Source organism: Mastacembelus armatus, chromosome 18 (genome assembly GCF_900324485.2).
Source record: "Mastacembelus armatus chromosome 18, fMasArm1.2, whole genome shotgun sequence".
Lineage (NCBI taxonomy): Eukaryota > Metazoa > Chordata > Actinopteri > Synbranchiformes > Mastacembelidae > Mastacembelus > Mastacembelus armatus.
The window spans coordinates 4861505-5000557 of record NC_046650.1 but is presented as its reverse complement, the minus strand read 5'-3'; the positions used below and the strand labels follow the sequence as shown (position 1 = coordinate 5000557).

Genomic DNA, 139053 nt, shown 5'->3' with positions numbered 1-139053 from the left:
GGTTCCCTTATTGTCCTTTATTCCTAATAGTAGAAAAACTCAAATCTTTAAGTCCAAACAGAACAGCTTCCTCATAACCCAGAAAACAACTCCACTGTCAAAAGTCACAATGACTGTGTCAGTTACCAAACTTGGCTTCTTCAATACTAGTTATTTGTGGGAAGCGCTTAAGAGCTAGGCCTCCTCTTCAGCATCCACATAAGGGAAGAATTGATATCCAATTACTTATCTCCTTCTCCGGTCAGGTAAAGGAGTCCAGAGGTACGTCGTAGTAATCCGTACGGAATCCAGGCGAGGCAGTTCCTGTGTTTCCATGGTTCACACAAGTCGAAGGCAGATCTCTAGAAGACACACAATCTGTACAAGTGAAAGCAGGGAAAATAGTACTACGGGTTTTAAAGATCAATTCAAATTTTCTCAGAGCTTGAGTCTTATCAAGTAGCAGTAGAGTGTCCACACGAGGTGTAACCACAATCTGGCAAGGAGCACAGTGTCCTGGTCTGCTTTAAAACCTGCAGCAGGCAGGTGCAGTGAATCAACTAATTACTCCAGAATAGTAAACAGTCTAAAGTCAGCAGGGGGCAGTATTGGGCAAGCCACTTCCCGGAATCCTGACAGTACTCCTCCCCAAAAAGACCGTCCCCTGACGGTCACCGCGGTTGATTGGGATGACGGCGGTGGAATGCCGCGATGAGACCCGAATCCAGAATAAAACGGGCCGGAACCCAGGAACGTTCCTCTGGACCGTATCCCTTCCAGTCGACCAAGTACTGCACCAAACGTCCTCGTCGACGGGACCGGAGGAGACACTTCACCATGTAGACCGGGCCACCGCCAATGGTACGGAAGGGTGGGTGGGGGTCTGGGGGCAGGCACTAGGAAACTCACCACCTCTGGCTTCATCTTAGAGACATGGAATGTTGGATGAATGCGAAGGGATTTCGGTAGTCGCAGCCGGACGGCCACCGGATTAACCACCTTCGAAACCGGAAAGGGTCCAATGAACCTGGGTGAGAGTTTCTTGTGCATGGCTCGGAGTGGAATATCAGAGGTGGAGAGCCAGACCCGCTGACCCGTGCGGTATGTGGGAGGAGTAGACCTCTTCTTGTTGGCCCAGCGTTGGTACGCAGATACTGTCCGTAAAAGTGTCGCTCTGGCTCTTCTCCACGCCAGATGGCAGTGCCGGAAAGACGCTTGGGCCGAACGCATCGACGAGGCGCGCTCTTGCGCTTCAAACAGGGGTGGCTGGTAGCCGTAAACCACATGAAAGGGGGATAGGCCAGTGGCCGAGGAGGGGAGGGAGTTATGGGCGTATTCCACCCACGTCAAATTCGTGGCCCATGAAGCGGGATCCTTGGAACACAGCAGTTGAAGACCAGTCTTTAGCTCCTGGTTTAATCTCTCTGCTTGACCGTTTGTCTGGGGATGGAAACCAGAGGAGAGGTTAACAGAAATTCCAAGCAATCTACAGAATTCTAACCAGAACTTGGCTACAAACTGTGGGCCACGGTCGGAGACAATGTTTCGAGGTATGCCATGTAAGCTGAAGATGTGTTGCTTGACAGTGTTGGCCATTTCTCTAGCTGAGGGTAGTTTGGGTAGTGGAAGGAAATGTACCATCTTTGAGAAACGATATACCACAGTCAAAATCACTGAGTTCCCTGAAGACCTAGGTAGCCCCGTAACAAAGTCCATAGATATGTGCGACCACGGTCGATGTGGAACAGGTAGGGGTCGTAATAATCCCGGGGGTCGTTGTCTGGAGGGCTTAAACTGGGCACAAGTGGGGCAAGCTGCTACAAACTCTTTTACATCTTTCTTGAGAGATGACCACCAGAAGCGTTGTGATATCAACTGAAGGGTGTGAGAGGGTCCGGGGTGACAAAAGAAACGTGCTGAATGGAACCAATTAAGAACATCAGAACGAAGATGATCAGGGACATACAGTAAGTCCGGTGGGCAGGCAGAGGGTGATGGGGCATGAGCTTGTACTATTTTCTTTTCAATACAGGTCGGGCCTAGTCGCGTGGCAGCAGGGAGAATGTAATCAGAGTCCGACTGCTGATTGGGAGGTTCATGAAGGCGTGACAGGGCATCAGCTTTGTGATTCTTGTAGCCCGGTAGGTAAGACAAATGAAAATTAAATCTTTCAAAAAACATAGCCCAGCGGGCCTGTCGAGGATTAAGTCTCTTTGCGGTTCTTAGGTACTCTAGGTTCTTGTGGTCTGTCATGACAAGAAACGGCTGTTCGGTTCCCTCAAGCCAGTGTCGCCACTCCTCCAACGCCAACTTGACCGCCAGCAACTCCTTGTCACCAATGCTGTTTCTTTCGGCCGGGGAGAGTTTATGGGAGAAAAAGGCGGATGGGTGCAATTTGTGATCTTTCGGACTCCTTTGTGACAATACCGCTCCCACACCGGTATCCGAGGCGTCGACTTCGACCTGGAACTGGAGTTTCGGCAGGGTGAGTATGGGTGCTTCCGTAAACTTCATTTTTAACCTTGAAAAAGCCTCCTGGGCCTCGGCAGACCAAATAAAAGGAACCTTGGAAGAGGTGAGCTTGTGTAAAGGACTCGTAATATTACTGTACCCCTTGATAAATTTACGGTAAAAGTTAGCAAAGCCGAGAAATCATTGCAATTCCTTACGGCTGCGGGGCTCTGGCCACTCTCGCACTGCCTGCACCTTCCCTGGATCCATGTGTATGTGTCCTTGTGTCAAAACATAACCTAAGAAAGAAATTTCCGTTACATGGAATTCACATTTCTCTGCTTTCACGTACAGTTGGTTTTGAAGGAGCCTTTGGAGAACTGCTCTCACATGTGTAATGTGTTCCTCCTTTGAACGGGAGAATATCAGTATGTCATCCAGATATACAAACACAAACTTGTTCAACATGTCCCTTAACACATCATTAACTAAGTTTTGAAAAGTGGCTGGGGCGTTGGTGAGTCCAAATGGCATTACTAGGTATTCATAGTGTCCAACAGGCGTGTTAAAAGCAGTCTTCCATTCATCACCATCTCTTATCTGTACTAGGTGGTAAGCATTTCTTAAGTCTAGTTAGGTAAAAATTGTGGCCCCCTGCACCAGTTCAAAAGCAGATGATATTAGTGGCAATGGGTAGCGGTTCTTGACTATAATTCGATTAAGCCCACGATAATCAATGCATGGCCTTACCCCTCCGTCTTTCTTCCCCACGAAGAAGAAACCGGCACCGGCGGGTGAGGAAGAGGGCCTAATGATCCCAGCTGCCAATGCCTCGTTTAGATATTTCTGCATGGCCTCTCTCTCTGGTCCCGAGAGAGAGAATATCCTTCCCTGGGGGGCATTGAACGAGGCAGGAGGTCGATGTTACAATCGTATGGCCGGTGTGGTGGTCAAATCTTTAAGTCCAAACAGAACAGCTTCCTCATAACCCAGAAAACAACTCCACTGTCAAAAGTCACAATGACTGTGTCAGTTACCAAACTTGGCTTCTTCAATACTAGTTATTTGTGGGAAGCGCTTAAGAGCTAGGCCTCCTCTTCAGCATCCACATAAGGGAAGAATTGATATCCAATTACTTATCTCCTTCTCCGGTCAGGTAAAGGAGTCCAGAGGTACGTCGTAGTAATCCGTACGGAATCCAGGCGAGGCAGTTCCTCTGTGTTTCCACGGTTCACACAAGTCGAAGGCAGATCTCTAGAAGACACACAATCTGTACAAGTGAAAGCAGGGAAAATAGCACTACGGGTTTTAAAGATCAATTCAAATTTTCTCAGAGCTTGAGTCTTATCAAGTAGCAGTAGAGTGTCCACACGAGGTGTAACCACAATCTGGCAAGGAGCACAGTGTCCTGGTCTGCTTTAAAACCTGCAGCGGGCAGGTGCAGTGAATCAACTAATTACTCCAGAATAGTAAACAGTCTAAAGTCGGAGGCAGTATTGGGCAAGCCACCTCCCGGAATCCTGACAAAAGCAGCATGAAAAAGAAAGACAACAATAATCTCACTGAGGTTGAAATTGAGGAAAAAAAAATTTGAAATGAAGGTTAAAAAACTGATCTAAAAAAGCCATTTGGACCATCCCTGTTTTCTAACTACTTACATATTGTAGCTGAATCGCAATCAGTTACATTAGATGACCCATCTAAAATGATTTTTATAGTCAAAGGCAGTTTTAAAAGTATTGCTGTAAATGTATAGTGTTTTTAGCCCTGCCAGTTGTATCGAAGTGTCGGCAAGCTTCTCACAAACTAAACTTCAAACTATAGGTGGCAGTGAACATATTTCTTTAATAGGACATTCAGAGTCACTTCTCACTGGCCAATCACACACAGTCTTGTCTGTGAATAGTGGAGAGAGGCTCAGTGTTCTTGTCATTCAGCGTGAACATTTGAACACAATGACATCTGCACAGTTTGTCTTCTGTCTGACAGGTTTGTTCTTCGGGACAATGGGTGAGTTGAATTTTCAGGACTGCACACTGAATCTTTTAAAATGCATTGCCTCTGATATATCTTTGTGTTCTATGTTATGTAAATTTTTTTCTATGTCACATCATTTCAGCTCAAATGACAAACCTGCAATTCGCATCTCTGAAACAAGACAGAATGTTTGTATCAGTTAAAACTGGGGGGAACGTGACTCTGCAGTGTTTCTATCAAAGTGATGTTGCAGCAAGGTTTTACTGGTATAAACAGACTCTGGGACAAAAACCAAGGATCATCTCTAGCTACTATAAATATGACAAAACTGTCACTTTTCATAATGAACTCAACAATCCACGGTTCATGCTGGAGACTGGAAATGGGGAAAATCACTTGGCCATCACAGATCTGAGCATTTCAGACTCAGGTACTTACTACTGTGCCAGTAGCTATTTGTACATGTTTGATTTTGCAGAGGGCACTGTTGTCAGCGTGCAGGGCTCAGGTTTGAACATCCCAGCTCAGGTGCATCAGTCAGCATCTGAGAGCATCCAGCCAGGAGGCTCTGTGACTCTGGACTGTACAGTACACACTGGGACCTGTGATGGAGAACACAGGGTTTACTGGTTCAAATACTCTGGACAAGCTCATCCAGGACTCATTTACACCCATGGAGGCAGCAATGATCAGTGTGAGAGGAAACCTGAGACACAAACTCACTCCTGTGTCTACAACCTGCGGATGAACAGCCTGAATGTGTCTGATGCTGGGACCTACTACTGTGCTGTTGCCTCATGTGGACACATGCTGTTTGGAAATGGGACCAGACTGGACTTGGAGGGTAAGTAACGTTCCAGCAAAATACAATTAGTTTTGATAAATAGTGATGCTTGCTCCTGCATTAAACAAAATATAAGCACAAAGTAAAATGTAGCTGTAAATCTCCTCCTGTCTGTGTCTGTGCAGATACAAAAGACTCTCATCGCTTAGTATATTTCTTGAGTGGCACTTGGACTTTCACCACCATCCTGACTGTTTTACTGGCATTCTTATTGTGCATGATAAATAGGAGAAACAGCTGCATATGCACAGGTATGATACTGTTTGTATCTGTAGTGTTTCATTACTGAATATCACATTATACTGTATATTAAAAACACACCGTTCCACTGTTTTTCAGAATCTCACACAAGATTTTCAGCTTCGTCTACAACAAATGCAGAGGTAATTTAATCTAGATTAACCAGATCAATATAATTCAAACATATTTTCTATCATGATTTCTGTTGAATTTGTGTTGAATTCTAGCATACTAATTATATTTCTCTAGGGGTGTGTGGACAACGTGGATAATGTCCACTATGCTGCTGTAAGGGTAAAGACGGGCAGCAGATCAAGAAAACAGAGAGATGCTACAGAGGAATGTGTGTACTCCAGAGTAAAGTAATAGAGCTGGACATGTTTCATCCTCGTCTCTTTTAAAGTTATTTAAGCAAAACATGCTTCATGAAATCCTCACCTCTCAGTAAACAATGTATGAAGTTCAATTACTGTCTGACCACTATCTCTGTGCCACTAGACCGTGCAAAATCTCCACGACTGAAAAGAAACAACTTTTAAACGACCAATTTGTAGTACAGGACAGACCGAACATGAAATGTGCATAGTTTGAACAGTCAACTTTTTATTAATTCAAAATAAAATAATAGCAAAAAAGAGATGATGCCTTAAAATGCACTATTCCCAGTGAATAAGTACACCAGAGCATGGACATACCTTGTATTACATTAAGTGCGCACTTACAAAACATCCCATCATGACTAGCGATCTAGGATTCGCTCTTTCTGTTTAGGGAAAATGGAGTAAAACAGCAAGTTGTGCTGAAGGAATATGACCAAACCCTTAGAGATTTAATATATGAAGACATTTCAGAAAACCACTGCTCTGAAAAACAACTGAAACAAACAAATAGCACAACAGCTCATCTAAATTAACTGTTACTTGATCTTCTACTGTGCTACTGCACATTAACAGCACAACTTTTAGCCTGTTCCAGAAGACTTTAACATTATACTTTACTTTAACTGTGCTGCACTTAAAATAATTCAAACTAATTGGGTGTTCGCTGTCTGTGGTATTGTACTAATTGTCTCAAAGTCAGATTCATCTTGTGAATATTTACGGATCTTCTTCCTTCAAGGAAGGTGTTTCCAGAGAGTGGAACAACTGATTGAATAGGAGACAGGAAGAAATTTTTAATGATTTTTTGGGATCAAAGTAATGCAGACAGCCAGCTTTCAATGTTGCTCTGATAGCCTGTGTGTGTGTGTGTGTGTGTGTGTGTGAATAAATATTATCTACTAGTGTGGTGATAAAAATACACTGAAAAGCCAAGATCAGTCAGAAGAGAAAATTTACTGCAAAATGACTGTAAAAAGTATGTGAAGTAGTACTTTCATTTGAAATGCAGTACTTCTACATATTTGTGTTAGTTCTTTTTCTTCTGCAGATGATCTGGTGTAAGTACTTTTCCTACCAATGCGATTGAGTTTGAAGGCAATAGCATATGACTGACACACTTCTCAAACATTGTCATTTATCCAACTACATACTACATATTCATGCTTATTAAATAATGTTACATCATTTATTGTTATATAATTAATGCATAGAACTTCAGATGTTGTTGTCACACAGGTACAAAATCATTAATTGTTAAAAAGATTTTGAATAATCAACTAAACTTCACAAATTGCTGTTTCCCTCCATTTATGCAAATCAGATTGTAACCCTGAAACATGAATGAATTAAGGCCTGGTTGACTGAACAATGGAGAATTAGGCCTTTGGGCTTTGGGCACACCTTCTTCTGCCAGACTGTGACTGAGACCCAACCAAAGAGCAGAGGCTCTGGACAACAAGAAATATGTAAAGCCTGGAGATGAAAGAGATGAAATGAAATCAAGGAAAAACGGTTTTCTAATTTAAATTAATTTCATTGGTTGAAATTGAAATTGAAAGTGAAAAAGTGACCCATACTCGAAATTCCCTCTGCATTTAACCCACCTGAAGTGCACACACACACACACACACACACACACACACACACACACACACACACACACACACACACACACACACACACACACACACACACACACACACACACACACACACACACACACACACAGCGTGAACACACACCCGGAGCAGTGGGCAGCCATTGCTGCGTTGCCTGGGGAGCAGTTGGGGGTTCGGTGCCTTGCTTAAGGGTCTCACCTCAGTCGTGGTATTGAAGGTGGAGAGAGAGCTGGCTAGTCACTCTGGCCCACCGACAATTGCTGCCAGTCCTGAGACTCAAACCCGCAACCTTCGTTACAAGTCTGACACTCTATCCATTAGGCCCCCACTGCCCCTTTTAAGTATTAGAGAAGAATACCAGATGCCTCCTGGGCGCCTCCCTGTGGAGGTGTTCCGAGCATGTCCCATTGGGAGGAGGCACCGCGGAAGACCCAGGACACGCTGGAGGGACTATGTCTCTCAGCTGGCCTGGGAACACTTTGGTGTCCCCCGGAAGAGCTGGAGGAAGTGTCCAGGGAAAAGGAAGTCTGGGTATCCCTGCTTAGAATACTGCCCTCGCGACCCGGCCCCAGATAAGCGGAAGAAGATGGATGGATGGTAACTCAGTCAGTAATTTTCTGTTAGCATTCCTTTCATGTTTTATTAGTCTTTGTCGAGCCTGTTCTCCAGAAGAAAGCCTGACCTTTGTATTAGGCCTATAGCCCACAGGTGAAAGATGCCATGCACTATTGTTGTCACGTTTGGCACAGGGAGATGCAATGATGCCTTTTTTTGGCACTGTGGAGAGAGTCTCATTTGATGTAAGGATTCTGAGGTCGGTCAACTTATCCTGCTGCTACATTTTCACTGGTGAAGTTGTGTGTCCATGCCAGGCCAAACGACCCACAGGACAATGTTAAATATCCTGCACTCTGTGCAAATTTACTGTTTTTCTAAGTGACTTATTGTTTTATTTGTTTTGAGTGGCTATTGAAGGAACATGTAAGGCCACCTATGGGTCTGTGATGACACCAGATGTGTAGTAGGCCCCATTGTTTTGAGTAAAAGTATCAAAAGTGGAGCACATGCTCATTTTTACATGCCAAACAAAAACTGCCATTTTTCTGTAGCGACACCTAAAGGTCTAACATTGAATTCATTAATATACTAACTTGATGTTTTGCTGAACAGACTATGGCTATTGTAGAGGGACACTACACTCTGATAAAATGTACTGTGTTTTTAGGTATTAGAGAAGAAAAGAAAACAGAAGAGCTAAAAAAGCCAAAGACTGTACTATTAAAAAACATGAAAAGACAAAAGAACAAAAATAGGAACAAGATGAGGCAGAACCACACCCACCACAACTGGTATTCAGCTTCAGTGCAGACCTCCACTCCTAAAGCTGTTAGGATTTACCAAGCTTGTTCAGAGCTCATAAATACTGACACGAGTGAGGTAAAGAACAATTACAGTTTATTGAAATTAACGAAGGGTGGATCTGGTGGAAGATCTGGGAATAACGCCAACGGGATCTAGACTGCTTCCTAGGTTCCTTGGGAGCTAGCAGAATCAACTATTACAGGAAACTAAGGCGATCAGATACACAGGTGCACAGGGAAAACTAAACACTTCTTTACTCCCTTTAGTTGGGATCTTTCTATTTTAGGGCTCCTCGTCGCGACGATCCAGGAGGTTCCCTTATTGTCCTTTATTCCTAATAGTAGAAAAACTCAAATCTTTAAGTCCAAACAGAACAGCTTCCTCATAACCCAGAAAACAACTCCACTGTCAAAAGTCACAATGACTGTGTCAGTTACCAAACTTGGCTTCTTCAATACTAGTTATTTGTGGGAAGCGCTTAAGAGCTAGGCCTCTTCTTCAGCATCCACATAAGGGAAAAATTGATATCCAATTACTTATCTCCTTCTCCGGTCAGGTAAAGGAGTCCAGAGGTACGTCGTAGTAATCCGTACGGAATCCAGGCGAGGCAGTTCCTCTGTGTTTCCACGGTTCACACAAGTCGAAGGCAGATCTCTAGAAGACACACAATCTGTACAAGTGAAAGCAGGGAAAATAGTACTACGGGTTTTAAAGATCAATTCAAATTTTCTCAGAGCTTGAGTCTTATCAAGTAGCAGTAGAGTGTCCACACGAGGTTTAACCACAATCTGGCAAGGAGCACAGTGTCCTGGTCTGCTTTAAAACCTGCAGCGGGCAGGTGCAGTGAATCAACTAATTACTCCAGAATAGTAAACAGTCTAAAGTCAGCAGGAGGCAGTATTGGGCAAGCCACTTCCCGGAATCCTGACAAAAGCAGCATGAAAAAGAAAGACAACAATAATCTCACTGAGGTTGAAATTGAGGAAAAAAAAATTTGAAATGAAGGTTAAAAAACTGATCTAAAAAAGCCATTTGGACCATCCCTGTTTTCTAACTACTTACATATTGTAGCTGAATCGCAATCAGTTACATTAGATGACCCATCTAAAATGATTTTTATAGTCAAAGGCAGTAAATGTATAGTGTTTTCAGCCCTGCCAGTTGTACCGAAGTGTCGGCAAGCTTCTCACAAACTAAACTTCAAACTATAGGTGGCAGTGAACATATTTCTTTAACAGGACATTCAGAGTCACTTCTCACTGGCCAATCACACACAGTCTTGTCTGTGAATAGTGGAGAGAGGCTCAGTGTTCTTGTCATTCAGCGTGAACATTTGAACACAATGACATCTGCACAGTTTGTCTTCTGTCTGACAGGTTTGTTCTTCGGGACAATGGGTGAGTTGCATTTTCAGGACTGCACATTGAATCTTTTAAAATGCATTGCCTCTGATATATCTTTGTGTTCTATGGTGTGTACATTGTTTTGTATGTCACATCATTTCAGCTCAAATGACAAACCTGCAATTTGCATCTCTGAAACAAGACAGAAAGTTTGTATCAGTTAAAACTGGGGGGAACGTGACTCTGCAGTGTTTCTATCAAAGTGATGTTGCAACAAGGTTTTACTGGTATAAACAGACTCTGGGACAGAAACCGAGGATCATCTCTAGCTACCATAAATATGACAAAACTGGACATTTTCAAAATGAATTCAACAATCCACGGTTCATGCTGGAGACTGGAAATGGGGAAAATCACTTGGCAATCACAGATCTGAGCATTTCAGACTCAGGTACTTACTACTGTGCCAGTAGCTATTCGTACATGTTTGATGTTGCAGAGGGCACTGTTGTCAGCGTGCAGGGCTCAGGTTCGAACATCCCAGCTCAGGTGCATCAGTCAGCATCTGAGAGCATCCAGCCAGGAGGCTCTGTGACTCTGGGCTGTACAGTACACACTGGGACCTGTGATGGAGAACACAGGGTTTACTGGTTCAAACACTCTGGACAAGCTCATCCAGGACTCATTTACACCCATGGAGGCAGCAATGATCAGTGTGAGAGGAAACCTGAGACACAAACTCACTCCTGTGTCTACAACCTGCGGATGAACAGCCTGAATCTGTCTGATGCTGGGACCTACTACTGTGCTGTTGCCTCATGTGGACACATGCTGTTTGGAAATGGGACCAGACTGGACTTGGAGGGTAAGTAACGTTCCAGCAAAATACAATTAGTTTTGATAAATAGTAATGCTTGCTCCTGCATTAAACAAAATATAAGCACAAAGTAAAATGTAGCTGTAAATCTCCTCCTGTCTGTGTCTGTGCAGATACAAATGATTCTCATCACTTAGTATATTTCTTGAGTGGCGCTTTGACTTTCACCACCATCCTGACTGTTTTACTGGCATTCTTATTGTGCATGATAAATAGGAGAAACAGCTGCATATGCACAGGTATGATACTGTTTGTATCTGTAGTGTTTCATTACTGAATATCACATTATACTGTATATTAAAAACACACCGTTCCACTGTTTTTCAGAATCTCACACAAGATTTTCAGCTTCGTCTACAACAAATGCAGAGGTAATTTAATCTAGATTAACCAGATCAATATAATTCAAACATATTTTCTATCATGATTTCTGTTGAATTTGTGTTGAATTCCAGCATACTAATTATATTTCTCTAGGGGTGTGTGGACAACGTGGATAATGTCCACTATGCTGCTTTAAGGGTAAAGACGGGCAGCAGATCAAGAAAACAGAGAGATGCTACAGAGGAATGTGTGTACTCCGGAGTAAAGTAATAGAGCTGGACATGTTTCATCCTCGTCTCTTTTAAAGTTATTTAAGCAAAACATGCTTCATGAAATCCTCACCTCTCAGTAAACAATGTATGAAGTTCAATTACTGTCTGACCACTATCTCTGTGCCACTAGACCGTACAAAATCTCCACGACTGAAAAGAAACAACTTTAAACGACCAATTTATAGTACAGGACAGACCGAACATGAAATGTGCATAGTTTGAACAGTCAACTTTTTATTAATTCAAAATAAAATAATGGCAAAAAAGAGATGATGCCTTAAAATGCACTATTCCCAGTGAATAAGTACAACAGAGCATGGACATACCTTGTATTACATTAAGTGCGCACTTACAAAACATCCCATCATGACTAGCGATCTAGGATTCGCTCTTTCTGTTTATGAAAAATGGAGTAAAACAGCAAGTTGTGCTGAAGGAATATGACCAAACCCTTAGAGATTTAATATATGAAGACATTTCAGAAAACCACTGCTCTGAAAAACAACTGAAACAAACAAATAGCACAACAGCTCATCTAAATTAACTGTTACTTGATCTTCTACCGTGCTACTGCACATTAACAGCACAACTTTCAGCCTGTTCCAGAAGACTTTAACATTATACTTTACTTTAACTGTGCTGCACTTAAAATAATTCAAACTCATTGGGTGTTCGCTGTCTGTGGTATTGTACTAATTGTCTCAAAGTCAGATTCATCTTGTGAATATTTACGGATCTTCTTCCTTCAAGGAAGGTGTTTCCAGAGAGTGGAACAACTGATTGAATAGGAGACAGGAAGAAATTATTAATGATTTTTTGGGATCAAACTAATGCAGACAGCCAGCTTTCAATGTTGCTCTGATAGCCTGTGTGTGTGTGTGTGTGAATAAATATTATCTACTAGTGTGGTGATAAAAATACACTGAAAGCCAAGATCAATCAGAAGAGAAAATTTACTGCAAAATGACTGTAAAAAGTTTGTGAAGTAGTACTTTCATTTGAAATGCAGTACTTCTACATATTTGTCAGTTCTTTTTCTTCTGCAGATGATCTGGTGTAAGTACTTTTCCTACCAATGCGATTGAGTTTGAAGGCAATAGCATATGACTGACACACTTCTCAAACGTTGTCATTTATCCAACTACATACTACATATTCATGCTTATTAAATAATGTTACATCATTTATTGTTATATAATTAATGCATAGAACTTCAGATGTTGTTGTCACACAGGTATAAAATCATTAATTGTTAAAAAGATTTTGAATAGTCAACTAAACTTCACAAATTGCTGTTTCCCTCCATTTATGCAAATCAGATTGTAACCCTGAAACATGAATGATTTAAGGTCTGGTTGACTGAACAATGGAGAATTAGGCCTTTGGGCTTTGGGCACACCTTCTTCTGCCAGATTGTGACTGAGACCCAACCAAAGAGCAGAGGCTCTGGCAAACAAGAAATATGTAAAGCCTGGAGAAGAAAGAGATGAAATGAAATCAAGGAAAAACGGTTTTCTAATTTAAATTAATTTCATTGGTTGAAATTGAAATTGAAAGTGAAAAAAGTGACGCATACTCGAAATTCCCCTCTGCATTTAACCCACCTGAAGTGCACACACAGCAGTGAACACACACACACACACATAGCGTGAACACACACCCGAGCAGTGGGCAGCCATTGCTGCGTTGCCTGGGGAGCAGTTGGGGGTTCGTTGCCTTGCTCAGGGGTCTCACCTCAGTCGTGGTATTGAAGGTGGAGAGAGAGCTGGCTAGTCACTCTGCCCCACCGACAATTGCTGCTGGTCCTGAGACTCAAACCCACAACCTTCATTACAAGTCTGACACTCTATCCATTAGGGCCCCACTGCTCCTTTTAGGTATTAGAGAAGAATACCTAAGAATACCAAAGTTTTTTGTTTAGATTTTTATCAGTTTATATTTGAACTCAGACATTTCTAATACCTTAAACAGAGTTTTGCTTTCCATTTGGTCTCACTTGACTAGACTGTCTACCTGATTTTTTTTCCCCTTATATTCACACCAACTGTAGGTTGCAACCTTGGTTGTAGGTTTCCTGTCTGCACTTCTGCAAACTACTGTAAAAATCAAGGCAAAACACCCTAAAATCTTCAATAAAACAGGAGAATATTGCTCTGTGTGGTTGAACTGCTCAAAATGAATAGTGCGTATTTATTTCCCCCATTAAGTGACAGCTACATATCCACATGATTGGCAATTGACACCTTCAAAGCAAGTGCAGCCCATCAGCGAAATGAGTGCGAGTGTCATTACATAAGCAAGGATGTCTGTGGTTATTTATTTTTTCAAAACCTACTTGACAGTGTGTCAGTGAGAACGTGATGCTTCCTAAGTAGGACACCTGTAGTTGGCCAGTCGAATGCAGTCTTGTGTCTGAAGAGAGGAGAAAGGTTCAGGATTACGCTCAGTGCAAGACGTTGAACATGATGATGCCTTCAGTGTTTCTTTTCTATCTGACATGTGTGTTCTGTGGAAAAGCAGGTGAGTTTTCAATGACTACAGTTTTGTTTACATTTTTTTTTGTAGTTTTTGGTCAGTTCTCATATTTTGCTCATCATCGCTGAGTGTTCTAAAGTACCACATGAAACCAACTGTGGATTTGCTTTGTCTCTCACTTCAGCTCAAATGGACGCTCTGAAACTGTCCTCCTCTGTTCATCAACAGCACAGTTTAATATCAGTTGATGCTGGTAATGAGGTGACTTTGTCATGTTTTTATGCAGAAGATGTTGCAATGTTTTACTGGTATAAACAATCTCTGGGAGAGAAACCAAGGCTAATTGCTACTTTCTACAAGTATGAAAAAAATGGTACTTTTTATGGTGAACTCAAAAATAACAAACGCTTCAATTTGGCTACTATGAAAGGAAAAATTTATCTGATTATCTCAGATTTACGCACTTCCGACTCAGCAACTTACTACTGTGCAACCAGCTATACATTCATTTTTGAATTTGCGGAGAGCACCGTTGTCAGCGTGCACGGCTCAGGTTTGAACATCCCAGCTCAGGTGCATCAGTCAGCATCTGAGAGCATCCAGCCAGGAGGCTCTGTGACTCTGAACTGTACAGTACACACTGGGACCTGTGATGGAGAACACAGGGTTTACTGGTTCAAACACTCTGGACAAGCTCATCCAGGACTCATTTACACCCATGGAGGCAGCAATGATCAGTGTGAGAGGAAACCTGAGACACAAACTCACTCCTGTGTCTACAACCTGCCGATGAACAGCCTGAATGTGTCTGATGCTGGGACCTACTACTGTGCTGTTGCCTCATGTGGACACATGCTGTTTGGAAATGGGACCAGACTGAACATTGAAAGTGAGTAACATTGTAGCAAAAGTTTCATCATTTGATAAATAATGGTAATTACCCCCTCACCAAATGTAAAGCAAAAAAAATCCAAATCTCTGTAATGTTCTTTGTTTCTGTACAGATCAGGTGGACTGTTCTTTCCAGGTGTATTTCTGGACTGGATTTTCAGCATTCACCACTCTCTTGAGTGTTTTACTGGCTGCCTGTCTGTACATCATAAGCAGGAAACAAAGCTGCCCTTGCACAGGTACAATAAATGTTACTTCTTTTTTTCACCCATACCACTCAACCAGTTAATGTGACATTAAGAACTGGTTCCGTTTTTCAGAATATCAAGCAAGACTTTCATCTTCCTCCAAAACTAATGTAAAGGTAACATCTTTTTAACATGAAATACTGTATTATTAGTCAAACATATTTTCATAGCACAAGTTACATGTTTGTTTTTGTATTTCTGTCATGGAGCACACTGTGAGGTACTGTTTCTCATGTTCAGGGTTACCAAAAGGGAGAAAACCTCTATTACGTTGCTTTAAGAGAGACTGAGATCAACACAAGGAAGCAGAGGGATGACACCTGGAGTGAATGTGTGTACTTCAGTGTGAAGCTGCAGAACTGAGCATATTTAATTACTGTCTCTGTAAAATCACATTCGACTTTGTTAGCATCTCTTTGAAAATGTAAAAAAAAAATGGCTTTCATGAAACAATGCTGTAAATGTGCATCAGTGAAATGCATGTTAATACCCCATGCAGTAATATCATTAAAGAATCTTTTCCAAAGGCATTACATGAAGTGCTATGATTTCCACTTTGTGCCAGGTTCCAATCAATTACTAAGCTGAGCTTGAAGCACAGCCAAACAGACGACAGCTATCAGTATCTGGAGTGAACATGACTGCATCTTACTCATTAAGCACGTTTGACTAGTGTCCATGTAGTTGGGAGTGTTACGATGGGTTTGTAAGAGTCAGCGACTAAATGTCCATATCAACAACCTATTGCACATCAGTGTTTTGAGCTGGATGGTGTTAAGCAACTACACAATGCAAATCTGTGTGTTCAACTGTATGTGTACACGCTGACAAACCACCAATGCAGGAAAGAAAATGAAACAAAAAAATAAATAAAAGATTGATCACTGTGTTGTATAAAAACTAGTAAAATTAGCTGCAATTCTACTAATTTCCAAGTACGTTCTCAGACAGTGTTTTGCATGCACCATCATTTGTATTCAGATATGATCTCACATGTCTCTGGTCCTCACAAATGACATAAAACAGAAAAAAGCTTTAAAACTAAAAGTAATCAGCAGCAAATTAGAGCTTGTTTGAAAAAAAACTGTCAAATGTGCAGTCACTGTAAAGTAAAATATGTGTGCTAAAAATCTCTACAAAAAAATCAAATATAGACAATTAGATGCAAATATAAGCCGAGCATGCACAAAAATCCCTTTAGCCCTATTAACACCTTTCAAACTTAAGCATATAGGTGGAGAGTGCAACCTTTTAACTAGCCCTCTCTTGGCATTTGACTTCTGTTTTGACTCCTGTGGTATAACAAAGGTGTGATCTACAGTGAACAGGTTTCCGCTGGTGGAAACTTAAGTCATTGCTTGCACACAGGAAGACTGGCCTGTGGCCTCCAGGCCACGCTTTGCAGCAGCCTTGACGGGGGCCAAGACAACAGAGTAGTCATTTAAAAAAAGAACCGAAGGTGACAAATTGAATGCAGAAAACATACTGTGCACAGCAAAGAGAAATACACACCCATATCAGGAAAGGACTGAATTGTTAACACTATCATAATGCAGGGGGTAGTTCCAGTGTGAAGGTTTGCTTCACTGTGATTAAACTTTAATACTGACTCCCTAACAACAAATGCTAGAACAACTTAATTTTATATTGCCTCTAGGCTCAGACAGCAGTGGCATACTGTAAAAAGCTGCCTTTGGAAGTTAAGAAAAAAATCACAGGCGCGTACACCAATATCAGTCATCTGCAAACATATCATACATCAAGCATGGTCTAAGGTAACCCCTACCCCTAACCTGCCAAAGCAGTCATTGCTACATGTTTTAATGCAACACTTTACAGACTTTATCTGCATTTGTGAGCTTTAGTCCATGTCAAATTTCAAACATGTACAGATGGTGTGCAGATGATATAGAGTGCGAAAACACATCAAAATTGTGCAACAACAGTTAATATGTCACTTCCTACATAGCACACATTTGCAGCAGAAACTGGTGTGTTACATAACATGAGGGATGTTCCTATATTGGTTAGAGCTCAGAGGTCTGTTTTAGATTGCAGGTAATCACAAAGGTTTTCATTTATTCTTTGAGAGACAGAATTCATGGTAGATCAGATTACTGTTTTGGAAAACAGGCATTCATGACTTTAACTGTTGACCAACCCACTAAAAGTTTCTCTACTCTTTTTATAATGGACATTTTTATTTCCCCTGAGGTGTGGCTCTTTTTATAGGCTTTACAGATTTCTATTATTGTGAGTATTCTTCTAAAGCTTTGTTGTTCTAGTTAATGACACTCTTCTCGAGGACCATACTACCAAGAATGGGGGGGCACTGAGCATTTGTTCACTGTTTCCAAAACAGGAGAGACAATCTGATTGGCCAATGAAACCCAGTCTTCTCTATGAAGAGTGGAGAACATACAGACAGACAGTCAGTTCATTGCTCTCGGCATTTGAAGCACAATGACACCTCCAAACTTTGCTTTGTTTTTCACGTGTCTGTTTATTGGGGACTTAGGTAAGTTGTTCTTTGTAACTGCTTGTTGTTTACTTTATAACCATGTGTTTCCTTGTGCAATTTTTCCTGCATTCTGTAATAGAGTGTATTCAGACATGCCAGAATTGACTCGTTTAATTGCTTTGTTCTCTTTCTCCTCAGCTCATGTCGCAACTTTAAAACAAGAATTATTACATTTTGAATTAGTTAAAGTTGGGGGAAGTGTGACTTTGCCATGCCTCTGTCAAGATCAGGTAGCAGTGATGTTTTACTGGTATAAGCAAAGTCTGGGACAGAAACCAAACCTGGTGTCTACATTTTATAAGCATAATAATAATGGCACTTTTCATGGCAGATTTCAAAAAGATCCACGTTTCTCACTGATTACTGAAAACAATAAAAATAATTTGAAGATATCAGATTTACAAATTTCAGACACAGCTACTTACTACTGCCTGAAGAGCAATTTACTGGACTTTGAGTTTTGTGAGGGCACTGTTGTCAGCGTGCAGGGCTCAGGTTTGAACATCCCAGCTCAGGTGCATCAGTCAGCATCTGAGAGCATCCAGCCAGGAGGCTCTGTGACTCTGAACTGTACAGTACACACTGGGACCTGTGATGGAGAACACAGGGTTTACTGGTTCAAACACTCTGGACAAGCTCATCCAGGACTCATTTACACCCATGGAGGCAGCAATGATCAGTGTGAGAGGAAACCTGAGACACAAACTCACTCCTGTGTCTACAACCTGCCGATGAACAGCCTGAATCTGTCTGATGCTGGGACCTACTACTGTGCTGTTGCCTCATGTGGACGTGTACTGTTTGGGAACGGGACCAGGCTGAACATTGAGCGTGAGTAAACTTGTGTTGTTTCGATCAATAGGGTTATTTTCCAAGCAAACTTTGGATAAAGACAGTAATAAAAGCTGCAAGCTGTTCTCTACAGATAAATCGAACAACTATCTTGTGTATTTCTTGAGTGGAGCTTTGACAATCACCACCATCCTAGTTGTTTTACTGGCTCTATCTGTGTATAAGATCAGCAAAAGAAACAACGTCCAATGTACAGGTGAGCAGTACTTTTCTTGTATCTAATGGCTTCCATTCCCTAAATGACCTACATGTTCACTACAAATATATATTTTTTTATAAACGGCTGTTTTTTGTGTTTCACAAGCAGCTTCTAAAGCAAGATCATCAGCTCCCCTCTCAACTAACCTAGAGGTGAATGATATCTTCATTATCTATTAATTACCATTAAAACACTTTTTTGGGGGGGCAGGGTGGATAGCCTAATCCACTTACACCTTTTTTTTTTTTTTTTAACCAGGATTATCAAAACACAGAAAACGTCCATTATGCTGCTTTAAGTGTTAACCTGCCCAACAGACCAAGAAGACAGAGGAACAACAGCAGGAGTGAATGTGTGTACTCCAGTGTAAAGCAGTAGACATTGACATTTCTGCTTTTTAAATAAAGTCAGATTTTGTTGTATTCACATCTGGCCACAGACACACAGTTAACATAACCTTTCCCTTTAACAGTTTATTTGCATAACAACAATTTCTAATCAATCTTTGTCAAATATTGAGACTCATGTATGATCAAATTGTTGTGTAATTAGATCTCTCTATATAATGTGAACATGATGCCTCCCTTTTGCCTGTGTTTCTTCAAGTACCATGTCACCACAGTCATACTTTATTTGGATGAAAACAAAGTAATGTGTCAAAAATCACTTTTAGCGCATTAGAATAAATTCTCTGATGTCAAATCAGTATATTCATGTCAGCTTCAATGATTTCATACAAATTTCGGGGATCTTAGCAACTTTTAAACATTTATCGTATGTCCATTTTTTGTCATTACTGTTGACAAAGATAATATTTTCATCTTGATCGTGAGACAACATGATGTGTGGATGTGTGTTCAGTCCCTAGCTAAATTAACACTGGTCTTGTTTGTAGAAGACTTCACCTACCCTGATGAGCAGGGAAGTGGGAACTAAGTAGTCGTAAACAAAAGTACACAGGACATAAATGCTATTCACGTGCAAACTTGATGATCCAACCGATGATGTTAGACAGCGTCTACAGTAAGAAAGGGCACAGCAATCCAGATAACTGGCTTATCAAAGACTATTTCATAGTGTTACAGTGTGGATGACACAAAGCCTTTCTGTATCCTATATGTTTATGTGACAAGTGTTGTAGCTGGCCTCAGTCAATATTGATGTCATATTTATTTATAGGAACAACTACAAAAAAAAAAAAAATTACATTGTGTGTTGATAAAACAAGCAGTGCACTTTACCTATGTAACTTTAACTATCCAGATCTGTACAAAGAAAGCAGAATTCTCTTTTCACTGTTCCCTTGTCTGTGTGCTCAGTCAGCATCTACTGTATATGCAGACACAAACATGATCATACTCTTGACCTAAACAATTACATAAGCATAAATTTAAGCATCTACAGTATATAGTATCAAAAGGTCAGATACACATAACTCTAGAAGGCTTTAGTGTGCCTGTGTTTGCTGTTATGTGCCTGTGAACTTGTAATTTTTGTTGTTCATTCTTAGGGTTTTAGCCAAGTGTTTACACTCTCACAAAGATGAGCCTAAAGTTACTTAAACTGTTTGACTACCAGTCAAAATATACTCATGAGAGAATATGTTAGGATTTGTTTTCTGTGACATCTGGTGTATGGACTTTTATTTTGGTCTTTGGTTTCCGGTTATAGGTTATAGCCATAGGTAGCTTTATGTTCATCAGTTAGATAGTTTTCACCTGTGTTTGATTAGGTTTTTGTTTCAAGTGTATATATATATATATATATATATATATATATATATATAATAATTAATAATAATTCCCGTCTCACCCCTTATGGGTGGTGTGTCTTCCTCAATCTCGGGTCCTCTACCAGAGGCCTGGGAGTTTGAGGGTTCTTCGCAGTGTCTTAGCTGTTCCTAGCACTGCGCTCTTCTGGACTGAGATCTCTGATGTTGTTCCTGGAATCTGTTGGAGCCACTCTCCCAGTTTGGGGGTCACAGCCCCGAGGGTGCCGATTACCACCGGGACCACTGTTGCCTTCACCTTCCACATCTTTTCTAGCTCTTCTTTAAGCCCTTGGTATTTCTCCAGCTTCTCATGTTCCTTCTTTCTGATGTTGCTGTCACTTGGGATCGCTACATCTACCACTACGGCTTTCTTCTGTTGTTTGTCCACCACTACTATGTTCGGTTGGTTAGCCATCACCTGTTTGTCGGTCTGTATCTGGAAGTCCCACAGGATCTTAGCTCGGTCATTCTCCCTCACCTTTGGAGGCGTGTCCCATTTTGACCTTGGGACCTCCAGCCCATACTCGGCACAGATGTTCCTGTACACTATGCCGGCCACTTGGTTATGGCGTTCCATGTACGCTCTGCCTGCTAGCATCTTACAACCTGCTGTTATGTGCTGGATTGTCTCAGGGGCATCTTTGCACAGCCTGCACCTGGGGTCCTGCCTGGTGTGGTAGATCCCGGCCTCTATCGATCTTGTGCTCAGGGCCTGTTCTTGTGCCGCTACGATCAGTGCCTCTGTGCTGTCTTTCAGTCCAGCTTTTTCCAGCCACCGGTAGGACTTTTCGATATCAGCCACTTCTTGTATCTGTCGGTGGTACATGCCGTGCAGGGGTTTGTCCTGCCATGATGGTTCTTGCTCTTCGTCCTCTGCATCGGGCTTCTGTTGCCTGAGATATTCACTAAGTATTCCATCACTTGGGGCCATCTTCCTGATGTACTCATGGATCTTGGCCATTTCATCTTGGATGGTGGCTCTGACGCTCACCAGTCCCCGGCCTCCTTCCTTCCTCTTAGCGTACAGTCTCAGGATGCTGGATTTGGGGTGAAGTCCTCCATGCATTGTGAGGAGCTTCCTTGTCTTGACATCAGTGGCTTCTATGTCCTCTTTTGGCCAGCTTATTATGCCAGCGGGGTATCTGATGACCGGCAGGGCGTAGGTGTTGATGGCTTGGACCTTGTTCTTCCCATTTAGCTGACTTCTTAGGACTTGCCTTACTCTCTGTAGGTATTTGGCTGTGGCTGCTTTCCTTGCGGCTTCTTCCTGGTTCCCATTTGCCTGTGGGATTCCAAGGTACTTGTAGCTGCCCTCAACATCCGCTATGCTGCCTTCTGGGAGTTCAACTCCTTCAGTCCTGACAACTCTCCCTCTCTTTGTTATCATTCGACCACACTTGTCCAGTCCGAATGACATTACAATGTCGTTGCTGTATATCCTGGTGGTATGGATCAGTGAGTCGATGTCTCGTTCAGTCCTGGCATACAGCTTGATGTCATCCATGTACAGGAGGTGGCTGATGGTTGCCCCATTTCGCAGTCGGTATCCGAAGCCAGTCTTAGTGATGATCTGGCTGAGGGGGTTCAGGCCTATGCAGAACAGCAGCGGGGACAGAGCATCTCCTTGGTAGATGCCGCACTTGATGGAGACTTGTGCTATTGGCTTGAGGTTGGCTACTAGGGTTGTTTTCCACAGTCCCATTGAGTTCCTTATGAAGGTTCTTAGGGTCCTATTGATGTTGTACAGCTCCAGGCATTCCAGGATCCATGTGTGAGGCATTGAGTCGTAGGCTTTCTTGTAGTCAATCCAGGCGGTGCACAGGTTGGTCTGCCTGGTCTTACAGTCTCGAGCGACCGCTTTATCCACCAGTAGTTGGTGTTTTGCTCCCCTGGTGTCCTTACCTATTCCTTTCTGGGCCCCGCTCATGTATTGAGCCATGTGCCTACTCATCTTAGCCGCTATGATGCCCGACAGGAGCTTCCAGGTTGTGCAGAGGCAGGTTATCGGACGGCAGTTGGATGGGACTGCTCCCTTTTGGGGGTCCTTCAGGATCAGGACTGTCCTGCCTTCAGTTAGCCACTCTGGGTGAGTCCCATCCATTAGCAGCTGGTTCATTTGAGCCGCCAGGCGTTCATGGAGGGCAGTTAGCTTCTTTAGCCAGTAGGCGTGGATCATGTCAGGCCCGGTGCTGTCCAGTTCTTCATGTTGGAGACCCTTTCTCGGATATCTGCCGTTGCGATGGTTACTGGTTCTTGTTCAGGGAGGTTGCTGTGGTCTGCTCTCAGGTCTTCCAGCCACTGGGCACTGGTGTTATGTGATGCCTCCCTCTCCCATATGTCTTTCCAGTATTGTTCAGTCTCCAGCCTTGGTGGGTCTGCCCTCGTGTTACTGCCCTCCCATTGAGAGTACACCTTGGATGGTTCAGTGGAGAACATCCTGTTTATTCTCCGTGCTTCTATTTCTCTGGTGTACCTCTTCAGGCGTGTGGCCAGGGCTGTGAGTCGTTGTTTGGCAGTCTCCAGGGCCTCTGGTATGGTGTATATGCTGTATTTCTTACCCAACTTCATCCCCCTTCTCTGCAGTTCTGATAGTTGGCTGACTTCTCTCCGTGTTGCCCTTATTTTTGCCTCTAACCTCCTTCTCCAGGCAGGGTACTGCTCCTTGGTGGTGGGATGTATTCTGTGGCCAAGCATCTCAAGGATCACTGTTGCCGTGGTGTATATCAGCTTGTTGGTCTCAGTGATGGTCACAGTGGGGATTGTTCGTAATGCTGCATTCACATCTTCTAGTAGACTTTCAGAGAGTACTTCACTTAGTCTTGGTAACCGGCTGCAGAGGTTCCAGGTGTCCATCTTGCCTACGAATATATAGGTAGGTTGGTGGATTAACATGGTTAGTTTCATTAGATGCCGAGTGGGGAAGCCGGTAAGTTTTGTTTAGACACCTGTTTCTATGCGTAGTGGCGTAGCCTATGCTGGGAGAGCTCTCAGGGGTACCCAAACCTGTTTTTGACCCAAAATAAAGAATGGTGTCCTGCACGTGGGTCCTGCGCGTCTTCATCCCTTCTTACCACCACACCGTAACAGAATAGTGACAGAAAAGTTTTAGGTTTAAATAAGGGCGAATTAAAAATTACATTCTGTGTTAAGTCATATCCTTTTAAACATCTTAAAGCAGACGATACAATATATTAAGGATTCATTGGTTACATACAGTTACATAGTTTAAAAACTTATTCCACTGTGTGCATGGTGATTTTACTGTGTATATTATAAAAAAAATGTTTTTGGTGTAAAATGTGTTGGCTACCCACTAAAGGTTTCTCTGTATCATAGTATACAGGTGCATCTCAAGAATTTAGAATATCATCAAAAAGTTGATTTATTTCAGTAATTCAGTTCAAAAAGTGAAACTCATATACAGATGCATTACATCCTCATGTCTTCCTTCACTACACCCAAGAACCTCCTCTTAGGCCTAGAGGAAGACCAAAGAGGAGGTTCTTGGATGTAGTGAAGGAGGACATGAGGATAGTTGGTGTGTGTGAGGAGGATACAGAGGATAGGGTTAAATGGAGGCAGATGATTCGCTGTGGTGACCCCTGAAGGGAGCAGCTGAAAGGAGAAGAAGAAGACAGACTGATATATGTCAAGTGTTTGTTTCTTTTCATTTTGATTGTTATAACTTACAGCTAATTAAAACCCCAAATTTAGTATCTCAGAAAATTTGAATATTACTTAAGACTAAAAAAAAGGATTTTTAACACAGAAATGTTGGACTAAAGAAAAGTAGAGTGGAACATGTACAGTAGTAAAACATGTACAGAACTCAATACTTGGTCAAGGCTCCTTTTGCATGAATTACTGCAGTAATGCAGTGTGGCATGGAGGTGATCAGTCTGTGGCTCTGCTGAGGTGTTATGGAGGCCCAGGTTGCTCTGATAGCAGCCTTCAGCTCTTCTGTGTTATTGGGTCTGGTGTCCCTTTCGCGTCTTACCCTCCTTGTGTCAGTGATCGTCTTCTGGACAACTGCCAAGTCAGGAGTCTTCCCCACGATAGTGGGGCCTACTGAACCACACTGAGACCATTTAAAGGCTCAGGAAACCTCTGTAGGTGTTTGGAGTTAATTAGTTGATTAGAGTGTGACACCATGAGTCTCCAATATTGAACTTTTTCATAATATTCACAATTTCTGAGATACTGATTTTTGGGTTTTCATTACCTGTAAGTTAATATATCAGTCTGTGTGTAAAGAATCTATATATGAGTTTCACTTTTTGAATTGAATTACTGAAATAAATCAACTTTTTTAATGATATTCTAATTTGATGCACTGGTATATAGAGTATTAAGTTCTCGTATTTTTATTATTTGTTCCAAAAAATGATAACGTCTAACTGCTGAATGTTGGGCTTGGATGGACTCCTGTTGCACACTGGTACTGCTGTACTCATAATATACAGATCATTTATTTTTCAGTTACGTTAAATTCTTCCTATAGGTCCTACATATATCTCACCATGTGAATTTTCTCAAAAAAAAACCAACAAAAAAACAAAACAAAAAAAAAACCAAACATGATACTGTTGGTTGCAGTGATCATGTGATCATGCTTCCTATATAGGTCAGACAGTGTCACTTCAGGTTGGCCAATCAAATGTAGCCCTGTCTCTGAAGAGGGGAAATATTCCTTCATTCAGCCCTGCTATTTGAACATGATGACATCTGCAAAGTTTGTCTTCTACTTGACATGTTTGTTCTTGGGGAAAATAGGTGAGTTGTTTTTATGGCTCTATCTTGGTCTACCCCTCATACAAATATTTCTTACATTTTTTCATGAATGTATTATGGTGAATTCTCTCATAGTTAAATCTGAATTTTCTTTGTCTCCTATTTCACTTCAGCTCAAACAAAACATCTGAAACACTCACCCATTCGTCAAGAGAGTGGTTTTTTATCAGTTAAAGCTGGGGGCACGTTGACTTTATACTGCTTTTATGTAGCTGATGTTTCAGGATGGCTTTACTGGTATAAACAAACACTGAAAGAGAAACCAAGGCTCATCTCTGTCCTTTACATATATGACAGAAGTGGCACTTTTTATGATGAATTTAAGAACAATCCACGCTTCACACTGGATGCTGAAAAAGGCACAAATCATTTAAAAATTTCTGATTTGCAAATTTCAGACTCAGCTACGTACTATTGCGCAAGAAGTCATACATATGCTTTTGAATTTGCGGAGGGCACTGTTGTCAGCGTGCAGGGCTCAGGTTTGAACATCCCAGCTCAGGTGCATCAGTCAGCATCTGAGAGCATCCAGCCAGGAGGCTCTGTGACTCTGAACTGTACAGTACACACTGGGACCTGTGATGGAGAACACAGGGTTTACTGGTTCAAACACTCTGGACAAGCTCATCCAGGACTCATTTACACCCATGGAGGCAGCAATGATCAGTGTGAGAGGAAACCTGAGACACAAACTCCCTCCTGTGTCTACAACCTGCCGATGAACAGCCTGAATGTGTCTGATGCTGGGACCTACTACTGTGCTGTTGTCTCATGTGCAAACATGCTGTTTGGGAACGGGACCAAGAAAGACCCAGCAGGCAAGTACAATAAAATTCTAGCAGGGAAATAATTATAATAACTCCTTAATCAAATCTTCCATCAACATTAAGTTTAACTCTACAGATAAGGAGAACTCTCCCAAATATCTTGTGTATTTCTTGAGTGGAGCTTTGACAATCACCACCATCCTGGTTGTTTTACTGGCTCTATCTGTGTATAAGATCAGCAAAAGAAACTGCCAATGTACAGGTGAGCAGTACTTTTCTTGTATCTAATGGCTTCCATTCCCTGTAACTTTTAAATAAGACTATTTCCTGTGTTTCAAAACTAGGATCTCATGGAAGATCGTCAGCTCCCTACACAACAAATCCACAGGTACATGGTAACTTAATAATTAATTGATTACATTAATTCAATTAATATTTTATGTATATAGATATATTCAATTTAATATTGAGTGTGTGTGTGTATGTATTTTTTTTATCAGGATTATCAAGACAAGGAGAATGTCCATTATGCTGCTTTAAGTGTTAACCTGCCCAACAGACCAAGAAGACAGAGGAACAACAGCAGGAGTGAATGTGTGTACACCAGTGTAAAGCAGTAGAAATGGACTGATTTAAATGATACACAGTATTTGTGCATGGTGTATATAATGTTTATCAATCATTTAATTAGATTTTTTTCCTCCTGAATACAAAAACAGAAAATAAAACAATGACAAAACTGGTTTGCGTGTAACTACTCTTATTTCTATTTCCTGCCCTGGGTTGTGTGAGAGGATGGGATCTAAGCACCAGGCTCAACTTGTGTGTCTTATTATATGTGTCTTTTCAGCAATGCATCCAATTGTCACTGACGAAAGTGTAAAACTTAATTTCTTATAAATTTAGAAGTAGATTCCTTGTAGTTTGCAACAACATATGTGAGGTTCAGTAATGTTTAGTTGCTTGTAATTAGTGAAAACTGAACAACTTCTACACAGGAGCTTTTAGATCACTTTGCTGCAAAGCAGAGACACATAATCAGGCGTTACTTCTTCCACTATAGAACGACACAGCCTAAAAGCCTATCGTGTATGTGTGTAGGAGTTTTGTACCGCAAGGCCCATCATGGAGCAATGGTTTGAACCATCAGCCCCTTTTGTGTTTAGATGACGTAAACAACAAAAGTGCCACTTATTACCAATTCTCTCACATTTAGCTGTAGAAATGCTTAAAGAAACACAACAATGCACCAAAAACTGCAAGAAAGATCAGAAGCTTGTAAGACAAATATAAATGCTGCACAGTTACAAATAATCAAGTAAACTGACTTTGCGAATGTTTTAAGGAAGGAAACATACTCAACATGTTCAGTAGGCCTCAAGGGCGCACACTGTATCCTTTAGCGAGTAATGGTGACTATAAACAGAACGTCATGCACAGAAACACTCTGGAGGGCACCTTTTACCAAGACAACACACATCTGGAAATGTTGAGCAACAGCTTGTGGTTCATTTGTGCTTCATGTGCAGAACTCAGGGTCATAAACAGTTTATGCAGGACTAGATCGCAGCTCAGTAAAAAGCAGGTGATCACATGTAGTGCAGACACTGACAGAGGACTTAAACTACATCTATATATCTGTTCATGAAATCAACTGTATTAACAAATTGTATGTAGTGTCTCGAGTATATTAAGATAGCAAATATAATATGGACTCCCTGTTAGATATTTCGCACAACATAAAGAGAATTATTCCATTTCCAAATGAAGAGCACAAGTACATTTTGTCTACCCAATTATGCTGTACAGGGTAGTACATGTTTATCATACGTTTATTTCCGTTTGAGCCGTTTCTGAAAAAACAAACTCGACACTATGGGAGAAGGTAAACATGTGACGTTTCGTAACTAGGCCATAGAGAACAGAGTCACATCAGGTTGGCCAATCAAACACAGTTCTGACAGAAGAGTGGAACAAAAATCAACATTCTTCTCATTCGGCAGGGGAATTAGACCACGATGCCATCTCCATTCTTTTTCTGTCTGATATGGTTGTTCTTCGGGAAAATGGGTTAGTTTGACTTTTTTTTTTTTTGATTGTACGGATTAGGCTGAACATTATTACACTAAATTAAATCAGATTTTGTTTTGTCTCTCTTTTACCCTTAGTTCAGACAGCTGCTGTGAAAATCTCATCTTTGCAACAGGAGAGTCCTTTTGTATCACCTAAAACTGGTGAGAGCTTGACGTTGCAATGTTTCTATGAAGGTGATGTTGCTGCAAGGTTTTACTGGTTTAAACAAAATTTGGGACAGAAACCCAGGCTTATTTCTACCTTCTACGTGTATGAGAAGATCGGCACTTTCTATGGTGAATTCAAGAACAATCCACGTTTCACTTTGGATACTGGAAATCAAAAAAATCACCTGACGATAGCAGATTTGCGCACTTCAGACTCAGCTACTTACTACTGTATAAGTTGCTACTTATACACATTAGAAATTTCAGAAACCATTAATGTCAGCGTGCAGGGCTCAGGTTTGAACATCCCAGCTCAGGTGCATCAGTCAGCATCTGAGAGCATCCAGCCAGGAGGCTCTGTGACTCTGAACTGTACAGTACACACTGGGACCTGTGATGGAGAACACAGGGTTTACTGGTTCAAACACTCTGGACAAGCTCATCCAGGACTCATTTACACCCATGGAGGCAGCAATGATCAGTGTGAGAGGAAACCTGAGACACAAACTCACTCCTGTGTCTACAACCTGCCGATGAACAGCCTGAATGTGTCTGATGCTGGGACCTACTACTGTGCTGTTGCCTCATGTGGACACATACTGTTTGGGAACGGGACCAAGTTGGACATTGAAGGTACAGTAAATAAATTGGAAATTAAAGTTGTCACACGTGAAAATACTGACTGTTTCTCCCTGTGTCTCCTCTCATATCATTACTGAACTTACTGAAAGCTCTGTTTCTGATGTCTGGTTGCCAACAGGTGTGGTCGACATGGTGTATTTCTGGCATGCAGCTGCAGCATTCAGCACCATCCTGGGTGTTTTACTCTCTGTCTCCATGTGCATGATGAATAAGAGAAACAGCTCCTACTCTCCAGGTAAAACCTTTTCATATCAGTCAGCTTGTGTTCACTGAAAATGTCATTTGAATTAAAAAACTGTCTTTCTCAATCAGAATTTCAACTAAGATGTCCAGTTCCCTCCACAGCAAATGCAAAGGTAACGGTTTTAAATATGTGTTGAATTTAACTGCACAGCTACAGTTTGATGCAAAGTTACAGTTTCTGTCAAGAATAAGATAATTATATATTGACATCTATTTTGTTACCAGGGTTACCAACATACAAAAAACCTCTACTATGCTGCTTCAAGCACTGACCTAACCAACAGCTCAAGCAGACAGATGGATCCAACATGGAGTCAGTGTGTGTACTACAGCATAAAAAAGTAGAACCAGACATGTTCCATCTCTAATGTGCTTCTGAGTAAGCCATGACTTTTGTAGTCTGTCTCTTTTAAGGTTCAAAGTAAAGTGAAATGACTTGAATAAATGTTTGAAAAGATCTCTATGATTTGTCAATATGATTAATTATCTATATCATAGTCCTCTTTTTGTATATGTGGTCTGAAGCAGGATATTCTCAATGTTACTTTTGTTTCTTTCTAATAAATCATGTATTTAAAATCATAAGATTATTTTTAGTATGTAGGAATCATATAAAAACTGTATCTCACTCGTGTTTTAGGATGAAGATTGTCTTGGACATTTTGTCAGACTGCTTTTAAACCATGTCATCAACAGAATGTGTTATTCTAAGTGAATATAATGCAGGGGGGATTCTAGGATTTCATCCTTAGGGGTGCTTAGCCCTCAACATTGTTGCTCATAACACTGCCTATCTTCTTTAACTACCTACGCATTGCAAGAGGTTTCATCGTCTCCCACCTCCGGCCGACATACAGCACAAGCTATTGCACTTCTAAGACAGCATGCTCAGAATAGCAAAGAGAGTGAAAATAAATAAATAAATAATTTAAAATAAACTCTCAAATGAACATCAAGTAAATTGACTTTGGAGCACTTTGAGTGTGAAACAATATGTTTTCAATCCAGCCGAAACTCATACATGACCAACGTGTAGCTGAGAATGAGGCTGACCTTCTAAACTCGTGTAAAAGAGTAGGCGCTGACACTCAGCTGCTGAGGTGCCAAAGTAAAACAGCACAGGAAAGCTGACCTAAAAAAATGAGGCTTAAATGGTTTTCACTGTTATTGTTTCAGTGAAAATCAGATTTGTCTTCTAGAAACATCAAATACTGATCTGATTTCAGTATTGCAGTTGGCAGGTGCCTACAGCTGAAGACAACAACTGAAGATATTAAATATCCTCTAGACTGTTTCTACACTGATGACTTTAAAATACAAAGGGACAAGTAGAAGTGACATTTTACATCTATCTGCACCATATGCTTTGTGTAGGGGGGTTTTGCATTTGAGTTTTATCACCAATCATCTATCATCTACACTGCTTAATCCTCTAAAGGGTTGCAAGAGGATGGACCTAATGCAAACAGACAGTGGGTGAGACACAGGGATGACATGTAGGCAAACATTCACAATCACATTCACACCTACTGGTAATTTAGAGTCATCAATCCACGTAACTTGCACGTTAGGACTATGGGAGGAAGCACAACTAAGAGGAATCCCGCATAGACATGGGGAAACATATAAACTCCCCAGACAAAGGAAAGTTGAACAAGAATCAAACTGTGACATGACAGACTTAACCTTTGTTTTAAGTGATTAAAAGCTATCCTGATTAAAACATTGATATGTTTTCAAAGCTGAGGTTAGCATCAAAAAAGACACCAAGTTCCCTGAGTGGCTTACTGCACTTAAAGAGAGAGTGAATTAACTTGAATATATTCTGTTTCGAGGTCCTACAACTAGTATTTCTGTCTTACTTTCATTAAGAAGGAGAAAATTTTGAAACATCAACTCTTTTCATAATTGATACACTTTACTAAGTTGCTTATGGTCCTTTAATCATCAGAGCACAAAGAGACATATAGTTGCATGTCATCAGCATATGAATAAGATATATCATGATTCTTAATTACACAAAGCATATCAATTAAAATGCAATGACCCTAAAATTGACCCTTGTGGGACCCCTTAAAAGATTTGCATTTCAACATATTTATAAGAGCCAACAGAAACATAAAAGTGTCTCTCTTTTAAGCAAGACATGACCCAGCTAACAGCAGAGCAGAAAGATCAACACAACCCAGAAGTCTCTAGCTATGGGGCACTAACAATTTAATGCGTAACAGAAATGTTGGCAAAAACAAAAACCTAAGCATGAATGCTACAGAGTTGTTGAGTATGATGGGATGATTAAATTCCCACCCATACAAACACCTTCCAACATCCTTGACTGTATCATTAACGACAAAAATAAAGACTACTGGATAAACTGGTTGTTAGTTTATTAGTGCACCACAAACTGACAGGACAAGTTGAGCTGAGCATCTATTTCACTGAACGCCCAGACATCCTGAAGCAGGTGATTAAGTTAGTGGTGTTTTGAAAGTATGACTGGTTGTCTTTCCAGTACAGTCGAGATAAATGCATAAGCAGAATAAAACAAGAATGTCCAAAACAGAATTCAGTATAATAGATGAACATATATAAAGCTGAAAATAACGTGCATGATTGCGTTTTGAGCTACTGTCAAAATTTGTCTCTTTCCAGTGGCACCTATTAGAGTCTTGTGAATTTAGACTTGAGTGTAGGAGGAGAGGCACATTCAGATCTACTGCCACATATGGATAAAACGGCTTAAAAACCACAAGTAAGGCTGCACTTTATCTGTCTGAAATGTAGCTAGCAAATGATCAAGTCCATAAATGTTGGCTACAAACTGACTCCTGTGTAATTTGTTGCTAATGAATAAACTGTCTTTATAAAACATAGCTCATTCATTTTTCAGACAAATCATTTAAAGCCAAAGTAAGAAGCTGTTATGTTCTTCATATATCTCCCAAGTATGAGTCTATTCAAAGACCAAACTGACACTGTAGATGGCAGTAAACATGTGACCATGTTTCATATAGTCCTGTCTCTTAAGAGTGGAGGGAGTATTGAGAAACTGCTCATTCAGCAGAGCAATTTGATCACAATGACATCTCCTATGTTTGTTTTCTATCTCACATGCCTCCTGTTGGGGAATATAGGTAAGGTATTTTTTGTCATTTCATGTGAATTTGCTTGAACTCACTTTTATACCTTTATCAGATAAAGCACTTTCTACGATATGAAAACCACTGTATGATTGCTGCGTCTCTTATTGTACTTAAGCTCAGAAGACCGAACTGAAATCGTCCTCATCTGTTCGCCAAGAGAGCAGTTTTGTGTGGGCTAATGTTGGTGAAGAAGTAATTTTGCGATGTTTCCATGAAGGAGATGCTGCAATGTCTTATTGGTATAAACAGACACTGGGACAAAAACCAAGGCTCATATCTACATTATACAAATATGAGAAAAATGGGACTTTTTATGGTGAATTCAGGAACAATCCACGCTTCAAACTTGATGCTGACAATGGAAAAAATCACTTGAAAATTTCAGATGTGGATATTTCAGACTCAGCTACTTACTACTGTGCCAGTAGTTATACAATTATATTTGAATTTGCGGAGGGCACTGTTGTCAGTGTACAGGGCTCAGGTTTGAACATCCCAGCTCAGGTGCATCAGTCAGCATCTGAGAGCATCCAGCCAGGAGGCTCTGTGACTCTGGACTGTACAGTACACACTGGGACCTGTGATGGAGAACACAGGGTTTACTGGTTCAAACACTCTGGACAAGCTCATCCAGGACTCATTTACATCCATGGAGACAGCAATGATCAGTGTGAGAGGAAACCTGAGACACAAACTCACTCCTGTGTCTACAACCTGCCGATGAACAGCCTGAATCTGTCTGATGCTGGGACCTACTACTGTGCTGTTGCCTCATGTGGACATGTACTGTTTGGAAATGGGACCAGACTGGACTTTGAGGGTAAGTAACTTATCTCGAAGAGGCTGTCCTGATGACAGATGAATCACAAGACTGGCTGAAAACTGCTGACCTCTGAATTTGCAGGTGGAGTGGATTCTCTTTTCTTGGTGTATTTACTGAGTGGATCTTTGGTATTCACCACCATCTTCAGTGTTTTATCAGCTGTTTCATTGTATAAGCTGAACAAAAGAATCAGTTGCCAGTCTACAGGTAAGAAGTGATGTATCGTACAGTTCTTACTTAGAAAATATGGCTTTAAATTAAACACATTTTCTTCTGTTTTGTGACCAGAGCCTCAGGCAAGATTTTCAGCAAAATCACAGGTCAGTTGATTTTAAGTAACTGTATTAGGACTAGAACATGTTTATAGCACCATTGTTAGTTTCCAGCAGGTGCACCATTACAATGTTGTTTTAAATTTTGTTCCCAGTGTTACCAAGATGATGACAACCTCCACTATGCTGCTTTAATGGCAACCAAGCCCAAAGGATCACGAAGAGAGAGGAATCAAACTCAGAATGAATGTGTGTATTCCAGTGTAAAGTAATAGATTTGGAAGTTGGTCATTCATTTGTACTATGGCAGGAAAATGTGCCCTTTTTTCTCCTTTGAGGTGTAAACTAAGTTTAGGTGTAAATTTAAATACACTTTTATATTATGTTTTCATCAGAAACAAGAGACGGGCTCCCTAAAAGCTTTACTTTAGCCAGTCTGATCCCCCATTGTCTTGTCTTGGGTAGTTTGAGCCAGGATGTGGTTGCAGGTTTTCTTATTATTCTTTCAATAGTACTGATCTTTGCATTGTCTTTAGCAGAGATGAATAAATAATGAAGCAAAACATAAAAGCTAAATGTCCAAATTTATCAATGCTGCTTCACAGGTAACTGTTCCAGTATACTTCACAATATAAATGATTCAGTCTTCATTGTTCTTCACTCTTTACTGTATAATAATGATAATATGCATCTACAGCAATGCAATGTTATTATGTAATGCTCTGATGTTGATGACGTGTGTATATATCACAAATGTCATCAAACTACCATGTATGAATAGTAAAAGTAGATGTGTCTATGTGGACTCAAACATACTGTAATGATCAATAAAACATCCACAAATCTACAGTGACACCATTTACTTGACATACTACAGGACACTGGGGATCTGGGCATGCACAGAACTGATAAATAGCACATGTGGGAGATTTATACACCATGGAACAGGTGGTCACAATGGGTCACTTAAATATTGAGCTAAAACATGCATAGTATGAGGTTGAGTGTTTTATTGGTGTGGTGTTTTAGGGTTTTAGAGGCTTGTAAATAACTGCCAACAATTTGTTTAGTGCTGGTAGAGGCCTGAAGATAGAGGACACTAGAGGACACCTGAACAAACATGTTGGGTCTGTTCAAGATTAGTTCACCCCTTTTTACAAAGATATATAAACCTGATTCTGTAACACAAAGTCAGAGAATTCTGCAGACTTCTCTCCGGGCACCCGTGATTAAACCTGAGATGATTCATCACACTTGTGGTTGTTTCTGAGAATTAGCAACTCTCAAACTTAAAGAAATTTCCACTACACACGTCTTGATAGGTAGCACAAATCAACAGAACACCCGTTGACTTGTTTAGAACAATATGAGTCAACAAGTCGTGAGGTGCAGTATGAAGTGAAGGAAATGGGTTAGTGAGGTTGGATGAGCAAATATCTTTCAAGTAGCCTAGTAGAAAATGACAATTTAAAAAGTGATTAGTGTATTGGCAGCCTATTCATAACAGAATGTACAGAATATAGTCAGACCTACAACTCTTGAGTTTATCTCTAAAGCAGACACATCAAGTCTAAAATGTCAGAGTAAAATCTCTGAATATTGAAGTTAGGCTATTGAGAGCAGACTGAGTGGTTCAATTAATAGTTTAGCTTAAGAATTAATGGTAACTCAACCGGAAAAAGGTTGCTTGCCATCTCCAGGCCAGGGGAGAGATCCTGCCGCAGGTGGAGGAGTTTAAGTATCTTGGGATCTTGTTCACGAGTGAGGGAAGGACGGAGCTTGAGATTGACAGACGGATCGGGGCATCGATAGCAGTAACGCGGTCGGTGTACTGGTCTGTCGTGGTGTCCAGGGAAAAGGAAGTCTGGGTATCCCTGCTTAGAGTACTGCCCCCGCGACTCGGCCCCCAGATAAGCAGAAGAAGATAGATAGATAGATAGATAGATAGATAGATAGATAGATAGATAGATAGATAGATAGATAGATAGATAGATAGATAGATAGATAGATAGATAGATAGATAGATAGACTGACAGACAGACAGACAGATAGACAGATAGATAGATAGATAGATAGATAGATGGATGGATGGTAACTCAGTCAGCAATTTTCTGTTAGCATTCCTTTCATGTTTTATTAGTCTTTGTCGAGCCTGTTCTCCAGAAGAAAGCCTGACCTTTGTATAAGGCCTATAGCCCACAGTTGAAAGATGCCATGCACTATTGTTGTCACGTTTGGCACAGGGAGATGCAATGATGCCTTTTTTTGGCACTGTGGAGAGAGTCTCATTTGATGTAAGGATTCTGAGATATGTCAACTTATCCTGCTGCTACATTTTCACTGGTGAAGTTGTGTGTCCATGCCAGGCCAAACGACCCACAGGAAAACGTTAAATATCCCAGTGCTCCTGACAGTCTGTCTGCTATTGTAAATAAGTCCCTAACTTTAATCATGATACATTTTTTAATATATTTCTTTGCTTAGTCATAATACTGTAGTTTCTCTATAGTTAGCGAAACACACTCCACAACACACATCTAATGCTACACTGTGATGCCTGTTAGAGGGAGAATTGCTGCTACACTGGTGAAAATTGACTGTTTTTCTAAGTGACTTATTGTTTTATTTGTTTTTAGTGGCTATTGAAGGAACATGTAAGGCCACCTATGGGTCTGTGATGACACCAGATGTGTAGTAGGCCCCAGTGTTTTGAGTAAAAGTCAAAAGTGGAGCACATGCTCATTTTTACATGCCAAACAAAAACTGCTATTTTACCTGGGCATTGTAGTTTCTGTAAAGGTCTAACATTGAATTCATTAATATACTAACTTGATGTTTTGCTGATTTGGACTGCAGGGTTAAAACATGCAAAGAAGAAGAAGAAGCTGCAGAAAGTGCTAGATTCTTTTTGAAAAAAGCCTAGAAAGAGGATTTACAGCAACCTGAACTCCTACCCAGTAAACACGCCCTTTCGGGGTCCATTTGGGCCCACTGTGGGGAAAAAAAGGGCCGTGTTACAGCAGTCCAGTGTGGGTCCCATCATATGTGTATAAACTGGACCACATGCAGTCCCCACACTATGAGGCTCAGGTGGGGCCTTGGTGGGGCAGGTCACACCCAACCTGAAGTGTTGAGCGTGGTCGTTGGCTGTCACGCACCAATCACTCACTCACTCACTGTTTAGGTTGGGGTAGTAATCAGTTTTTCAAATGATCTTACACTATAGCTATTGCAGAGGAACACTATGTTCTGATAAAATGTACTCTTCTTTTAGGTATTAGAGAAGAAAAAACAATAGAAGCGCTAAATATAGCCACAAGCGGCAATGATCGGCCCTGGCACCTCCACTGCCACAAGCCCTGACATGATACCGTCCAATATTGCACTCTCAACATGGGATGTCCATCAAATGTACAGACCTAATGAGAGTGTGCCAAATTTCACAACCTTAAGAAACAGGAAGCACTAATTGCTAGCTTGCCAGACAGTGGCGCAAGATCAGTCTTCCATGTTGCTTATGTGCATATCATCATAGTCATTTTTATCAAAAACCAGTGAACTGTGATGCTTATCAAGCAATACATGATGAATGTATGATACATTTCCTCTTTATTTGACAGATATGTTAATTCATCATGGCACCATTTTGTCATATTACAACATATCAAAAAAAAACCTCACATTTTGACCTCTGTAACATCTTGACATCATGCATACCAAATTTGAAACATCTCTGATGTATGTTGTAGAAGTATGTTAAATTTCATTGTGTGTCAAAACACACAAAATCCCAAATACCTCACTTCCTGTTGGGCGCCATACATGTCTGTACTGGGGAGTTCCATACACCTACCAGGTTCGGTATGTGTAGCTGAAACTACATGCCAAACACAAGACTCATTGACATACGGGGGCGCTATGGAGTCCCTGGGCCACACCCATGGCTTAGACCTTGTCTTTGACTGCTAATAATGGTAACAGATGTCTGCAGTCAATTTCATGAGTTTTCGCCTATGAGAACCAGTTAAAAAATGGCCCAGTACAGTAGCAGGAGACAAATAATAATACTTATTATTATTATTATCATAATTAATCTTATTATTATTATTATCCTTAAAGAAACAATAGGGCTGTGGCCCTGTGATGGACTGGTGACCTGTCCAGGGTGTACCCCTGCCTTCCACCCGAGAGAGAGCTGGGATAGGCTCCAGCAGATCCCCGTGACCCTGAGCCAGGAAAAGCGGGTATAGAAAATGGATGGATGGATGGATGGAAACAATAGGGCTTCACACCTCCGGGACAGGCCAGAGTGCTCGGGCCCTAACAAGAACAGGAAGTTGTACAGGCAGAACCACACCCACCACAACTGGCATTCAGCTGTTCAGCCTCAGTGCAGACCTTCACTCCTAAAGCAGCATGAAAAAGAATTCATTGCAAAACATGATCTCAATAAGAAGTTTTTCTTGACATACCAGCAGGTACGCAGCTTCATAACAAAAAATCTCAGTCTATTCAAGTGGCCTCTGCGTATCCCCAATGGAGGAACAATTAAATAAACTTACTTCATCTTGATCCATCCATCCATCCATCTTCTATACCCGCTTTTCCTGGCTCAGGGTCACGGGGATCTGCTGGAGCCTATCTACTTCATCTTGATCTGCATCCAAAATCTTCTATAATACTAGCTCAGACAAAACTAGGGTGCTATGGGAAAAGGACTTGGGAGAAGAAATTCAGGTAATTGCTTGGGAAACCATATGTGAGATGCCTTCCTATTTGGCCAATAACTCTGCCTGGGAAATGCAGTTTAAAATTGTTCATCATCTGCATGTGACTCCCGCCCAAAGACATAAAGTAAACCCAAATCTCCCCAACCTCTGCAATAAATGTAAAAGTCTAGAAGGATCCCTCATTCACTGTTTCTGAAGCTGCTCAAAAATACAACAATTCTGGATGGGCGTCCTAAAGGAACTAGAAAACATTTTCTGTTGCTCATTACAAATAGGACTAATGACTTGTTTGCTTGGCATGAACCAGGAACTTCTTCAAATCTTACTCCACTGTGTCCGCAAATGCATACTTCTGTGCTGGATAACAGACCAAGTCCCTTCAATAGCACAGTGGATTAACACAATCAAAGGTTTTATTCCATTTGAAGCTTCTTCAACAGCATTAAAAGACAAACCTTTTAAATTCTATAAAGTATATGACCCCTTCTTTACCTATATTGGGGCTGGAGTGAGACAGCTATTAACGCTGGGTCTACAGAACCTGGCATGGAAGGACTGAATAATAATCCAACAGTAATGTAAAATTTATTTATTTATTTTTATTTTATTTGTATTAATATTGTTGTTATTATTACTGTTATTATTTTTTATTATTAAATTTTTTAAAATGTTTTTCTCTTTTTCTGTAATGATGTATTTGTAATAATGTACGTTAATTTGTATTTTGTAGAGAATTCAAACAAATGGCCACCTGGCCACTTTGTATTAGCTCAGATGTGTCAACTATGTTTAAACCCTGAAAATGTCAAAAACTTCAATAAAAAAAAAAAAAACTATTGCTGTAAATGTATAGTGTTTTCAGCCCTGCCAGTTGTACCGCAGTGTTGGCAATCTTCTCACAAACTAAACTTCAAACTATAGGTGGCAGTGAACATATTTCTTTAACAGGACATTCAGAGTCACTTCTCACTGGCCAATCACACACAGTCTTGTCTGTGAATAGTGGAGAGAGGCTCAGTGTTCTTGTCATTCAGCGTGAACATTTGAACACAATGACATCTGCACAGTTTGTCTTCTGTCTGACAGGTTTGTTCTTCGGGACAATGGGTGAGTTGAATTTTCAGGACTGCACATTGAATCTTTTAAAATGCATTGCCTCTGATATATCTTTGTGTTCTATGGTGTGTACATTGTTTTGTATGTCACGTCATTTCAGCTCAAATGACAAACCTGCAATTCGCATCTCTGAAACAAGACAGAAAGTTTGTATCAGTTAAAACTGGGGGGAACGTGACTCTGCAGTGTTTCTATCAAAGTGATGTTGCAACAAGGTTTTACTGGTATAAACAGACTCTGGGACAGAAACCGAGGATCATCTCTAGCTACTATAAATATGACAAAACTGGCAGTTTTCAAAATGAATTCAACAATCCACGGTTCATGCTGGAGACTGGAAATGGGGAAAATCACTTGGCAATCACAGATCTGAGCATTTCAGACTCAGGTACTTACTACTGTGCAAGTAGCTATTCGTACATGTTTGAATTTGCAGAGGGCACTGTTGTCAGCGTGCAGGGCTCAGGTTTGAACATCCCAGCTCAGGTGCATCAGTCAGCATCTGAGAGCATCCAGCCAGGAGGCTCTGTGACTCTGGGCTGTACAGTACACACTGGGACCTGTGATGGAGAACACAGGGTTTACTGGTTCAAACACTCTGGACAAGCTCATCCAGGACTCATTTACACCCATGGAGGCAGCAATGATCAGTGTGAGAGGAAACCTGAGACACAAACTCACTCCTGTGTCTACAACCTGCTGATGAACAGCCTGAATCTGTCCGATGCTGGGTCCTACTACTGTGCTGTTGTCTCATGTGGACATGTACTGTTTGGAAATGGGACCAAGTTGGACATTGAAGGTACAGTAAATAAATTGGAAATTAAAGTTGTCACACGTGAAAGTACTGACTGTTTCTCCCTGTGTCTCTCATATCATTAAACTTACTGAAAGCTCTGTTTCTGATGTCTGGTTGCCAACAGGTGTGGTCGACATGGTGTATTTCTGGCATGCAGCTGCAGCATTCAGCACCATCCTGGGTGTTTTACTCTCTGTCTCCATGTGCATGATGAATAAGAGAAACAGCTCCTACTCTCCAGGTAAAACCTTTTCATATCAGTCAGCTTGTGTTCACTGAAAATGTCATTTGAATTAAAAAACTGTCTTTCTCAATCAGAATTTCAACTAAGATGTCCAGTTCCCTCCACAGCAAATGCAAAGGTAACGGTTTTAAATATGTGTTGAATTTATCTGCACAGCTACAGTTTGATGCAAAGTTACAGTTTCTGTCAAGAATAAGATAATTATATATTGACATCTATTTTGTTACCAGGGTTACCAACATACAAACAACCTCTACTATGCTGCTTCAAGCACTGACCTGACCAACAGCTCAAGCAGACAGATGGATCCAACATGGAGTCAGTGTGTTTACTACAGCATAAAACAGTAGAACCAGATATGTTCCATCCCTAATGTGTTTCTGAGTAAGCCATGACTTTTGTAGTCTGTCTCTTTTAAGGTTCAAAGTAAATTGAAATGACTTGAATAAATGTTTGAAAAGATCTCTATGATTTGTCAATATGATTAATTATCTATATCATAGTCCTCTTTTCGTATATGTGGTCTGAAGCAGGATATTTTCAATGTTACTTTTGTTTCTTTCTAATAAATCATGTATTTAAAATCATAAGATTATTTTTAGTAAAACTGTATCTCACTTGTGTTTTAGGATGAAGATTGTCTTGAACATTTTGTCAGACTGCTTTTAAACCATGTCATTAACAGAATGTGAATATAATGCAGGGGGGATTCTAGGATTTCATCCTTAGGGGAGATTAGCCCTCAACATTGTTGCTCATAACACTGCCTATCTTCTTTAACCACCTACGCATTGCAAGATGTTTCATCGTCTCCCACCTCCAGCCGACATACAGTACAAGCTATTGCACTTCTAAGGAAGAGCTATCATGCATGCACAGAATAGCAAAGAGAGTAAAAATAAATAAATAAATCATTTAAAAAAAACTCTGATCTTCTTTTTTTTTAATAGACATGTCCAGCATTTCTTATTTTCATTTTTATTTTAAAAAGTAAAAATTATACTTTCAATGAATTTTGATAGTAGTTTGTAGTTGATCATTTTAGGGGGGCTTAAATGACAGAGGGGGACTAAAGCCCGCCTAAAATGGGTCTAGAACCGCACCTGATATAATGTCATTGATAATCAAATAAACATCATGTAAATGTTTTCAATCTAGCTGAAACTCATACATGACCAACGTGTAGCTGAAAATGAGGCTGACCTTCTAAACTCGTGTAACAGAGTAGGTGCTGACACTCAGCTGCTGAGGTGCCAAAGTAAAACAACACAGGAAAGCTGACCTAAAAACATGAGGCTTAAATGGTTTTCACTGTTATTGTTTCAATGAAAATCAGATATGAAACATCAAATACTGATTTCAGTATTGCAGCTGGCATGTGCCTACATCTGAAGACAACAACTGAAGATATTAAATATCCTCTAGACTGTTTCTACACTGATGACTTTAAAATACATATTTTAGAGCAGCTTTATCTGCACCATATGCTTTGTGTAGGTGGGATCTGCATTTGAGTATTATCACCAATCATCTATCATCTACACTGCATAATCCTCTCAAGAGTTTCAAGGGGATGGACCTAATGCAAACAGACACTGGGTGAGACACAGGGATGACATATAGGCAAACATTCACAACCTCCTGGCAATTTAGAGTCATCAATCAATGTAACTTGCACGTTAGGACTATGGGAGGAAGCACAACTAAGAGGAATCCCGCATAGACATGGGGAAACATGTAAACTCCCCAGACAAAGGAAAGTTGAACAAGAATCAAACTGTGACATGACAGACTTAACCTTTGTTTTAAGTGATTAAAAGCTATCCTGATTAAAACATTGATATGTTTTCAAAGCTGAGGTTAGCATCAAAAAAGACACCAAGTTCCCTGAGTGGCTTACTGCACTTAAAGAGACAGTGAATTAACTTGAATATATTCTGTTTCGAGGTCCTACAACTAGTATTTCTGTCTTACTTTCATTAAGAAGGAGAAAATTCATCAACTCTTTTCATAATTGATACACTTTACTAAGTTGCTTATGGTCCTTAAATCATCCGAGCACAAAGAGACTTATAATTGCATGTCATCAGCATATGAATGATAAGATATATCATGATTCTTAATTAAATAAAGCGGAAGCATATCAATTAAAATGCAATGACCCTAAAATTGACCCTTGTGGGACCCCTTAAAAGTTCTGCATTTCAAAATATTTAAAAGAGCCAACAGAAACATAAAAGCTTCTCTCTTTTAAGCAAGACGTGACCCAGCTAACAGCAGAGCAGAAAGACCAACACAACCCAGAAATCTCATAATGAGAATACTGTGATCAATAGTGTCAAATGTAATAGTAAGGTCAAGTATAAATGAACGGATACTTTTTTTTGACTCACTAGTAGTACTAAGGTCATGATTAATAAGGGCTGTTTTAGTGCCACGGTTTCACCTAAAACCAGCCAGTACACATCATACATATTATTATACAAGTTATGGGGCACAAACATAAATGTTGGCAAAAACAGAAACCTAAGCATGAATGCTACAGTGTTGTTGAGTATGATGGGATGATTAAATTCCCACCCATAGAAACACCTTCTAACATTCCTGACTTGTGATGATCGGCAACTTTACTTCCTGTCTCATGCTCTTATTTTGAAGACCCATACTGGATTTGGTTTCCTACTCATCTACACTCACTTGAGCTTTTCCCTCCAAGGATATTAATTTGCTTTTCTATGTTGAAGGAGTTTTTGTTAATAATTGCAATCTCTGGATTCTCTGAGTTTTTGTTATACAAGATTACCTTGAAAATCTTTGACCAAGGAAAACAGCACCACCAGATCTTGCTCTGTGGAAAACAACCTGGACTCCATTTCCCATCTGTCTTGGCTCCCTCGGTGTTACCAGTTCCTGGCTGAGACAGTAATCTTTCCCACCATAGATACTTCAGTTCCATCCATCCCAGTCATTATAGTGGGAGATTTTAACATTCATGTAGATGTTGAAAATAACAGCCTCAGCATTGCATTTAATTCTATATTAGATTCAATTGGTTTCATTCAAAACGTTAATAAACCCATCCACTGTTTCAATCACACCCTTGATCTTGTTCTGACCTATGGCATCGAAATTGAACATCTAATAGTTTTTCCCCCAAATCCTGTTTTGTCAGATCATTCTTTAATAACTTTTGAATTTAAAATGATGGATCATGCAGCGTTTGGAAGAAAATTCCACTACAGCAGATGTTTATCCGACAACGCTGTTAATAAATTTAAGAAAATGATTCCATCTTTATTTGCATCTATGCCAAGTATAAACATAGTGGAGGGCAGCTGCCTTAATCCCACTACCTACCAAATTGATCATGTTGTTGACAGCGCTGTAACCTCACTGCGTGAAATACTTGATTCTGTAGCCCCTCTGAAAAAGAAGTTAGTGAATCAGAGAAGACTAGCCCCATGGTATAATTTACATATTCGTACCTTAAAGCAGGCATCACGAAGGCTGGAAAGGAAGTGGCATTCCACAAACCTAGAGGAAATTTTTCTAGCCTGGAAAAACAGTCTACTAACATATAAAAAAGCTCTCTGTAAAGCCAGAACTGCATACTATTCATCACTAATAGAGGAAAATAAGAACAATCCCAGGTTTCTTTTCAGCACTGTAGCCAGGCTGACAAAAACTCACAGCTCTGTTGAGCCCAGTGTTCCCTTAGTTCTCAGCAGCGATGAATTTATGAGTTTCTTTACAAATAAAATCACAACTATTAGAGATAGAATTCAGCAGATGCTTCCTATACCTGCAATAAATTAATCTTCTACTACAGTAGCTCTTGAATCATCTGTAGGACCTCAGTTATGTTTAGACTGCTTCTCTCCCATAGATCTCTCTGAATTTACATCAGTAGTTGCTTCATCGAAATCATCAACGTGTCTCTTAGACCCCATCCCGACTAGACTGCTTAAAGACACCCTGCCATTAATGAACTCATCTTTATTAGACTTGGTAAATTTATCTCTAGTATCAGGCTACGTACCACCGGCCTTTAAGACTGCAGTAATCAAGCCCTTACTCAAAAAGCCTAGTCTTGATCCAGGAGTCTTGGCTAATTATAGACCAATATCCAACCTGCCATTTATTTCTAAAATCCTAGAAAAAGCTGTTGCTAAGCAGCTGTCAGACCACTTACACAGGAATGAACTATTTGAAGATTTTCAATCAGGATTTAGAGCACATCATAGTACAGAAACAGCACTGTTAAAAGTTACCAACGATCTTCTCTTAGCCTCAGATAATGGACTTGTTTCTATACTTGTCCTCCTAGACCTTAGTGCAGCATTCGACACCATTGACCACAACATCTTATTACAGAGACTGGAGCATGTGACTGGTATCAGAGGAACAGCGTTAAAATGGTTCCAATCCTATTTATTGGACAGATTACAGTTTGTTCATGTCCATGATGAACCTTCCACACGAACAAAAGTTAGTTATGGAGTTCCACAAGGCTCTGTGCTAGGACCGATTCTGTTCACCCTGTACATGCTTCCTTTAGGATATGTTATTAGGAAGCACTCTATTAATTACCACTGCTATGCAGATGACACTCAGTTGTATCTATCTATTAAACCTGTTAATACAAACCAGTTAACCAGACTTCAAGCCTGTCTAACTGACATAAACGCCTGGATGACCAGTAACTTTTTACTTTTAAACTCAGAGAAAACAGAGAAAACATCACCTGCGCAACATTGCCAAAATTAGGAACATCCTGTCTCAAAATGATGCAGAAAAACTAGTCCATGCATTTGTTACCTAGATTACTGTAACTCATTACTATCTGGATGTCCCAATATCTCCATAAAAAACCTCCAATTAATCCAGAATGCCGCAGCCAGAGTCCTGACAGGAACTAGCAAAAGAGATCATATTTCTCCTTTATTGGCTTCTCTTCATTGGCTCCCTGTAAAATATAGAATAGAATTTAAAATCCTTCTTCTCACATACAAATCCCTTCGTAATCAAGCTCCTTCATACCTTAAAGACCTCATAGTACCATATTATCCCAATAGACCACTTTGCTCTCAGAGTGCAGGTCTACTTGTGGTTCCCAGAGTTTCCAAAAGCAGACTGGGAGGAAGAGCCTTTAGTTATCAAGCTCCTTTCCTGTGGAACTAGCTCCCAGCCTGGGTTCAGGAGGCAGACACTCTCTGTACTTTTAAGGCTAGACTTAAAACCTTCCTCTTTGACAAAGCATATAGTTAGGGCTGGCTTCAGGCAACCCTGAACCATCCCTTAGTTATGCTGCTATAGGCCTAGACTGCCCGAGGACCATCGGTGCACTGAGCTCCCTTACCATAACCCCCCCCACCTCATATATATTCCACCATTGAATGTCACTAACCTTGTGCTCTCTCTCTCCCCTAGTTTGTGCTCTCTCCCTCTCTCTCTGTTCTCTCTGTACCTTCTGCAGGTGTCCCTGGTCCTGGAGCTATATATTGCTGATGTGCAGTTACTGGTCCCACCAACCTGCAGTGTCTATTTGTTGTTTATTGTTGCTGTTCTGCTCTCTGCTCTATCCACTCACCCCAACCGGTCAAGGCACATGGCCGCCCAAACTGAGCCCGGTTCTGCTGGAGGTTTTTTCTTCCGTTAAAGGGAGTTTTTTTCCTCTCCACTGTCGCCAAGTGCTTGCTCATAAGAGAATTGTTGGGTTTTTAGTTTTAGTTTTTGTAAAGTGCCTTGAGATGATTTGTATTGTGATTTGGCGCTATGCAAATAAAATTGAATTGAATTGAATTGAATTGAATCCCACATCCTGGTCACCTCATCCCCCGAACCCTTTCCCTTCAAAAAAAATTAAAGCTTTTATATCTGAGTTTTGGTGTTGGCAATTTATTGGTCCTCATTTCGCCCAGTTCATGACATGACTGTATCATTAAGGGCAAAAATAAAGACTACTGGATAAAATGTTCACCTGTGCTGCAAAATGAAATTATCTAATTTCCATATTCAGTAATAACATCTGTAACATAGATCTAGTTAAAGTGCACGCGGCTTTAGTGCACCACTGACAAATATTACAAAATGATACAATGCTGTATAATATGTGTGTTTACAAAGCCAGGTCCAATAACTGTAACTCAGACAGTGATAACTGCAACGTTACACTGGTTCTTCTAATTCCCTTTTTATTAAATACAGAATTATTTTATTGGGAAATGTTATGAGTTTTCTACCAATAGTGCCACAAAGGTTTAATTTACAGAGCGGTAACCTACTGTGGAAAACTGTGGTGTGCCAGCTGTACCAAGAAACTCCTTGTTCATGATTTCTCAGCGCTACAGCAGGTAGTGCTCTGCATTAGGAGGGCTTGTTGGTGGTTGCAAGCCGCCAACCAGAAGAAGCAGATGCTGCTTACTCGTGACCAGAACTTCAGACTTCCTGTCACTGATCTTGCTGACAGCTGTTAGTTGGCTGCTGATGTTAGTGCACCACAAACTGACAGGACAAGTTGAGCTGAGCATCTATTTCACTGAACGCCCAGACATCCTGAAGCAGGTGATTAAGTTAGTGGTGTTTTGAAAGTATGACTGGTTGTCTTTCCAGTACAGTCGAGATAAATGCATAAGCAGAATAAAACAAGGATGTCCAAAACAGAATTCAGTATAATAGATGAACATATATAAAGCTGAAAATAACGTGCATGATTGCATTTTGAGCTACTGTCAAAATTTGTCTCTTTCCAGTGGCACCTATTAGAGTCTTGTGAATTTAGACTTGAGTGTAGGAGGAGAGGCACATTCAGATCTACTGCCACATATGGATAAAACGGCTTAAAAACCACAAGTAATAGGCTGCACTTTATCTGTCTGAAATGTAGCTAGCAAATGCTCAAGTCCATAAATGTTGGCTACAAACTGACTCCTGTGTAATTTGTTGCTAATGAATAAACTGTCTTTATAAAACATAGCTCATTCATTTTTCAGACAAATCATTTAAAGCCAAAGTAAGAAGCTGCTACATTCTTCATATATCTCCCAGGTATGAGTCTATTCAAAGACCAAACTGACACTGTAGATGGCAGTAAACATGTGACCATGTTTCCTATAGTCCTGTCTCTTAAGAGTGGAGGGAGTATTGAGAAACTGCTCATTCAGCAGAGCAATTTGATCACAATGACATCTCCTATGTTTGTTTTCTATCTCACATGCCTCCTGTTGGGGAATATAGGTAAGGTATTTTTTGTCATTTCATGTGAATTTGCTTGAACTCACTTTTATACCTTTATCAGATAAAGCACTTTCTACGATATGAAAACCACTGTATGATTGCTGCGTCTCTTATTGCACTTAAGCTCAGAAGACCGAACTGAAATCGTCCTCATCTGTTTGCCAAGAGAGCAGTTTTGTGTTGGCTAATGTTGGTGAAGAAGTAATTTTGCGATGTTTCCATGAAGGAGATGTTGCAATGTCTTATTGGTATAAACAGACACTTGGACAAAAACCAAGGCTCATATCTACATTATACAAATACGACAAAAATGGGACTTTTTATGGTGAATTCAGGAACAATCCACGCTTCAAACTTGATGCTGACAATGGAAAAAATCACTTGAAAATTTCAGATGTGGATATTTCAGACTCAGCTACTTACTACTGTGCCAGTAGTTATACAATTACAGTTGAATTTGCGGAGGGCACTGTTGTCAGCGTGCAGGGCTCAGGTTTGAACATCCCAGCTCAGGTGCATCAGTCAGCATCTGAGAGCATCCAGCCAGGAGGCTCTGTGACTCTGGACTGTACAGTACACACTGGGACCTGTGATGGAGAACACAGGGTTTACTGGTTCAAACACTCTGGACAAGCTCATCCAGGACTCATTTACACCCATGGAGGCAGCAATGATCAGTGTGAGAGGAAACCTGAGACACAAACTCACTCCTGTGTCTACAACCTGCCGATGAACAGCCTGAATCTGTCTGATGCTGGGACCTACTACTGTGCTGTTGCCTCATGTGGACACATACTGTTTGGAAATGGGACCAGACTGGACCTTGAGGGTAAGTAACTTATCTCGAAGAGGCTGTCCTGATGACAGATGAAACACAAGACAAGGCTGAAAACTGCTGACCTCTGAATTTGCAGGTGGAGTGGATTCTCTTTTCTTGGTGTATTTACTGAGTGGATCTTTGGTATTGACCACCATCTTCAGTGTTTTATCAGCTGTTTCATTGTATAAGCTGAACAAAAGAATCAGTAGCCAGTCTACAGGTAAGAAGTGATGTATTGTACAGTTCTTACTTAGAAAACATGGCTTTAAATTAAACACATTTTCTTCTGTTTCGTGACCAGAGCCTCAGGCAAGATTTTCAGCAAAATCACAGGTCAGTTGATTTTAAGAAACTGTATTAGGACTAGAACATGTTTATAGCACCATTGTTAGTTTCCAGCAGGTGCACCGTTACAATGTTGTTTTAAATTTTGTTCCCAGTGTTACCAAGATGATGACAACCTCCACTATGCTGCTTTAATGGCAACCAAGCCCAAAGGATCACGAAGAGAGAGGACTCAAACTCAGAATGAATGTGTGTATTCCAGTGTAAAGTAATAGATTTGGAAGTTGGTCATTCATTTGTACTATGGGAGGAAAATGTGCCCTTTTTTCTCCTTTGAGGTGTAAACTAAGTTTAGGTGTAAATTTAAATACACTTTTATATTATGTTCTCATCGGAAACAAGAGACGGGCTCCCTAAAAGCTTTACTTTAGCCAGTCTGAGCCCCCATTGTCTTTGTTGTTTGTGTTGTTTGAGCCAGGATGTGGTTGCAGGTTTTCTTATTATTCTTTCAATAGTACTGATCTTTGCATTGTCTTTAGCAGAGATGAATAAATAATGAAGCAAAACATAAAAGCTAAATGTCCAAATTTATCAATGCTGCCCCACAGGTAACTGTTCCAGTATACTTCACAATATAAATGATTCAGTCTTCATTGTTCTTCACTCTTTACTGTATAATAATGATAATATGCATCTACAGCAATGCAATGTTATTATGTAATGCTCTGATGTTGATGACGTGTGTATATATCACAAATGTCATCAAACTACCATGTATGAATAGTAAAAGTAGATGTGTCTATGTGGACTCAAACATACTGTAATGATCAATAAAACATCCACAAATCTACAGTGATACTATTTACTTGACATACTACAGGACACCGGGGGTCTGGGCATGCACAGAACTGATAAGTAGCACATGTGGGAGATTTATACACCACGGAACAGGTGGTCACAATGGGTCACTTAAATATTGAGCTAAAACATGCACAGTATGAGGTTGAGTGTTTTATTGGTGTGGTGTTTTAGGGTTTTAGAGGCTTGTAAATAACTGCCAACAATTTGTTTAGTGCTGGTAGAGGCCTGAAGATAGAGGACACCTGAACAAACATGTTGGGTGCCCATGTTGGGTCTTGAGAAGTCTTTAGACTTCTCTCTGGGCACCCGTGATTAAACCTGAGATGATTCATCACACTTGTGGTTGTTTCTGAGAATTAGCAACTCTCAAACTTAAAGAAATTTCCACTACAGTTTGGCGACGAGGATGGGATGGACATGCCCCTGACCAGTGCCTGTTCTAGACCGAAGGAACCACCGGTGGTAAAATTTAAAAACGAAGGGAAAGTTCCACTCCGACAAACGGAGTGCTGGATCCTGCCTGAGGTCAGAACAGGTGGTGGGCAGTGGATGCTCCATTCATTTAATAAGTGAGTACAGTGTTATGAATCATTTCTTGTATATGTCTGTTAAGTGATTTAAGGAAATTTGGTATGTTTTTGGTCTGTGTCGAACAGAAAAGCCCTAGGTGTGTGTTTTTTGGCCTTAAGAGACAAGGCAGTGACGTGATCTTTGTAATCCCTTCATGGTAAAAAAAACTGTGAGTTTGAAGGACAGACGCCAGATGACGAAAAAATAATCCTAAAAAAAACAAAAACAAAAAGAAGAAAAAAAAAGAAACAACGAGAAAACTCCACTGGCTGAGGATTACAAACGTAAGTCTTCCTTTGGGGAAGCCATATGGTTTATTAATGAAACGACCCGTACGTGGAAAACAGGAAAATTAATACAGTACTGTAGAAGTAAATTATTATTGTTAATGAGAAGTACGCTATTATTGTCTATAAGAACTGCCTTAGAATTTGTCCCATATCATGAACTGGGCATATGACTGAAGTGATAATTTCATAAGCTTTGTGGTGACTCCTTCAGTGACTTGTATGCACAATGTGTGTACCATAAGGGTACGTTGCAGTCATACAAACGTGTCATACAAACCTACCTGGCTGTAGTGAGTCATCCAAAGTTAGTGTTTGTGTGATACGATCTGACCATGCAATGAGATGGAAAGATTAGTGTGAATGAGAACTTATTGTGTGTGTATGTTATAAACCCAGTGAGAGTTTAAGCACCAGCCCCAGTGCTAAATAAGGACAGATAAATGAGTTAAATGTGTGGTTATAGAATGTTGTTACGAGAAAGAGAAGAGGAAGTGAAAAAAGAAAGCAAAGAAAGAAAAAATACATTGGCACTCTTTTCAAGAGTGAGAAAGGGAGGCAGAAATAAAAGAAAAAATCTGCTGCAGAATTAAGGGTACAGTTAGAAAAGTGATGAGGAGAATAAGAAGGACAAAACAGAAACGTAGGGTAAGAAAGTAGAAGTTATGTGTTGCAGGTTTGTCAAATTCCCATGGGGAAACATCAGACCCACAACACGGCACCAGTGGGGTCACAACAATTCACCGCCACGATGGACACCTTGTATGAAGCTATGCGGACTGCATTTGCTTTGAGAGTTTGCTGGCCTGAGATTCATAATACTGTATCCGACAAAAGGAGGGTGAGTCAGCAGTTGAATATCGCACCGGCATGGAAACTGTATTCGCTGCACACTCTGGATTTGACGCAGATAATGTGGCATACACTCACCTGTTGAAAACTGTATTAATAAATGGTCTCCACCTGGCCCAAGAAGTTATGTCATGATGTCATGTGTCGGCTGGGAAACAAAGACTCTGCCAAATGTATGGACACGTCTTACATTCAGAAAGGAACCGAGTGGAGTCAGACATGGACCAGGTAAAAAATTCTCCAAACTGCTCAGTTGATGTACTACCAGCAGGGGACTACACAACCTCATAGAAGGAGCCTGCAATCTCGAAGGAACAATACAAGAGGATGTCAGAGGAATCAAGGATTTCTGCAGAATCAGCTTCAAAGAGGACAGTTTCACCTGGATGAAATGTGTTACACCTGTAAAGGACATGGACAGATATCCTGTAACTCAGGGGTGTCAAATTTACGGCCCGCGGGCCAGATCAGGCCCGCAAACTAGTTTAATCCGGCCCGCGAGATGATTTGAAGTTGAAATTAGCTGCAATTTTTCAATGAAAGAAACTGCTGTTCTAAACGTGTCCACTGGGTGTCGCAATAGCAATTATGTTAAGCAGGCAAACTGTTTATACTGAGGCTGAGCAAGTAGGCCTATACCTGTCAGCTGGCCCGGAGCTACCTGCCTTGTCGGTCCGGTCCGGCCCACTTGGGAATAGATTTTCCGCCATATGGCCCCTGACCTAAAATGAGTTTGACACCCCTGCTGTAACTGAATCAACAAAGACTGCTGAAATACAGTTGAATGATTGGGCCCCAGGAAACCCATATGATGACAGTGATCTAGATATGGAAATACCATGACTAATAATGTAACATTTTGTTTCCTCTGATTGGTAATGTCTTATGATAAATGTGTTGACACTTTGTGTCAAAAGGGGGGAATGTGGGAGATTTATACACCATGGAACAGGTGGTCACAAAGGGTCATTTAAATATTGAGCTAAAACATGCATTGTATGAGGTTGAGTGTTTTATTGGTGTGGTGTTTTAGGGTTTTAGAGGCTTGTAAATAACTGCCAACAATTTGTTTAGTGCTGGTAGAGGCCTGAAGATAGAGGACACCTGAACAAACATGTTGGGTCTGTTCAAGATTAGTTCACCCCTTTTTACAAAGATATATAAACCTGATTCTGTAACACAAAGTCAGAGAATTCTGCAAAGACTTCTCTCCGGGCACCCGTGATTAAACCTGAGATGATTCATCACACTTGTGGTTGTTTCGGAGAATTAGCAACTCGCAAACTTAAAGAAATTTCCACTACACACATCTTGATAGGTAGCACAAATCAACAGAACACCCGTTGACTTGTTTAGAACGATATGAGTCAACAAGTCGTGAGGTGCAGTATGAAGTGAAGGAAATGGGTTAGTGAGGTTGGATGATCAAATATCTTTCAAGTAGCCTAGTAGAAAATGACAATTTAAAAAGTGATTACTGTATTGGCAGCCTATTCATAACAGAATGTACAGAATATAGTCAGACCTACAACTCTTGAGTTTATCTCTAAAGCAGACACATCAAGTCTAAAATGTCAGAGTAAAATCTCTGAATATTGAAGTTAGGCTATTGAGAGCAGACTGAGTGGTTCAATTAATAGTTTAGCTTAAGAATTAATGGTAACTCAACCGGAAAAAGGTTGCTTGCCATCTCCAGGCCAGGGGAGAGATCCTGCCTCAGGTGGAGGAGTTTAAGTATCTTGGGGTCTTGTTCACGAGTGAGGGAAGGACGGAGCTTGAGATTGACAGACGGATCGGGGCATCGGCAGCAGTAAAGCAGTCGGTGTACTGGTCTGTCATGGCGAATCTCTCGATTTACCGGTAAATCTACGTTCCTACTCTCACCTGAGGTCATGAGCTTTGGGGCATGACCGAAAGGTCAAGGTCTCGGATACAAGCGGCTGAAATGAGCTTCCTCCACAGGGTGGCTGGTTGCTCCCTTAGAGATAGGGTGAAGAGCTCAGTCACCCGGGAGGAGCTCGGAGTAGTTCCAGATGTCTCCTGGGTGCCTCCCTGGGGAGGTGTTCCGGGCATGTCCCATTGGGAGGAGGCACCGGGGAAGACCCAGGACACGCTGGAGGGACTATGTCTCTCAGCGGGCCTGGGAACGCTTTGGTGTCCCCCCGGAAGAGCTGGAGGAAGTGTCCAGGGAAAAGGAAGTCTGGGTATCCCTGCTTAGGATATTACCCCCGTGACCCGGCCCCAGATAAGCGGAAGAAGATGGATGGATGGTAACTCAGTAATTTTCTGTTAGCATTCCTTTCATGTTTTATTAGTCTTTGTCGAGCCTGTTCTCCATAAGAAAGCCTGACCTTTGTATTAGGCCTATAGCCCACAGGTGAAAGATGCCATGCACTATTGTTGTCACGTTTGGCACAGGGAGATGCAATGATGCCTTTTTTTGGCACTGTGGAGAGAGTCTCATTTGATGTAAGGATTCTGAGATATGTCAACTTATCCTGCTGCTACATTTTCACTGGTGAAGTTGTGTGTCCATGCCAGGCCAAACGACCCACAGGAAAACATTAAATATCCTGCACTCTGTGCAAATTTACTGTTTTTCTAAGTGACTTATTGTTTTATTTGTTTTGAGTGGCTATTGAAGGAACATGTAAGGCCACCTATGGGTCTGTGATGACACCAGATATGTAGTAGGCCCCAGTGTTTTGAGTAAAAGTCAAAAGTGGAGCACATGCTCATTTTTACATGCCAAACAAAAACTGCCATTTTTCTGTAGCGAAACCTAAAGGTCTAACATTGAATTCATTCATATACTAACTTGATGTTTTGCTGAACAGACTATGGCTATTGTAGAGGGACACTACACTCTGATAAAATGTACTGTGTTTTTAGGTATTAGAGAAGAAAAGAAAATAGAAGAGCTAAAAAAGCCAAAGACTGTACTATTAAAAAACATGAAAAGACAAAAGAACAAGAATAGGAACAAGATGAGGCAGAACCACACCCACCACAACTGGTATTCAGCTTCAGTGCAGACCTCCAGTCCTAAAGCAGCATGAAAATAAAAGACAACAATAATCTCACTGAGGATAAAATTGAGGAAAAACAATTTGAAATGAAGGTTAAAAAACTGATCTAAAAAAGCCATTTGGACCATCCCTGTTTTCTAACTACTTACATAGTGCAGCTGAATCGCAATCAGTTACATTAGATGACCCATCTAAAATGATTTTTATAGTCAAATGCAGTTTTAAATGTATTGCTGTAAATGTATAGTGTTTTTAGCCCTGCCAGTTGTACCGAAGTGTTGGCAAGCTTCTCACAAACTAAACTTCAAACTATAGGTGGCAGTGAACATATTTCTTTAACAGGACATTCAGAGTCACTTCTCACTGGCCAATCACACACAGTCTTGTCTGTGAATAGTGGAGAGAGGCTCAGTGTTCTTGTCATTAAGCGTGAACATTTGAACACAATGACATCTGCACAGTTTGTCTTCTGTCTGACAGGTTTGTTCTTCGGGACAATGGGTGAGTTGAATTTTCAGGACTGCACATTGAATCTTTTAAAATGCATTGCCTCTGATATATCTTTGTGTTCTATGGTGTGTACATTGTTTTGTATGTCACATCATTTCAGCTCAAATGACAAACCTGCAATTCGCATCTCTGAAACAAGACAGAAAGTTTGTATCAGTTAAAACTGGGGGGAACGTGACTCTGCAGTGTTTCTATCAAAGTGATGTTGCAACAAGGTTTTACTGGTATAAACAGACTCTGGGACAGAAACCAAGGATCATCTCTAGCTACTATAAATATGACAAAACTGGTTTTCATAATGAACTCAACAATCCACGGTTCATGCTGGAGACTGGAAATGGGGAAAATCACTTGGCAATCACAGATCTGAGCATTTCAGACTCAGGTACTTACTACTGTGCAAGTAGCTATTTGTACATGTTTGAATTTGCAGAGGGCACTGTTGTCAGCGTGCAGGGCTCAGGTTTGAACATCCCAGCTCAGGTGCATCAGTCAGCATCTGAGAGCATCCAGCCAGGAGGCTCTGTGACTCTGGGCTGTACAGTACACACTGGGACCTGTGATGGAGAACACAGGGTTTACTGGTTCAAACACTCTGGACAAGCTCATCCAGGACTCATTTACACCCATGGAGGCAGCAATGATCAGTGTGAGAGGAAACCTGAGACACAAACTCACTCCTGTGTCTACAACCTGCGGATGAACAGCCTGAATGTGTCTGATGCTGGGACCTACTACTGTGCTGTTGCCTCATGTGGACACATGCTGTTTGGAAATGGGACCAGACTGGACTTGGAGGGTAAGTAACGTTCCAGCAAAATACAATTAGTTTTGATAAATAGTAATGCTTGCTCCTGCATTAAACAAAATATAAGCACAAAGTAAAATGTAGCTGTAAATCTCCTCCTGTCTGTGTCTGTGCAGATACAAAAGACTCTCATCGCTTAGTATATTTCTTGAGTGGCGCTTTGACTTTCACCACCATCCTGACTGTTTTACTGGCATTCTTATTGTGCATGATAAATAGGAGAAACAGCTGCATATGCACAGGTATGATACTGTTTGTATCTGTAGTGTTTCATTACTGAATATCACATTATACTGTATATTAAAAACACACCGTTCCACTGTTTTTCAGAATCTCACACAAGATTTTCAGCTTCGTCTACAACAAATGCAGAGGTAATTTAATCTAGATTAACCAGATCAATATAATTCAAACATATTTTCTATCATGATTTCTGTTGAATTTGTGTTGAATTCTAGCATACTAATTATATTTCTCTAGGGGTGTGTGGACAACGTGGATAATGTCCACTATGCTGCTGTAAGGGTAAAGACGGGCAGCAGATCAAGAAAACAGAGAGATGCTACAGAGGAATGTGTGTACTCCGGAGTAAAGTAATAGAGCTGGACATGTTTCATCCTCGTCTCTTTTAAAGTTATTTAAGCAAAACATGCTTCATGAAATCCTCACCTCTCAGTAAACAATGTATGAAGTTCAATTACTGTCTGACCACTATCTCTGTGCCACTAGACCGTGCAAAATCTCCACGACTGAAAAGAAACAACTTTAAACGACCAATTTATAGTACAGGACAGACCGAACATGAAATGTGCATAGTTTGAACAGTCAACTTTTTATTAATTCAAAATAAAATAATGGCAAAAAAGAGATGATGCCTTAAAATGCACTATTCCCAGTGAATAAGTACACCAGAGCATGGACATACCTTGTATTACATTAAGTGCACACTTACAAAACATCCCATCATGACTAGCGATCTAGGATTCGCTCTTTGTGTTTAGGGAAAATGGAGTAAAACAGCAAGTTGTGCTGAAGGAATATGACCAAACCCTTAGAGATTAATATATGAAGACATTTCAGAAAACCACTGCTGTGAAAAACAACTGAAACAAACAAATAGCACAACAGCTCATCTAAATTAACTGTTACTTGATCTTCTACCGTGCTACTGCACATTAACAGCACAACTTTCAGCCTGTTCCAGAAGACTTTAACATTATACTTTACTTTAACTGTGCTGCACTTAAAATAATTCAAACTAATTGGGTGTTCGCTGTCTGTGGTATTGTACTAATTGTCTCAAAGTCAGATTCATCTTGTGAATATTTACGGATCTTCTTTCTTCAAGGAAGGTGTTTCCAGAGAGTGGAACAACTGATTGAATAGGAGACAGGAAGAAATTATTAATGATTTTTTGGGATCAAAGTAATGCAGACAGCCAGCTTTCAATGTTGCTCTGATTGCCTGTGTGTGTGTGTGTGTGTGTGTGAATAAATATTATCTACTAGTGTGGTGATAAAAATACACTGAAAAGCCAAGATCAGTCAGAAGAGAAAATTTACTGCAAAATGACTGTAAAAAGTTTGTGAAGTAGTACTTTCATTTGAAATGCAGTACTTCTACATATTTGTGTCAGTTCTTTTTCTTCTGCAGATGATCTGGTGTAAGTACTTTTCCTACCAATGCGATTGAGTTTGAAGGCAATAGCATATGACTGACACACTTCTCAAACATTGTCATTTATCCAACTACATACTACATATTCATGCTTATTAAATAATGTTACATCATTTATTGTTATATAATTAATGCATAGAACTTCAGATGTTGTTGTCACACAGGTACAAAATCATTAACTGTTAAAAAGATTTTGAATAGTCAACTAAACTTCACAAACTGCTGTTTCCCTCCATTTATGCAAATCAGATTGTAACCCTGAAACATGAATGAATTAAGGTCTGGTTGACTGAACAATGGAGAATTAGGCCTTTGGGCTTTGGGCACACCTTCTTCTGCCAGACTGTGACTGAGACCCAACCAAAGAGCAGAGGCTCTGGCAAACAAGAAATATGTAAAGCCTGGAGAAGAAAGAGATGAAATGAAATCAAGGAAAAACGGTTTTCTAATTTAAATTAATTTCATTGGTTGAAATTGAAATTGAAAGTGAAAAAAGTGACGCATACTCGAAATTCCCCTCTGCATTTAACCCACCTGAAGTGCGCACACAGCAGTGAACACACACACACACACACAGCGTGAACACACACACACGCACACACACACATACACACACACACACAGCGTGAACACACACCCGGAGCAGTGGGCAGCCATTGCTGCGTTGCCTGGGGAGCAGTTGGGGGTTCGGTGCCTTGCTCAAGGGTCTCACCTCAGTCGTGGTATTGAAGGTGGAGAGAGAGCTGGCAAGTCACTCTGGCCCACCAACAATTGCTGCCGGTCCTGAGACTCAAACCCGCAACCTTCGTTACAAGTCTGACACTCTATCCATTAGGCCCCCACTGCCCCTTTTAGGTATTAGAGAAGAATACCAGATGCCTCCTGGGCGCCTCCCTGGGGAGGTGTTCCGGGCATGTCCCATTGGGAGGAGGCACCGGGGAAGACCCAGGACACGCTGGAGGGACTGTGTCTCTCAGCTGGCCTGGGAACGCTTTGGTGTCCCCCGGAAGAGCTGGAGGAAGTGTCCAGGGAAAAGGAAGTCTGGGTATCCCTGCTTAGGATACTGCCCCCGTGACCCGGCCCCAGATAAGCGGAAGAAGATGGATGGATGGTAACTCAGTCAGTAATTTTCTGTTAGCATTCCTTTCATGTTTTATTAGACTTTGTCGAGCCTGTTCTCCAGAAGAAAGCCTGACCTTTGTATTAGGCCTATAGCCCACAGGTGAAAGATGCCATGCACTATTGTTGTCACGTTTGGCACAGGGAGATGCAATGATGCCTTTTTTTGGCACTGTGGAGAGAGTCTCATTTGATGTAAGGATTCTGAGGTCGGTCAACTTATCCTGCTGCTACATTTTCACTGGTGAAGTTGTGTGTCCATGCCAGGCCAAACGACCCACAGGAAAACATTAAATATCCTGCACTCTGTGCAAATTTACTGTTTTTCTAAGTGACTTATTGTTTTATTTGTTTTGAGTGGCTATTGAAGGAACATGTAAGGCCACCTATGGGTCTGTGATGACACCAGATATGTAGTAGGCCCCAGTGTTTTGAGTAAAAGTCAAAAGTGGAGCACATGCTCATTTTTACATGCCAAACAAAAACTGCCATTTTTCTGTAGCGACACCTAAAGGTCTAACATTGAATTCATTCATATACTAACTTGATGTTTTGCTGAACAGACTATGGCTATTGTAGAGGGACACTACACTCTGATAAAATGTACTGTGTTTTTAGGTATTAGAGAAGAAAAGAAAATAGAAGAGCTAAAAAAGCCAAAGACTGTACTATTAAAAAACATGAAAAGACAAAAGAACAAGAATAGGAACAAGATGAGGCAGAACCACACCCACCACAACTGGTATTCAGCTTCAGTGCAGACCTCCAGTCCTAAAGCAGCATGAAAATAAAAGACAACAATAATCTCACTGAGGATAAAATTGAGGAAAAACAATTTGAAATGAAGGTTAAAAAACTGATCTAAAAAAGCCATTTGGACCATCCCTGTTTTCTAACTACTTACATAGTGCAGCTGAATCACAATCAGTTACATTAGATGACCCATCTAAAATGATTTTTATAGTCAAATGCAGTTTTAAATGTATTGCTGTAAATGTATAGTGTTTTTAGCCCTGCCAGTTGTACCGAAGTGTTGGCAAGCTTCTCACAAACTAAACTTCAAACTATAGGTGGCAGTGAACATATTTCTTTAACAGGACATTCAGAGTCACTTCTCACTGGCCAATCACACACAGTCTTGTCTGTGAATAGTGGAGAGAGGCTCAGTGTTCTTGTCATTAAGCGTGAACATTTGAACACAATGACATCTGCACAGTTTGTCTTCTGTCTGACAGGTTTGTTCTTCGGGACAATGGGTGAGTTGAATTTTCAGGACTGCACATTGAATCTTTTAAAATGCATTGCCTCTGATATATCTTTGTGTTCTATGGTGTGTACAATTTTTTCTATGTCACATCATTTCAGCTCAAATGACAAACCTGCAATTCGCATCTCTGAAACAAGACAGAAAGTTTGTATCAGTTAAAAACTGGGGGGAACGTGACTCTGCAGTGTTTCTATCAAAGTGATGTTGCAGCAAGGTTTTACTGGTATAAACAGACTCTGGGACAGAAACCGAGGATCATCTCGAGATACTATAAATATGACAAAACTGTCACTTTTCATAATGAACTCAACAATCCACGGTTCATGCTGGAGACTGGAAATGGGGAAAATCACTTGGCAATAACAGATCTGAGCATTTCAGACTCAGGTACTTACTACTGTGCAAGTAGCTATTTGTACATGTTTGATTTTGCAGAGGGCACTGTTGTCAGCGTGCAGGGCTCAGGTTTGAACATCCCAGCTCAGGTGCATCAGTCAGCATCTGAGAGCATCCAGCCAGGAGGCTCTGTGACTCTGGACTGTACAGTACACACTGGGACCTGTGATGGAGAACACAGGGTTTACTGGTTCAAACACTCTGGACAAGCTCATCCAGGACTCATTTACACCCATGGAGGCAGCAATGATCAGTGTGAGAGGAAACCTGAGACACAAACTCACTCCTGTGTCTACAACCTGCGGATGAACAGCCTGAATGTGTCTGATGCTGGGACCTACTACTGTGCTGTTGCCTCATGTGGACACATGCTGTTTGGAAATGGGACCAGGCTGGACTTTGAGGGTAAGTAACGTTCCAGCAAAATACAATTAGTTTTGATAAATAGTGATGCTTGCTCCTGCATTAAACAAAATATAAGCACAAAGTAAAATGTAGCTGTAAATCTCCTCCTGTCTGTGTCTGTGCAGATACAAAAGATTCTCATCGCTTAGTATATTTCTTGAGTGGCGCTTTGACTTTCACCACCATCCTGACTGTTTTACTGGCATTCTTATTGTGCATGATAAATAGGAGAAACAGCTGCATATGCACAGGTATGATACTGTTTGTATCTGTAGTGTTTCATTACTGAATATCACATTATACTGTATATTAAAAACACACCGTTCCACTGTTTTTCAGAATCTCACACAAGATTTTCAGCTTCGTCTACAACAAATGCAGAGGTAATTTAATCTAGATTAACCAGATCAATATAATTCAAACATATTTTCTATCATGATTTCTGTTGAATTTGTGTTGAATTCTAGCATACTAATTATATTTCTCTAGGGGTGTGTGGACAACGTGGATAATGTCCACTATGCTGCTGTAAGGGTAAAGACGGGCAGCAGATCAAGAAAACAGAGAGATGCTACAGAGGAATGTGTGTACTCCGGAGTAAAGTAATAGAGCTGGACATGTTTCATCCTCGTCTCTTTTCAAGTTATTTAAGCAAAACATGCTTCATGAAATCCTCACCTCTCAGTAAACAATGTATGAAGTTCAATTACTGTCTGACCACTATCTCTGTGCCACTAGACCGTGCAAAATCTCCACGACTGAAAAGAAACAACTTTTAAACGACCAATTTATAGTACAGGACAGACCGAACATGAAATGTGCATAGTTTGAACAGTCAACTTTTTATTAATTCAAAATAAAATAATGGCAAAAAAGAGATGATGCCTTAAAATGCACTATTCCCAGTGAATAAGTACACCAGAGCATGGACATACCTTGTATTACATTAAGTGCACACTTACAAAACATCCCATCATGACTAGCGATCTAGGATTCGCTCTTTCTGTTTATGGAAAATGGAGTAAAACAGCAAGTTGTGCTGAAGGAATATGACCAAACCCTTAGAGATTAATATATGAAGACATTTCAGAAAACCACTGCTGTGAAAAACAACTGAAACAAACAAATAGCACAACAGCTCATCTAAATTAACTGTTACTTGATCTTCTACTGTGCTACTGCACATTAACAGCACAACTTTCAGCCTGTTCCAGAAGACTTTAACATTATACTTTACTTTAACTGTGCTGCACTTAAAATAATTCAAACTAATTGGGTGTTCGCTGTCTGTGGTATTGTACTAATTGTCTCAAAGTCAGATTCATCTTGTGAATATTTACGGATCTTCTTCCTTCAAGGAAGGTGTTTCCAGAGAGTGGAACAACTGATTGAATAGGAGACAGGAAGAAATTATTGATTTTTTGGGATCAAACTAATGCAGACAGCCAGCTTTCAATGTTGCTCTGATAGCCTGTGTGTGTGTGTGTGTGAATAAATATTATCTACTAGTGTGGTGATAAAAATACACTGAAAAGCCAAGATCAGTCAGAAGAGAAAATTTACTGCAAAATGACTGTAAAAAGTTTGTGAAGTAGTACTTTCATTTGAAATGCAGTACTTCTACATATTTGTGTTAGTTCTTTTTCTTCTGCAGATGATCTGGTGTAAGTACTTTTCCTACCAATGCGATTGAGTTTGAAGGCAATAGCATATGACTGACACACTTCTCAAACGTTGTCATTTATCCAACTACATACTACATATTCATGCTTATTAAATAATGCTACATCATTTATTGTTATATAATTAATGCATAGAACTTCAGATGTTGTTGTCACACAGGTACAAAATCATTAACTGTTAAAAAGATTTTGAATAGTCAACTAAACTTCACAAACAGCTGTTTCCCTCCATTTATGCAAATCAGATTGTAACCCTGAAACATGAATGATTTAAGGTCTGGTTGACTGAACAATGGAGAATTAGGCCTTTGGTCTTTGGGCACACCTTCTGCCAGACTGTGACTGAGACCCAACCAAAGAGCAGAGGCTCTGGCAAACAAGAAATATGTAAAGCCTGGAGAAGAAAGAGATGAAATGAAATCAAGGAAAAACAGTTTTCTAATTTAAATTAATTTCATTGGTTGAAATTGAAATTGAAAGTGAAAAAAGTGACGCATACTCGAAATTCCCCTCTGCATTTAACCCACCTGAAGTGCACACACAGCAGTGAACACACACACACACACACACACAGCGTGAACACACACCTGGAGCAGTGGGCAGCCATTGCTGCGTTGCCTGGGGAGCAGTTGGGGGTTCGGTGCCTTGCTCAAGGGTCTCACCTCAGTCGTGGTATTGAAGGTGGAGAGAGAGCTGGCAAGTCACTCTGGCCCACCAACAATTGCTGCCGGTCCTGAGACTCAAACCCGCAACCTTCGTTACAAGTCTGACACTCTATCCATTAGGCCCCCACTGCCCCTTTTAGGTATTAGAGAAGAATACCAGATGCCTCCTGGGCGCCTCCCTGGGGAGGTGTTCCGGGCATGTCCCATTGGGAGGAGGCACCGGGGAAGACCCAGGACACGCTGGAGGGACTGTGTCTCTCAGCTGGCCTGGGAACGCTTTGGTGTCCCCCGGAAGAGCTGGAGGAAGTGTCCAGGGAAAAGGAAGTCTGGGTATCCCTGCTTAGGATACTGCCCCCGTGACCCGGCCCCAGATAAGCGGAAGAAGATGGATGGATGGTAACTCAGTCAGTAATTTTCTGTTAGCATTCCTTTCATGTTTTATTAGTCTTTGTCGAGCCTGTTCTCCAGAAGAAAGCCTGACCTTTGTATTAGGCCTATAGCCCACAGTTGAAAGATGCCATGCACCATTGTTGTCACGTTTGGCACAGGGAGATGCAATGATGCCTTTTTTTGGCACTGTGGAGAGAGTCTCATTTGATGTAAGGATTCTGAGGTCGGTCAACTTATCCTGCTGCTACATTTTCACTGGTGAAGTTGTGTGTCCATGCCAGGCCAAACGACCCACAGGAAAACGTTAAATATCCTGCACTCTGTGCAAATTTACTGTTTTTCTAAGTGACTTATTGTTTTATTTGTTTTTAGTGGCTATTGAAGGAACATGTAAGGCCACCTATGGGTCTGTGATGACACCAGATGTGTAGTAGGCCCCAGTGTTTTGAGTAAAAGTATCAAAAGTGGAGCACATGCTCATTTTTACATGCCAAACAAAAACTGCCATTTTTCTGTAGCGACACCTAAAGGTCTAACATTGAATTCATTCATATACTAACTTGATGTTTTGCTGAACAGACTATGGCTATTGTAGAGGGACACTACACTCTGATAAAATGTACTGTGTTTTTAGGTATTAGAGAAGAAAAGAAAACAGAAGAGCTAAAAAAGCCAAAGACTGTACTATTAAAAAACATGAAAAGACAAAAGAACAAGAATAGGAACAAGATGAGGCAGAACCACACCCACCACAACTGGTATTCAGCTTCAGTGCAGACCTCCACTCCTAAAGCTGTTAGGATTTACCAAGCTTGTTCAGAGCTCATAAATACTGACACGAGTGAGGTAAAGAACAATTACAGTTTATTGAAATTAACGAAGGGTGGATCTGGTGGAAGATCTGGGAATAACGCCAACGGGATCTAGACTGCTCCCTAGGTTCCTTGGGAGCTAGCAGAATCAACTATTACAGGAAACTAAGGCGATCAGAGACACAGGTGCACGGGGAAAACTAAACACTTCTTTACTCCCTTTAGTTGGGATCTTTCTATTTTAGGGCTCCTCGTCGCGACGATCCAGGAGGTTCCCTTATTGTCCTTTATTCCTAATAGTAGAAAAACTCAAATCTTTAAGTCCAAACAGAACAGCTTCCTCATAACCCAGAAAACAACTCCACTGTCAAAAGTCACAATGACTGTGTCAGTTACCAAATTTGGCTTCTTCAATACTAGTTATTTGTGGGAAGCGCTTAAGAGCTAGGTCTCCTCTTCAAGCATCCACATAAGGGAAGAATTGATATCCAATTACTTATCTCCTTCTCCGGTCAGGTAAAGGAGTCCAGAGGTACGTCGTAGTAATCCGTACGGAATCCAGGCGAGGCAGTTCCTCCGTGTTTCCACGGTTCACACAAGTCGAAGGCAGATCTCTAGAAGACACACAATCTGTACAAGTGAAAGCAGGGAAAATAGCACTACGGGTTTTAAAGATCAATTCAAATTTTCTCAGAGCTTGAGTCTTATCAAGTAGCAGTAGAGTGTCCACACGAGGTGTAACCACAATCTGGCAAGGAGCACAGTGTCCTGGTCTGCTTTAAAACCTGCAGCGGGCAGGTGCAGTGAATCAACTAATTACTCCAGAATAGTAAACAGTCTAAAGTCAGCAGGGGCAGTACTGGGCAAGCCACCTCCCGGAATCCTGACAGTACTCCTCCCCAAAAAGACCGTCCCCTGACGGTCACCGCGGTTGATTGGGATGACGGCGGTGGAATGCCGCGATGAGACCCGAATCCAGAATGAAACAGGCCGGAACCCAGGAACGTTGCTCTGGACCGTATCCCTTCCAGTCGACCAAGTACTGCACCCCACGTCCTCGTCAACGGGACCGGAGGAGACACTTCACCATGTAGACCGGGCCGCCGCCAATGGTACGGGGGGGGGTCTGGGGGCAGGCACTAGGAAACTCACCACCTCTGGCTTTATCTTAGAGACATGGAATGTTGGATGAATGCAAAGGGATTTCGGTAGTCGCAGCCGGACGGCCACCGGATTAACCACCTTCGAAACCGGAAAGGGTCCAATGAACCTGGGTGAGAGTTTCTTGTGCATGGCTCGGAGTGGAATATCAGAGGTGGAGAGCCAGACCCGCTGACCCGTGAGGTATGTGGGAGGAGTAGACCTCTTCTTGTTGGCCCAGCGTTGGTACGCAGATACTGTCTGTAAAAGTGTCGCTCTGGCTCTTCTCCACGCCAGATGGCAGCGCCGGAAAGACGCTTGGGCCGAACGCACCGACGAGGCGCGCTCTTGCGCTTCAAACAGGGGTGGCTGGTAGCCGTAAACCACATGAAAGGGGGATAGGCCAGTAGCCGAGGAGGGGAGGGAGTTATGGGCGTATTCCACCCACGTCAAATTCGTGGCCCATGAAGCGGGATCCTTGGAACACAGCAGTCGAAGACCAGTCTTTAGCTCCTGGTTTAATCTCTCTGCTTGACCGTTTGTCTGGGGATGGAAACCAGAGGAGAGGTTAACAGAAATTCCAAGCAATCTACAGAATTCTGACCAGAACTTGGCTACAAACTGTGGGCCACGGTCGGAGACAATGTTTCGAGGTATGCCATGTAATCTGAAGATGTGTTGTTTGACAGTGTTGGCCATTTCTCTAGCTGAGGGTAGTTTGGGTATTGGAAGGAAATGTACCATCTTTGAGAAACGATATACCACAGTCAAAATCACTGAGTTCCCTGAAGACCTAGGTAGCCCCGTAACAAAGTCCATAGATATGTGCGACCACGGTCGATGTGGAACAGGTAGGGGTCGTAATAATCCCGGGGGTCGTTGTCTGGAGGGCTTAAACTGGGCACAAGTGGGGCAAGCTGCTACAAACTCTTTTACATCTTTCTTGAGAGACGACCACCAGAAGCGTTGTGATATCAACTGAAGGGTGCGAGAGGGTCCGGGGTGACAAAAGAAACGTGCTGAATGGAACCAATTAAGAACATCAGAACAGAGATGATCAGGGACATACAGTAAGTCCGGTGGGCAGGCAGAGGGTGATGGGGCATGAGCTTGTACTATTTTCTTTTCAATACAGGTCAGGCCTAGTCGCGTGGCAGCTGGGAGAATGTAATCAGAGTCCGACTGCTGATTGGGAGGTTCATGAAGGCGTGACAGGGCATCAGCTTTGTGATTCTTGTAGCCCGGTAGGTAAAACAAATGAAAATTAAATCTTTCAAAAAACATAGCCCAGCGGGCCTGTTGAGGATTAAGTCTCCCTGCGGTTCTTAGGTACTCTAGGTTCTTGTGGTCTGTCATGACAAGAAACGGCTGTTCGGTTCCCTCAAGCCAGTGTCGCCACTCCTCCAACGACAACTTGACCGCCAGCAACTCCTTGTCACCAATGCTGTAGTTTCTTTCGGCCGGGGAGAGTTTATGGGAGAAAAAGGCGGATGGGTGCAATTTGTGATCTTTCGGACTCCTTTGTGACAATACCGCTCCCACACCGGTATCCGAGGCGTCGACTTCGACCTGGAACTGGAGTTTCGGGTCGGGCAGGGTGAGTATGGGTGCTTCCGTAAACTTCATTTTTAACCTTGAAAAAGCATCCTGGGCCTCGGCAGACCAAATAAAAGGAACCTTGGAAGAGGTGAGTTTGTGTAAAGGACTCATAATATTACTGTACCCCTTGATAAATTTATGGTAAAAGTTAGCAAAGCCGAGAAATCATTGCAATTCCTTACGGCTGCGGGGCTCTGGCCACTCTCGCACTGCCTGCACCTTCCCTGGATCCATGTGTATGTGTCCTTGTGTCAAAACATAACCTAAGAAAGAAATTTCCGTTACATGGAATTCACATTTCTCTGCTTTCACGTACAGTTGGTTTTGAAGGAGCCTTTGGAGAACTGCTCTCACATGTGTAATGTGTTCCTCCTTTGAACGGGAGAATATCAGTATGTCATCCAGATATACAAACACAAACTTGTTCAACATGTCCCTTAACACATCATTAACTAAGTTTTGAAAAGTGGCTGGGGCGTTGGTGAGTCCAAATGGCATTACTAGGTATTCATAGTGTCCAACAGGCGTTTTAAAAGCAGTCTTCCATTCATCACCGTCTCTTATCCGTACGAGGTGGTAAGCATTTCTTAAGTCTAGTTTGGTAAAAATTGTGGCCCCCTGCACCAGTTCAAAAGCAGATGATATTAGTGGCAATGGGTAGTGGTTCTTGACTATAATTCGATTAAGCCCACGATAATCAATGCATGGCCTTACCCCTCCGTCTTTCTTCCCCACGAAGAAGAAACCGGCACCGGCGGGTGAGGAAGAGGGCCTAATGATCCCAGCTGCCAATGCCTCGTTTAGATATTTCTGCATGGCCTCTCTCTCTGGGCCCGAGAGAGAGAATATCCTTCCCCGGGGGGGCATTGAACCAGGCAGGAGGTCGATGTTACAATTGTATGGCCGGTGTGGTGGTAATGAAGTTGCCCTCGTCTTGCTAAACACCCGTTTTAGGTCCGCGTAGTCAGCTGGAACTCCGGACAGATCAGGAAACTCTTCCTGTTCGTCATCGACTGGGGATGCTGAAGGTACAAAGCGGAGACAATTAGTAAGACAGTTTGTAACCCAGCTCATAACCCTTCCAGAGTTCCAGTCAAGGTGCGGGTTATGCTTCCGCAACCAGGTAGCTCCCAACACCAACGGGAGTCTCGGAGAGTGAATGATTCTAAAGGATATGGATTCCGAATGATTCCCTATTGTCCTAAGCATGGTCGCAGTCCTCTTGGAACAAGCATGTATAACGTGATCATCCAGAGCCTTAACCTGTACTGGCGCTGTTAGATCCGTTAACGGAACACCAAGTCTTTTACACAATCCCTCATCTAAGAATTCAGTATCAGCTCCGGAGTCAATAAAAGCGGAGGACGTGCGGGCCTGGTTTCTCCAATGTAGCGTAACTTCTGTGAGCAGCCGGGGATCGGTCAATCCAAGATGAGCTGGGCTCAACAGCGATCCCCTCCGGGCCGTTGAGCCTTTCCTTTTAACAGTGCGGGACAGGAAGTGACTCGGTGCGCAGGCTCCCCACAATATAGGCACAAATTGTCCTTAAACCGTCTGCTGCGTTCCTCCGGAGTTAGGCCTGACCTCCCAATCTGCATGGGTTCTGGTCTTAGTTCATCAGTCGGGCCGTGTGGGTGTCTGTCCATACGAACTGAATTCCGGAACTCATGATGTACTGTCTTGTAATTCGGTAATTGAGTAGGGGGGGACCGGGAAGTAGGTGAGCGGAAGGACAACCCCCTCTCCCGCTGCCTCTCTGTCCAGCGGCGGTCTATGCTGACTGCCATTTCCACGAGCTTGTCAAATTGTTCGGGCCCCTCTTGGGCTGCCAATTCATCCTTAATTTTCTCTGCAAGTCCTGCATAAAACATATCCCTCCAGGCGGTCTTATTCCAGTCACAGATTGCTGCTAGGGTCCGGAACTCCACTGCATACTCCGACACTGTCCGTCTCCCCTGAGTCAGACGGGCCAGTCGGATGGCGGCCTCCTTCCGGGGTTTAGCAGGGTCGAAGGTATTAATTAATTCCTTGGAAAAATCCGCCAGGGAGTCACAGATATTCGAATTCCTGTCCATCTCCGCCGCTCCCCACTCTCGGGCTGGACCCGAGATGAGGGACAGAATAAAGGCTACTTTAGCGGAGTCATTAGGAAATGCAGAGGGTTGGTACTTAAATTGTAAATTGCACTGCATTAAGAAGGCCCTACAACTAGTAGGTTCCCCAGAATATCTTTCCGGTACACAGATGGGTGTGTCTCTGATGCCAGGTGAAACTGGACTGGGAGCTGGGGCTGGAGACATGTCCTGGGGTTGTATCAATTCCGTTCCTAATGTAAGCTTGCTTAAATGTTTGGTGAGTTTATCTAAATTGGCTACACACGTGTGAAGCTGAGCTTCATAAGAAGCCAGCGCACCTTCCACCCGAACCCTCCACTCCTCCTTGTCAGTTGAGCTCATTTTCTGTTTGGCCAGATTGTACTGTTAGGATTTACCAAGCTTGTTCAGAGCTCATAAATACTGACACGAGTGAGGTAAAGAACAATTACAGTTTATTGAAATTAATGAAGGGTGGATCTGGTGGAAGATCTGGGAATAACGCCAACGGGATCTAGACTGCTCCCTAGGTTCCTTGGGAGCTAGCAGAATCAACTATTACAGGAAACTAAGGCGATCAGAGACACAGGTGCACGGGGAAAACTAAACACTTCTTAACTCCCTTTAATTGGGATCTTCCTATTTTAGGGCTCCTCGTTGTGACGATCCAGGAGGTTCCCTTATTGTCCTTTATTCCTAATAGTAGAAAAACTCAAATCTTTAAGTCCAAATAGAACAGCTTCCTTATAACCCAGAAAACAACTCCACTGTCAAAAGTCACAATGACTGTGTCAGTTACCAAACTTGGCTTCTTCAATACTAGTTATTTGTGGGAAGCGCTTAAGAGCTAGGTCTCCTCTTCAGCATCCACATAAGGGAAGAATTGATATCCAATTACTTATCTCCTTCTCCGGTCAGGTAAAGGAGTCCAGAGGTACGTCGTAGTAATCCGTACGGAATCCAGGCGAGGCAGTTCCTCTGTGTTTCCACGGTTCACACAAGTCGAAGGCAGATCTCTAGAAGACACACAATCTGTACAAGTGAAAGCAGGGAAAATAGCACTACGGGTTTTAAAGATCAATTCAAATTTTCTCAGAGCTTGAGTCTTATCAAGTAGCAGTAGAGTGTCCACACGAGGTTTAACCACAATCTGGCAAGGAGCACAGTGTCCTGGTCTGCTTTAAAACCTGCAGCGAGCAGGTGCAGTGAATCAACTAATTACTCCAGAATAGTAAACAGTCTAAAGTCAGCAGGAGGCAGTATTGGGCAAGCCACCTCCCGGAATCCTGAGAAAAGCAGCATGAAAAAGAAAGACAACAATAATCTCACTGAGGATAAAATTGAGGAAAAACAATTTGAAATGAAGGTTAAAAAACTGATCTACAAAAGCCATTTGGACCATCCCTGTTTTCTAACTACTTACATAGTGCACCTGAATCGCAATCAGTTACATTAGATGACCCATCTAAAATGATTTTTATAGTCAAAGGCAGATTTAAATGTATTGCTGTAAATGTATAGTGTTTTCAGCCCTGCCAGTTGTACCGAAGTGTTGGCAAGCTTCTCACAAACTAAACTTCAAACTATAGGTGGCAGTGAACATATTTCTTTAACAGGACATTCAGAGTCACTTCTCACTGGCCAATCACACACAGTCTTGTCTGTGAATAGTGGAGAGAGGCTCAGTGTTCTTGTCATTAAGCGTGAACATTTGAACACAATGACATCTGCACAGTTTGTCTTCTGTCTGACAGGTTTGTTCTTCGGGACAATGGGTGAGTTGCATTTTCAGGACTGCACATTGAATCTTTTAAAATGCATTGCCTCTGATATATCTTTGTGTTCTATGGTGTGTACATTGTTTTGTATGTCACATCATTTCAGCTCAAATGACAAACCTGCAATTCGCATCTCTGAAACAAGACAGAAAGTTTGTATCAGTTAAAACTGGGGGGAACGTGACTCTGCAGTGTTTCTATCAAAGTGATGTTGCAGCAAGGTTTTACTGGTATAAACAGACTCTGGGAGAGAAACCGAGGATCATCTCTAGCTACTATAAATACGTCAAAACTGGCAGTTTTCAAAATGAATTCAACAATCCACGGTTCATGCTGGAGACTGGAAATGGGGAAAATCACTTGGCAATCACAGATCTGAGCATTTCAGACTCAGGTACTTACTTCTGTGCAAGTAGCTATTTGGACATGTTTGAATTTGCAGAGGGCACTGTTGTCAGCGTGCAGGGCTCAGGTTTGAACATCCCAGCTCAGGTGCATCAGTCAGCATCTGAGAGCATCCAGCCAGGAGGCTCTGTGACTCTGAACTGTACAGTACACACTGGGACCTGTGATGGAGAACACAGGGTTTACTGGTTCAAACACTCTGGACAAGCTCATCCAGGACTCATTTACACCCATGGAGGCAGCAATGATCAGTGTGAGAGGAAACCTGAGACACAAACTCACTCCTGTGTCTACAACCTGCGGATGAACAGCCTGAATGTGTCTGATGCTGGGACCTACTACTGTGCTGTTGCCTCATGTGGGCATGTACTGTTTGGAAATGGGACCAGACTGGACTTGGAGGGTAAGTAACGTTCCAGCAAAATACAATTAGTTTTGATAAATAGTAATGCTTGCTCCTGCATTAAACAAAATATAAGCACAAAGTAAAATGTAGCTGTAAATCTCCTCCTGTCTGTGTCTGTGCAGATACAAAAGACTCTCATCGCTTAGTATATTTCTTGAGTGGCGCTTTGACTTTCACCACCATCCTGACTGTTTTACTGGCATTCTTATTGTGCATGATAAATAGGAGAAACAGCTGCATATGCACAGGTATGATACTGTTTGTATCTGTAGTGTTTCATTACTGAATATCACATTATACTGTATATTAAAAACACACCGTTCCACTGTTTTTCAGAATCTCACACAAGATTTTCAGCTTCGTCTACAACAAATGCAGAGGTAATTTAATCTAGATTAACCAGATCAATATAATTCAAACATATTTTCTATCATGATTTCTGTTGAATTTGTGTTGAATTCCAGCATACTAATTATATTTCTCTAGGGGTGTGTGGACAACGTGGATAATGTCCACTATGCTGCTGTAAGGGTAAAGACGGGCAGCAGATCAAGAAAACAGAGAGATGCTACAGAGGAATGTGTGTACTCCGGAGTAAAGTAATAGAGCTGGACATGTTTCATCCTCGTCTCTTTTAAAGTTATTTAAGCAAAACATGCTTCATGAAATCCTCACCTCTCAGTAAACAATGTATGAAGTTCAATTACTGTCTGACCACTATCTCTGTGCCACTAGACCGTGCAAAATCTCCACGACTGAAAAGAAACAACTTTAAACGACCAATTTATAGTACAGGACAGACCGAACATGAAATGTGCATAGTTTGAACAGTCTTTTTATTAATTCAAAATAAAATCATGGCAAAAAAGAGATGATGCCTTAAAATGCACTATTCCCAGTGAATAAGTACACCAGAGCATGGACATACCTTGTATTACATTAAGTGCGCACTTACAAAACATCCCATCATGACTAGCGATCTAGGATTCGCTCTTTCTGTTTAGGGAAAATGGAGTAAAACAGCAAGTTGTGCTGAAGGAATATGACCAAACCCTTAGAGATTTAATATATGAAGACATTTCAGAAAACCACTGCTGTGAAAAACAACTGAAACAAACAAATAGCACAACAGCTCATCTAAATTAACTGTTACTTGATCTTCTACTGTGCTACTGCACATTAACAGCACAACTTTCAGCCTGTTCCAGAAGACTTTAACATTATACTTTACTTTAACTGTGCTGCACTTAAAATAATTCAAACTAATTGGGTGTTCGCTGTCTGTGGTATTGTACTAATTGTCTCAAAGTCAGATTCATCTTGTGAATATTTACGGATCTTCTTCCTTCAAGGAAGGTGTTTCCAGAGAGTGGAACAACTGATTGAATAGGAGACAGGAAGAAATTATTAATGATTTTTTGGGATCAAACTAATGCAGACAGCCAGCTTTCAATGTTGCTCTGATAGCCTGTGTGTGTGTGTGTGTGTGTGTGTGTGTTTGTGTGTGTGTGTGTGTGTGTGAATAAATATTATCTACTAGTGTGGTGATAAAAATACACTGAAAAGCCAAGATCAGTCAGAAGAGAAAATTTACTGCAAAATGACTGTAAAAAGTTTGTGAAGTAGTACTTTCATTTGAAATGCAGTACTTCTACATATTTGTGTCAGTTCTTTTTCTTCTGCAGATGATCTGGAGTAAGTACTTTTCCTACCAATGCGATTGAGTTTGAAGGCAATAGCATATGACTGACACACTTCTCAAACGTTGTCATTTATCCAACTACATACTACATATTCATGCTTATTAAATAATGTTACATCATTTATTGTTATATAATTAATGCATAGAACTTCAGATGTTGTTGTCACACAGGTATAAAATCATTAATTGTTAAAAAGATTTTGAATAGTCAACTAAACTTCACAAATTGCTGTTTCCCTCCATTTATGCAAATCAGATTGTAACCCTGAAACATGAATGAATTAAGGTCTGGTTGACTGAACAATGGAGAATTAGGCCTTTGGTCTTTGGGCACACCTTCTTCTGCCAGATTGTGACCAAAGAGCAGAGGCTCTGGCAAACAAGAAATATGTAAAGCCCAGAGAAGAAAGAGATGAAATGAAATCAAGGAAAAACGGTTTTCTAATTTAAATTAATTTCATTGGTTGAAATTGAAATTGAAAGTGAAAAAAGTGACGCATACTCGAAATTCCCCTCTGCATTTAACCCACCTGAAGTGCACACACAGCAGTGAACACACACACACACACACAGCGTGAACACACACCCGGAGCAGTGGGCAGCCATTGCTGCGTTGCCTGGGGAACAGTTGGGGGTTCGTTGCCTTGCTCAGGGGTCTCACCTCAGTCGTGGTATTGAAGGTGGAGAGAGAGCTGGCTAGTCACTCTGCCCCACCGACAATTGCTGCTGGTCCTGAGACTCAAACCCACAACCTTCATTACAAGTCTGACACTCTATCCATTAGGGCCCCACTGCTCCTTTTAGGTATTAGAGAAGAATACCTAAGAATACCAAAGTTTTTTGTTTAGATTTTTATCAGTTTATATTTGAACTCAGACATTTCTAATACCTTAAACAGAGTTTTGCTTTCCATTTGGTCTCACTTGACTAGACTGTCTACCTGATTTTTTTTCCCCTTATATTCACACCAACTGTAGGTTGCAACCTTGGTTGTAGGTTTCCTGTCTGCACTTCTGCAAACTACTGTGAAAATCAAGGCAAAACACCCTAAAAAACTTCAATAAAACAGGAGAATATTGCTCTGTGTGGTTGAACTGCTCAAAATGAATAGTGCGTATTTATTTCCCCCATTAAGTGACAGCTACATATCCACATGATTGGCAATTGACACCTTCAAAGCAAGTGCAGCCCATCAGCGAAATGAGTGCGAGTGTCATTACATAAGCAAGGATGTCTGTGGTTATTTATTTTTTCAAAACCTACTTGACAGTGTGTCAGTGAGAACGTGATGCTTCCTAAGTAGGACACCTGTAGTTGGCCAGTCGAATGCAGTCTTGTGTCTGAAGAGAGGAGAAAGGTTCAGGATTACGCTCAGTGCAAGACGTTGAACATGATGATGCCTTCAGTGTTTCTTTTCTATCTGACATGTGTGTTCTGTGGAAAAGCAGGTGAGTTTTCAATGACTACAGTTTTGTTTACATTTTTTTTTGTAGTTTTTGGTCAGTTCTCATATTTTGCTCATCATCGCTGAGTGTTCTAAAGTACCACATGAAACCAACTGTGGATTTGCTTTGTCTCTCACTTCAGCTCAAATGGACGCTCTGAAACTGTCCTCCTCTGTTCATCAACAGCACAGTTTAATATCAGTTGATGCTGGTAATGAGGTGACTTTGTCATGTTTTTATGCAGAAGACGTTGCAATGTTTTACTGGTATAAACAATCTCTGGGAGAGAAACCAAGGCTAATTGCTACTTTCTACAAGTATGAAAAAAATGGTACTTTTTATGGTGAACTCAAAAATAACGAACGCTTCAATTTGGCTACTATGAAAGGAAAAATTAATCTGATTATCTCAGATTTACGCACTTCCGACTCAGCAACTTACTACTGTGCAACCAGCTATACATTCATTTTTGAATTTGCGGAGGGCACCGTTGTCAGCGTGCACGGCTCAGGTTTGAACATCCCAGCTCAGGTGCATCAGTCAGCATCTGAGAGCATCCAGCCAGGAGGCTCTGTGACTCTGAACTGTACAGTACACACTGGGACCTGTGATGGAGAACACAGGGTTTACTGGTTCAAACACTCTGGACAAGCTCATCCAGGACTCATTTACACCCATGGAGGCAGCAATGATCAGTGTGAGAGGAAACCTGAGACACAAACTCACTCCTGTGTCTACAACCTGTGGATGAACAGCCTGAATGTGTCTGATGCTGGGACCTACTACTGTGCTGTTGCCTCATGTGGACACATGCTGTTTGGAAATGGGACCAGACTGAACATTGAAAGTGAGTAACATTGTAGCAAAAGTTTCATCATTTGATAAATAATGGTAATTACCCCCTCACCAAATGTAAAGCAAAAAAAATCCAAATCTCTGTAATGTTCTTTGTTTCTGTACAGATCAGGTGGACTGTTCTTTCCAGGTGTATTTCTGGACTGGATTTTCAGCATTCACCACTCTCTTGAGTGTTTTACTGGCTGCCTGTCTGTACATCATAAGCAGGAAACAAAGCTGCCCTTGCACAGGTACAATAAATGTTACTTCTTTTTTTCACCCATACCACTCAACCAGTTAATGTGACATTAAGAACTGGTTCCGTTTTTCAGAATATCAAGCAAGACTTTCATCTTCCTCCAAAACTAATGTAAAGGTAACATCTTTTTAACATGAAATACTGTATTATTAGTCAAACATATTTTCATAGCACAAGTTACATGTTTGTTTTTGTATTTCTGTCATGGAGCACACTGTGAGGTACTGTTTCTCATGTTCAGGGTTACCAAAAGGGAGAAAACCTCTATTACGTTGCTTTAAGAGAGACTGAGATCAACACAAGGAAGCAGAGGGATGACACCTGGAGTGAATGTGTGTACTTCAGTGTGAAGCTGCAGAACTGAGCATATTTAATTACTGTCTCTGTAAAATCACATTCGACTTTGTTAGCATCTCTTTGAAAATGTAAAAAAAAAATGGCTTTCATGAAACAATGCTGTAAATGTGCATCAGTGAAATGCATGTTAATACCCCATGCAGTAATATCATTAAAGAATCTTTTCCAAAGGCATTACATGAAGTGCTATGATTTCCACTTTGTGCCAGGTTCCAATCAATTACTAAGCTGAGCTTGAAGCACAGCCAAACAGACGACATCTATCAGTTTCTGGAGTGAACATGACTGCATCTTACTCATTAAGCACGTTTGACTAGTGTCCATGTAGTTGGGAGTGTTACGATGGGTTTGTAAGAGTCAGCGACTAAATGTCCATATCAACAACCTATTGCACATCAGTGTTTTGAGCTGGATGGTGTTAAGCAACTACACAATGCAAATCTGTGTGTTCAACTGTATGTGTACACGCTGACAAACCACCAATGCAGGAAAGAAAATGAAACAAAAAAATAAATAAAAGATTGATCACTGTGTTGTATAAAAACTAGTAAAATTAGCTGCAATTCTACTAATTTCCAAGTACATTCTCAGACAGTGTTTTGCATGCACCATCATTTGTATTCAGATATGATCTCACATGTCTCTGGTCCTCACAAATGACATAAAACAGAAAAAAGCTTTAAAACTAAAAGTAATCAGCAGCAAATTAAAGCTTGTTTGAAAAAAAACTGTCAAATGTGCAGTCACTGTAAAGTAAAATATGTGTGCTAAAAATCTCTACAAAAAAATCAAATATAGACAATTAGATGCAAATATAAGCCGAGCATGCACAAAAATCCCTTTAGCCCTATTAACACCTTTCAAACTTAAGCATATAGGTGGAGAGTGCAACCTTTTAACTAGCCCTCTCTTGGCATTTGACTTCTGTTTTGACTCCTGTGGTATAACAAAGGTGTGATCTACAGTGAACAGGTTTCCGCTGGTGGAAACTTAAGTCATTGCTTGCACACAGGAAGACTGGCCTGTGGCCTCCAGGCCACGCTTTGCAGCAGCCTTGACGGGGGCCAAGACAACAGAGTAGTCATTTAAAAAAAGAAGGTGACAAATTGAATGCAGAAAACATACTGTGCACAGCAAAGAGAAATACACACCCATATCAGGAAAGGACTGAATTGTTAACACTATCATAATGCAGGGGGTAGTTCCAGTGTGAAGGTTTGCTTCACTGTGATTAAACTTTAATACTGACTCCCTAACAACAAATGCTAGAACAACTTAATTTTATATCGCCTCTAGGCTCAGACAGCAGTGGCATACTGTAAAAAGCTGCCTTTGGAAGTTAAGAAAAAAATCACAGGCACGTACACCAATATCAGTCATCTGCAAACATATCATACATCAAGCATGGTCTAAGGTAACCCCTACCCCTAACCTGCCAAAGCAGTCATTGCTACATGTTTTAATGCAACACTCTACAGACTTTATCTGCATTTGTGAGCTTTAGTCCATGTCAAATTTCAAACATGTACAGATGGTGTGCAGATGATATAGAGTGCGAAAACACATCAAAATTGTGCAACAACAGTTAATATGTCACTTCCTACATAGCACACATTTGCAGCAGAAACTGGTGTGTTACATAACATGAGGGATGTTCCTATATTGGTTAGAGCTCAGAGGTCTGTTTTAGATTGCAGGTAATCACAAAGGTTTTCATTTATTCTTTGAGAGACAGAATTCATGGTAGATCAGATTACTGTTTTGGAAAACAGGCATTCATGACTTTAACTGTTGACCAACCCACTAAAAGTTTCTCTACTCTTTTTATAATGGACATTTTTATTTCCCCTGAGGTGTGGCTCTTTTTATAGGCTTTACAGATTTCTATTATTGTGAGTATTCTTCTAAAGCTTTGTTGTTCTAGTTAATGACACTCTTCTCGAGGACCATACTACCAAGAATGGGGGGGCACTGAGCATTTGTTCACTGTTTCCAAAACAGGAGAGACAATCTGATTGGCCAATGAAACCCAGTCTTCTCTATGAAGAGTGGAGAACATACAGACAGACAGTCAGTTCATTGCTCTCGGCATTTGAAGCACAATGACACCTCCAAACTTTGCTTTGTTTTTCACGTGTCTGTTTATTGGGGACTTAGGTAAGTTGTTCTTTGTAACTGCTTGTTGTTTACTTTATAACCATGTGTTTCCTTGTGCAATTTTTCCTGCATTCTGTAATAGAGTGTATTCAGACATGCCAGAATTGACTCGTTTAATTGCTTTGTTCTCTTTCTCCTCAGCTCATGTCGCAACTTTAAAACAAGAATTATTACATTTTGAATTAGTTAAAGTTGGGGGAAGTGTGACTTTGCCATGCCTCTGTCAAGATCAGGTAGCAGTGATGTTTTACTGGTATAAGCAAAGTCTGGGACAGAAACCAAACCTGGTGTCTACATTTTATAAGCATAATAATAATGGCACTTTTCATGGCAGATTTCAAAAAGATCCACGTTTCTCACTGATTACTGAAAACAATAAAAATAATTTGAAGATATCAGATTTACAAATTTCAGACACAGCTACTTACTACTGCCTGAAGAGCAATTTACTGGACTTTGAGTTTTGTGAGGGCACTGTTGTCAGCGTGCAGGGCTCAGGTTCGAACATCCCAGCTCAGGTGCATCAGTCAGCATCTGAGAGCATCCAGCCAGGAGGCTCTGTGACTCTGAACTGTACAGTACACACTGGGACCTGTGATGGAGAACACAGGGTTTACTGGTTCAAACACTCTGGACAAGCTCATCCAGGACTCATTTACACCCATGGAGGCAGCAATGATCAGTGTGAGAGGAAACCTGAGACACAAACTCACTCCTGTGTCTACAACCTGCCGATGAACAGCCTGAATCTGTCTGATGCTGGGACCTACTACTGTGCTGTTGCCTCATGTGGACACGTACTGTTTGGAAATGGGACCAGGCTGAACATTAAAAGTAAGTAACTGCCCAGCAGAAGTCCATCTATCCATCCATCCATCCATCATCTATACCCACCTATTCCTTAACCAGGGTGCTGCTGGAGCCTATCCCAGCTCTCTCTGGGTGAAAGGCCAGTCTCTGGCAATTATTGCCGTTTGACTCACAATGCATTCCTGATGGTCCCACTTAACACTGGACTCAATTGTGCTCATTGACCAACGCTAACTACCTCGTCATTAACACCGGTGGCACCGACGCCATTTAAGTCCTGTTCTACACTGCCCCTGCCCAGTCTGGTCCGTTCCATCTAAATGCTGGCTAAACCACGTCCAACTGCAGACTAACTCATGCTGTCTGCATCATACAAAACAGGCAGCCGACCCACTGCTGCTCATTCTGATTTTGACTGTTGATCATACAACAACTCCAAATTTCCATCGACCATCCACTTTTGTTATCACTTGCCTCCCTGGGCAAAGGCCACGAGAGGAGTAGGCAAGCGTAAGAGAAAGGTGGAGCAGGAACCTGCATGACCAGCTTCTAGTGTTGGCGAGCATGCTGATGTTCCACATACTGTCGATGTCCAAGAGTCCTTAAAAGGACTGGAGGGATAGCTGCATAAAAAAAACGATAGCAGTTTGTTGGAGGACTTGTTCCAAAAGCACAATATTCAGCAGCACACATTGAGCTTGATCCATGGTGTGCATAAGATGATGGTAGGCAAATAACTGTTGAACGACAGAGAGCAACTGCTTTCGTCAGAAAAGAGCATATCTTAGTCGGGGTAGGTGTCAATACAGCGGGAATGCCCCATGAGTTGATCGTCGGCAGCGTATCTAGGCTGTAAGTAGGAAGGGAATAATTTGATCAGCTAAAAATGGGACCTAGATGTGACCTGAACGCCAACTAACTCGGGGTTTAAGCGTATACGTATCGTAAGTTAAGCATATTGCTCGTAGGTGATTGAAGCGTGAGTAATGCGTGGGTAAAGGGTATATGCACAAAATTTCTCCCAACTGCTCCTGACCTGAGCATCAGTGCGAGAGAACAGGAAGGGCGTGAACAGGTCCTGAGTCTGTGGAATGTGGGTATTAAGCTGAGATGGCATCACTCTCACTTCTCCCTCTCCTAGTTCTTACTGCACACAGTTGAGATGGCTTTATTCGAGCAGGCACCCATAACCACAAGTTATTCTGGACACTCCCCACTCCCATGTTGACAGCCCTCCTTAATATACATTGTGAGTTTAGTGCAGAGGTGCTGTGTCTGGCTAAATTACATCAAATCTAATGCATGTCATATGTATTGATGAATGTAGTAACCATTTACCATTTCAGTATGCAATTTGACATTTCGGTATTGTTTATTGTTTAGACTAGAAAGAAATCTAAATCTTTTTAGGTGAAGATGAAGTTAAATAGAAGTGGAAATAATAAAGGTCCTGGTGTCTGACTCTCTGCAGATAATGCGCCCTCTGTTGTCTTGCTGTATTTCTTGAGTGGAGCTTTGGCATTCACCACCTTCCTGGTTGTTTTACTGGTTTTCTCAGTGTACAAGATGTGCAAAAGAATCTGCCCCCATACAGGTAACTCTTACTCACTGAAGCTGACGGTAATTTCTGAGTACATCTTGCATTTTAATAAAATTAATTTTTTTATTTGATTGTCATTAACAGATTCCAACGTAACATTTTCTGCTAACTCTAATCCAAATAGAGAGGTATGTACCAATGCACTAATACACACGCCTTTACTTTGCTTTTCTTGTCAGCTGCTGTAGAAACCTGGCAGCTGCCACCACAATAGTCAGACAGTGCTTCACTAATGCTGCTCAGCTTTGGCTGCCACTAGTTTTGATTTGACTTTGACCAGAAGCACTATATTCAGTTTCCATGTTTTGATGTCCCCTCAGAATAAGTTATATTGATTATAAATCATATATTCTGTTAATTAGTGGAGTAAAATTACTGGTTGAAATAGTTTTGTCTCCAAGACACATGCTGGGTTAACTGGTTTTTGTTTCTTTACCAGTCAGGTCAAGATGCAGAGAATCTTCATTATGCTGCTTTGGGAGATTACAAAGGCAACACATCTAGAAGACTGAGGGATAAGACAGTATCGAGGGAATGTGTGTACGCCAGTGTGAAGCAGTAGAGCTGGACATGTTTCTGTCAGAGGGCCACTGCTATACATAATTTGTTGCCAGATACTGAAGAACTTTAATATTATATATTAGATAATATATAATATTAAAGTTAGAATATCACACCTGTGCTAGGGGTTAGTTTCTCTGACATTTTTCACAGCTCTAACCCACCCTGCATCACTGATATCTCCGCTACAGTACTGTATGTGCACGATGCAAAAAGTGTCCACTCAGCAATCAGTGAACATCCTCTGTCAGTTGTTTAGTGTACAAGCTGCTGCAAACATAAAGATGTAAAAGGCCTTTTCTAACCACGTGTCAGTTAGCAGCACGGCTGGAGGTCTCAGGCCCTCTCGTGTTTTTGTTTGTCTCTGTGGTTTCATGCAGGATGTCTCCACATAAGAGGCTTTCAGGTCTTCTCCCCCATATACTTGCGTGAGTTTGCTGTCTGTGCTACCCATCAGGTAGTATATAGTATACGGTATAGCATTGCTCAATAATAACTACAACCTTGCTGTGACATTTTTAGAAAAAAATCTTGCAACAATCGTGTCTAGTCTAGTGACAAAAAGTGAATAATTGGTCACTGAAATAAGAATTATTTTACACATCAAGATCAGTTCACTAGTAATCAGCAAAACTATTTAGTTTGTTAGTAAACAACTGTATAACATCATCTGTGGCACTGGAAGACCTTTGTCAACTCTGAGAAAATGGCCGTGCCACGCAGATGAGTTGGTTACATGCCATTCAGCTATTGAGACAACAACATTCGTATTTGTTGGACTGTAGGGCAGATCTGTAGCCCCTTATATATCTCCATACAAAAAATAATGAACAGTGCCATGAGGGGTATCCAGTTAAATGAAATGTCAAGGAGGTGATTTGGATTGTTGGATTATGTAACCCAACAGTAATTTAGGTAACCTTTTTTTTTTACCAGTTAGAATGTATAGAGATTTAGGCACACTTATTGGATAAATGAAGACAGTTTTATTCTGTCAACATCTTGTCCACATAGAATAAGTTGTTGAATATATTTAAGTAATGCAGGTAAACTTTCAAGGGGTAGATTTCAGATTTCAGATTTCAATAAGGACCTCAAGTTCCAGCCCCTGGTTAAGATACAGACCTTTCAAGTACAATGTACAACAGGATGATGGACTACAGTGTTTCTGCATAGATGAAAAGGAACCTCCTCCACTTCCTGTTACATATCACAAGAGGTAAAAAAACAGGTGAATGTACTAGCTACCAGAAACCTTCTACTGTATATAAACTGAACTGACACTGTTGTAGGCTACTGGGACAGTCAACATTTCAAATAAAATGTTTTCTGCTATAAGAAAACCAATCAGAGTTTCTGTAGCATCCACTGTCAAAGGCAGTAATAAGCTTTTCTAATTTGTATTGATACTTTAATTGCCAGTGTTGCTGAGAACCATCAGTCATGATTAGTCATTTGGACCGGACCTGTCAGGACCATACTAAAACTGAATTTACGCATCTGTGTCACTGCACATATGGAAACATGCTTCTGTCATTTGGAAACAGTTGCACAGCTGTCCTGGCTAACGTTCTGGTTAAGACAACAAAGTACAGCAAACATACAGGGCAGGAAAAACAGCGAGAAAGACAATTTCTTTGTGAAAACAAACAACAAAACAAGTTAAATAATGGGCAAGGAATAAATGTTTGCATTTCCTCACTATCAGCAAGTCTCACCTCTAGTCTACATTTGCTTTAGCACAGAGGCAGCAACAAAACGAGATACTTATAGAAACACACAACCCACATCATATAGTGTGATGTCATTTCTCTCTTTGGTTAGTCTGCACTGTTCTGCTTTGCATATTTGCAGAGTTGGAGTCAAATCAATATTTGCAGTCAGAACATTGCTTTATATTTATATTTGTTATGTTCGTTACTTGAGTTTTCTTGGTTATCATTGCTAACTTTTATTTGATAGAGCATTTATGTAACTTTCATGTTTACTGTAGGTAAACAAAAAGATTAAGCACGTCACTGGATGTAAAAACAGATTGTCCTGTATTTGTGTCATCTAAATCTGGTGCATGTTAACTACAAAGACGTGTGATTAAAGTTACTTTGTTCCAATGTGATCAAGGATATTTGATTTACTAAGCAGCCAATCAGGAGAGGCCAGATGAATTTGATAAACCAATCAGATAATTGGCAGGCTTGACTTTCGCACCACTTGGTCCTGCATGGTGAATCTGCTACACACTGGTATCACACTTTAGTATGTCACAACTGCTGCGAGGAAGATGAAGCTACAAGCAGAGATAATGGTGGTGTGTCTTCTACATATTTCCTTGCTCTGGACTGTGTGTAAGTAACAAAAACGATCACTGGTGACATCTTTTAATTTCATCAAAGTGAAGTGTATTATTTAGCCTCCTTGTTTTTCTGTTTCTGTCAGGTGAAGCACAACATAGTGACGTCTCTCAGCCTCAGTCTTTTCAAGCAGTGGATCTAGGGGATGCAGTTAATATTACGTGTTACATTCATACTACTGCAAGAACACAAGTGTGGTACAAACTGACCTCTGGGAGGAAACTACAGCTTGTGGCCTCAACAGATAAACTTCTTAACCGTGTAACATTCACAGATACATTTCACCACTATGTTGTACAATTTGACGACTTCCACAATAATCTGAGCATTTCTAGGGCTACATGGGAAGATACTGGCACATACTACTGTGGAGTGATGAACTATGCTGACATTTATTTTGGATCTGGTACCTTTTTGGTGATAAAAGGTATATAGTCTGTGCAGCATCTGTATCAATGAACACTATGCTTGCTAATTCAAGATCAATTCATCTGGATATTACGATAATGTTAATGATCACATATAACTCTTTTCTCAAGGTGAAAAAATGATCAGCGATTCTGTCGTCCAGCAGCCGGATTATAAATCAGTCCAACCAGGAGATTCTGTGAATCTCAGCTGTTCTGTTCACACTGGTCACGTTGCTGCAGAACACACCAGAGTCATGTGGCTGAAAAGCTCTGATCATTCTGCTCCAACAATGATTCATTACTCTAAAAATACGAACACTGTCTGTCGGACGACTGGGAGTGAAGAAACTACCTGTGTGTACAGCCTTCACATGAGGAACCTCAGCTCTGATGATGCTGGGACTTATTACTGTGCTGTGACTTTATGTGGAGAGATACTGTTCGGACACGGGACCAGGATTAGTAACAGTAAGACACTAACAGTACATGTGCACAGATTTTCTTCTCTTGCTGTATCGATAAGCTGTCATATTAGTGATAGTGTTAAATATATATTGTTATAGAAAATCACAATCTAACCTCAGTGATTCAATCTCTTCTGTTTGAAGGAGACATCTTGCCAAAATCAGCTGATCTGAGTCCAACTGTTATTGCCCTGATAGTGTCAAACATTTTTCTTGGGATGGGGACACTTCTATTTGCATGGACACTTTGCAAAAACAAGAATAATCGAACAGGTATTTCAAACTGTGCATTGTACTGTTTAGTGGTATACAGTATATCTGTAGCAAAACCAAAGTGATATGTCCTGTTGCATTTTGCAGTACCAAGTGCTGACAGGAGTCAACCTTCAATTTTAGCAGCAGCCAGATCGAGTGATGAATCTCCAGGAGGCAATCAGGTGATACTTCGATTTCTTAAGCCGTTCTCTGCTGTTTTTCTGTCACAAGTACCCAAAACCAAATATAAGATCCATATACAGTAATATGTTTCTGACAAAATTAACAAGTATAAAGTATTTGCATTTTCATATCTTTCAGAGTGGAGATACCATTATCTATACAGCAGTGTGTCCAGCTCCCACAAGCTCCTCCGTCACAGTAGGAAACAGTAGAGAGACAGTGGTTTATTCCCATGTCAAATACTGTCAACAAAAACAGTTACATTCAGCATAGTCCTTTCATTTAACCCTTACTACACTTTGTTTTAACAGTAGGCTACTGATGACAGAGTGGTGGGATGTGATTACATATATTCATTCGGGGGCAGTCAAAGCACCTGACAGCAGCTCAGAGTGAACTATAAGAACATTATACAAACAGGAAAGGCACAGGCTCATTATCTGAACCTCACTTGGATTTGACTCATTAAAGGAATTGAATATTATTTGCTGGTTTTATATCAACATGCAGTGTGGTTCATTCCAGACACAATGCAGTTTCAACATTTCACCTGCAGATCATTACAGTCCTCTTCAACATTACGCTACATACTCTCTTTATCCTCTTCAACATCTCAACTTTATTCTCAACTTCTCAACAAACTTTTTAAAAGTCTTTCCTTGTGGCCCTAAAACACAGTTGTACCAATAGTCCTATCCAAGCAGCGCCAATCAAGATAAATTATCAGCTACTGTCTAACTGGAATTTTTATCTGGTTCACCTGATACAAACCTCTGAAAATAAATGCACTGATCAGCACTTTGATATGAATTGTGTGAACAAGGAAATTAAAGGTCCTGTCTCGACAGTAGGGAGGAGACACAGGAACTCAAGAGATGATCGTTGTTTCTCGAACAGAAAACTCTGAGTTTCCCTCAAGTCAGGGTCAAACAATTCAGAGTTTTTGCTAAACCTGCTTTCTGGAATTCCCCTCTGTGTCTGAATTGGTTTCCAATGATTATATTTTAGATTTACATGGAGTTAGAAAGTTTTTTTCTAAATTTGTTATTGCCTTTGTACAGAATATTTCACACTGCAAGTTTGTAATTATTTTAATACAATTTTTAAAAAATACATCATTCATGTTGCTAAATATGGCAAATAAAACATTTTAATTGCTTTGTTCATTTGATTATGTCAAACCATCAAATCAGATACACTACAATAAAAACACTATCAGATAATTGTAAATTTGCATTTCATGGTACAATTCTTACAATATGTGTAATTTATGTATATAATATAAAATATAACACAATATAAAATATTACAACTGATCTTAAACAACTAATAATAAATAAATAATAATTATAATGCATCTAAAGCTGAATTTCAATTCTATTCAATGGAAATATAACAAATACCTACTTTAAATGGCAAAATTAAGTCAAAACAATCCCCTAAACTAAAGATGCCCTGAATACCAGTGGAAGATTCTTCACTAAACTGATAATTGATTACTGAACTGTATAAAAACATATTGTGGAGACTGTGTCCAGAGATGAAAAGCTCCTTTTATAAACTGGTATGAATCACAGTTTTTTACAGAATATCACATATAAGTGCACCCAGATTAGCAACATCTGTCTACTTTAGAATAAAGGTGAAACTATTAACATAAAAAGATCTGTTTAGTGTTTCTGGGGCCTGAGGTTCATTTTCTTTCATGGGTCACATATCACAGATGTTATTTATCACTGTGGTTAGTAAAACCTAAACTTGTGCTTATGTGTTGATCAGACATTCAAGGACAAGTCTGATTGAATTTTGACTGACGGTTTCCTTTTAAATCATTTCTGACCTTTGAACCAACAAAGCAGAGTTTTCTGACAGTCACAAAGTGTCAGAGACGTGTAGTGCCTCCTAGAGGGGGCTGGCTGAAATATGTGGTGAACAGCAGACAGATGTGATTTGACCTCCCTTTTTGTTTATTATGTCATTACTTTATAGTACAGTGATTGAGTCATTTAGACAGGCAGACTATGATCACACCTTAGAGGACTGTTTTGTTTGTTGTTGTTGTTGTTGTTGTTTGTTTTTTGGGATTTAAAATGAAGTCTCTACTTCTGATGGTGCCTTTATGGTCAAAAGGCTGTGATTGTGTATGATCATATTTGTAGAGCTAAAGTGTTTGGTAGTTTCCCTTTCTCTACTAGTAATAATGTAAACCGGATGTTTAACAAGGCATATATTTAAGTAATACATTCACAAACAGTCCACATTTGAGGTTTCAAATTAATGGCATGTGGCAACTTTAATGGACAAATGTCAGATCATTTGAACTCAGTTTTTGAATGTCTCACTGACTGACTGCACCTCAAGACACCGTCAATAAGAAAATGCATCTAATGAATTGTTGCCTGAAATTCTGAGACGTATTTTGTCTCACATTGCATTGATACAAATATTAAAGTGGTGAATGATTGGAGCCGCCCAGCGTGAACTACTCAGTACCCCGCCTCTTCCCAATAAAAGCCCCTTGCACAATATAGACTGCCCCTACAGTAACACAGGTACACACACAATGAGGAGCTTCATCCTGATAAAAGCTTTTCTTCTCTGCAGCTACAGTAAGTACAGGTATTAAATTGTTCTCAGCACGAAATACATTTCCAACCTGTTTCAACCAATGATCCACTTTAAAGTTCAACTTGCATATGATTATTATTGAATTCATTAAAGTGTTGTTGTTTAGTTGAGGAGTAAATGTACTGGAACTGGTTTATTTAACTTCCATGATAATGAGAATTACAGATTGATTATTTGAGGAATAAATGTCTTGTTATCTGTGCTGTTTGTTTCAGGCTGGGTCTCTGTCTCAGGGTCTGAGTCTCAGACTGTGCAGGTCCAGCCTGGTGAAGAAATCACCCCGCTGTGTCCCAACATTTCCACAACTCCAACCCAGACAGACTGGCTTAGACTGGTCAACAGAACCAAGTCCAGCTGTGTCTCCTCTTTGTACGAGTCTGAAGGCAGCCCTTCATTCTGTCATGGGTTTCAAAATGGAAAATATGAAATGAGCTCCAACGTCTCCACTGTCTTTCTGAAAATCAAGCATGTGGATTTATCTGACTCTGGACTGTATTTCTGTGGATTTTACATAAAAAAACACACAGTCATTGCCGAAGTAATAGAGTTAAGTGTTCAAGGTGAGACTGTAGGTCACAATAACATCCTTCTTTATTCATCACATGTATTTGTATCTATAATTTATTCTCATAGTAGCATGAAAACAGAACAAATAATATCTGTCATATTATTTAATTCCCATCCCTTTTGAAAGGTAATGGAGAAACTGATGATGAAGTGGATTTTAAGAAAAGTAAGTTTACTCCTTCCCTCTCTGAAGATTTGATTGTGGACATTAACACAGTTTGAGTAATTTCAGGATTAACAAAATCTGAAGACACCAGATTAAAACGGATTGTAAAGCTATCATTTCGATTTTAGATGAGAGTGATGGGAGGATAAACCTGATCACTGTGATCCTGGGCAGTCTGACTGTTCTCCTCACTATAGTCATTGTTGGTCTGGCTGTTAAAATCAGGAAACTTCAGACAGGTACAAGAAATGCAGAATTTGCTGCATATCATTTTGTAAATCTTTTCATCATAATGGACTAATCCAAAGCAAAGAAAGTAATCAGACTTTCGTCTTTGCCATTTAGCTGTGCATGAAGAAAAAATGCCAGAAATAAACAAGGTAAGACCATTTTTTTTCCCTTATATAAACTTTACATTATACTGGAATGGGCCCAGTGTTCATCAACCATATGTGCAACAAAGCCCTGCAGCAATAGAGACAATTTATCAAACATCTGTTTAACTAGCTGAAGCTAACTTTTTACAACTAAAACAGTGTACATGTATACTTTCACAGTCATACGGTGTTTTTCATGCTAATAGCAGGAAATTGTTGCCCTGATTAAAAAGACAGCATCACATTTTCTAGAAAACAAACAAGCAAAAAAAAAAAAAAAACATCAGATACAAGCCTGAAACAGATAAGATATAACACTTCCAAACAGCTAAGAACAATGGAGACTATGAAACTTATCGTTGCCAAAAATTTAAAATAAAAATCAGACGACACCACAGCTGCAATTACATCAAGATTCTTGTTTCATTATTTTAAACTGATTCAGCTAAAGTGTGACTAAGACTAAAAATATTTGCTTGATTACCAAATCAACTTAGTTGTTACCTAAACAGTGTGTGACTATAATCACTCTGATTTATAGAATCGGGGCCCTGATCACTTGAACTATGCCGCCCTAAGTTTCCAGGCAAAACCTAAAAGAAACCGAAGACCTGCATCAGAGAGACAGCTGGAGCCAAATGTTGTGTACGCTGCCACCAGATGAACTCAGGACACAAGTGAAACTGCAGCTCAGCATGGCACTGACGCTTTAACCTACTCATCTGCTTTCATGCTTTTGTATGTTGATAGGAGGTTGAAGGAGTCACAATAATTAAACTGTAAACTTTGAACCATATTCAGCCTGTGTGTTTGATCAGGCTTCTGTTTGCCTCTGTCTTCTTCTAGTCTCTGTCTCTTCTTTTTTCTGAGAGGAAGAGAAATGTACTTGATATGTGATGGAGGAGGAGTCACAACGGGTGCAGAGGGTCATCTAATGTACTTATAGGGAGACTGAAACCGTCTGTAGGGGAGGAGTGAGTGAAGTACAGCACATCACTTGTTTGACAGGAAGAGACAATGCAGTGTGGTCTGAGTACAACTGAGGTGAACATCTTGAGTCCTGTAAAGTTAAAGGTCTGTGTGAAAGTAGTCAAGGATGCACTGAAAATCAAACTGTAATAAAGTGTCCACCACAGAAGACTTCAGCCATGACCACAAGCATCAGTGGTCTGGCTACTCTCATACAACAAGAGTGTATGTCAGTTGCTAAATATATCATTTAGTTAAATCTCTCCATTTGTCATTACTTTACACAAACTTCATGACTTCAACACAGTTTCAGGTCACACTTTCATCTGTCAGGTTTCTAATGTTGAGTGGTGCTCACTAAACACAGTCGGGCAATAAAACAATAACAGGTGTTCTTAGGACCAACAGCACCAACTGCATGAAGGACAAAAAGAGACAGAAACTGTCGTCTACCAGAGCCCCGCCCTGTGTCTCTCTGTGGCTGTACTTAGACACAGCAAGGCTTTGAGCTGAGCACTGATGTCAGCATGTTAACACGGCCACAATATCAACGCAGGGGACGTCAAATGTATTTGCAGTGAAAACTACAAAAGTCAACCTCACAGTGGCACTACAGGAAAAGCACTACAGACACAAACTGTCCAGGTGGCTGCCATTCAATCTGCACAGAGGACACAACATGATGCATTTATGTTTGCTTCATGTTTTAATTTGAGGAAAACTACAGTGTCCTCATCTGTCCACACAGGCCTCATTTCACCAGCCACCATATTTCATCTCTTCAGTGATCAGTGACGTTTAGGTGACAGGCCTAATGTCCAGTCCAGAGGCAAAACATGGCATCATAAAACATGTCGGTCTCCTTGTACTAGACCTTCCACTGTGGTCCCTTTTCAGCTATAATGTGACTGGACACCTGCTGAAGCTAAAGTGCATATACAAAGTCATTGCACTTGTACAGTAAGTCTGAGCGTCAAGAAAAAAACACAAGACTCCCCGCCCCTCTAACTCCCTTTATAGGAGCTCGGTCAAACTATTTGGGCACTGACAATTAAATGCACAATGAGGAGCTTTACCTTGGTCACAATTTTATTTCTCTGCAGCCTCGGTAAGTACTGGCACATTATCACAGCACCAAGGAATGTAATCAATAACACATCAAAATTTAAATGTGCACATCAGGAGTCAATCGCTGTTGTTGCCATGTTACAGTAACTTTATATTATAGGCTCAGGAATAAATGTCCTGTTATCTGTGTTGTTTGTTTCAGGCTGGGTCTCTGTCTCAGGGTCTGAGTCTCAGACTGTGCAGGTCCAGCCTGGTGAAGAAGTCACCCTGCTGTGTCCCAACATTTCCACAACTCCAACCCAGACAGACTGGCTCAGACTGGTCAACAGAACCAAGTCCAGCTGTGTCTCCTTTTTTTACCTTTCTGAAGGCAGAACTTTGTTCTGTCATGGATTTCAAAATGGAAAATATGAAGTGAGCTCCAACATCTGATGATGAGGTGGATTTTAAGAAAAGTAAGTTTACTCCTTCCCTCTCTGAAGATTTGATTGTGCACATTAACACAGTGTGAGTCATTTCAGGATTAACAAAATCTAAAGCCAGAGGTAAGTGTTCAAGCTGAGGATGGAGTCATTTCTGACCTTCAGTAAAGTAAAAACAACTGAGCTGAGTCTTGACTTAATATTGACAGGCCTTTTGATCCTACTTCTTAAAGATAATGGTGAATGAAATAATGATGAAGTGAATTCTGAGATTTAAAGTATTTTTCTTCACTTTTATTCATGTAAACATTCTGTTACTTGTGAAGGTTTTTACAATCTAAAATCATTTGTTTTGTATTCATGGGGAATATTAACTGTGTCTGATTTAGATGAGTGTGACAGTGAGAGCCTTATGACTGTGACCCTAGGCAGTCTGACTGTGGGCTTCATGATGGTTGTCACTGGTCTGGCTGTTAAAATCAGGAAACAGCAGAAAGGTACAGTTGTGTATAATTTGTGGCACATCCTGTTGAACATCGTATCATGCTGTGACAAACAAATCAACAGCAAAGTATTTGCTCATTGATATTTAACTTACACATTAACCTTTTGCCCCTTAGCTTTGAATAAAGAGCTGCATCCTCAAAGAAACAAGGTGAAGAATCTGCCTTTTTCTTTTTAACCCAAGCTAAAAAAATATTAATCATAATCACAATGTGCTGAAACACACAAAATTTCTCAACTTGCTGAGCAATAAATTCATTTTGTTTTCTGCCATTTTTGCTGGAAACATGTGCCAGTGCAGATTTTGAGTGATTTCTGAAAAATAGTGAGTGAGATACAGTATGTGACTCTCAGTACTGGGGCTTACAGGTTCTGGTCTCTAAATACATGGACTCTGCAGCACTGAGGTTCCTTCCAGAGACAAGAAGAAGCAGGACACCAGAAGTGGAAACTCATGTTTTTATTTTCTTGGTCAAAGTCACTGCTGTTGTTTTGTCTGCCTCTAATCTTCATCTTAGAGCAGCAAGGATGTATTTGACGTTTGATGAGGAGGAGCCATGACAGGACAGTGATGACACTGATGGCAAACTGACTCATGGGGGGAGTCAAATGGTCTGTAGGTTGAGTAGGTGGAGTGTGGGCTGAGTGAGATACACATCAGAAACTTACAGGAAGAGACAGCACAGTGTGGTCAGAGCACGACTGACATGAAAGTGAAACGTTTGTAGCAAAGCCTCTGTACATAACATAAATGCTCCAAAAACAACAGAATAAGCCAGCAGCCTGTGGTGGCAAACACCAAGTCAAATATAAAGTCCACTCCAAGGAGACGTCGAATATGACCAACCATCAAGTCATTTCCTGTTTTCAAGGAAGACAGTAACAATACTTTGGCATATGAAGAGATTTGACATAAACTTACTCTCCCTTAACAAGCCACATCACTATCTCTCTCCAAAGCTGATGAAGCTGTTTTGCCAGAGTAGACATCCACAATAACCTACTCAGATATAATCTCAGGTTACACTCATCTCTCAGAATTCTAATTCATTTCACTGTAGCTCAGACATGACGACTGAAAAAAGCAACTGGTTTCCTGAACATACCAGGACTGACTGTTTCTGTTTGCATCTGTGGAGCCATGTTGTAATAACTGACAGTCCAAGGCCAGGTTTTCATTTATTCAGTAACTTCATAGTAGCTATGACTTGTAATCAGTGGACGGGTAAACTGTGGATAGATCTGAGCAAAGTGCATTAAACTAACTAAGCTTCTATTTTAGGGAGGGTCTGAAGGGAGGGAGGAGTTGTTAGGTCCCCATCACATCTCTGACAGAAAAGAAACAGCACTGTGTGATGTGAGACTAAATTACTTTAGAATAAATCATCCACTGCAGAATGTAGGAAACATTTCCACAAGACTGTATTTTTCACATTTGCCTGGATTTTGAACTAAAACTTGTCTCTGTTGTGTCCTCACATTGTGAATGTGTATAAAAACATTTCAAGGGTGTAGATTTCTGCCCTGGCTGTGTTTGTGGGAAAGCAACAAGTCTCACACCTCCCTCCCCCCATCATTTTCCACTGCACTGACAATGCTATTTATACTAGGCCATAATGAAAGCCACAGCAAGAATGGTCTTCAGCTCTCTGCTATAAACTACATGCAACAAAAGCTGCACCACCTTCACACCTACTTTTAAAATAAAAATGTTTGTTGTACATGTAGAAATGTAATTTCCTTCTTTAGTTTATCATCATACATCAGCAAACTGCTGCAGAAAAATGGCTTGTGCACTTGCACAGTGAGGTGATGTTGCCTTCTTCAGTATAAAGTGACCTACAGTACAAATGTGTAGTAGAGCTCAACAGGTGAGGGTCATTTCATGGTAGGTCTCAACTATAAATAGTACAAAATATTGATAGCTCTTTACTGAACTGGCTGCAGGAGCAGAAAGTCGTGTCTCTTGGCACAGTAATTAGCAGCACTTTATAATTTGCTGTATGAAACTGTTTGCAATTTCCTGGTTTTCTGCAGAAATTTCTCTGTTCATGAGTCATGTTATGTGAGGAGGTGCTGGCAGGAGGACGGAGTGACAGGACCCAAATGCAGGACAGAAAGAGGTTTAATTATTCCCCCCTGGAGACTCCAGGGTTCAGGAGAGAAAATAGAAATACAACCGGGTGTCCCGGTGAACAAATAGTAGCCGGTTAGGCGGCACGGTCTGCCAAGCAGACGCATATAATAAAACACGAAAGTAACGCTCAGCTAGCTACACACATTAACACGAGTTCCACCAGTTAATGCTTCTGCACTGAACAAAGGAATGCCGGCAGTACATATAGCCGGCAGAGAAACAGTAATTGGACACAGGTGCGAACAATCAGTGATCAATGTGAAGTTGCCGGGGACTGATGCAGGGGGAAAACAGGAAGCCCTTTCATCATAAAGGTCCCCGGCAGGAAGTCCCAAAAGGGGACTCATAACAAGTCAAGCATACAGCAAACATTGAACAGGCATGGTATCAATGGTAGAACAGCAGAGAGGAAGTTGTTTCTCTCCCAAAAAAACACTGCAGCATGTCTGAAATACACCAAAGACCACCTTGACACTTCACAGCACTACTGGGAAAATGTCTTGTGGACCAAATGTATAAGGAAAAACACAGCACTATGATATCAAATGAGGACCAGGTACCAACATTAAAACATAATCCAAAGAGTGAAGTACGGTGAAAGGTGCATAATGATTTGTGGCTGCTTTGCTGCCTCAGGACAGTGTCAGGGGGGCTGTCTGCAAGTGAAACCCAGAAGAAGTTTGGTGATGAAGGAGAGAAATGACTCTAAACATCAAAGTAAATGTGCTTCACAAAATCTCCCTTTTTTAGTGGACTAGTTAGAGCCCAGACCTTAAAATGAATTGTCTTCTGGTAAAAGTGCCAGCAACCATATATGCAAAATATTTGTACTGCACTCAGATTTCCTCCATATTGATAAAGTCATACTTTTCCACTGCACTAATTCCTTCAGTACCACACTTGTATGAGTGTTTCTGTTGTACAGCCTGCAGTGTTTTCACTCACTAATTACTTCCACTTGGTTCCACTTTGATATTTGTTGGTTTATTGTATCATCAGCTGTTTGAGAAGCACCAAACCAAAGCACATAGTTACAGAGGTTATACAGTTACAAGACAAAGTAATGGCACTGTTTGTAGTTTCCTGGTTTTCTGCTGACAAATGTGATGAGATGTGATCTGATCTTCACCAAAGTCACAAGTTTAAACAAATATTTCTAAGGCGATAAAATATTCAGAAACTTTCATGTTCTTGTGTAACATACCCATTAAACATATTGTACAATGATGGTGGACAAAGTCATGGAAACAGTGATGTAGTAACTGGTTGAACAGTAATTGTCAGCAATAATCTTGAGGAAGTACTTCTTGTAGTTGTGGGTAAGACCTGTACAACGTTTAGGAGGAACTTTGGACCCTTCTTACCTACAGATCTGCTTCAGCTCATCCATATTCTTAGGACATGTTGTGTGAACAGCTTTCATTAGGTCTTTTATCACAGCATCTCTATGGGGTTAAGATGATAGTTTCCCCTAAACAATTTGTCTTTGTCCATTGTTGTATTGCACAGGAAAGATGTTCCCAAAAAGAAAAACTTCATAAGGGATGGACTTCTAGCTCAGGCTAAAGTAACCGCATGTGTTTTGTTTATTAAGCTGTCACCCTACCAAAAGTCCAACACCAGAATGGTCCAGTACAAATACATGAAACCTTACAGCCCTATAACATAACTAGTGGTCATTGTCGTCTACAAGATAAACTTAGAAAAACCCATTTAGGGTCACTTTTTGTTAAAAGTTCAACCGTACATACATTAATAAAAATCTCCTTTCTGGAGGTTTAAGTTTTCTGCAATATGATGAGATGACATTGAAAACATTGAGGCTCTGCATTATTTTCCTGATATATGGTCAGTTTCAGCAACAGTATAAGAGACCACAAGAAAAAAAAAACAAACCACCCGCCTCTTGATGTTAAATGTGCATCCTTCCAGGGGCACACTTCTTTAATGGACAGCCCTTCAGTCATACGCACAATGATGAACTTTATCTTGATAACAGCTTCAATTCTCTGCAGCCTCAGTAAGAATTCTCAACTTTATCATTTATATTACTATTTTATGTTTAATCAGTAAATATAAAAACTTATTTACTTAGTGCACTCTTACTGATTTTTAACAAGAGCTATTGTTTACATTGATCGTAGTTACAAACTGTTCAATGTCTTGTCTCTGCTGTTTGTTTCAGGCTGGATCTCAGTCTCAGCTGCTGAGTCTCAGACTGTGAAGGACCAACCTAGTGAAGAAGTCAACCTGCTGTGTCCCAACATGTCCAAATATGATGATTTGACGTTCTGGTTCAGACTGGTCAATGGGACCAGGATGGGCTGCATCTCTGTTATGCACACAAAAACTCATTCTGTTTCATATTGTGATGGATTTCAAAACGGAACATTTGAAATAAGATCCAACATCTCTACAGTCTTTCTCAAAATCAAACAAGTGGATTTATGGGACTCTGGGCTGTATTTCTGTGGAGTTTATACAGGTGGACAGATGCTTTTCAATACAGTACATCTGAATGTTAAAGGTAAGACTAAAGTCTGTTCTTTCTTTTGATTGTTGTTTGTTGGATTTTTCCTGTAACAAATTTTAATAAACTATTAAGTCTGCCATTACTAAAATGATCTAAACCTCTTTAAAAGGAAGTGTTGGACTACATGAAGCAGACAGCAAGTGCAGAAGTAAGAGTTTGCTCAAGATTTTTATTTTATTGTGGAGCTTATTAGGCCTTTAAGTTGCAGAACTTTATAGTTATTACATTTATATTTTCACCAGGTCTCCAGACTAAAAAGACAAATTAGTCTAACATGATTATCTTTCTTGTAGCTGAGTCTGATGGAACATCAAAGCTGATAAGTGTGATCCTGGGCGGTGTGATAGTTTCACTTGTAGTGCTCATCATTGGTCTGACTGTTCAAAACAGGAAACTTCAGAGAGGTACTTTTCAGAGCTACTGTCTCTTATATTTCACTTTGTTGCTCCTAGAAATTCTCTTACATTTGTCTCAATGTGCTTGAAAATGAAGAAGCTCCTGGTTTAACAGACTCTGATCAATTAACTGACCAGATATTCTGTTTTTGTCACTTAGCTAATGAAGAAGAGACTGTAGAGCAAAGTGAGGTGAGCACAACTTTTTGATATCTTTTTGAAACAGCCTGACAGAACAACAGGACTTTTGGGTCCTTCTTTACAGAAGTGCTTTAGCTCAGACACATTTATATGTTGTCTGGTGTGAACAGTTCTCCTGAGGTCCTTCCCAGCATCTTCATGGGGTTATGGTCTGGGCTTTGTGTGGGCCACGGCAGAAGGCTCATCAAAAAGACTCCAGTTGTGCAAACTCCTGACTCTGATTAGCTTTTTCTGAACTAATTAGTCTCTGGGTTCACTGATCTTCACATACTCCATTACTGTGAATGTTTATTGGGAGTGTTCAATAAAGACGTGAGATATAAGAATTGTTTGTGTGTTATCAGCTGAAGCACATTGTTGTAACTTACATGAAGATCAAATCACATTTTATGGTAAATTATTGCATAAACCCAGTTAATTCCAAAGGATTCACATACTTGTTGCTGTGTACACAGAATAAATCATGTCAAGTATCCACATTAACACTAAATATTCTTTCCACAGAATCATAACACTGATGAGCTCAACTACACAACAGTGAAATTTCGACCAAACCCAAAATGAGAAGAGCTGGAGCCCGATGGTACTGACTGGATGCTGCCACCAGATAAACTCAGCCATTAGTCAACTGGAACTGATGCTGTCTTACATTTATAGGCTCTATGGGTTTGAACAACTGCTTGGTTAAACAATAAACTCTCTTGCCTATATATATCATTTTGCATTATAGATCTGATATTAACCCATTTTCAATTGTCTTTTCAATGCACAGCTTCAATTGTCAGAAACTGTTTAACTGAAAAACATAACCAGCATTTGATGGAGGAAGGGTATTTTCTAACAGTGAGAGCTAGACACAGTCTGCAGCAGCAGAGGACTGAATGAAAACCAGCATATTTCAACTCAGGGTATAAATACAACTGAGGTCAAACTCAAGTCTGTTAACTTAACGCTTCATAATAAAAGACTTTGAAAGGAAAGAGTGACTACTGTCTGACTGTTTTCTGTAACAGGAAAAACAAGATTCTTTTTTTTTTTAAAAAACAAAACAAAAAACAAACATTTATCAGGGTGGATATAGAATATAACTGATATAGCATGTGTATATGTAGTCATAGGCTAGATGTCAGAATCAGAAATGCAATTATTTTAAAAATAAATAATAAATAACAGCAGTTTTGTGTGTCAACCTCTACTTATGTTTATTTCATCAGAAGATAATGATGAATCTCCTGAGGACATGAAGAGAAAATTGAAAAGTAAAATTCTTGACCTTGCCTGCAGAATAGTCCAAACTGACAAGTGTGATCTATTCTACTGTGATTGTTCTCCATTTAATGGTCAGCTCTGGTCTTGGTTGCCAACATAAATAAACTTCAAGTCACATGCTTTTGAAACCTACTATATCTATCTGTAGTTTGGTTTGATGCATTTACTTCAAGTTATGTATTTAACAACATCAAGCAACACAAACCTTATTGCCAAATTGAAGAAACCACGTTTTGGCTTAGGAGGAATAACACTGATTGTGTCCAGATGCTCTTATTAGAAGAGTCAGTCAGAGGCCTGCAGCATCACTTTCTTTACATAAAGACACAGCACAGTGGTCTGAACACACCTGAAGTCAATATCATGAAGTCTTTCACATCAAACATTTCTGAAAGTGACAACTGAAAGGAAGCAGGAAAGACTGGCTAACAGAGAGAATCCAAAGCCTCCAGAGCTATATAGAAATTTAAGAGAAAAATAAGGTCCACTGCTGTCAAATCTGATATAATGTGTGAAATGATGCTACTGTCACATGTGGTGGTGTGAATTAAGATTGATCGGACCCTAGATACAGACAAAGCACTTCATTTATACTGGTAAGTTTAAATACTAAATTGAAGTATGTACATGGGGTGTCCAGGAACGCAGACACTGAGACAGAGTTCAGGGAAGTCCAGACACAGACAGTGTGGGAACACGGAACATGGTAGCAGAGAGAGACCATGGAGACTCAGAGGAGTGCGCTGTCTTACACCGGGAACAACCAGGAGACACCGGACTCACGTAAAAGCATGAAGCCAAAGAGGCACAAGAGACGGGAGACACACACAGAGAAGAGGCAGGAAACAGACACAAGGAAACAGGAGCCAAGCAGACGAGAACTCAGGGAACAGGATGAAATCACATGAAGAACACATCTGGACAAGCCGGTACAACAACAATACAATCCAGCAACAGGGTGAAACAGAGCGCTGGTCTATAGACTTCCTGCACTGATGACCAGTTAAGATCAGGTGAGGCTAATCCCCTAGTTGCCAAGGGAAGACACATACACACACACAAGGAGATACACCAGGGGGGCACAGGCCGACACAGGTGAAACTAATCAAAATAAATGAACACAAAGCTACTTGGGATGAAACCAGGCAAAACAGGAAATAAAACCAAAATAAAAGTCCCAAAATAGAACGTCCTGAATATGGATCATGACAGCTACATGTCCTAATAAGAATGCAATGCATACATTTATTACAAGTGATATTTATAAATACAAATGAAATGCATATTATAAAATGCACATTAAAGGGACAACAGGTGTGATGGAGATGTAAGACAACCCCCAAGAAGGAAAGACAAGACAACCCCCAAGAAGGAAATGGTTTTCAATGAGGTGGCCACTGTGGGAAATATTACCTTTATTTCCTTATAGGTTAAGGTATAAGGCATTATTACAGTTATAGTCATGAAGCATTTGGTATGTGCAAAACAGCAGCAAGCTTAAGACATTGTTATGACCCTAAGTCAGTATATGTGTGTTGTGTGTTGTTGGCACTCCCCTCCTCGTGTGTGTGTGGGTGACGGATGCTGGAGTGGGCGTGGACTCAAGGACCATGGATTGGACTTCTGGGATTGGTCCAACACTTCCCGGAAGGAAGATAAGAATGTCACGATTGTGTTACGGAGGAGACTACATCCACAAATGAAACCAAAGGACTGAAAGGAAAGGGCTTTATTTCAAACAGACAGTTATAACAAAAAATGACCAGTAGATGTCCATGAAGGGCTAGTTCAGATGAAAGTGAGCAACATCCGGCAACTTGCAGATCAGCGGCCTTGTTTCTCCAACGTATCCGCGAGCGGGATCTCCGTTGCTAACCATACATGTCTTAAAAGCCCGACTCCAGTCGGGATAAAAGGGGCGCTGAGCTTCCTGCTCAGTGGAACAAGCTACCAGTCTGTGTGAAACAACAGGAGAACACAGGGCACAACAAAAATACTTCCCTGGTCTCCTCTCGAGTCTGTGAGATGAATGACGGCGGAAAGAAAGTCTCAGTCGACCCTCCGACGACTGGGAAGCACAACGTATCCTCCGACGTGTGCTGAGAAGTACGTGCCGTGAGTAACGGGGAGGTTGGTAAACAGACAACCCGCAGCTGCTCATGGCGCCACCAGGTGTATAAGAACCCCTGTGTAACCAACGAGGCACAGGTGAAAACAATAACTAATCAAGGAACTAAAAAGAAACCCAAGACAACAAAAACCAGTTCCCGTCATGATCCTCCAAAATAAAAGCAAACGGAAGTCCCGACTGCGGATCATGACAGTACCCCCCCCTAAAAGGGCCGGCTCCTGACGGCCTACAACAAAAAAAACACAACCCCTCAAAAACCCACGAACAGGGGGGCGGTGGGTGGCCTCAGGAGGAGGGTGCCAGAAGGTGGGTGGGCGGGCAAAACAAAAAGACCCAGGTTGAAAGTGCAATGGCGGGTGGCCACTTCAGTGGCGTGGGTCCGGGACAGCTCTGGCGGACGGCCTCTCCGGCTGGCGTGGATCCGGGACCACGCTGGCGGACGGCCTCTCCGACGGGCGTCGGTCCAGGACAGCTCTGGCGGACGGCCTCTCCGGCAGGCGTGGGTCCAGGACCGCTCTGGCGGACGGCCTCTCCGGCTGGTCTGGACCCGGAACCACGCTGGCGGACGGCCTCTCCGACGGGCGTCGGTCCGGGACAGCTCTGGTGGACGGCCTCTCCGGCAGGCGTGGGTCCAGGACCGCTCTGGCGGACGGCCTCTCCGGCTGGTCTGGACCCGGAACCGCTCTGGCGGGCGGCCTCCCCGGCTGGTCTGGAACCAGGACAGCTCTGGCGGACGGCCTCTCCGGCTGGTCTGGACCCAGGACCGCTCTGGCGGACGACCTCTCCGGCTGGTCTGGACCCAGGACCGCTCTGGCGGGCGACCTCTCCGACTGGTCTGGACCCAGGACCGCTCTGGCGGGCGACCTCTCCGGCTGGTCTGGACCCGGAACCGCTCTGAAAGGTCACTCCTTCCGCCAATAGGTCTCCTGGATCGCCTTAGGAGTGCAGGTCCAGGCGTTGACCCATGGGTCGACACTGGTTCTGGTAGCTGCGGCGGCCGCGGCTCAGCACCCCCAAAGAGCTGCTGCGGCTCAGGATACTCAGGTAGCTGCGGCGGCGGCGGCGGCTCAGGAGACACAGGATACTCAGCTAGCTGCGGCAGTACCTCGGGAGAATCAGGGGGTTCTGGCTCCAGCTCCAACCGCGGTGGGGGCACTGGCACTGGTTGTGACTGCAGAAGAGACAAGGACTCTGGCTCTGGTTGCAGAGAAGACTCTGGACCCGACTCAGACTGCCACTGAGACTTTGGCTCCAACCCTCGCTGCTGTGGGGACTCTGGCACTGGCTCCGCACCTGGCAGCTGTGGAGACTCCCGCTCCGACCCTGGCAGCTGTGGAGACCCTGGCTCCAATTCTAGCTGCTGAGGAGACTCTGGCCCCAAACCTGGCGGCTGCGGAGACTCTGGTTCGGACTGCTGAGGAGGCACGAGCTCGGGCTCTAGCTGAAGAGGAGACACAGGCTCCGGCTCCGATTCTGACCAGGGGAGACGATGGCTCTAGCTCCGGCTCTGGATGCTGCGGAGACTCCGGCTCCGAACCCGGCTGTTGCGGAGATACTGGCTCTGGCTCCGCACTCGGCAGCTGTGGAGGCCTGCTGCGGAGGCCCTGGCTCCGACACTGGCTGCTGCGGAGGCCCTGGCTCCGACACTGGCTGCTGCGGAGGCCCTGGCTCCGACACTGGCTGCTGCGGAGGCCCTGGCTCCGACACTGGCTGCTGCGGAGGCCCTGGCTCCGAACCTGGCTGCTGAGGTGACTCTGGCACTGGCTCCGCACCCGGCAGCTGTGGAGACCCTGGCTCCGACACTGGCTGCTGCGGAGACCCTGGCCCCGACACTGGCTGCTGCGGTGGCACTGGCCCCGACTCTGGCTGCTGCGGAGACTCTGGCTCCGACACTGGCTCCTGAGGTGGCACTGGCCCCGTCACTGGCCGCTGCGGAGACTCTGGCTCCGACACTGGCCGCTGAGGAGACTCTGGCTCCGAACCTGGCTGCTGAGGTGACTCTGGCACTGGCTCCGCACCCGGCAGCTGTGGAGACCCTGGCTCCGACCCTCGCTGCTGCGGAGACTCTGGCTCTGGCTCCGCACCCGGCAGCTGTGGAGACCCTGGCTCCGACCCTCGCTGCTGCGGAGACTCTGGCTCTGGCTCCACACCCGGCAGCTGTGGAGACCCTGGCTCCAACTCTGGCTGTAGAGGAAGCACTGGTACTGGCAGTGGCGGCCGCGGCACTGGAGGCGAAGGCGGCTGCTGCTGCGGCGGCTCGGTAACCTCTGGTGACGGCTGCTGCTGCGGCGGCTCGGGAACCTCTGGTGACGGCTGCTGCTGCGGCGGCTCGGGAACCTCTGGTGACGGCTGCTGCTGCGGCGGCTCGGGAACCTCTGGTGACGGCTGCTGCTGCGGCGGCTCGGGAACCTCTGGTGACGGCTGCTGCTGCGGCGGCTCGGGAACCTCTGGTGACGGCTGCTGCTGCGGCGGCTCGGGAACCTCTGGTGACGGCTGCTGCTGCGGCGGCTCGGGAACCTCTGGTGACGGCTGCTGCTGCTGCTGCGGCGGCTCGGGAACCTCTGGTGACGGCTGCTGTAGCTGAACCAAAAGCTGGGAAATAACATAGTTCAGCGGCAGGGACAGCTCTTGGCACATCCGGATCAGACCCCTAGCGGATGACAAGGTCGCGAGGAGAATACCACTGCCGTCGACTGGGGAGGACCCTCGCGCGGCCTGTAGGAGACGCTCACAGGCGGAGGCGGCCTGGGTGTAGTTATCCGGATCCAGAACTGCCCCAGACAAAAACTGGAACAGCTGTGCCCGCCAGTTCCCCTCGAGAGCGTCGACCACAGTGATTCCCTGGGCTGTGGGGACGCGAGGCGGAGTCACAGGCTGAGTTTTCGGACGAGGCGACTCCGTTGACTGAGGATCTAGGGCCAGGGCTGGCTTCGGTGCCTTAGCCCGACGTCGGACTCGCTTCTTCCTCGGGACCACAGGTGGTGAGGCGTCCTGCCCCGGAGCCGAGGGTTGCAACGCCGGGGATTCCGGGACTAGCTGTGGTGCAGGGGGTTCCGGCAGTGATGGCGAGGGAGGTCTTGGCGCTGGACACTGTGGAGCTGGGTGCTGTCGCCGGGACCTACTCCTTCGAGGTAGGCCTCCGCGCCTGATTGCCAGGCGGGTTCCGCGAAAAGCGTCTCGACGGGCACTCCCGACCCAGTCGTCTTCCACGAGGGGCACTTCGTCCACAGCTTCATAGCGCGTCTCCCATCCCGCCTCCCAGGCGGTCGACACAGACGCTGGCGGGTAACCTGGACCAGTGGCAGACTCCTCCCAGGGGTCCTCGCAGGAGTAATCGCTGTCCAACGGGTCATCCAGAAATGACCCCGGGGAGTAACCTCGAACCGACCGATTCCCAGGGGAGGGCCCCCTAACTGGATCGTCAAGGATCAGACCCCCAATCCTACAACTGGGAAACGCCGTCGAGAACTCATCCTCCGAATCATCCACGCTGTCTAAGTGGTCATCTAAGGAGGGACCCCTGGAGTACCATGGATCGTGCTTCTTCGCCTGATTGCTGAACCAGGAAAGAGGGTGGATCCGACCCGAGGCTTGCTGCGAGGGATCGGACCAAACTGGGGAGATGGATTGAGACTGAGTGTATAACCCCCCCATCCTTAAACACCTCACCTCTAGTGCAGGAGGGGAGCATGGCTGAGGCAGGGGATGAGTTTTGGACCTGGTTCTTCGGTTCCGTCGGGAAGGCATGGTGAGTACTGAGGAAGTAGTCCTTTGGTATCTGAGGCTAGCAGATGAAGTCCGGTCCGTCTGCGTGCCGGGTTGTTCTGTCACGATTGTGTTACGGAGGAGACTACATCCACAAATGAAACCAAAGGACTGAAAGGAAAGGGCTTTATTTCAAACAGACAGTTATAACAAAAAATGACCAGTAGATGTCCATGAAGGGCTAGTTCAGATGAAAGTGAGCAACATCCGGCGACTTGCAGATCAGCGGCCTTGTTTCTCCAACGTATCCGCGAGCGGGATCTCCGTTGCTAACCATACATGTCTTAAAAGCCCGACTCCAGTCGGGATAAAAGGGGCGCTGAGCTCCCTGCTCAGTGGAACAAGCTACCAGTCTGTGTGAAACAACAGGAGAACACAGGGCACAACAAAAATACTTCCCTGGTCTCCTCTCGAGTCTGTGAGATGAATGACGGCGGAAAGAAAGTCTCAGTCGACCCTCCGACGACTGGGAAGCACAACGTATCCTCCGACGTGTGCTGAGAAGTACGTGCCGTGAGTAACGGGGAGGTTGGTAAACAGACAACCCGCAGCTGCTCATGGCGCCACCAGGTGTATAAGAACCCCTGTGTAACCAACGAGGCACAGGTGAAAACAATAACTAATCAAGGAACTAAAAAGAAACCCAAGACAACAAAAACCAGTTCCCGTCATGATCCTCCAAAATAAAAGCAAACGGAAGTCCCGACTGCGGATCATGACAAAGAAGCCCACGGACTGCTGCTCAGGACAGCTATTCTCCCACCTTTGCCACTTCCAAAGATTTTGATAAAGACTTCGTTTTCGCAATTAGTTAGTTAGAGATTAGATTTTCGTTTCGATTTTGTAGGTTTAGTATTGATAGGATTTTCGTTATTTAGATTAGAGATATTTAGACATTTAGGCTACAATTGTGTTTTGTTTTCTCCTGTTTGTTTTAGGAGTTTCCAGGCTAGAGACCTGTGATTTTGTGTTGTTTCTTTAGATTAACTATTATAGGGCTGTTTAGCGTTTTTGTTATTTGATCTTTTGTTTATTTGATATCATAGGGCTATATTTAGCGTTTTTGTTATTTTCCATTGTTCGTGTAATATCGTAGGGCTCACGGAGCGTTTTTGTTTGAGTAGGGCTAAATTAGTATTTGTGTTTGTTTTGAACATTCTGTATTGTATTCTGTGTTTTCGACAGAATAAATATTCTCGTTAATTGTAATTAGTATTTCCGTGTTTATTGAGAGTGGGAGAGGTTTGGGGGAAAACTCAACTTCGTGTTACGCTCCGGTTAACCCCTAGGCTGGGGCGTAACAACATGAACATGTTTACCAGTAATTGCAAGGTTTCTCACAGTGCAAGAAGTGAACTAGACATAACAGCAGATAGGATGTGCCTGTTGCTTTTGTTGTTGTACTCTGTCTTAGAGGAACAGGTTGACCTCTGCCTGGAGGCATAGCAACAGTGATACATCAGGTCATCCCACCGTTCTCAACCTATGGGAGAGCAACACGCCAACTTCCTAAAGATTGCACATTTCACTCTGTAATATTCTCACTGGGTCAGGGAAAGATAGGCAGTCAGACTTCACGCCCTGACAGAGAGTGTGTTATTGGCTAGTGAACGTTTGACCCAGAGCTCTGTAACTGCTTCATTCAGTATGCTCTAATAAACGGACTATTTGAGACCATATTTATCGCCTCCGCTTCATCGATCAAACGAACACGCGGAAATGAGGGAGAAAATTCCAGTTCCAACAATTTGGTGACCCCGACGTGATCAATCAACGGAGGGTCGGTCGACTGAAACAGACGGATGATTGCAATTGACACCGGTCTCAGGACTACGTAAAAAGGTAAGCAGACGCCTATTATCTTTAAAAGTCTGCTATTGAATATTCCAAATTATACGGTGTCAATAGTAAATCATACGTCTGTCGAAATTCTAAACACTGAATAAACCAGAAATAACCTGCTTGAATAAGAAAATTCCAGTTCCAACACCACAGACAAATGATCTGTCCTGATCCTTCCTGTCTGATACTTCTTAAGTTTTGTGTTTGCTCGTGTCCTTGTCAGTACTGGTGGTATTAAAGATTATTGCTTCTACACAACTGTCTGACACTGTGAGCAACATGAGAACAAAGTTCATCAACTAAAGGTGAGAATATTTATTGAAGCTTTAAAGTTTTATCTGCATCAGAATATTGTTTGGAAGCTAGTTTTCCACTGGATTTCATGTGGAAAACATTTTATGCACTAACCATAAGTTTGCTGACTATTATCTCAACATTTGTACCTGATCTCAGAGAAGAGTCCAGAAAATATTTGAAACATTAAATTCACATCAGACATTTCATCTGTTCCTAAAAGCGACTTCTGTTGTAGAAGTTAGATGGTCTAAAGAATACATACATAATATTGTGCATCAACACTTTTTTTCCTGAAAGTATTTCTGTGCTCAGTTTAAAAAAGAAGCACACGCCCAACCCCTCATTTGAAGCAGCCTTACTGGAGCACAGTTCAGTCACGGACATTGCTGTGCTATAGTAATACACACCATGGCAAAATTTGCCTTGCTAACTGCTATAAGTCTCTGTAGATTAAGTAAGTATTGCCACTGGATTTCTCTGAGTTTTATTTATAACTCTGCCAACTTTCACCCAAAACAACTGTAGCATTTCAGTCATTTTAACTTTATTTCAATGGATTCTTAAATGTCTTGTCTCTGCTGTTTGTTTCAGGCTGGATCTCAGTCTCAGCTGCTGAGTCTCAGACTGTGAAGGTCCAACCTGGTGAAGAAGTCAACCTGCTGTGTCCCAGCATGTCCAAATATAATGTTTTGACATTCTGGTTCAGACTCGTCAATGGGACCAAGATCAGCTGCATCTCTGTTGAATACCCAACTACTGCAGTTGTTTCATACTGTGAAGGATTTCAAAGTGGAACATTTGAAATGAGCTCCAACATCTCTACAGTCTTTCTCAAAATCAAACAAGTGAATTTATCAGACTCTGGGCTGTATTTCTGTGGATTTTATACATTTTAGCATCCTTTTACCAATGTATTCACTGTCCCTCCTCTGAACATGTCCAAACCATCTCAATCTGGCTTCCCTGGCTTTTTCTCCAAAACATCTAACATGAGCTGTCCCTCTGATGTCCTCATTCCTGATCCTATCCATCCTTGTCACTCCCAGAGAGAACCTCAACATCTTCAGCTCTGCTACCTCCAGCTCTGCCTCGTGTCTTTTTCTCAGTGCCACTGTCTCTAAACCAGACAACATTGCTGGTCTCACCACTGTCTTGTCCACCTTCTCTTTCATTCTTGCTGACACTGTTTTGTCACACATCACACCTGACACTTTCCTCCACCCGTTCCAACCTGCTTGCACACATCTCTTCACTTCTTTTCCACACTCTCCGTTGCTCTGGACTGTTGACCCTAGGTACTTAAAATCTTCCACCTTCTTCACCTCTACTCCCTGTAACCTCACCGTTCTACTTGAGTCCCTCTTATTTACACACATGTACTCTGTTTTACTGCGGCTAACCTTCATTTTTCTCCTTTCCAGAGCAAACCTCCACCTCTCTAGATTTTACTCCACCTGTTCCCTGTTCTCACTACATATGACAATGTCATCTGCAAACATCATGGTCCACGGAGATTCCTGTCTAATCTCATCTGTCAGCCTGTCCATCACCACAGCAAACAAGAAGGGGCTCAAAGCCAATCCTTGGTGCAGTCCCACCTCCACCTTGAACTCCTCTGTCACCCCTACAGCACACCTCACCACTGTCATACAGCTCTCATACATGTCCTGCACCACTCGAACATACTTCTCTGCCACTCCAGACTTCCTCATGCAAAACCACAGCTCCTCTCTCGGCACCCTGTCATACGCTTTTTCCAAATCTACAAAGACACAATGCAGCTCCTTCTGGCCTTCTCTGTACTTCTCCATCAGCATTCTCAAAGCAGATATTGCATCTGTGGTTCTCTTTCTTGGCATGAAACCATACTGCTGCTCACAAATGCTCACTTCTGACCTCAGCCTAGTCTCCACTACTCTTTCCCATAACTTCATTTTGTGACACATCAGCTTTATTCCTATGTAGTTTCCACAATTCTGCACATCTCCCTTTTTCTTAAAGATGGACACCAGTACACTTCTCCTCCATTCCTCAGGCATCCTCTCACTCTCTCACTCTTGTTAAGTAGCCCTATGACTAGGCATTCTAAAATGCTAAAATGTAGTTTATTCATCCATTATACATCCAGTGGAGGTCGTACTATTTGTCCACCACAGTGTCTGAGCACAGCTGAGGTAAAAATCAGGACACTTCAGACATTTTAGTGCCTAAAAAGAAATGGTGAACTAAAATTAGTCATAAAAATAAGATACAGTCTATAGCTATATTTGTACAGATGTTTTAGAAAAAACTAAGTGTAGACACTAACCAACAAGCAACAATCGAAAAAGTCTCAACCACAGGAAGACTGGTTTTCAGCCATAACCACACACATCACAGATCCAGCAGTATTTAAAAATCAAGACTAAATCGACTTTTAAAAATACCTGTAAATATCAGCCCCTCCTGATGACGCTGCCCTGCTCCACTCATCACTTCACATGCACTGATAACTGATCTTTCCAGCATGTATCAACATCTGCATTTAGCCTTGAGAGCAGGTACAAACACACTTGTACAACCAGATCTGAGAGCATTTACATCTTATAGGTTTCCTGAGAGTCATTCATGCAAACGTGTTTAGGCCACAGGTAGAATTTCAAGCAGAAATTACACAGCAGAGGAACAATGTAAGCTTTGTTTTAACCATAATTTCTGAGTTTCTGATTCTGGGTTGAAATATTTCCTTGGCATAAATAATCTGTACTGTTGACAGATGACCATGAATAAGACTGATGACTGTCACATGGGCGGATCTACCAAAAAGACGATGAGGATGTATTTTGGTAACATTAGTAAATGAGCCCTTCAATAACACTGATGTAGTAGTTGTTTACCTGTAGAACCTGTTTTAGTCTTAAAGATGTGTGAACATGTAACAGAAACACAGCACAAGAGCAAATTATTCAATTCAATTCAATTCAATTCAATTTTATTTGTATAGCGCCAAATCACAATACAAATCATCTCAAGGCACTTTACAAAAACTAAAACTAAAAACCCAACAATTCCCTTATGAGCAAGCACCTGGCGACAGTGGAGAGGAAAAAACTCCCTTTAACGGAAGAAAAAAAAACCTCCAGCAGAACCGGGCTCAGTTTGGGCGGCCATCTGCCTCGACCGGTTGGGGTGAGTGGATAGAGCAGAGAGAAAAGAACAGCAACAATAAACAACAAATAGACACTGCAAGGTGGTGGGGCCAGTAACTGCACATCAGCGATAAACAGCTCCAGGACCAGGGACACCTGCAGAAGGTACAGAGAGAACAGAGAGAGAGAGGGAGGGAGAGAGCACAAACTAGGGGAGAGAGAGAGCACAAGGTTAGTGACATTCAATGGTGGAATATACATGAGGTGGGAGGAGAGGGGGGGGGGGGGGGGGGGTGTTAGGGTAGGGGAGCTCAGTGCACCGATGGTCCTCGGGCAGTCTAGGCCTATAGCAGCATAACTAACTAAGGAATGGTTCAGGGTTGCCTGAAGCCAGCCCTAACTATATGCTTTGTCAAAGAGGAAGGTTTTAAGTCTAGCCTTAAAAGTACAGAGAGTGTCTGCCTCCTGAACCCAGTCTGAGAGCTGGTTCCACAGGAGAGGAGCTTGATAGCTAAAGGCTCTGCCTCCCATTCTGCTTTTGAGAACTCTGGGAACCACAAGTAGGCCTGCACTCTGAGAGCGAAGTGGTCTATTGGGATAATATGGTACTATGAGGTCTTTAAGGTATGAAGGAGCTTGATTATGAAGGGATTTGTATGTGAGAAGAAGGATTTTAAATTCTATTCTATATTTTACAGGGAGCCAATGAAGAGAAGCCAATATAGCAGAAATATGATCTCTCTTGCTAGTTCCTGTCAGGACTCTGGCTGCGGCATTCTGGATTAATTGGAGGCTTTTTATTAAGATATTAGGACATCCAGATAGTAATGAGTTACAGTAATCTAGTCTTGAGGAAACAAATGCATGGACTAGTTTTTCTGCATCATTTTGAGACAAGATGTTCCTAATTTTGGAAATGTTGCGCAGGTGAAAGAATGCAGTTCTAGAAATTTGTTTTATGTGTGAGTTAAAGGACATGTCCTGGTCAAAAATAACTCCAAGGTTTTTCACAGTAGTGCTGGAGGCCAGGGCTATGCCATCTAGAGTAGCTATAATTTTAGAAAAGTTATTTCTGAGATGTTTTGGCCCAAATATAATGACTTCTGTTTTCTCCGAGTTTAAAAGTAAAAAGTTACTGGTCATCCAGGCCTTTATGTCAGTTAGACAGGCTTGAAGTCTGGTTAACTGGTTTGTGTTAACAGGTTTAATAGATAGATATAACTGAGTGTCATCCGCATAGCAGTGGTAATTAATAGAGTGCTTCCTAATGATATATCCTAAAGGAAGCATGTACAGGGTGAACAGAATCGGTCCTAGCACAGAACCTTGTGGAACTCCATAACTAACTTTTGTTCGTGTGGAAGGTTCATCATGGACATGAACAAACTGTAATCTGTCCGATAAATAGGATTGGAACCACTTTAACGCTGTTCCTCTGATACCAATCACATGCTCCAGTTTCTGTAATAAGATGTTGTGGTCAATGGTGTCGAATGCTGCACTAAGGTCTAGGAGGACAAGTATCGAAACAAGTCCATTATCTGAGGCTAAGAGAAGATCGTTAGTAACTTTCAACAGTGCTGTTTCTGTACTATGATGTGCTCTAAATCCTGATTGAAAATCTTCAAATAGTTCATTCCTGTGTAAGTGGTCTGATAGCTGCTTAGCAACAGCTTTTTCTAGGATTTTAGAAATAAATGGCAGGTTGGATATTGGTCTATAATTAGCCAAGACTCCTGGATCAAGACTAGGCTTTTTGAGCAAAGGTTTGATTACTGCAGTCACATAAACATTTGCTTAAATCACATAATTGAAGATTCAGTTGTGTTTATGTAGCTTCTCTGTGGCCTGTTTAGAAGGAGTTTGTCAATTTATTTCATGAGCAGCTAAAACATAGAGCATCTTTATGGTTTTTATTATAACATTGACTTGTAACTGCACTGCTATACCTTGTTGAGACTGAGATCTGCAACTGTCTCCTACTCCTCAAAGCTCTTCACGTGTTTTCTTGAAAGTGTGTATGAGGTCAGTTTGAGCAGGAGTGAGCAGCCCAAAAATGAAAAACAAAAAACACCCGCCTCTTGATGATAAATGTGCATCCTTCCAGGGGCACACTTCTTTAATGGACAGCCCTTCAGTCATACGCACAATGATGAACTTTATCTTCTTAACAGCTTCAATTCTCTGCAGCCTCAGTAAGAATTCTCAACTTTATCACTCATATTACTATTTTATGTTTAATCAGTAAATATAAAAACTTATTTACTTAGTGCACTCTTACTGATTTTTAATAAGAGCTATTGTTTACATTGATCGTAGTTACAAACTGTTCAATGTCTTGTCTCTGCTGTTTGATTCAGGCTGGATCTCAGTCTCAGCTGCTGAGTCTGTGAAGGTCCAACCTGGTGAAGAAGTCAACCTGCTGTGTCCCAACATGTCCAAATATGATGGTTTGACATTCTGGTTCAGACTGGTCAATGGGACCAAGATGGGCTGCATCTCTGTTAAGCACCCGGCTAATGCAGTTGTTTCATACTGTGATGGATTTCAAAGTGGAACATTTGAAATGAGCTCCAACATCTCTACAGTCTTTCTCAAAATCAAACAAGTGGATTTATCGGACTCTGGGCTGTATTTCTGTGGATTTTATACAAATGCTCGTCCTACTTTTAGTGTAACACGTTTAAACGTTAAAGGTAAGATTACTGTATATTCTTTTGTTCTTTTTACTTCTTTTTTCTTGGTCATTTCCTCTAATGATGCAAACATATATTCATAACTTTATTGATACCTATATGTAAAATGTTCCTACTTGAAAATAAAAATGTGATGAAGATACAAATCTGTCAAAATAAGATGCAAACTAAATTTCTCTATTTCATTGAAAGGGGACAATGAATTTGATGATGACATGGATGGTAAGTATCAAAGTGAGTTTCCTCACATTGTGCAGAGCCATGTCCTAAGCATCAGAGGAAACATTTAATCCAACTAAATGATTTCTGTTGTAGAAAAGTCTGATGAAACAACCAAGCTGATGGGTGTGATCCTTGGTGGTGTGACTGTTTTCCTTTTCATGGTCATTTTTGGTCTGGTTGTTAAAATCTGGAAACTTCAGAAAGGTACTTCAAATTCTTCTGTCTTCCTCTTGTTTAAACATCTTTTGTTTCAGTGTGGTATCACTTTCTAATGAAGTGCCTTTTCAAAGTGGTTTATGGTCAAGAAGTAATTCAGGTAACCTGCTGATGATTACCTGGTTACAGTGTTGGTTTTCTTAGTTTATCATGTTAGCATTTGAGAAATTGCATTTAAAACCCATGGAAATGTCAGTTCTCAGATACTTGTCAGAAAGTTGTACCCAAAGATCTTACACTGAATGTACATTATCTGACCTGGTGTCTTATTTCTGTCACTAAGCCAATCATGAAGAAAATAACCCACAACGGAGCAAGGTGATTCCAGCTTCAAGTTACTTTTATAACATGATTAAACATGTGAAGTCATTGCTTAGTTTTTCTCTCAAACTATATGAGATGACTGCCTAAAATACCCACTGTATTTACAGAATCGGGATTCTGAGGAATTAAACTACGGAACAGTGACTTTTGGTCCAAGAGCAAGAAGAAGAGAGATGGAGCCAAATGTTGTATACGCTGCAACCAGATAGACTCAGGAGGCAAATGGAACTGCAGCTAAGGGTGGAACTGGTGCCTCACTAAGCTGCTGTTCATATAAGACCAGTGGGTGGGGATGGATTACACTTATTCTTGTCAAAAATCATTTTGCAGTCAAGTTCTGAGGAAGACTGTCTCATCTTGTTACAACTGCCCAGAGTCTTTTATCTTGAAAGACAGATGGAGGTCAGTGCTGGAATGAGTCCACATTTGTTTGATCAGAAGAGACGGCACAGTGTGATCTGAGACCTCTGAGGTGGAAATTAGAGCACGTCTTTAAGATCTTCTGGCTTTTCAAGTTAGACATATATATGTATATATACGTATATTAAAAATTAATTAAATTGGCAGTAAATCTGTGAGTATGTGTCACCTGTCTTTGTGACAAGTTTTATCTTCTGAGAACACAACACACACATCACCTCTGAAACTGCATGACAACATGGTAATGCTGACAATGCTACTCCAAGGCAGAAGAAAAACAAGCTGTTCCAACCCACTGCTACCTGTGGGCAGTGAGCGGTGAAAGGTCAGTCATCATTATATGATATACAGCTCTAGCAAATACATTTATAGAAATACAAGTTTAAGTTGTGGCTGTAAATCAAGAAATGCCAGTGTCCAATCAAAGCTCACTGTTGACCAAAAGAGTAGTTGAGGGAACAAGCTTACCACACACTTCATCCAAAGTCTGTTTACACATCTACAGTTCCATGCCCACTGGGCACACCACATAAGATACAAAGAAAACAGAAACCATCACATCTTATTGTTGCTCCACAGCAGCACAACTCCTTGAAACTCTACAGAACACATTCTACTTATTTTGTGATGTTTGTTTTTATCTCTGAGAGCAAAGGATTGTGTGATTTGATCAAAAAGAAGACAGTAAGTATGGTTATAGCTGCCCTCTAATGGTGACAGACTGGAGTTTGCCACAACTGATAACTCTAAAAAAAAGTCTTGAATGAAAAGGTTTTTCACCTATACTGACTAACCACAATTACACCCTCTGAGGTGAACACAAATAAAGCTGTGAACTGGGTCAAGAACAGAACCATTTTCTCCTGTCACAGTACCTCATTGTGTATCATCATTTACATGTCAATCATCCAAGCCTGTTGCTGACGAGGTAGGTTTAGGTGCAGTATGCAGTGATGGGTCAACAGGGGTCCAATTAATAAATCATCTTTTATTTAGAATGGTTTACATATGTTGCATACAGAAGTAAAATGCTTGTATCCTGATAAAGAAAAACATTTGATAAAGGCTGAGATCATTCCAGATTAGACTTTTTTTTTAATATATTTAATCATTTGTGGGAACATAGATATTTGCTCTTAACTTTTCTCATACTGCTTGTGGCTTTGACACGTGTTTGAAAGACCTCATGATTTTAGTTTGAGCAACCAAATAAGCAAAAGTAACACCACGCCTTTTTGCTTTAAGAGCCCTCCTGCTTTAGTGCAGTTCAGAGCTGCAGACCTACCATGTGCATCATATTGATAAGAGCTTTCCTTCATAAGTATGTCTAACTTTTTGAGTACAGTATAAATATGTGATGTGTTTAACACAGTGCAGAACACAACAGTAAGTCATCCTATAACAATAAAGTCTATAACAGATTGTAAAAAAGATTTTCTTGCTCTAGTTTAAATTTATTTCACTGTGGCATTTTTGGATAAGCAGGCCTCCTTACTAACTTTTTACATTGTTTGCACTGGTGCACCTAACCTTTTTATTCAGGTGGACCAGCACTAAATTTAGGTACACCCAGTTTTTTTATCATCAAAATGATACATTTAATGAGTTACTTTTTTCTCATTTTCCATAGCTATGTAAATCTGTAAACAGGAATAATGGTGCAGATAAATGCTTGTCCTCATTTGAACAGCAGCATAATCATGAAAGCTCCATGGTGCTGAAATGCTGCAAGAAGGGGAGCTGTGGTGTCCACACACTTATCAAGATGTAAGATGTGATTCTGTGACATGTGTTGTTTTCGCGTCTCAGTGAAGAACATCAATGTGCTGATAGCAAAAGTGATGTCAGCCATGCCTGGCCACATTTTTACAGTATATGCAATTCATTGCATTACTGATTTTGTTGTACCTCAACCATATGAGCCAAGCTTTACAGAAGGAAAACATTTCTGATTGTTTATTTCCCACAGCCTCGGTCTACTGGGCCAGGGTTAAGGGGGCTGTCACCATTAATGAGGCGACGGACCAGCTCTGCTCAATTTTTCATTTGCTCTGACTTTCAGTGAGAAAATAAAAAACTAACCCTACTATCATACACACACAGACCTGAGACATGTTAGACATACCAGTGTGAACACACAAAAAAAAAAAAAGTTGATATAATATAATATAAATACTTGATATAACTATAATTTACAAGATCATTTCAAATTCTGATTATGGTTTACTAGAAGACTCAACTATTGTTGATGTGTAACTGTGTGTTCTCTTCTTTACAGAATCTGGGCACTGACCTGGAAGGTCACAGCAACAATAAGAAGCAGGAGGCCTGCATCACAAAGGCTCATGTTATCAATGCACCAAGCACATAGACACAAGAAGCAGCTTTTCTCTAGAGAGTGTGTTTGGTGTTTGATGGAGGAGGAGCCAGGAACAACAGGGTCTGCAGCTCCAATTCCTGCAAAGAAGCAGTAAGTGAAGATACTGTACAGGAAGAGACAGCACAGTGTGGTTTGAGCACAGCTGTTAGCTCCAAGGTTTGCAGCCATAAAGTGTGAAAGGAAAAAGTTACTACATGCTGAAAAATTGTTCATCTCTAGGAAAAAAACACTAGAAAAACAGGCAGTACATCAATATAGCAGCTGCATATTTAACTGTAATGTAAATGTAAGTGGGCATTGTTGTGATAAACAGTGCTATGTGTATCAGTGCAGCATCACTTTCTATAATATCAACAAGGTGTCAACCACAGGAAGCTCAGTCTTCATCTCTCTGCATCACAGTCGCACAAACACTTTGATATTCCCAATGAACCTGAAAAATGTTTCTGTAACGATGATGAATGCATCACTGTTCACATGCACTTTAATACATAAAGTGTCAGTAAGTGAACGCATCACTGTCCGCACAGCCTGATGTTCAGCACTGAGTCTGTCTTCATTTCAGTGACACAGTCAGACTGTTGCTAGTCCAAGTTGTAAGGTTCAGTTGAGTTAATAGCTCAGAGGAGGAGAATCTTTGTGTTTCTAATCTGTTAATATGCTCTTTGAATAGGAACATAAACTGTGAATCACATGGGGCTGACATCCAGTCCTGAGTGAGGAGCTCCACCGAACCTACTGATTCACTCAGTGACAATGGACATTCAGCTCAGTTCACAGGTTTGTTCTTTTATGTACTGAACACCTCAAAGTCAGTGAGCATCCCATTACAGGTGAATCACTCTCCAACTGTCCCACTGCTCCCCATATCACAGTCACACTGAACAGACTCAATAGTCACATAAACGTAAAACTCTGCCTCTAGCAAGGTGACACTTGTGCAGCCTCATATCAAAGCATTTAAGGGCTGCACAAACTTCACTGAGATCTTTGTCAAACCCAAACAAGGTGAAGGTCTCATCCATCTCTAATGTATTTCAACCTACTATCCTACTACTTCTATTTATCACTATTTAAATGATTTAAGCAATCATTTCTACAGCAGTCTTCATATGCAGTTTACTGGGTTTGTGTTGTAAACATCGTCACGTACAGCTTTTCTATTGTAACAGTGAGAAAACAAAGAACACCCGCCTCTTTACGTAGAAACCACTCTCACTGGAGCACAGTTCAGTTACTCTCATTGCAGTGGTGCAGTTCTACTGTACGCACAATGATGAACTTTACCTTGGCAGCAGCTTTACTCTGTGCTCTCAGTAAGTACGCCTGACGAATTGCTAACTTTCCTTCAGTACAGGAATCTGACAAATTCATTTGCAAACATCACTGACATGCATGATTTAGTTTTTGTTGAATTGCACCTTTATGGATAAATTACCTGTGGTTTGTTTCAGGCGTGATCTCTGTTTCAGTTTCTGAGTTTCACACTGTGGAGGTCCAACCTGGTGAAGAAGTCACACTGCTGTGTACCAACTTTACCAGATTTCCCAGTCACATAACATGGTTCAGACTGGGCAATGGATCCAACACCAGTTGCATCGCCACCATGCGCAGCTCTGAGACCAGTGCTGTGCCGTGTGATGGGCCTCAAAATCTGAAATTTAATATGACATCTAACACATCTACCCTCTTTCTCACAATCAGACCAGTGGATTTATCTGATTCTGGACTGTATTTTTGTGGATTTTATATGGGAGTAAATGGAGAACACAAAGTGACTGTCAGTGCAACATATTTAAAGGTTCAAGGTAAGACTGTTGTAAATTCTGAAACAGACGTGTGTCCTTTTCAGTCACTGTCAAAAGGACTGAGCTGAACCCACAGCACATGAAGTATGATACCACAAGTTTAATTTTATAATCTTTCTTCTTGTAGAAGTGCTCAGTGGATTAATAGACCTGAGGACTGCGATCCTGGGTGGTCTAGTTATTTTCCTCTTTATCGTCATCATCATTATGGTTGTCAAAATCAGGAAACCCTATACAGGTATTTATATTTTTCACTGATGTTACAAATTGCCAAAAAGCATAAACAACAATATTGTCGAAGAATTAACTGAGCAGATTTACTGTTCCTGTCATTTAGCTCATGAAGAGAAAAATAATCCACAACTCAGTGATGACCTGAACTATGCAGCACTGAGTTTCCATCCAGGAGCTAATAGGAGCAGAAGGCCTGTAGCAGAGACAGAGCTGAATTCAAATGCTGTGTATGCTGCCACCAGATGACAGAAACATCTGGAACTGCAGCTCAGAGTGGAAGTGATGCTTCATCGTATGTCAAACTGCTTTTCACAAACGATTTGTAACAGAGATTCTGTCTTCAAAATGTGCAATTCTCTGCTACAATTTTAACTCTGACTTCCAGCCTTCACCTCAGTATACATCTAAATGTCTGAGCAAACCTAAATGACTGATGTTTGATGGAGGAGAAGCCAACACTGATGATGTGTCCAATTTCTCCACTGACTGAACAATAATAAACAACCCTTCATACTTTACAAACACTGTCCCCTCACTGATTTCTCCAAGCACTGTCTGCTGTGGCAACACTTCTGTCTGTGTAAGTAGAAAAGTTTCTTCTGTTCTCTAGCGTCTGAAACTTCAGTATTGTCAGCAACATGGAGACACTGTGCAGCTGCAAAGATGAACAGCAGCAGCACAAATTCACCCAGGGCAACAACTTTCTACTAATGTTCACTGAATAGACAGTCAGGAACTGTATACCTTCCCTTCTGGACCTAGTTGTACCAATAGTCCTATCCAAACCGCGCCAATCAAGATAAATTATCGGCTACTGTCCAACCGGAATTTTTATCTGGTTCACCTGACACAAACCTCTGAAAATAAATGCACTGATCAGCACTTTGATATGAATTGTATGAATAAGGAAATTAAACGTCCTGTCTTGAGGGTAGGAAGAAGACACAGGAACTCAAGAGATGATCATTGTTTCTCGAACAGAAAACTGAGTTTCCCTCAAGTCAGGGTCAAACAATTCAGAGTTTTTGCTAAACCTGCTTTCTGGAATTCCCCTCTGTGTCTGAATCGGTTTCCAATGATTATATTTTAGATTTACATGGATTTAGAAAGTTTTTTTCTAAATTTGTTATTGCCTTTGTACAGAATATTTCACACTGCAAGTCTGTAATTATTTTAATACAATTTTTAAAAAATACATCATTCATGTTGCTAAATATGGCAAATAAAACATTTTAATTGCTTTCTTCATTTGATTAAGTCAAACCATCAAATCAGATACACTACAATAAAAACACAATCAGATAATTGTAAATTTGCATTTCATGGTACTATTCTTACAATATGTGTAATTTATGTCCACTTATAATTTATATATCCAAAAACTGATTTGAAATAAATATCGTTCTTTAACTCTGGATACAAGAATAAAATATTACAACTGATCTGAAACAACTAATAATAAATAAATAATAATTATAATGTATCTAAAGCTGAATTTCAATTCTATTCAATGGAAATACAACAAATAACTACATTAAATAGCAAAATTAAGTCAAAACAATCCCCTAAACTAAAGATGCCCTGAATACCAGTGGAAGATTCTTCACTAAACTGATAATTGATTACTGAGCTGTATAAAAACATATTGTGGAGATTGTGTCCAGAGATGAAAATCTCCTTTTATAAACTGGTATGAATCACAGTTTTTTACAGAATATCACATATAAGTGTACCCAGATTAGCAACATCTGTCTACTTTAGAATAAAAGTGAAACTATTAACATAAAAAGATCTGTTTAGTGTTTCTGGGTCCTGAGGTTCATTTTCTTTCATGGGTCACATATCACAGATGTTATTTATCACTGTGGTTAGTAAAACCTAAACTTGTGCTTATGTGTTGATCAGACATTCAAGGACAAGTCTGATTGAATTTTGACTGACGGTTTCCTTTTAAATCATTTCTGGCCTTTGAACCAACAAAGCAGAGTTTTCTGACAGTCACAAAGTGTCAGAGACGTGTAGTGCCTCCTAGAGGGGGCTGGCTGAAATATGTGGTGAACAGCAGACAGATGTGATTTGACCTCCCTTTTGGTTTATTATGTCATTACTTTATAGTACAGTGACTGAGTGATTTAGACAGGCAGACTATGATCTTGGAGCATCAACAGATCACACAAGAAAAAGAAGAATGACAGTGTTCACCTCAGCACTTGTTCCTGCTGGTCTGCTGATAGAAGCTGTGGGTACTTATTCTGTACAACTGTCTATTTCCTGGCACAAACCACAAGAGTTTGTGACAATAAATCTGTGACTCTGTCAAGGTGCCCATGGTTGCCCCTCAGGGTTTCCATCATCAAGTTTGCTAATGATACTGCAGTTGTAGATCATATCAGCGACCTGGGGAAATGGTGCACAAATACAACATGTCTGATTATTTATGGTGGACTCATATTTTGGCTTCTTTTTATTTTGGCTTCTCAGTGACCTACTGATTTCTTTACTGAAGAACAACATTTTGTCCATTTCTATTAATGGACAAATGTCAGATCATTTGAACTCAGTTTTTGAATGTCTCACTGACTGACTGCACCTCAAGACACCGTCAATAAGAAAATGCATCTAATGAATTGTTGCCTGAAATTCTGAGACGTATTTTGTCTCACATTGCATTGATACAAATATTAAAGTGGTGAATGATTGGAGCCGCCCAGCGTGAACTATTCAGTACCCCGCCTCTTCCCAATAAAAGCCCCTTGCACAATATAGACTGCCCCTACAGTAACACAAGTACACACACAATGAGGAGCTTCATCCTTATAAAAGCTTTTCTTCTCTGCAGCTACAGTAAGTACAGGTATTCAATTGTTCTCAGCACGAAATACATTTCCAACCTGTTTCAACCAATGACCCACTTTAAAGTTCAACTTGCATATGATTATTATTGAATTCATTAAAGTGTTGTTGTTTAGTTGAGGAGTAAATGTACTGGAACTGGTTTATTTAACTTCCATGATAATGAGAATTACAGATTGATTATTTGAGGAATAAATGTTATCTGTGCTGTTTGTTTCAGGCTGGGTCTCTGTCTCAGGGTCTGAGTCTCAGACTGTGCAGGTCCAGCCTGGTGAAGAAATCACCCTGCTGTGTCCTAACATTTCAACAACTCCAACCCAGACAGACTGGCTCAGACTGGTCAGCAGAACCAAGTCCAGCTGTGTCTCCTTTTTTTACCTTTCTGAAGGCAGAACTTCATTCTGTCATAGATTTCAAAATGGATAATATGACGTGAGCTCCAACGTCTGATGATGAGGTGGATTTTAAGAAAAGTAAGTTTACTCCTTCCCTCTCTGAAGATTTGATTGTGCACATTAACACAGTGTGAGTCATTTCAGGATTAACAAAATCTAAAGCCAGAGTTAAGTGTTCAAGCTGAGGATGGAGTCATTTCTGACCTTCAGTAAAGTAAAAACAACTGAGCTGAGTCTTGACTTAATATTGACAGGCCTTTTGATCCTACTTCTTAAAGATAATGGTGAATGAAATAATGATGAAGTGAATTCTGAGATTTAAAGTATTTTTCTTTACTTTTATTCATGTAAACATTCTGTTACTTGTGAAGCTTTTTACAATCTAAAATCATTTGTTTTGTATTCATGGGGAATATTAACTGTGTCTGATTTAGATGAGTGTGACAGTGAGAGCCTTATGACTGTGACCCTGGGCTGTCTGACTGTGGGCTTCATGATGGTTGTCACTGGTCTGGCTGTTAAAATCAGGAAACAGCAGAAAGGTACAGTTGTGTATAATTTGTGGCACATCCTGTTGAACATCGTATCATGCTGTGACAAACAAATCAACAGCAAAGTATTTGCTCATTGATATTTAACTTACACATTAACCTTTTGCCCCTGAGCTTTGAATAAAGAGCTGCATCCTCAAAGAAACAAGGTGAAGAATCTGCCTTTTTCTTTTTAACCCAGGCTAAAAAAATATGAATCATAATCACAATGTGCTGAAACACTCATTTCTCAACTTGCTGAGCAATAAATTCATTTTGTTTTCTGCCATTTTTGCTGGAAACATGTGCCAGTACAGATTTTGAGTGATTTCTGAGAAATAGTGAGTGAGATACAGTATGTGACTCTCAGTACCGGGGCTTACAGGTTCTGGTCTCTAAATACATGGACTCTGCAGCACTGAGGTTCCTTCCAGAGACAAGAAGAAGCAGGACACCAGAAGTGGAAACTCATGTTTCTTATACAGCCTGCAGATAGACTCATGAAGCAACTGGAGCTGCAACTCAGAATATAAGTGTTGGTCATATTAATCTTGCTGATTTGCTTTTCTATGTTATGGCTTTATGTTTTTTTGTAATAATGTACTAATAAAATTAAGACTTTGAATTTTTTGGCTCATATTTCTTTTATTTTCTTGGTCAAAGTCACTGCTGTTGTTTTGTCTGCCTCTAATCTTCATCTTAGAGCAGCAAGGATGTATTTGACGTTTGATGAGGAGGAGCCATGACAGGACAGTGATGACACTGATGGCAAACTGACTCATGGGGGGAGTCAAATGGTCTGTAGGTGGAGTAGGTGGAGTGTGGGCTGAGTGAGATACACATCAGAAACTTACAGGAAGAGACAGCACAGTGTGGTCAGAGCACGACTGACATGAAAGTGAAACGTTTGTAGCAAAGCCTCTGTACATAACATAAATGCTCCAAAAACAACAGAATAAGCCAGCAGCCTGTGGTGGCAAACACCAAGTCAAATATAAAGTCCACTCCAAGGAGACGTCGAATATGACCAACCATCAAGTCATTTCCTGTTTTCAAGGAAGACAGCAACATTACTTTGGCATATGAAGAGATTTGACATAAACTTACTCTCCCTTAACAAGCCACATCACTATCTCTCTCCAAAGCTGATGAAGCTGTTTTGCCAGAGTAGACATCCACAATAACCTACTCAGATATAATCTCAGGTTACACTCATCTCTCAGAATTCTAATTCATTTCACTGTAGCTCAGACATGACGACTGAAAAAAGCAACTGGTTTCCTGAACATACCAGGACTGACTGTTTCTGTTTGCATCTGTGGAGCCATGTTGTAATAACTGACAGTCCAAGGCCAGGTTTTCATTTATTCAGTAACTTCATAGTAGCTATGACTTGTAATCAGTGGACGGGTAAACTGTGGATAGATCTGAGCAAAGTGCATTAAACTAACTAAGCTTCTATTTTAGGGAGGGTCTGAAGGGAGGGAGGAGTTGTGAGGTCCCCATCACATCTCTGACAGAAAAGAAACAGCACTGTGTGATGTGAGACTAAATTACTTTAGAATAAATCATCCACTGCAGAATGTAGGAAACATTTCCACAAGACTGTATTTTTCACATTTGCCTGGATTTTGAACTAAAACTTGTCTCTGTTGTGTCCTCACATTGTGAATGTGTATAAAAACATTTCAAGGGTGTAGATTTCTGCCCTGGCTGTGTTTGTGGGAAAGCAACAAGTCTCACACCTCCCTCCCCCCATCATTTTCCACTGCACTGACAATGCTATTTATACTAGGCCATAATGAAAGCCACAGCAAGAATGGTCTTCAGCTCTCTGCTATAAACTACATGCAACAAAAGCTGCACCACCTTCACACCTACTTTTAAAATAAAAATGTTTGTTGTACATGTAGAAATGTAATTTCCTTCTTCAGTTTATCATCATACATCAGCAAACTGCTGCAGAAAAATGGCTTGTGCACTTGCACAGTGAGGTGATGTTGCCTTCTTCAGTATAAAGTGACCTACAGTACAAATGTGTAGTAGAGCTCAACAGGTGAGGGTCATTTCATGGTAGGTCTCAACTATAAATAGTACAAAATATTGATAGCTCTTTACTGAACTGGCTGCAGGAGCAGAAAGTCGTGTCTCTTGGCACAGTACTTAGCAGCAGTTTGTAATTTGCTGTAAGCCACTGTTTGCAATTTCCTGGTTTTCTGCAGAAATTTCTCTGTTCATGAGTCAAGCATACAGCAAACATTGAACAGGCATGGTATCAATGGGAGAACAGCAGAGAGGAAGTTGGTTCTCTCCCAAAAAGATGTGATAAAAGACCTAATGAAAGCTGTTCACACCACATGTCCTAAGATCATGGATGAGCTGAAGCAGATCTGTAGGTAAGAAGGGTCCAAAGTTCCTCCTAAACGTTGTGCAGGTCTTACCCACAACTACAAGAAGTGCTTCCTCAAGATTATTGCTGACAATTACTGTTCAACCAGTTACTACATCACTGTTTCCATGACTTTGTCCACCATCATTGTACAATATGTTTAATGGGTATGTTACACAAGAACATGAAAGTTTCTGAATATTTTATCACCTTAGAAATATTTGTTGAAACTTGTGACTTTGGTGAAGATCAGATCACATCTCATCACATTTGTCAGCAGAAAACCAGGAAACTACAAACAGTGCCATTACTTTGTCTTGTAACTGTATAACCTCTGTAACTATGTGCTTTTGTTTGGTGCTTCTCAAACAGCTGATGATACAATAAACCAACAAATATCAAAGTGGAACCAAGTGGAAGTAATTAGTGAGTGAAAACACTGCAGGCTGTACAACAGAAACACTCATACAAGTGTGGTACTGAAGGAATTAGTGCAGTGGAAAAGTATGACTTTATCAATATGGAGGAAATCTAAGTGCAGTACAAATATTTTGCATATATGGTTGCTGGCACTTTTACCACAAGACAATTCATTTTAATCTGCAATCATTGTTGAGTTTGGTTCAAAATGTGTTTAGGACAAAGACGAGGACATACACAACAACTCACTGGTGCTGCCATAGAACAAAAAAGTTCTCCATTCTCTGTTCTTAGCAATGTATATAAAGCCAAAATCTTAGTCCCACATGCACTGCAATCACATGAATACAACTCTGATCTGTTCACACCCACCCATGTACCTTTACACTATTGTACATGTGCTACCAATCAGCATACAAACAGCACCATGTGTGACCATGTGTGGCTGGTATAGTGTGTTATAGAGGTGTAACAGTGCACAAATATCATGGCTTGGTACGTAACTCAGTTTTCAGTTTGTGGTTCAGTTCATTTTTTTGTACAATGAGGAAAAAAGTACATTATAAAATTGCTGACTGTGCTGACTATGAACTCAATAATAACACATAATGCTGGTATAACCCTCTGGCTACAATGTGGACAAGAAGGGCTCAATCACCTTTAAGATGTTAGTTTCCCCTAAACAATTTGTCTTTGTCCATTGTTGTATTGCACAGGAAAGATGTTCCCAAAAAGAAAAACTTCATAAGGGATGGACTTCTAGCTCTGGCTAAAGTAACCGCATGTGTTTTGTTTATTAAGCTGTCACCCTACCAAAAGTCCAACACCAGAATGGTCCAGTACAAATACATGAAACCTCACAGCCCTATAACATAACTAGTGGTCATTGTCGTCTACAAGATAAACTTAGAAAAACCCATTTAGGGTCACTTTCTGTTAAAAGTTCAACCGTACATACATTAATAAAAATCTCCTTTCTGGAGGTTTAAGTTTTCTGCAATATGATGAAATGACATTGAAAACATTGAGGCTCTGCATTATTTTCCTGATATATGGTCAATTTGAGCAACAGTATAAGAGACCACAAGAAAAAAAACAAACCACCCGCCTCTTGATGTCAAATGTGCATCCTTCCAGGGGCACACTTCTTTAATGGACAGCCCTTCAGTCATACGCACAATGATGAACTTTATCTTGATAACAGCTTCAATTCTCTGCAGCCTCAGTAAGAATTCTCAACTTTATCACTTATATTACTATTTTATGTTTAATCAGTAAATATAAAAACTTATTTACTTAGTGCACTCTTACTGATTTTTAATAAGAGCTATTGTTTACATTGATCGTAGTTACAAACTGTTCAATGTCTTGTCTCTGCTGTTTGTTTCAGGCTGGATCTCAGTCTCAGCTGCTGAGTCTCAGACTGTGAAGGTCCAACCTGGTGAAGAAGTCAACCTGCTGTGTCCCAACATGTCCAAATATGATGATTTGACGTTCTGGTTCAGACTGGTCAATGGGACCAAGATGGGCTGCATCTCTGTTATGCACAAAACAACTCATTATGTTTCACATTGTGATGGATTTAAAAACGAAACATTTGAAATGAGCTCCAACATCTCTACAGTCTTTCTCAAAATCAAACAAGTGGATTTATGGGACTCTGGGCTGTATTTCTGTGGAGTTTATACAGGTGGACAGATGCTTTTCGATACAGTACATCTGAATGTTAACGGTAAGACTAAAGTCTGTTCTTTCTTTTGATTGTTGTTTGTTGGATTTTTCCTGTAACAAATTTTAATAAACTATTAAGTCTGCCATTACTAAAATGATCTAAACCTCTTTAAAAGGAAGTGTTGGACTACATGAAGCAGACAGCAAGTGCAGAAGTAAGAGTTTGCTCAAGATTTTTATTTTATTGTGGAGCTTATTAGGCCTTTAAGTTGCAGAACTTTATAGTTATTACATTTATATTTTCACCAGGTCTCCAGACTAAAAAGACAAATTAGTCTAACATGATTATCTTTCTTGTAGCTGAGTCTGATGGAACATCAAAGCTGATAAGTGTGATCCTGGGCGGTGTGATAGTTTCACTTGTAGTGCTCATCATTGGTCTGACTGTTCAAAACAGGAAACGTCAGAGAGGTACTTTTCAGAGCTACTGTCTCTTATATTTCACTTTGTTGCTCCTAGAAATTCTCTTACATTTGTCTCAATGTATTTGAAAATGAAGAAGCTCCTGGTTTAACAGACTCTGATCAATTAACTGACCAGATATTCTGTTTTTGTCACTTAGCTAATGAAGAAGAGACTGTAGAGCAAAGTGAGGTGAGCACAACTTTTTGATATCTTTTTGAAACAGCCTGACAGAACAACAGGACTTTTGGGTCCTTCTTTACAGAAGTGCTTTAGCTCAGACACATTTATATGTTGTCTGGTGTGAACAGTTCTCCTGAGGTCCTTCCCAGCATCTTCATGGGGTTATGGTCTGGGCTTTGTGTGGGCCACGGCAGAAGGCTCATCAAAAAGACTCCAGTTGTGCAAACTCCTGACTCATTTGTGTCACTGCTGCTGTGTCTCACAAGTCCCATGACTTCATTAATCACTGAGCTCCTTTGATTGCTGAAGTTGAGCAACATGGCAGAAACTTTTGTTAAAAATGAAATGACAAGTATAAATCACAGCTGTAATAAAATCATTTTTCATTTTTACATTATACATATTCTTGTCTTGGACACAAAAAGCATGCAGCGATGTTGGTTTCTCTTCATTACAAGAGCTCTAGCCCCTACCCTGCTGTTTTACTGCTTTGCCTGTTTTAGTGTATTATTTCCTATCCACAGATCTGCTTGTCTTCATTTCTCATGACTTGATTTTATCCTTCCTCTTCACACAGTGGTTATATACACATTCATATGCATGCATCCTGTTGCAGCCAATAAAGGCAGACACTGTGGTGTTCAGCTACATTTCAATTCAATTCAATTCAATTTTATTTGTATAGCGCCAAATCACAATACAAATCATCTCAAGGCACTTTACAAAAACTAAAACTAAAAACCCAACAATTCCCTTATGAGCAAGCACTTGGCGACAGTGGAGAGGAAAAAACTCCCTTTAACGGAAGAAAAAAAACCTCCAGCAGAACCGGGCTCAGTTTGGGCGGCCATCTGCCTCGACCGGTTGGGGTGAGTGGATAGAGCAGAGAGAAAAGAACAGCAACAATAAACAACAAATAGACACTGCAAGTTGGTGGGGCCAGTAACTGCACATCAGCGATAAACAGCTCCAGGACCAGGGACACCTGCAGAAGGTACAGAGAGAACAGAGAGAGAGGGAGAGAGCACAAACTAGGGGAGAGAGAGAACACAAAGTTAGTAACATTCAATGGTGGAATATACTCGAGGTGGGAGAGAAGGGGGGGGGGGGTTAGGGTAGGGGAGCTCAGTGCACCGATGGTCCTCGGGCAGTCTAGGCCTATAGCAGCATAACTAACTAAGGGATGGTTCAGGGTTGCCTGAAGCCAGCCCTAACTATATGCTTTGTCAAAGAGGAAGGTTTTAAGTCTAGCCTTAAAAGTACACAGAGTGTCTGCCTCCTGAACCCAGGCTGAGAGCTGGTTCCACAGGAGAGGAGCTTGATAGCTAAAGGCTCTGCCTCCCATTCTGCTTTTGAGAACTCTGGGAACCACAAGTAGGCCTGCACTCTGAGAGCGAAGTGGTCTATTGGGATAATATGGTACTATGAGGTCTTTAAGGTATGAAGGAGCTTGATTATGAAGGGATTTGTATGTGAGAAGAAGGATTTTAAATTCTATTCTATATTTTACAGGGAGCCAATGAAGAGAAGCCAATATAGGAGAAATATGATCTCTCTTGCTAGTTCCTGTCAGGACTCTGGCTGCGGCATTCTGGATTAATTGGAGGCTTTTTATTAAGATATTAGGACATCCAGATAGTAATGAGTTACAGTAATCTAGCCTTGAGGAAACAAATGCATGGACTAGTTTTTCTGCATCATTTTGAGACAGGATGTTCCTAATTTTGGAAATGTTGCGCAGGTGAAAGAATGCAGTTCTAGAAATTTGTTTTATGTGTGAGTTAAAGGACATGTCCTGGTCAAAAATAACTCCAAGGTTTTTTACAGTAGTGCTGGAGGCCAGGGCTATGCCATCTAGAGTAGGTATAATTTTAGAAAAGTTATTTCTGAGATTTTTTGGCCCAAATATAATGACTTCTGTTTTCTCCGAGTTTAAAAGTAAAAAGTTACTGGTCATCCAGGCCTTTATGTCAGTTAGACAGGCTTGAAGTCTGGTTAACTGGTTTGTGTTAACAGGTTTAATAGATAGATATAACTGAGTGTCATCCGCATAGCAGTGGTAATTAATAGAGTGCTTCCTAATGATATATCCTAAAGGAAGCATGTACAGGGTGAACAGAATCGGTCCTAGCACAGAACCTTGTGGAACTCCATAACTAACTTTTGTTCGTGTGGAAGGTTCATCATGGACATGAACAAACTGGAATCTGTCCGATAAATAGGATTGGAACCACTTTAACGCTGTTCCTCTGATACCAATCACATGCTCCAGTCTCTGTAATAAGATGACAGTACGTGTCCTTATCATTAATCGAATATTGTTCTTTTCTCCCCCTGACAGAATGCAGAAGAAGGCATCTATACGGTGAGTACTCTGAATGATGTAATAGAGATGAGCTGATTGAGGTTGAATTGAACATTTCCACAATCATGTCAACAACTGCTGTTCTACTCTCACAGCCTACACTGAATTTCTCCTTTTCTCCCGGTCTCCTTCTCAGGGTTTGACTCCTCATGCCCAGGACACATACGAAACTATCGGCAACAAGAAGCGTCACAAAAAGTGAAAGTCCAGAACAAATGTTTTCTACCTAAAACCTTTGTATTTGTATTTATGTGTTGCATATCATACGCTGCATAGATTGTTGAGGGAATGTGAGATCCTTAGCTGTTGTACAAAGAACATGAAGTGAAGCAAGATAAGACAGAAAAAGAGAAGTTCAGCTGAGGGGTTGGCATTTCTCAGAAAAGCTTTTCTGTAAAGGATATTGTTTCCATTCAGACATGTACACTGTTACTATACAAACATTTTTGATGACTAATGCTTTAGAAAGCCTTTCATATTAATAAATGTATATATTTTTATAAATCAAAAATTCATGAGGGTTTGAGATCTATATTTTTTGTGTGTAGGTGTATTCAAAGTGCTTTCTATACCCAATTGCTAAGTGGCCCTAACTCTTTTATATAGACTATACTGCCAGCTTCCTTTCACTTCGAGTCTATTTTAAATATATCAGTAGCTTTTTCTGAACTAATTAGTCTCTGGGTTCACTGATCTTCACATACTCCATTACTGTGAATGTTTATTGGGAGTGTTCAATAAAGACGTGAGAAATAAGAATTTTTTGTGTTATTAGCTGAAACACATTGTGCTTGTCTATTGTTGTAACTTATATGAAGATCAAATCACATTTGATGGTAAATTCTTGTATAAACCTGTCTGACGTTTTATCTGTAACAGGAAAGACAAGATTCATTTGTAAAAATGTTTTTTTTAAACAAACATGTATCAGGGTGGATATAGAATATAACTGATATAGCATGTGTATATGGGCACTGAGTTCCTCCTGGTGCAGGACAGTGCCCACCCTCATGTGTTCAGAGTGTGTAGACTGTTCCTGGATGATGAAGGAAGTGATGCCATTGACTGGCTGTTAAGGCCACCGGCCTTTCTACTCCTCTTTCCCCCTGTGTTGCCTTGTGTTTCCCTTGTTCTGTCTGTGGACTCCGGGCTGTGTGTGTACTTAGATCCAGGAAGACCAACACCCATCCGTGATTGGTGGAGCTGCTCTGTATTATTGCCATTGGCTGAGGAAACCGCGAATCAGCAGCTGCAATGTCATTACCCATGGACTGCGCTTCCTTCGCCTAAGCCACCAGGAGCGGGCGGTATTAGGCCAAAGAGCAATGTGCAGGTGGAAAGAGAATGTTATTGTTGTCACCAGATAGGGCATCTCATAGCTGACTCTCCTTCCCTTAGTAAGAAGCAGTCTACTGCCAATGCTGACCAGAAAAGAAGAGCCCACCCAAAAGGCATTGGTTTCATCCAAAACAAGGTTGTACATGAAGGTAAGGAAGGTTTTGATCCCTGTTTTAAGCCCTTCATCTTAGAAGGTTTTATGTCACTCACAGGTCACAGGTAATCATTCAGACCAAAAGCCCATAACTATGTTAAGAGACACAGGTGGTTCTCAGTCTGTCATTCTGTCCAGTGCTCTGCCTTTCTCCCCAGAATCCGCATGTGGTTACAGCGCCATCTTGAGGGGTATCGAAATGGGCTATACACCCAAACCCATCCACATGGTTCACATAAAATCCAAGTTGGTAACAGGATACTTCCCAGTTGCGGTGAGTGACAAACTACCCATCGAGGGAATAACGTTATTGCTAGGTAACGATATAGCTGGTGGAAAAATGCTACCATCATTAGAGCTGGTAGATGTGCCTATGCCACCAGACTTGTATAGTGAGTCACCCACATTCCCCACATGTGCCGTTACTCGATCCCAAGCCCGTGCCAATACGGACATTTGTATTAGAAACAGTTTTCTCATGCCCATACTTACAGAGACAGGGAAACCAGAGTCAGAGCTTCCTGCAGCTCCGAAACAGCCCTGCGGGCTAGAAGTAGTGGCGGAGCCCACTCCTGGTATGGAGGAAGTGGGGACTGCTGTAAAAACCAAGCGGTTTAGTGAATTGCAATGATTGGATCCCACTCTACGCAAGTGTTTTGAAGGGTTGGTAAGTAATGACAGTACGCAAAGGTCAGTTTCGTCCCAATGCAATAAAAATGCCCAGGTGTATTTGGAAAACAATGTGTTGATGCAAAAATGGCATGTGCCCGGTGATGAAAACAGTGAATGGAGACATGTGACACAAGTTGTGCTGCCGCAGGGCTACCGACAGCAAGTTCTGACAATGGCTCATGAAAGTTGCTGGTCTGGACATTTGGGGGTTACGAAAACATACCTAAACATCTTGCAACACTTTTTCTGGCCTGGACTGGCAAGATGTGGCTAAATTCTGCCACAGTTGCCACATTTGCCGGTTGGCCGGGAAACCTAATCGGAGCATTCCTCGTGCCCCACTTTGACCAATTCCGGTAGTAAAACAACCATTTGGAAAAATCATCATTAACTGTGTAGGCCCACTACCAAAGACTCGCAGTGGAAATCAGTATTTGTTAACTATGATGTGTACAGCCACTAGGTATCCTGAGGCAATACCTTTGAAAAAGATCACTGCCCTCACTGTCATTAAGGCATTGATGACATTCTTTGCAACGTTTGCGTTGCCGCATGTAATTCAAACAGACCAAGGAAAAAATTTCACATCTAAAGTATTTTACCACCCGGAGAGCCAAGGTGCACTGGGGAGGTGGCATCAGACAGTGAAGTACTGTATATGCTCCGTAAGTATTGTCTGGAGACAGAAAAAGATTGGGATGAGGGTTTGCCTTTTGTATTATTTGCAGCTCGTAATGCTAGACAAGAGTCCTTAGGATTTAGTCCTTCCGAGTTGGTGTTTGCGCACATTTCGTGCAGCCCGCTAAAAGCTGAGAAAGAAACTATATTGAACGCTAGTGACCGGCATGTAACGTGCTAAGTTATGTGAGCAGATTTAGAGAGCAGTTGCATAACACAAATCAGCTCATGAAATACCGCTATGACAAAACAGTGGTACACTGACAGTTTGCTGTTGGTGATCAGGTTTTGGTGCTATTACCCCAACCTGGCTCCTCCTTAAATGCCCGCTTTGCTGGACCATACACAATTGAGAAAAAAACTTAGTGACACAGATTATGTTATTCACACCCCCGATCGCCGGCAACAGAAAAGAGTGTGCCACGTAAACATGTTGAAGCGCTATTTTGCCCAAGATTCCACCAATGCTGACACCCCACATCCACTTAAGAAACACACTAGTGCCACCATCATAGTGCAAGACATTGACATGGATTTGCTGAAAGGGTACTGGCAAGTCCCTCTAACCAAACGTGCATCTGAAATATCAGCCTTTGTTACACCTGACTGCCTACTACAATACACACTCATGGCATTCGGCATGTGTAATGCACCTGCCACTTTTCAGCAGCTGATGAATATTGTTATGTGGTATTGAGGAGTGTAGTGTTTATCTGGATGATGTTGTTGTGGAAAATATTACCTTTATTTCATTATAGCTTAAGGTATAAGGCATTATTACAGTTATAGTTATGAAGCATTTGGCCTGTGCAAAACAGCAGCAAGCTTAAGACATGAATATGTTTACTAGTAATTACAAGGTCTCACAATGCAAGAAGTGAACTAGACATAACATCAGATTGGATGTGCCTGTTGCTTTTGTTGTTGTACTCTGTCTTACAGGAACAGGTTGACCTCTGCCTGGAGGCATAGCAACAGTAAAACATCAGGTCATCCCACCGTTCTCAACCTATGGGAGAGCAACACGCCAACTTCCTAAAGACTGCACATTTCACTCTGTAATATTATCACTGGGTCAGGGAAAGACAGGAGTCAGACTTCATGAACTGACAGAGAACACTGTTGGTGTTAGGGACAGTCTGACCCAGAGCTCTGCAACTGCTTTTTTCAGTGTGTGTTAATAAACGGCTAATTTGAGACCATATTTATCTCCTCCGTTTTATCAATCAAACGAACACGCGGAACTGAGGGAGGACATTCCAGTTCCAACATTGTGTACACGCAACACTGGAACAAACATGTTGATGTTTTGCATAAGGTATTTCAAATACTCGCACAAGCTTCATTGACATTAAACGTTGCCAAATGTGAGTTTGGCAAAGCCACTGTGCTCTACCTAGGTAGAGAAGTTGGCCAAGGACAGGTGCGCCCTGTCCAGTAAAAAAATCAACGCCATCGTAAGTTTACCCATACCTACCACACAGCGTGCTCTACGCCGATTTCTGGGAATGGCAGGCTATTATTGTGCTTTCTGCCGCAACTTCTCGACAGTTGTTCAGCCCCTGACTAGTCTACTTAGTCCAAAGAAAAGGTTTGGATGGACCCCTGAATGCCAGAGTGCTTTTGAATGTGTAAAAGCCCTGCTGTGTCACTCTCCTGTGCTGCGTTCTCCTGATTTCTCTAAACACTCTAAGCTCAACATCGACGCCAGCGGTGTTGGGGCTGGGGCGGTCTTGATACAGGAGGATGCGGAGGGCATTGATCATCCAGTGTGTTACTTTTCCCGCAGGTTCAACACATACCAAACCCGATATTCAACCATTGAGAGAGACTTTAGTGTTACTACTAGCTCTTCAACACTTTGATGTTTATGTTGGATCCAGACACTTGCCCATCGTAGTCTACACGGACCACAACCCTCTTGTATTCCTTGCTAGAATGTACAACCACAACCAGCGACTAATGCGGTGGGCTCTCATGGTTCAAGATTACCACCTAGACATTCAAACCTATTAGCAGATGCCCTATCCAGATGTAAGTAGCATTCCATTGTTTTTATGCACTCAGATAAAGTTGTACTGTTATGTCAGGACACACAGATGTTGTAAAAAGTTATATATATTGTTTTGTAACCTCCCTGGAAGAGTTTTTTAGGGAGAGGGTGTTACAGCCACCGGCCTTTCTACTCCTCTTCCCCCCTGTATTGCTTTGTGTTTCCCTTGTTCTGTCTGTGTACTCCGGGCTGTGTGTGTCGTTAGATCCAGGAAGACCAACACCCATCCGTGATTGGTGGAGCTGCTCTTTATTATTGCCATTGGCTGAGGAAACCGCGAATCAGCAGCTGCAATGTCATCACCCATGGACCGCGCCTCCTCGCCCGATTGGCCTACCATTCAAGCTCTCCACCAACCGGCTACCCACACACCCCAGCACACCAGTATTTAAAGTGCTGTGTTCCCAGTGCTTGAGGCTGGCTGTACCTCCACATGTGCAGCTTGCCTCGTTGCTGTGGTTTTCTTTGGGCTTTGTGATTTTTTTTTTTTTTTTTTTTTTGGTAGTACATGTACATGGTAGCTGTTTTGCCATTCCTATGACCTGTTATCTGTGTCCCTGTAGTTGATCACCCTGAGTAAGTTGGCCTGGTCAGCCATCTTGCCCTCTTTTGTTCTAAATGCCATGTGTTTAGCTTGTAGCTGAGACCGGTTATACGTGGTACCTTTTAAGGGTTAAGGGGCCGTGTTCTTCTTTGTTTTGGTTTATTGCCTTGATTGTGCTGGATCTAGTTTTAATAGGACAAATTCTGGTGCTCTTGGATGTTTGTTAGCCACTGGCCCCATTATTCACTTTTTTTGTGTGTGTTAGTTTTAGCTCCAGTCTGTTACTCCCTTAGTTTTGTACTTGAGAAGCTCAATTTCCTTGTGTTCTGGAAATAAATGTCTGCTTGGCTTTTAAACAACCTGGCTACTATGTTGCTCCTTTACCTCCCCTAGACCTCTGGGTTGTAACACTGGCCCTCACAGTCTCCTCATCTAAAGCCAATTGAGCACCAGTGGGACATTGGGTCTCAATATGTCTGACACTACAAAGTACCACCACAGACTGTCCACGAGCTCACTCTGCTCCCAGACCTGTGATCTTCCCCCAGGACCCCACCTGCTGACTCATCAAAACAACAAAACCATGAAGAGATGTGGTGTGAGCACAACTGAGGCAAAGATCATGAGGAAATAAAGGTTTAAGTTCCTGTGTAATAGGAAGAAAATGATGGGCTTCTATTTTAGGGGGGTCTGAGGAGTTGTTAGGTTCCCATCACATCTCTGACAGAGAAGAAACAGCACTGTGTGGTGTGACCACAACTGAGCTCTTATTAGGTGTGAGACTAAATTAGTTAAACCTACATTTGTATTAAAGTTTACAATAAATCATCCACTGAAGAATGTAGGAAACATTTCAACAAGACTGTATTTTTCACATGTGCCTGGATGTTTAACTAAAACTTGTCTCTGTTGTGTCCTCACATTGTGAATGTGTATATAAAAACTACAAAGGTGTCGCTTTCTGCCCTGGCTGTGTTTGCATGCACATGTGGGAAGGCAACAAGTCTCATACCCCCCTCCCCCTTATCATGTTCCACTACAGTGACAATGCTATTTATACTAGGCCATAATGAAAGCCACAGCAAGAATGGTCTTCAGCTCTCTGCTACATAAGCTGCTTTAAAATGAGCAGATATGACCATTGTGAAAATATGAGGGTGCATGATGACAAAAGGCTTCAACGTATGTCAATGTTACAAAAACTGTTAAATTTCAAGTCATCGAACCAAGAAATGTTAAATTCTATTAACATTCACCAGATCTCAAGCTGGTAACGGAGAAACAAATGAGTTCCCTCAAAATGTGCAGAGAATAAAATCTTTGATTTGAGACCAACAAAAAGTGGCAAACAATGATTCCAGACAATCTGCTATGACCAAGAAAGCTATGTCTGCCTGAAAGCTACGTAAGAGACACTATCATTTTAATCAGTAATACTACAAGCACCAGTGGCAGCACTGAGCACAATGAGTGAGCAGCACTGGACTTGGGGAGTGAGGAAGAAATTACTTGGTTTGTGTAAATGAAGAGAAGAGACTTATCTCAGTCATCATAGTCCTGAGTCCTGAGTGTAGTCACACAGAAATTACACAGCAGAGGAACAATGTAAGCTTTGTTTTAACCATAGTTTCTGATTCTGGGTTGAAATATTTCCTTGGCATAAATAATCTGTACTGTTGACAGATGACCATGAATAAGACTGATGACTGTCACATGGGCGGATCTACCAAAAAGACGATGAGGATGTATTTTGGTAACATCAGTAAATGAGCCCTTCAATAACACTGATGTAGTAGTTTACCTGTAGAACCTGTTTTAGTCTTAAAGATGTGTGAACATGTAACAGAAACACAGCACAAGAGCAAATTATTCACATAAACATTTGCTTAAATCCCATAATTGAAGATTCAGTTGTTTATGTAGCTTCTCTGTGGCCTGTTTAGAAGGAGATTGTCACTTTATTTCATGAGCAGCTAAAACATCATTATGGTTTTTATTATAACATTGACTTGTAACTGCACTTCTATACTATGTTGAGACTGAGATATGCAAAATGTATGAGGTCAGTTTGAGCAGCAGTGAGCAGCCCAAAAAAATAAACACCCGCCTCTTGATGTTAAATGTGCATCCTTCCAGGGGCACACTTCTTTAATGGACAGCCCTTCAGTCATACGCACAATGATGAACTTTATCTTGATGAACTTTATCTTCATGGGGTTATGGTCTGGGCTTTGTGTGGGCCACGGCAGAAGGCTCATCAAAAAGACTCCAGTTGTGCAAACTCCTGACTCTGATTAGCTTTTTCTGAAATAATTAGTCTCTGGGTTCACTGATCTTCACATACTCCATTACTGTGAATGTTTATTGGGAGTGTTCAATAAAGACGTGAGATATAAGAATTGTTTGTGTGTTATCAGCTGAAGCACATTGTGCTTGTCTATTGTTGTAACTTACATGAAGATCAAATCACATTTGATGGTAAATTATTGCATAAACCCAGTTAATTCCAAAGGATTCACATACTTGTTGCTGTGTACACAGAATAAATCATGTCAAGTATCCACATTAACACTAAATATTCTTTCCACAGAATCGTAACACTGATGAGCTCAACTACACAACAGTGAAATTTTGACCAAAACCAAAATGAGAAGAGCTGGAGCCCGATGGTACTGACTGGATGCTGCCACCAGATAAACTCAGCCATTAGTCAACTGGAACTGATGCTGTCTTACATTTACAGGCTCTATGGGTTTGAACAACTGCTTGGTTAAACAATAAACTCTCTTGCCTATATATCTCATTTTGCATTATAGATCTGATATTAACCCATTTTCAATTGTCTTTTCAATGCACAGCTTCAATTGTCAGAAACGGTTTAACTGAAAAACATAACCAGCATTTGATGGAGGAAGGGTATTTTCTAACAGTGAGAGCTAGACACAGTCTGCAGCAGCAGAGGACTGAATGAAAACCAGCATATTTCAACTCAGGGTATAAATACAACTGAGGTCAAACTCAAGTCTGGTAACTTAACGCTTCATAATAAAAGACTTTGAAAGGAAAGAGTGACTACTGTCTGACTTTTTTCTGTAACAGGAAAAACAAGATTCATTTGTAAAAAATTTTTTTTTTTAAAAAAACATTTTTCATATGATATATGATCATATGATTCACTGATATAGCATGTGTATACAGTATGTAGTCATAGGCTGGATGTCAGAATCAAATGTGCAATTATTTTAAAAATAAATAATAAATAACAGCAGTTTTGTGTGTCAAACTCTACTTATGTTTATTTCATCAGAAGATAATGATGAATCTCCTGAGGACACGAAGAGAAAATTGAAAAGTAAAATTCTTGACCTTGCCTGCAGAATAGTCCAAGCTGACAAGTGTGATCTATTCTAATGTGATGGTTCTCCATTTAATGGTCAGCTCTGGTCTTGGTTGCCAACATAAATAAACTTAAAGTCAGGTGCTTTTGAAACCTACTGTATCTATCTGTAGTTTGGTTTGATGCATTTACTTCAAGTTATGTATTTAACAACATCAAGCAACACAAACCTTATTGCCAAACTAAAGAAAACACATTTTAGCTTAGGAGGAATAACTCTGATTGTGTCCAGATGCTCTTATTAGAAGAGTTAGGCAGAGGCCTGCAGCATCACTTTCTTGACATAAAGACACAGCACAGGGGTCTGAACACACCTGAAGTCAATATCATGAAGTCTTTCACATCAAACATTTCTGAAAGTGACAACTGAAAGGAAGCAGGAAAGACTGGCTAACAGAGACACTCCAAAGCCTCTAGAGCTGTATAGAAATTTAAGAGAAAAATAAGGTCCACTGCTGTCAAATCTGATATAATGTGGGAAATGAGGCTACTGTCACATGTGGTGGTGTGAATTAAGATTGATCGGACCCTAGATACAGACAAAGCACTTCATTTATACTGGTAAGTTTAAATACTAAATTGAAGTATGTACATGGGGTGTCCAGGAACGCAGACACTGAGACAGAGTTCAGGGAAGTCCAGACACAGACAGTCCGGGAACATGGAACACAGGAGCAGAGAGAGACCATGGAGACTCAGAGGAGTGCACTCTCTTACACCGGGAACGACCAGGAGACACTGGACTCACGTACAAGCATGAAGCCAAAGAGGCACAAGAGACGGGAGCCACACACAAGGAAGACACAAGGAAACAGGAGCCAAGGAGACGAGAACTCAGGGAACAGGATGAAATCACATGAGGAACACATGGTGGGTAAGTGGTTAGCACAGTTACCTCACAGCAAGAAGGTTCCTGGTTTGAAACCCAGCAGGGACCTTTCTGTGTGGAGTTTGCATGTTCTCCCTGTGCTTGTGTGGGTTTTCTCCAGGTACTCTGGTTTCCTCCCACAGTCCAAAAACATGTATGTCAGGTTGATTGGTGACTCTAAATTGCCCATAGGAGTGAGTGTGAGTGTGTGAGGTTGTTTGTCTCTATGTGGCCCTGTGATGGACTGGTGACCTGTCCAGGGTGTACCCCTGCCTTTCACCCACAGAGAGCTGGGATAGGCTCCAGCAGATCCCTGTGAACCTTGTTAGGATCAAAAGTCTAAATTGTTCATCATAGAATTTATTCACTGCTATAAGTAAATGTACATGTGATCTTGTTGAGTAATTGAACTTTTGACTGCTTTGAATGTTGACAGCTCAACACATGTCAGTTGTGCATATGTT

At 41.3% G+C, this 139053-nt stretch overlaps 15 protein-coding genes, 2 long non-coding RNA genes and 1 pseudogene across 23 annotated transcripts; all 18 read left to right on the top strand.

Moving 5' to 3' along the window:
- Positions 1 to 3865: 3865 nt before the first annotated feature.
- LOC113121785 (uncharacterized) lies at positions 3866 to 6014 on the top strand. The gene is made up of 5 exons (XM_026292582.1): positions 3866 to 4440; positions 4550 to 5251; positions 5377 to 5502; positions 5591 to 5634; positions 5741 to 6014. Exons 1-5 carry the CDS (start codon positions 4179 to 4181, stop codon positions 5855 to 5857), a joined length of 1251 nt encoding a protein of 416 aa, XP_026148367.1. The 5' UTR covers positions 3866 to 4178; the 3' UTR covers positions 5858 to 6014.
- A 3986-nt stretch (positions 6015 to 10000) lies between these two features.
- On the top strand, positions 10001 to 12543 carry LOC113125584 (uncharacterized). Its single transcript, XM_026299122.1, has 5 exons — positions 10001 to 10249; positions 10359 to 11060; positions 11186 to 11311; positions 11400 to 11443; positions 11550 to 12543. The coding sequence occupies exons 1-5, from the start codon at positions 10195 to 10197 to the stop codon at positions 11664 to 11666; spliced, it is 1044 nt and encodes a 347-aa protein (XP_026154907.1). The 5' UTR covers positions 10001 to 10194; the 3' UTR covers positions 11667 to 12543.
- A 1487-nt stretch (positions 12544 to 14030) lies between these two features.
- LOC113125583 (uncharacterized) lies at positions 14031 to 15815 on the top strand. Of its 2 annotated transcripts, none has more exons than XM_026299121.1 (5): positions 14031 to 14188; positions 14328 to 15032; positions 15148 to 15273; positions 15355 to 15392; positions 15523 to 15815. In XM_026299121.1, exons 1-5 carry the CDS (start codon positions 14131 to 14133, stop codon positions 15643 to 15645), a joined length of 1050 nt encoding a protein of 349 aa, XP_026154906.1. In that variant the 5' UTR covers positions 14031 to 14130; the 3' UTR covers positions 15646 to 15815. The 2 variants fall into 2 exon arrangements, with proteins under 2 accessions (XP_026154906.1, XP_026154905.1); XM_026299120.1 differs by having other exon boundaries at positions 15355 to 15398.
- Positions 15816 to 17693: 1878 nt separating this feature from the next.
- On the top strand, positions 17694 to 19562 carry LOC113142943 (uncharacterized). Its single transcript, XM_026328329.1, has 5 exons — positions 17694 to 17800; positions 17942 to 18634; positions 18729 to 18851; positions 18963 to 19006; positions 19113 to 19562. Exons 1-5 carry the CDS (start codon positions 17746 to 17748, stop codon positions 19230 to 19232), a joined length of 1035 nt encoding a protein of 344 aa, XP_026184114.1. The 5' UTR covers positions 17694 to 17745; the 3' UTR covers positions 19233 to 19562.
- A 4799-nt stretch (positions 19563 to 24361) lies between these two features.
- LOC113142915 (uncharacterized) lies at positions 24362 to 26832 on the top strand. The gene is made up of 5 exons (XM_026328282.2): positions 24362 to 25398; positions 25530 to 26234; positions 26320 to 26445; positions 26528 to 26571; positions 26684 to 26832. The coding sequence occupies exons 1-5, from the start codon at positions 25341 to 25343 to the stop codon at positions 26801 to 26803; spliced, it is 1053 nt and encodes a 350-aa protein (XP_026184067.1). The 5' UTR covers positions 24362 to 25340; the 3' UTR covers positions 26804 to 26832.
- Positions 26833 to 28157: 1325 nt separating this feature from the next.
- Positions 28158 to 29956, top strand: LOC113142925 (uncharacterized). The gene is made up of 5 exons (XM_026328293.1): positions 28158 to 28253; positions 28352 to 29056; positions 29184 to 29300; positions 29378 to 29421; positions 29534 to 29956. Exons 1-5 carry the CDS (start codon positions 28202 to 28204, stop codon positions 29651 to 29653), a joined length of 1038 nt encoding a protein of 345 aa, XP_026184078.1. The 5' UTR covers positions 28158 to 28201; the 3' UTR covers positions 29654 to 29956.
- A 2402-nt stretch (positions 29957 to 32358) lies between these two features.
- LOC113142951 (uncharacterized) lies at positions 32359 to 33947 on the top strand. Its single transcript, XM_026328341.1, has 5 exons — positions 32359 to 32442; positions 32567 to 33271; positions 33356 to 33481; positions 33563 to 33594; positions 33702 to 33947. Exons 1-5 carry the CDS (start codon positions 32388 to 32390, stop codon positions 33816 to 33818), a joined length of 1035 nt encoding a protein of 344 aa, XP_026184126.1. The 5' UTR covers positions 32359 to 32387; the 3' UTR covers positions 33819 to 33947.
- A 5249-nt stretch (positions 33948 to 39196) lies between these two features.
- LOC113142934 (uncharacterized) lies at positions 39197 to 40963 on the top strand. 2 transcript variants are annotated; one of them, XM_026328317.1, is made up of 5 exons: positions 39197 to 39383; positions 39493 to 40194; positions 40316 to 40432; positions 40543 to 40553; positions 40666 to 40963. In XM_026328317.1, the coding sequence occupies exons 1-5, from the start codon at positions 39329 to 39331 to the stop codon at positions 40783 to 40785; spliced, it is 1005 nt and encodes a 334-aa protein (XP_026184102.1). In that variant the 5' UTR covers positions 39197 to 39328; the 3' UTR covers positions 40786 to 40963. The 2 variants fall into 2 exon arrangements, with proteins under 2 accessions (XP_026184102.1, XP_026184092.1); XM_026328307.1 differs by having other exon boundaries at positions 40510 to 40553.
- Positions 40964 to 47607: 6644 nt separating this feature from the next.
- LOC113123922 (uncharacterized) lies at positions 47608 to 48508 on the top strand. The gene is made up of 2 exons (XM_026296317.1): positions 47608 to 47671; positions 47796 to 48508. Exons 1-2 carry the CDS (start codon positions 47617 to 47619, stop codon positions 48506 to 48508), a joined length of 768 nt encoding a protein of 255 aa, XP_026152102.1. The 5' UTR covers positions 47608 to 47616.
- A 6043-nt stretch (positions 48509 to 54551) lies between these two features.
- Positions 54552 to 56587, top strand: LOC113135797 (uncharacterized). The gene is made up of 5 exons (XM_026316093.1): positions 54552 to 54876; positions 54986 to 55684; positions 55810 to 55935; positions 56024 to 56067; positions 56174 to 56587. Exons 1-5 carry the CDS (start codon positions 54615 to 54617, stop codon positions 56288 to 56290), a joined length of 1248 nt encoding a protein of 415 aa, XP_026171878.1. The 5' UTR covers positions 54552 to 54614; the 3' UTR covers positions 56291 to 56587.
- Positions 56588 to 59420: 2833 nt separating this feature from the next.
- Positions 59421 to 61185, top strand: LOC113135807 (uncharacterized; annotated as a pseudogene).
- A 9461-nt stretch (positions 61186 to 70646) lies between these two features.
- On the top strand, positions 70647 to 72350 carry LOC113135841 (uncharacterized). The gene is made up of 5 exons (XM_026316155.1): positions 70647 to 70713; positions 70823 to 71524; positions 71650 to 71775; positions 71864 to 71907; positions 72014 to 72350. The coding sequence occupies exons 1-5, from the start codon at positions 70659 to 70661 to the stop codon at positions 72128 to 72130; spliced, it is 1044 nt and encodes a 347-aa protein (XP_026171940.1). The 5' UTR covers positions 70647 to 70658; the 3' UTR covers positions 72131 to 72350.
- A 2169-nt stretch (positions 72351 to 74519) lies between these two features.
- On the top strand, positions 74520 to 76304 carry LOC113135832 (immunoglobulin kappa light chain-like). Of its 2 annotated transcripts, none has more exons than XM_026316142.1 (5): positions 74520 to 74677; positions 74817 to 75521; positions 75637 to 75762; positions 75844 to 75881; positions 76012 to 76304. In XM_026316142.1, the coding sequence occupies exons 1-5, from the start codon at positions 74620 to 74622 to the stop codon at positions 76132 to 76134; spliced, it is 1050 nt and encodes a 349-aa protein (XP_026171927.1). In that variant the 5' UTR covers positions 74520 to 74619; the 3' UTR covers positions 76135 to 76304. The 2 variants fall into 2 exon arrangements, with proteins under 2 accessions (XP_026171927.1, XP_026171919.1); XM_026316134.1 differs by having other exon boundaries at positions 75844 to 75887.
- A 1873-nt stretch (positions 76305 to 78177) lies between these two features.
- Positions 78178 to 83371, top strand: LOC113135851 (uncharacterized). Its single transcript, XM_026316166.1, has 5 exons — positions 78178 to 78284; positions 78426 to 79118; positions 80566 to 80688; positions 80779 to 80822; positions 81134 to 83371. Exons 1-5 carry the CDS (start codon positions 78230 to 78232, stop codon positions 81254 to 81256), a joined length of 1038 nt encoding a protein of 345 aa, XP_026171951.1. The 5' UTR covers positions 78178 to 78229; the 3' UTR covers positions 81257 to 83371.
- Positions 83372 to 83485: 114 nt separating this feature from the next.
- On the top strand, positions 83486 to 85402 carry LOC113135818 (T-cell surface glycoprotein CD8 beta-2 chain-like). Of its 2 annotated transcripts, none has more exons than XM_026316112.1 (6): positions 83486 to 83600; positions 83692 to 84033; positions 84146 to 84484; positions 84625 to 84753; positions 84841 to 84917; positions 85057 to 85402. In XM_026316112.1, exons 1-6 carry the CDS (start codon positions 83537 to 83539, stop codon positions 85189 to 85191), a joined length of 1086 nt encoding a protein of 361 aa, XP_026171897.1. In that variant the 5' UTR covers positions 83486 to 83536; the 3' UTR covers positions 85192 to 85402. The 2 variants fall into 2 exon arrangements, with proteins under 2 accessions (XP_026171897.1, XP_026171905.1); XM_026316120.1 differs by having other exon boundaries at positions 83495 to 83865; positions 83942 to 84033.
- A 1689-nt stretch (positions 85403 to 87091) lies between these two features.
- Positions 87092 to 92078, top strand: LOC113122575 (uncharacterized). The gene is made up of 5 exons (XR_003294874.1): positions 87092 to 87527; positions 87762 to 88279; positions 91505 to 91612; positions 91736 to 91770; positions 91989 to 92078. It is a non-coding gene; the product is annotated as an uncharacterized LOC113122575 (long non-coding RNA).
- Positions 92079 to 114561: 22483 nt separating this feature from the next.
- On the top strand, positions 114562 to 118135 carry LOC113122424 (uncharacterized). Of its 3 annotated transcripts, XM_026293786.1 has the most exons (8): positions 114562 to 114758; positions 114886 to 114962; positions 115474 to 115665; positions 116249 to 116355; positions 116748 to 116891; positions 117030 to 117383; positions 117511 to 117621; positions 117721 to 118135. In XM_026293786.1, the coding sequence occupies exons 5-8, from the start codon at positions 116849 to 116851 to the stop codon at positions 117861 to 117863; spliced, it is 651 nt and encodes a 216-aa protein (XP_026149571.1). In that variant the 5' UTR covers positions 114562 to 114758; positions 114886 to 114962; positions 115474 to 115665; positions 116249 to 116355; positions 116748 to 116848; the 3' UTR covers positions 117864 to 118135. The 3 variants fall into 3 exon arrangements, with proteins under 3 accessions (XP_026149571.1, XP_026149556.1, XP_026149564.1); XM_026293771.1 differs by lacking the exon at positions 114562 to 114758 and having other exon boundaries at positions 114779 to 114962; XM_026293779.1 differs by lacking the exons at positions 114562 to 114758; positions 114886 to 114962; positions 115474 to 115665 and having other exon boundaries at positions 116127 to 116355.
- A 1931-nt stretch (positions 118136 to 120066) lies between these two features.
- LOC113122569 (uncharacterized) lies at positions 120067 to 121968 on the top strand. Its single transcript, XR_003294871.1, has 5 exons — positions 120067 to 120461; positions 120691 to 120943; positions 121300 to 121407; positions 121531 to 121565; positions 121781 to 121968. It is a non-coding gene; the product is annotated as an uncharacterized LOC113122569 (long non-coding RNA).
- Positions 121969 to 139053: the final 17085 nt, after the last annotated feature.

Coding starts and splice junctions, on each gene's coding strand:
- LOC113135841 (XM_026316155.1), top strand. CDS start 70,659: ATGACATCTGCACAGTTTGTCTTCTGTCTGACAGGTTTGTTCTTCGGG. Junction 70,714..70,822: donor TTTGTTCTTCGGGACAATGG/GTGAGTTGCATT, acceptor ACATCATTTCAG/CTCAAATGACAAACCTGCAA. Junction 71,525..71,649: donor GACCAGACTGGACTTGGAGG/GTAAGTAACGTT, acceptor GTGTCTGTGCAG/ATACAAAAGACTCTCATCGC.
- LOC113135851 (XM_026316166.1), top strand. CDS start 78,230: ATGACACCTCCAAACTTTGCTTTGTTTTTCACGTGTCTGTTTATTGGG. Junction 79,119..80,565: donor GACCAGGCTGAACATTAAAA/GTAAGTAACTGC, acceptor GACTCTCTGCAG/ATAATGCGCCCTCTGTTGTC. Junction 80,823..81,133: donor ACTCTAATCCAAATAGAGAG/GTATGTACCAAT, acceptor TTTCTTTACCAG/TCAGGTCAAGATGCAGAGAA.
- LOC113122424 (XM_026293786.1), top strand. CDS start 116,849: ATGATGAACTTTACCTTGGCAGCAGCTTTACTCTGTGCTCTCA. Junction 116,892..117,029: donor AGCTTTACTCTGTGCTCTCA/GTAAGTACGCCT, acceptor GGTTTGTTTCAG/GCGTGATCTCTGTTTCAGTT. Junction 117,622..117,720: donor AATCAGGAAACCCTATACAG/GTATTTATATTT, acceptor CCTGTCATTTAG/CTCATGAAGAGAAAAATAAT.
- LOC113121785 (XM_026292582.1), top strand. CDS start 4,179: ATGTATAGTGTTTTTAGCCCTGCCAGTTGTATCGAAGTGTCGGCAAGC. Junction 5,503..5,590: donor AAACAGCTGCATATGCACAG/GTATGATACTGT, acceptor ACTGTTTTTCAG/AATCTCACACAAGATTTTCA. Junction 5,635..5,740: donor CGTCTACAACAAATGCAGAG/GTAATTTAATCT, acceptor ATATTTCTCTAG/GGGTGTGTGGACAACGTGGA.
- LOC113123922 (XM_026296317.1), top strand. CDS start 47,617: ATGACATCTCCTATGTTTGTTTTCTATCTCACATGCCTCCTGTTGGGG. Junction 47,672..47,795: donor CCTCCTGTTGGGGAATATAG/GTAAGGTATTTT, acceptor ATTGCACTTAAG/CTCAGAAGACCGAACTGAAA.
- LOC113135832 (XM_026316134.1), top strand. CDS start 74,620: ATGATGATGCCTTCAGTGTTTCTTTTCTATCTGACATGTGTGTTCTGT. Junction 75,763..75,843: donor ACAAAGCTGCCCTTGCACAG/GTACAATAAATG, acceptor TCCGTTTTTCAG/AATATCAAGCAAGACTTTCA. Junction 75,888..76,011: donor CCTCCAAAACTAATGTAAAG/GTAACATCTTTT, acceptor TCTCATGTTCAG/GGTTACCAAAAGGGAGAAAA.
- LOC113142943 (XM_026328329.1), top strand. CDS start 17,746: ATGACACCTCCAAACTTTGCTTTGTTTTTCACGTGTCTGTTTATTGGG. Junction 17,801..17,941: donor TCTGTTTATTGGGGACTTAG/GTAAGTTGTTCT, acceptor CTTTCTCCTCAG/CTCATGTCGCAACTTTAAAA. Junction 19,007..19,112: donor CCCTCTCAACTAACCTAGAG/GTGAATGATATC, acceptor TTTTTTAACCAG/GATTATCAAAACACAGAAAA.
- LOC113125584 (XM_026299122.1), top strand. CDS start 10,195: ATGACATCTGCACAGTTTGTCTTCTGTCTGACAGGTTTGTTCTTCGGG. Junction 11,061..11,185: donor GACCAGACTGGACTTGGAGG/GTAAGTAACGTT, acceptor GTGTCTGTGCAG/ATACAAATGATTCTCATCAC. Junction 11,444..11,549: donor CGTCTACAACAAATGCAGAG/GTAATTTAATCT, acceptor ATATTTCTCTAG/GGGTGTGTGGACAACGTGGA.
- LOC113142934 (XM_026328307.1), top strand. CDS start 39,329: ATGACATCTGCACAGTTTGTCTTCTGTCTGACAGGTTTGTTCTTCGGG. Junction 39,384..39,492: donor TTTGTTCTTCGGGACAATGG/GTGAGTTGAATT, acceptor ACGTCATTTCAG/CTCAAATGACAAACCTGCAA. Junction 40,433..40,509: donor AAACAGCTCCTACTCTCCAG/GTAAAACCTTTT, acceptor TTTCTCAATCAG/AATTTCAACTAAGATGTCCA.
- LOC113142915 (XM_026328282.2), top strand. CDS start 25,341: ATGATGACATCTGCAAAGTTTGTCTTCTACTTGACATGTTTGTTCTTG. Junction 26,446..26,527: donor AAGAAACTGCCAATGTACAG/GTGAGCAGTACT, acceptor TTTCAAAACTAG/GATCTCATGGAAGATCGTCA. Junction 26,572..26,683: donor CCTACACAACAAATCCACAG/GTACATGGTAAC, acceptor TTTTTTTATCAG/GATTATCAAGACAAGGAGAA.
- LOC113135818 (XM_026316112.1), top strand. CDS start 83,537: ATGAAGCTACAAGCAGAGATAATGGTGGTGTGTCTTCTACATATTTCC. Junction 83,601..83,691: donor TTCCTTGCTCTGGACTGTGT/GTAAGTAACAAA, acceptor TGTTTCTGTCAG/GTGAAGCACAACATAGTGAC. Junction 84,918..85,056: donor AATCTCCAGGAGGCAATCAG/GTGATACTTCGA, acceptor CATATCTTTCAG/AGTGGAGATACCATTATCTA.
- LOC113135797 (XM_026316093.1), top strand. CDS start 54,615: ATGTATAGTGTTTTTAGCCCTGCCAGTTGTACCGAAGTGTTGGCAAGC. Junction 55,685..55,809: donor GACCAGACTGGACTTGGAGG/GTAAGTAACGTT, acceptor GTGTCTGTGCAG/ATACAAAAGACTCTCATCGC. Junction 55,936..56,023: donor AAACAGCTGCATATGCACAG/GTATGATACTGT, acceptor ACTGTTTTTCAG/AATCTCACACAAGATTTTCA.
- LOC113125583 (XM_026299120.1), top strand. CDS start 14,131: ATGATGATGCCTTCAGTGTTTCTTTTCTATCTGACATGTGTGTTCTGT. Junction 14,189..14,327: donor TGTGTTCTGTGGAAAAGCAG/GTGAGTTTTCAA, acceptor CTCTCACTTCAG/CTCAAATGGACGCTCTGAAA. Junction 15,033..15,147: donor GACCAGACTGAACATTGAAA/GTGAGTAACATT, acceptor GTTTCTGTACAG/ATCAGGTGGACTGTTCTTTC.
- LOC113142925 (XM_026328293.1), top strand. CDS start 28,202: ATGCCATCTCCATTCTTTTTCTGTCTGATATGGTTGTTCTTCGGGAAA. Junction 28,254..28,351: donor GTTGTTCTTCGGGAAAATGG/GTTAGTTTGACT, acceptor TTTTACCCTTAG/TTCAGACAGCTGCTGTGAAA. Junction 29,422..29,533: donor CCTCCACAGCAAATGCAAAG/GTAACGGTTTTA, acceptor TTTTGTTACCAG/GGTTACCAACATACAAAAAA.
- LOC113142951 (XM_026328341.1), top strand. CDS start 32,388: ATGACATCTCCTATGTTTGTTTTCTATCTCACATGCCTCCTGTTGGGG. Junction 32,443..32,566: donor CCTCCTGTTGGGGAATATAG/GTAAGGTATTTT, acceptor ATTGTACTTAAG/CTCAGAAGACCGAACTGAAA. Junction 33,595..33,701: donor GATTTTCAGCAAAATCACAG/GTCAGTTGATTT, acceptor TTTTGTTCCCAG/TGTTACCAAGATGATGACAA.